At 36.7% G+C, this 144179-nt stretch overlaps 5 protein-coding genes, 3 non-coding genes and 1 pseudogene across 8 annotated transcripts; 6 read left to right on the top strand and 3 right to left on the bottom strand.

The window, feature by feature from the left end:
• Positions 1-65887: 65887 nt before the first annotated feature.
• LOC143632210 (ubiquitin-conjugating enzyme E2 5-like) lies at positions 65888-68800 on the top strand. The gene is made up of 6 exons (XM_077100780.1): positions 65888-66002; positions 66123-66202; positions 66824-66938; positions 67048-67100; positions 67925-68053; positions 68591-68800. Exons 1-6 carry the CDS (start codon positions 65959-65961, stop codon positions 68722-68724), a joined length of 555 nt encoding a protein of 184 aa, XP_076956895.1. The 5' UTR covers positions 65888-65958; the 3' UTR covers positions 68725-68800.
• A 2907-nt stretch (positions 68801-71707) lies between these two features.
• LOC143632245 (ATP-dependent helicase BRM-like) lies at positions 71708-83645 on the bottom strand. Its single transcript, XM_077100810.1, has 14 exons — positions 83496-83645; positions 79718-80950; positions 78428-79651; positions 77202-77314; positions 76987-77074; positions 76818-76904; positions 76653-76745; positions 76499-76582; positions 76209-76412; positions 75861-76100; positions 73514-75046; positions 72962-73423; positions 72652-72885; positions 71708-72564 (listed from the first exon to the last, which is right to left on the bottom strand). Exons 1-14 carry the CDS (start codon positions 83643-83645, stop codon positions 72004-72006), a joined length of 6306 nt encoding a protein of 2101 aa, XP_076956925.1. The 3' UTR covers positions 71708-72003.
• A 12945-nt stretch (positions 83646-96590) lies between these two features.
• Positions 96591-96678, bottom strand: TRNAY-GUA (transfer RNA tyrosine (anticodon GUA)). Its single transcript is given in 2 exon segments — positions 96591-96626; positions 96642-96678. It is a non-coding gene; the product is annotated as a tRNA-Tyr (tRNA).
• Positions 96679-105017: 8339 nt separating this feature from the next.
• LOC143632208 (protein transport protein SEC13 homolog A pseudogene) lies at positions 105018-106034 on the top strand (annotated as a pseudogene).
• A 5424-nt stretch (positions 106035-111458) lies between these two features.
• LOC143632207 (large ribosomal subunit protein eL36y-like) lies at positions 111459-112020 on the bottom strand. The gene is made up of 3 exons (XM_077100779.1): positions 111912-112020; positions 111627-111826; positions 111459-111530 (listed from the first exon to the last, which is right to left on the bottom strand). The coding sequence occupies exons 1-3, from the start codon at positions 112011-112013 to the stop codon at positions 111500-111502; spliced, it is 333 nt and encodes a 110-aa protein (XP_076956894.1). The 5' UTR covers positions 112014-112020; the 3' UTR covers positions 111459-111499.
• Positions 112021-122758: 10738 nt separating this feature from the next.
• Positions 122759-125118, top strand: LOC143632206 (F-box/kelch-repeat protein SKIP4-like). The gene is made up of 2 exons (XM_077100778.1): positions 122759-123404; positions 124225-125118. The coding sequence occupies exons 1-2, from the start codon at positions 122938-122940 to the stop codon at positions 124820-124822; spliced, it is 1065 nt and encodes a 354-aa protein (XP_076956893.1). The 5' UTR covers positions 122759-122937; the 3' UTR covers positions 124823-125118.
• Positions 125119-126122: 1004 nt separating this feature from the next.
• On the top strand, positions 126123-130212 carry LOC143632205 (serine/threonine-protein kinase VIK-like). The gene is made up of 11 exons (XM_077100777.1): positions 126123-126356; positions 126805-126879; positions 127003-127083; positions 127197-127291; positions 127748-127868; positions 127930-128009; positions 128114-128176; positions 128739-128851; positions 128933-129018; positions 129486-129604; positions 130074-130212. The coding sequence occupies exons 1-11, from the start codon at positions 126123-126125 to the stop codon at positions 130210-130212; spliced, it is 1206 nt and encodes a 401-aa protein (XP_076956892.1).
• A 6425-nt stretch (positions 130213-136637) lies between these two features.
• On the top strand, positions 136638-136709 carry TRNAC-GCA (transfer RNA cysteine (anticodon GCA)). The gene has a single exon. It is a non-coding gene; the product is annotated as a tRNA-Cys (tRNA).
• A 2890-nt stretch (positions 136710-139599) lies between these two features.
• On the top strand, positions 139600-139671 carry TRNAC-GCA (transfer RNA cysteine (anticodon GCA)). The gene has a single exon. It is a non-coding gene; the product is annotated as a tRNA-Cys (tRNA).
• Positions 139672-144179: the final 4508 nt, after the last annotated feature.

Here is a 144179-nt window from a genome sequence, read left to right as displayed (position 1 = left end):
TGGAAAGGGCAAATGTTGCATTCATGGCCAAAATAAATGACAAGGCTGAATCATCCAACACTCAGGAACAGTCCATGAGTAGCAATGATTTATGGTATATGGACAGTGGATGTTCAAGGCACATGACATGTGACAAGTCTGCATTGATTAATTATGTGAAGAAATATAAGGGACCAGTTGCATTTGGGAGTGATGAAAATGGAGGAAAAATTGTTGGGAAGGGAACACTCACAAATGGCAAAGTATCCTTTGAGAATGTTCTACATGTTGAAGGACTACAGTACAATTTGCTGAGCATTTCTCAAGTGTGTGACAAGGGATACAAGGTTGCTTTCAATGATGAACATTGCCTGATTTTGAAGCCAGAGTTTGTGATTCCAACTGAAATGATTATGATGATGGCTCCAAGAAACGGCAACCTCTATGAACTTAGAATGAATATTGCAACTTCAAGAGGTGGTTCATGCTTTGTATCAAAGGCAACTAAGAGTGAAACAGTGCTATGGCATAGGAAGATGTGTCATGTAAATTTGAAGAACATGAACAAACTAGTGAAAGGTGAACATGTTGTTGGCCTTCCCACAAGAGAGTTCAAGCTAGAAGAAAAATGCACATCTTGCCTAAAAGGAAAATAACACAAATCCTCACACAAGAGCAAACTGATAAACACAATAGATGAGGTCTTGGAATTACTTCACATGGACTTGTTTGGTCCAGTGAGTGTTCCAATGGTGGGAAGAAGAGATACTGCCTAGTGATAACTGATGATTTTTCGAGATTCACTTGGGTATATTTCATGGACACCAAGGATGAAACCCCAAATTTGATCAAATCCTATGTACTCAAGATGGAAAATCAACTTGACAGGAAAGTGAAGGTAATTAGAAGTGACAATGGGTCAGAATTCAAGAATGACACTATGAGTGAATGCTGCACTTCTAAGGGTATCTTCCAGCAGTACAGTGCTCCAAGAACCCCTGAACAAAATGGTGTTGCAGAAAGGAGAAATAGAACTTTAATTGAAGCTGCAAGAACCATGATTGCTGATGCCAACCTTCCTGTTACCTTCTGGGCAGAAGCAATAAACACTGCATGTTATGTGCAGAACAGGGTTCTACTTAACAAGGCTCAAAACAAGACACCATATGAAATTCTCTTCCAGAGAAAGCCTTATGTGAAGTTCTTGAAGCCTTTTAGATGTAAATGCTCACTCTTGAACACAAAGGACTACTTGAACAAATTCCAGTCCAAATCACTGGCATGTTTCTTTGTAGGCTATTCATCTCATTCAAAAGCTTATAGAGTCTATGTGAAAGAGCACATGGTGGTCATTGAATCATCTGACATCATCTTCAATGAAAATCAGTTCAACAATAATGATGGTCCAAAATGGCTATTTGATCTTGAGAAAATGATCAAATCATTTAAAATCTATAGTGAAGACATGGATGATAATACGTACAGAACCAGCTTTGAAGAAAAAGAAAATGCAAAGCAAGTTGATCTGGACAAACTATGGACCTTAGTTGCTCCTGAAGCAAATGGATTTTATTTTGGTAGAAACATCCAAGAAGAAGATGAAGTAGAGAGAGTTGGACAAGAGGCTGAAGTTGAAATCTCAAATGAAGGTCCAAGTGTTATTGAAAGTGAGCCCATCCAAAGTCAACAACCCTCTCAGACTGAAGAAATGTCTCAGTTGCAGAACCTGTTTGACTCATTGCAGCTAGGAGGAAATGAGGAATCTATATTAGAACTCAATCATGTTCACACCTCTACTGAGAATTAAGTCAGATCTGAAGATGAATCTGCTGAGATGAATATGACAAATCTAGACGCAGAAGTGTTTGTACCACCAGTTGTTCAAACTACCAATGTTGAAAGGAATCACCCTGCAGAGAACATCATTGGAGATTTACATGAAAGAGTTACCAGAAGTGTATCTGAAAAGCAAATATCTGCCTGTATGCCTGTTTTCTATCCCAAATTGAACCAAAGCTTTAAAGGACAACAGCTGGGTGGAAGCTATGCAGGAGGAATTAGCCCAGTTCAAAGACTTACAAGTGTGGGACTTGGTGGACAAGCCCAGAGGAAAGTATGCAATTGGTACAAAATGGGTCTTTAGAAACAAGAAGGATGAAATAGGGATAGTGATTAAGAACAAAGCTAGATTGGTAGCTCTAGGGTGTCTACAAGAAGAAGGAGTAAATTTTGAAGAGGTATTTGCTCCTGTTGCAAGACTAGAGGCTATAAGGATTTTTCTAGCATACGCAGCATCAATGAACATTAAAGCCTATCAGCTTGATGTAAAATCTGCATTTCTGAATGGAAAGATAGATGAAGATGTTTATGTCACTCAACCTCCTGGATTTGAAGATCCAATTCATCCAAAAAAAGTCTACAAGCTCAGCAAGACACTTTATGGACTACATCAGGCACCAAGAGCCTGGTATGATGAGCTGTCTAACCATCTGTTAGAACATGGCTTCTGCAGAGGAGCCATTGACAAGACTTTGTTTTACAAGAGAAAAGGGAAAGATTTGTTACTGCTGCAAGTGTATGTGGATGACATCATTTTTGGCTCAACAAATGAACAAATGTGCAAGGAATTTGAGCAAGTGATGAAGTCCAAATACCAAATGAGCTCAATGGGAGAAATGAATTTCTTCCTTGGACTGCAAGTACAACAGAAGACATATGAAATTTTCATCAATCAATCAAAATATGTGCAAGAGATTCTCACCAAGTTCAAGTGCCAAGACTTCAATACAGTGTCAACACCAATGGACACACATGAAAAAATGGTACCTGATAAAAAGGGGGAGCCAGTGGACCAACATGAATATAGGGCCAAGATAGGATCATTGATGTATCTCACAGCATCTAGGCCAGATATTATGTTTGCTGTGTGTGTTTGTGCAAGGTTTCAAGCAAATCCCAAGGTGTCACATATGCTAGCAGTGAAAAGAATATTCAGATACTTGAATGGAAAACCAGACTTGGGAATTTGGTATCCAAAGAACTCTTCCTTTGATTTGATGGCTTACACTGACAGTGACTATGATGGTTGCAACATGAGTCAAAAATCAACTTCAGGAGGATGTCAGTTTCTTGGAAACAGACTCGTGTCTTGGCAATGCAAGAAACAAACCACAATGTCAATCTCTACTGCTGAAGCGGAGTACATTGCTGCATCTACTTGCTGTGCACAGGTTCTGTGGATTCAAAACCAACTGCTGGATTATGGTCTGAATTTCTTACTCACACCTATTTTAATTGATAATACTGCAGCTATGTTCATTGTTAAGAATCCAGTTCAACATTCTAAAACTAAGAACATTGAAATTAGACATCATTTCATTAGGGATTGTTAGGAAAAAGGGCTTATAGAAATGAAAAGGGTAGACACATCTGATAATTTGGCTGATTTGTTCACCAAACCTTTAGATAAGCCCAGGTTTCACTTTCTGTTAAAATGCCTAGGAATGATAAATGCTGATGAGGTTTAATTTAGAATGTGTGCTTAAGTGAGGTGCTTACTGATGATCTATGTTACTGCTGATGAGGGTTTTGGGAACTTATTTTATTATTTATGTTTTCCGCTGAACTATACTCTGAATTACTTATTTTAATGATATGAATCATTTTAAGTTTAAATATTTTTAAAAGTGTTTTGAATGATCACCAACTGTGGGGTTCCCGGGGTTCGGGGCCTTACAAGTTGGTATCAGAGCCATGGTTCGAGGGATCCTAGCATCCCTGAATGCTTGGACTCGAACTGTATGAAAAGAGACCAGTATGCCCACCGCGAGTAGTTGCACGCCAAGAGGTAACTTTTAATTATTTAGTCATTCCTTTAAATTTAAAAGTTTCCAGTATGTGATTAACTGTTTAAGTGTTAGATAGAAGGCTAATGTGGATAGGGGCAGGGGGTGATTAGGACGAGCGGGTAAAGTAAACGACTAATTACACTTGATCAACGTCATTAGCAGTTTACCCTTACCTTACATGTTCTAAATGCCACTTGTACCTGACCATATTAAAATTTTGTCTTTGTAGGGATAAGTCATAGTTAATACTCGAGCAGCTAAAAGAGGTGGTTCTAGTGTTCGTGATCGTGGTCGTGGTTGTAAGCCACGTGCCGAAGCCGAGGGTGAGATTCCTACTTCCCAGCAGGACACCCCGATTCATGAGGAGGGGGATAAACCCGCCTTAGATCCTGCTATGCGCGCGGCTATCGCGGATGAGGTTTACCAGGTGCTCCATAGCGCCATTCCTGAGATCGTTGCTGAGGCCGTCAGGGCCATGGAGGAGTCACTGGTTGGCAAGGGTTCGGATAGGGGAAGGAAGGGTACGGAGGTACAGGTCGATGAGGAAGAGGAAGTGTATGTGCCGAGTGGGGATGAAGATGAGGTGCGGACAGTTAGTGTATCGGCCCGGGGGTGTTCGTATGGTGACTTTAAGAAGTGTGACCCCCCCTTTTTTCGATGGTACTAAGGACGCTTTGGCAGCGCATCAGTGGGTGAGAGAAATGGAGTCCGTTCTGAGGGTTAGTAAGTGCAAGAGGATGACATGGTCACTTATGCTACCGCCTCGTTTCGTTCCGAGGCATTATGTTGGTGGGATAACTTGGCGCAAGCTATGGGTGATCGTTCGATTAGGAGGATGACGTGGGATGAGTTGAAGAAATTGGTTCTCGATCAGTTTTGTCCTCCGCATGAATTGGATAAGATAGATCAGGAATTCTTGACCTTGGAGGCTGGCACTATGTCGCATCGGGAGTATACCACCAAGTTTAACAAGATGGCTCGTTTATGTCCCGAGTTGGTTACTCCCGAAACCAAGAGGATTAAGAAGTACGTGAAGGGGCTTCCGGTGGATATTCGTAGGGGTGTGTTGACTACCGACATGAACTCTTTTCACTCGGTGGTCACTCTAGCAGGTACGTTGTATGATCAGAGGGAGAAGTTACCGCCGCCCGAGAATAGGAAGACATGGAACTCAAATTTGTACGGTAAGCGGCCCGGGGGAAGCAAATTTAATCCGTCTGAGAAAAGGGTAAAGACTGAGACTTCTGAGTTCAAAAGGGGTGCGGAGTTTGGTAATTGCAAGAAGTGCGGGAAGCCGCACAAGGGGGAATGTAGGATTGGGTCTGGCACTTGTTTTCGTTGTGATAAGGTAGGACACCCTCATTTCGAGTGTCAGACATTAACCTGTTTCCGCTGTAAGGGTTCGGGTCACTTGGCATCAAACTGTCCTTCCAGTAAGGCGGGGGGGGGGGGGGGTCCGGGCAGGGGACTTACTCGAGGGGGAAGATGGATAAGAAGCCGAAGGACAGGGCGAGGGCCTTCAACATCTCCAAGAAGGAAGCGAAAGAGGATGCAGATGTTGTTTCAGGTTCTTTTCCTTATTTAGCTTTCATTCCACCGTTATAATTTCTTGTTCCTTTGAAATCGTATGTGTTGACCGTGTAGCTAAGCAGTAGTATAATATCGTCCCAGGTACTTTCCTACTTGATGAGTTACAGGCTTCAGTTTTATTTGATTCGGGCGCCAGTAGGAGTTTTGTGACTAGCGCTTTCTGTTCCTTGTTGAATAAATCACCCGAGCGCGTAGTCGATGGGTTTGAGGTTGAGGTCGCCATAGGAAAATCCGTGTCCGTGTCTAGGATCATTCAGGGTTGTTCCATCGAGTTGTCTGGTTATAGGTTTCCGGTGCGATTGTATTTGATGCCGCTTGGTTTTTCGATGTGGTGCTCGGGATGGATTGGCTCGCGAATGTAGATGCTCAGATCATTTGTGGTCAGAAACTCGTTCGTCTAAGGGCCCCGGATGGGACTCGAATTACGGTCTTCGGTGATCGGAATGTTGCGACGCCACATATTATATCCATGCTTAAGGCGGGAAAGTTGATGCAGCGGGGATGTGGGGCGTATCTGGCGTATGCTATGAATGTGAATACCGAGGTGGCTACCGTCGGTGATGTTCCTATTGTTCGGGATTTCCCGGATGTATTTCCAGATGATTTGTCAGATGTGCCGCCGGATCGCGAGGTCGAGTTCTAGATAGACCTTGTACTGGGCGCCAAGCCCGTTGCCCGAGCTCCCTACCGCCTAGCGCCGAATGAAATGAAGGAACTTATTGCTCAGTTGGAAGACTTGCTCGACAAGGGCTTTATTCGACCGAGCATCTCGCCTTGGGGTGCCCCGGTCTTGTTCATTAAGAAGAAGGACGGTAGCATGCGAATGTGCATTGACTACCGTGAGTTGAATAAGCTCACTGTTAAAAATCGGTACCCGCTCCCGAGGATCGATGACTTATTTGATCAGCTCCAAGGGGCTAATTGGTTCTCGAAGATCGACCATAGTTCCGGGTATCATCAGCTAAAGATTCGGGAGGAAGATATTCCTAAGACTGCCTTCCGCACTCATTATGGACATTATGTGGTGATGTCTTTCGGTTTGACCAACGCACCGGCTGCGTTCATGGATCTTATGAACCGGGTGTGTAGACCGATGCTCGATCATTCGGTTATTGTGTTCATCGACGACATTCTTGTATACTCTAAAAGTGAATCCGATCACGCCGGTCATCTCAGGGAAGTGTTGGAGGCTCTGCGAAAGAACAAATTGTATGCGAAATTTTCTAAGTGTTCCTTCTGGTTACGTGAGGTTCAATTCTTGGGCCATGTTATTAACCCGAGTGGTATTCTGGTTGACCCTGCAAAGGTGGAAACCGTGTATGATTGGGAGTCTCCTAAGTCTCCAACCGAATTTCGTAGTTTTCTGGGTTTGGCGGGGTATTACCGCCGCCTTATTCCCGATTTTTCGAAGATTGCTTCTTCACTGACCAAGCTGACTAAGAAGAGTGTTAAGTTCGTTTGGGGTACGGAACAGGAGGAGGCCTTTCTCGAGTTGAAGAACAGATTGACGCATGCCCCGATCTTAGCTTTACCTGATGGCACCAATGATTTGGTGGTGTACTCCGATGCCTCTTATCAGGAGCTTGGGTGTGTTTTGATGCAGTGAGGTCGGGTCATCGCTTATGCCTCACGGCAGTTGAAGCCTCATGAGGTGAATTATCCTACCCATGACTTGGAGCTGGCGGCGGTGGTGTTTGTGCTTAAGTTGTGGAGACATTATTTGTACGGTGTTCCTTGCGTTATTTATACTGACCATAAGAGTTCAAAATACTTCTTTGAACAAAACGAACTGAATATGCGCCAACGGCGATGGTTGGAGTTGATTAAGGATTATGATTTAGATATTATGTACCACACCGGTAAGGCTAACGTGGTGGCCGACGCGTTGAGTCTGAAAGAGAGACCGAAGCCGATTCATGTGAAATCCTACCAGCTTATTCTCAAACCCGACATTTTGAAACTAATAGCCAACGTACAGAATGAAGCGTTACAGGTGGAATGGATTATGTCAGAACGTGTTTGGGGTCAGGAGAAATTTTTGGAAGACGTCGGTGACGGGGTGAAATATAAGGATGGTCGTTTATGGGTACCGAGGTATGGGGGATTCAGAGGTAAAATTTTGGATGAGGCACACAATTCACGCTATTCTATTCACCCGGGCGTGACCAAGATGTACCAAGACTTGAAGAAAAATTATTGGTGGTCTGCGATGAAATTTGAGGTGGCTCAGTACGTGAGTAAGTGTTTGACGTGCCTACAAGTTAAAGCTGAACATCAAAAGCCATTTGGGAAACTACAGCCGTTGGAGATACCTGAGTGGAAATGGGAGCATCTTACTATGGATTTCGTGACTAAACTGCCTCGTACTCCTAGGGGTAATTATGACACCATTTGGGTAATCGTGGATAGATTGACCAAAAGCGTTCATCTCTTGCCGATCCGAGAGACTTTTAATTCTGAGCAGCTGGCCAATGTGTTTATTCGTGAGATCGTCTCTAGGCACGGGGTGCCGGTATCTATTGTTTCGGATAGGGATACGCGTTTCACCTCCAGGTTTTGGAAAAGGTTTCACGAGGATATGGGCACCAAACTCCTCATCAGTACTGCCTATCACCCGCAGACGGATGGTCAGTCCGAGAGGACCATTCAGATTCTCGAGGATATGTTGCGGGCTTGTGTTATCGACTTTGGTGGTAGTTGGGACCGTCATTTACCGTTGGTGGAGTTTTCGTATAATAATAGTTACCACGCCACGATTGGGATGCCACCGTTTGAGATGTTGTATGGTAGGAGGTGTAGGACTCCGGTCTGTTGAGGTTCCATTGGTCAAAAGCAGTTGCGTAGTTTAGAGGTGGTCGAGGCTACGACTAAGAAGCTCGACAAGATTAAAGCATTTATGAAGGCCGCGCAGGATCGTCAGAAGTCTTATGCAGATAAGAGGCGAAGGCCTATTGTGTTTAAGGCGGGGGACCAAGTTATGTTAGAAGTTTCTCCCTGGAAGGGCATTATTCGTTTTTGTAAGAGGGGGAAGCTTAGTCTGAGGTTCATTGGTCCGTTTCGTATAGTGTCCCGTGTAGGTGAGGTAGCGTATAGGCTGGAACTACCTGATGAGCTCGCGGGGATTCATCCTACCTTCCATGTGTCCCACCTGAGGAAATGCTTAGCGAATGGTGAGGCCCATGTGCCTCTTGATGAAATTGAGCTCGACAGTAAGCTGAACTACGTTAAACAACCGATTGCTATTCTTGACAGTCAGGAGAGGCGTTTGAGGAATAAGGTGGTTAGACAGGTAAAGGTGCAGTGGAAACACCGTAGGGGTTCCGAGGCCACTTGGGAGTCCGAAGACGAGATGATAAAACATTATCCGCGGTTGTTCCTGTTGCATCGGGATTCGGGGACGAATCCCATTGTAAGGGGGGTGGACTTGTAACGCCCGTTAATTCCGGTTTCAAGAATTAAAGCTTGTAGAGTATGTATAATTCTCGGGATCTATCCGACGTTTCTCGGAGGCCTTTACGTCATCCCGGTATGTCTAATCGCTTAACATTTCTTCCAAGTTGCATTATTATTAAATTCTGGGGGCTAGAATGAAAATGTTTTATGATATAACAATAAACAAAAAACCTAAACCCTAAACACAGCTGCTGCTGCGATCGGCCCCTTCCAGCCACCCCCTCCCTTCCGTGCTTCGACTTTTTGATCGATTCCAAGCTCCTAGAAGTAGTTCAAGGTATGTACTACAAACACCAACACTCTTTTTGTTCACCCCTAATCGTTTTGATGCTCAATTTTGCCGAAACTTTTTGTTGGACAGATTTTCGGCCAAGGTGTAATTGACCCACTTCCCATGGATAAAAATTAGAGTTTCCGGTGTAGAAAGATCCCCAGGTATGTCATTTACATCATATTAGAATTTCGTGATCATTGATTTGTTTAGATCAGTCAATCGATTTTAGTTCGAAAACTAGGGTTTATCGGGTGTAGAATTGCAAATTGTTGAGTTTGATGTGTTAATTGATCGGGTGATCGACCGAATCAGTTTGTACAGCCCTAGGGGGATTTAAGGGCTGTGGAAAAATTATTTTTTTTGATGCTCGGGGCTGTTGTGGTTAGTGCTTCGTCAATCGAGTCGGCGGTGCGCGAATTTTCGTTTAAACGGTAAAGTAAGAGTTGTAAAAAGTAACCGTCAACCCTATCAACTCGGGTGACATAATCTTGACGAATGAAAATATTTAAAATGGAATTTGGTCCATTCGGGGCTGATTCGTTTAACAAATGGTTTTAAGGTTTATTGCACGCGCATTCGACCCGAATTGATTATCCTTGTGCCTTGGGCCAAGTTGTTGGGCCTTGGGCCAAGTGGTGGGCCTTGGGCCAAGTTGTTGGGCCTTGGGCCAAGGGTTGGGCGTTGGGCCAAGTGATTGGGCCTTGGGCCAAGTTGTTAGGCCTTGAGCCAAAGTGTTGGGCTTGAACGGCCCATTAGGCAAGAGTGATTTCTTACGGTCTAGTCTAGTAACGTGTTGTGTATAATTTACAGGCCCTTGCTTGTGATCATGCACTTAGGAATTTCCTAGCTCGTTGCAGGTGTTCGATTGATTTCAGGTGAGTTCATGATGCCCTTTTTACTCTTTTTACTTTTGGGCTAGCATGCACACCTAAGCGTTTTCTTACATGATGAAATGTTTTTAAACGAATTTATATAGGCTTGCTAGTATATGGTAGGCCTTGGGATGTTAAATATATATATATATATATATATATATATATGTATATACATTATTGCTTGGCCTATATTTGGCGATGTTGTAGTCGTTTCGACTACTGATGTTGTGTATGCCTACTTTGTGTTTGCATGCACTGATGTTACGTATTTGGGTTGTACGTTTGCTCGACCCTGATGTTATACGTGTATATATATATATACTGTGATATATATAGAGATGTAATTGTAAGGATGTTTACATATACATTTTGTATATGTATGTATGAGGATGTTTAGTTCTCGGTAATGATGATTTGATGGATGTACCCTTTTACTTTTCAAAACTTTTGGTTTGACTATCTTAACTATTACTACTGATGTTATTTACTTAAAACTTGAACTCACTCAGCTCAAGCTGACTTTGTGTGCATGTTAGTGTGAGTTTCAGGTTAGGAAGAGGATGCCTTATCGCTTGGACGTGCACGAAGCTACTTGGACGGTGAAGGGCATACGGAAATTGAAGTTTTACTATTAAACATTTATTTTTAAAAATTTTTATTTAAAGATAACTATGTTGATTTTGGGAAAAATTCCCGGGTTTTGGGAACTTATTTTATTATTTATGTTTTTCGCTGAACTATACTCTGAATTACTTATATTAATGATATGAATCATTTTAAGTTTAAATATTTTTAAAAGTGTTTTGAATGATTACCAACTGTGGGGTTCCCGGGGTTCGGGGCCTTACAGTTGCTCGAGCATAGACTTGCTTTGGAAAAGTTATCAAGTATTCCGAGCATGGTTCTGTACTTTATGGTGTGTTTACTGTTCTTCGAGCACAAACAAACCACACTTGAGGACTCTCAAGTATTTCAAGCACAAATGATATGTTTTTGATGTTCGAGCATGGACATGTGCTATGGAAAACTAAGTATTCCTAGCACAACTCTATTGCTCGAGCACAATGTTCAAGTCTTTCGGGCACAAACACTGTAATGCTACATCTTAAGGTAGCTCGATAGACTTCCGAGCATGCTCGATGGAGTTCTGGGCATGCTCGACAGACTTAACTGATAATTTGATGTTTTTATGCTATCTGAAAGTTTGTGCTGTGATACTGTGAAAGTGTGTGCTTGGTTTCAAATGCTTAAATGACAACACCATCTTTAAAGTCATTGTTCTTAACCTGAATTTTCAAAGGAAAATGAATTTTAAAATGGTAAAGAGTTTTTGATTAAGCAACACAGTTTTGGTGATCATACAAGGGAGATGATAACATTATCCAAGTTCCTAATCAGGAGTGAAAATTGTTTTTCAAGTGGAGATTGAATCCAACTAATATGGTAAATGATAGTATATTGTCTAATCTCCTAACTCTTGGATTATAGGCTTAAAAGATTTCTGTTCAGTAAACTGACAATTTGTGTAGCTTCTTCTCATGAGTGCAATGATCTATGTGATACAAATACTATAATCATGCTAAGTTTGATGTGGTGATTCATTTGAAAACTAAGGTGTGTTTCCTTACACATCTCTCCGAATGATAGGCAGAAAGGCAATTATCCAATCATACACGAGCCTGTTGATGTTTTGGTCTACCAAAAACAATTTATCAAATTATGAGCAGCTACTAAATAGCTATATATATATTTGAAAGTTTATAATCAAAAGAAAATGAAGCAAATGAAAAGGCGTGAAAAAGAAAATGCGATAAGCTTCACAATCATTAATGATAAATAAATATATCATGACCTTAAGGGGCACTAACAGAACTACAAGAGTGGGGCATTCAAATAAGTCCTAAACACTCTGAATGAAAGACATGTAAGTCCGGATGGCTTGTAAGTCCAACGTTCAACCTTATGGTCTGATATCTATGTATGTTATTATTAAATAAACTACTCGGACAAATAAAAGTTATTTTTGACCAACGCATCAGGGGGTCGAAGTCAATTCGGGGTGATTCGGAGAAAGCTAAATAAGCTTTGAGTAGAGATGAGGAACAACTCAAGTCTAAAATGTGACCATTCTAACTCAAGCAACTAATTGAACCTTAATAATATCACAAAAACTCATAAGAATCATGCTAAGAACCTACACCTAGTGTCAGCCTGACTTAAGACATAATATGGCTGAAAATGAAGTGGTGTGACAGTTATTGGACAATCTGATCCCATGTTGAGATCTTTCCAATGAATTGATATAACTTTTTGAACTGGATTTTGATCTCTTGTTCACCTCAAACCCAAGCTTGAGCAAACGGAATGATTTCATTAATTTGTAATCTTAATTATTGCAAAGTTTGAGTGTGATCTTTGTCTTAACTTCTAGGCAAATGATATTGACTTAACCAATGTTATATGTGTTTGTTCTAAGTATTTTCGAGTATGATCTAGGAATTAGACTGTACTTCGAGCTTGCTTTTGATGTGTTTTGTTATATTTGATCTACGAGCACAAAGATATACTTTGTTATTTTACTAAGTATCTTCGAGCATAATTGCATGAGTAAGTATAATTTCAAGTCTACGAGCACGACAACTGAATGATAGGAAACATCTAAGTGTTTCAAGCAAGGTCTGTGCTAGGTGTCTTAGTGAGAGATGAAGAGTTTCGAGCACACTAGGGTACCAGATTTCTGTGCTCGAGTTCGGGATTAGGGAAGATTTAGTTTGATTTAAGGCTTTCGAGCACACTATATTTCGAGCACACAGAAATGCATCTCGAGCATAGGGAATTGATATGATATATTTTTAAGTATACTCGAGCAAGCATTCTACCATGTCCTTGTGTACAGGGGGACCCAGCTTTTATTTTGGCTGTATACTCGAGCAAGGGTGGTAAATGTGAATTTGAAATTAAATGACAACTGTCGTGTGCTAGACGACAAACCAAGGTACTGTACCACCAAATCGTTAGGTATAAAAAGGGGACTTAGAAAGTTTTTTCACACATTTTTCTCTAATTAAACCTAAACGAACGCCCTCTTGCTCATACTATCTCCCTCTTGCTCGTGGTCTATTCTTTCTTAATTTCACATCGCTAATAGCCATTAGCTCTGTTTCGACTTCGGTAAGACATCGCTGTTCGATAATCGTCGCACCGATTTTGAAATTAGGGTTTCCAATTGAACAAATTGACTAACTGTTTACTTGTTCTTGCAGGTACGCATATTACTACGGAACAGGTTAATTGAAGACGCCATCAATCATCTATCTATTCCCCTATATTAGTTTTGGAACTTTGTGTGCTGACAACTCTTCTTGTTTTTGCAGAACTGATGGCTTTCAAATTCGAAAAACGGCATAATATGTGTGCTAGGTTGGAGATTGATGATGACAACCGTGAGTTAGAGCCAATGATAAACTTTTTGAGAAACTCCAATCTGAGGGTGGCTTTAACACCGACCCCACAATATACAGAAATCATATTTCGGTTTTTTGGGGGTCTGCAACATATGTCAATGAAGTCAATGGGGAAAGAATTGAGGCGTCGATTCTAAATCATGACATTGAGATAACTGAAGCCTCAATCAGAGCTGCTCTGGAACTTAATGACAATTTTGAGGATTAGCCGTCCTACTCCGTCCCAAGGTTACTAAGAGTCTTTCGAGAGACTATGGGCTATCAGGGAGGATTTAAGGAAGGACCGTTCCAAAAGGGAAGTTTTCCATTAATCTACAGATTTTTGATTCATCACGTAATCCAATCCTTATCTCCTCGGAGAGGGACTTGGACTTTATTGAGCAGAGAGCTTGGGAATCTCACTGTCGCGATTCTTTACCAGCAACCCTTCAACATTACACGACTTATTTTTCAGGGGATGATCTCCAATGCAAAGAAGAATGTTACTCAACGATTTCTGATGTATCCAAGGTTTCTTCAAATCTTAATAAACAAAGCCTTACCAGACATTCAAAGGACGGGGCAGATTTTGAAGTTACAAGACTCAAATATATGCAAACGTATGAAGGATGCTCAGAGTAACTTCATTGATAATGATGACTGGGATGTACTCCCATGGTTACTCGTACCTGCACTGGGTGCTATTGATGTACCGAGGACCCCTGGCAACAGTAATGAGGAAGATGATGATGGTGATGATAATGATAATGATAATGATGATGATGATGGTGTCGATGGAGGAGATGAGATGGTTATTGACAATGCTGTTGATGCACAGGTTGTAGTTGACGAGACTGTGTATGAAATTGGTCAAGAAGCTCATGAGCCAACTGATAATGCTGATATTCGTACTTCACTTGCCACAACTGAGCCAACTGAACAAGAACATACCTATCCATCCTCAACCTACTACAGAACCAACTGAACCTACTCTCCCAACCCAAACCCCAGAACCATACAAAGTTCCATCCCCTGAAACTGAAGATACTGAACCATTCTCTGAACCAGCTCCAAAACCTACTGCTGAAACCCCACCATCAAGTCCAAATCTTTATGATATTGTGTGTGAAACTGCCAAACTGGAGTTTGAGAACATAATGGTAAGAGAGAAGAATGCCATTTTGGCTGCAAAGAACTCGGCTCTGGAAGCTGCACTGCAGGAGGCGTTATTGAAAATTCAAATTCTTGAGGGGCAGTCTGAGGTTGAGAAGACCTCAGATGCACCAAAACATGGGGAGAATATTGAGATCGATGTTGAACAGGAGGTTGGACCATCTGATGCTTTGAACATGCAAAACCAAGCATATGATGATGGAGAATCAGAGGATGACGGGGAGGATAAAGAAGAAGATGAAACTGAGGAAGAGAGTTTAAAAAGAAAAGCAAAAGGCAAAGGGGTTGCAATTACTGAAGATGATCTACATCTCCTGCCTAAGCATCCAGTCCAATCAGAAGATATCTTGTTTAAAGAAAATGTTGTTGATCCGGACGTAGCTGAAGAGTCTGTGAAAACTGCAATTATTTAATGAATGAAGAGTTGGAAGCTCTGGAGAGGGAAGAAATGGTGGAAGAAGAGGAGGAAATCCCACAAGAAGTCATAGAAGCCTTAATAAACATGAAGGAAAAGGAAGAGGCAGAAGAGAGGAAATTAAAGGAGGCTGATGATGCTATTCAAGCTACATTGGAGGCTCTAAAAGCAAGACAAAATTATGATACACAAGAGCCCACATCAATTGAACAAGATGTATTTGAGCCTGAAGTGGCTGAAGAGCCTGCAAAGAATGAACAAGAAAAAGATGCATAGCCTTTGATCATTGAGCCTGAAGAGGTTGAAGTAAATGAAGATGAACTGGGATTGGGACCAGTTATTCATGAAGAAGATGAAACCATTGGAGTCTCAGCAAGAACTATGGTTAAGTTGATTATAATGAAGGATCTTACACTGATTCTGAATAATTCAGAAAGACATCACCCAGAGATTGTGTTGGCAGCAAGAAAGGCTCAACTAGAATTTATAAATCTGAGCAAAGGAGAACCAAGATTTGAAGAACATGTTGAACCAAGTGAACCTATCATTGAAGAAGTTACTGAAAAACCTGTTGACACACAAACAATTGAAACTGAAAATGACGAATCTGAGTCTGTTGATGAAGAAATAATCCTAGAAAAACCAGAGGAAATACAACTCAAAAGAAAACCTTCATCTGAAATTGAGACCCCAAAGCCAAAGAGACAAAAATCTGTGAAGAAAATGGTCTACAGACTGAGGTCAGAGATGCTTGAAGAAAGAAGAAGAGCTCAATCCAAACAAAATGATGAACCAATGATTGATGCTCTTCATAATCTTGAAGAAGTGGTGGACTTGGATGGTGAAAGTGAAGACTAGGAAGAATTGAAGGAAGCTGAAAAGACAAATGAAGATGTTGAATATTTGATCAGCTTGGGTTATGATCCTCTGTATGTTCAAAGACTATCAAAAGAGGATGTGGCAAAAGAAGCTGAGGGTTGGAGAGTAAGGAAAGGTAAAAGGGAAGTTTTAATAAAGGCTGGTCACAAGCCTGCTTTCCTGAACTTACAACCATTTGACAAGATTGATAGTTTGTAAAAAAGGGCTCTCATGGAGAATCTATCTGACTATGTGAGAAAGGTGTCTGAAAGGAAGAAAGAGAAAGAAAAAGAATTCAAAGAATCAGACAGTAGCAGGAAAAGGACTGAAAAGAAACAAAAAGATGAAGAAGAATATGAATCCTTAAAGTCAAAACATAAGGATATCAAATTCCTTCAGCTGTATGGTTACAACTACAACTTCCTGATAAATCTCTCTCCTGAAGAACTTAAAAGAAGAATTCAACATATTAAAGACTCTCACAAAGATCAAGAAAGTCGAGAAAAATTTGAAAGAGAGCAGGAGTTAAAAATGAGGTTACAGAAGGAAAGGGAGGAGAAAGAAAAGAAAGTTCAAGAAGCAAAGAGGTGGTTTGAGGACCCTCAAAGGATGGAAATGTTAAAAACTTTTGTAACAGATAAAGGGATATCACAAGAATAGTTTCATAACACGCCTCTTGCTGAGCTAATGGAAATATACCATAAAGAGCAGAGGATGTATCTTGAAACACAGAGGAAACTGCAGGAAGACAGAAGGAGGGTAGAACAAGAAGTTCATGCAGAAATGATGAATGCCCTCCACAAAAAGGGAGTAAAAATATCAAGACTGGTAATGCAAATAGAAGATACAATAAAGAGATGGTATGTTGAAGAGGGTCTTGATAAGATTAAGAAAGTTGAAATGGGGAGCTCAAGCAGAACCCATAGGTCAGAGAGTGGAGGCCTGTGCAGCCAAGAAACTTGAATTTGCCCACACATCTCTATTTTGACAGAAGATCGAAGACCTTAAGAGTTGTGACTAAAGATGAAGCAGAACATCTCATTATCTTCAGAGATGATTTGAGAAATTTTTTAAAAGAACAACTGACCAAGATGGCTGAGCTGACTTTATATGACAATCAAGATAGGAGTCAACCATCTGGTCAACTGAGGAATGATCTCTCCAAGTTTTTAAAAGAACAAGCAGAAAAGGGATTCCCATTTCTACAGCAGAAGAAGAGAGAGATCAGAAGTTAGGCAGAAAGAGAGAAGAGGAAGAAGAGAATCAGCGAAGTACACATTTCTGATCTTTCCTTCTCTGAATCAAAGAAACAAAGAACTCTAGCAAGCAGCTCTCAGCAGAAAAGGAAGACCTTAAAAGAGTGCTTGGCTACGAGAGAAGTGATGAAGGAACCCAACTCAAGAGTACAACAATTTGGAAGAATCACATACTTAACGTACAATCAACATGATGATTCGACCACTTTGAGAAATGAGTCTGGGATACCTATTGCAGTCATAAGGGAGAATGGAGATCTGCATTATATGCATCCACAAGACTTACAAGATTTAATTAATGCAAGATTCCCAAGTGATGCCTCTGACTCCTCTGAACTTGACATGCTGAAGCAAAGAGCTGCATATGTGAAGAAACTAAAAGAAAGAGCTGAAGCCAAGAACAGAGGAAGAAGATAACAGAATGGAGCTAATGAATTATTGATTTTTATTTCTGTTTATCTTTATATTTTGTTTGAGTTGTAAAAATTTAGTTTGTAATGCCCATGTGGCAAAATTCCAATTATTTAATGAAATGACATGTTCTTAAATGATTTATCTAGAAATCTGATATATGTGTAACTCTATGCAGGTATGTTTTGGTGCATCTGAGCTTGTTCCAATCTAGGGGGAGATTGTTGGGTCGGATTTTTGATAAGGAAGATTGGAATCTTCTCAACCTCCTCAGAAACGTATGGAAATCGAGCAAGCCCAGACGATCGAGCATGGTTTTTACTACTTCGAGCAAGGTTCTGAACCTTAAATGGTTGACTCTTCTAAGTGTTAAAGGCTTCGAGCAAGCTACACTTCAACGAGCAAGAGTATTCTTCTATCGAGCATGGATTGCCAATCGAGCAAACAGCTTGATCATACAAGTTCCAGCCAAGTGTTACGAGCACAGGATGATCGAGCACATGGGGACGAGCATGGATGCAATAAGAGGATGTCACGTGAATCAAAGCAAAGACTTCGAGCACAGTTTAGTTACCGAGCAAGATTTACATCCGAGCATGCTAAAGATTGCTAAATAAGAAAAGCTGAAGACATCAAGAAGAATGAGCTTGCTTGATGGACTTATTCAAGCAAAGTTTGAACAAGTCAAGAGGAATGAAGCTTACTCAAAGGGAATATGTATTCTTCGAAAGAGAATATATTCCAAGTAAAGTCTGCTCGAGGATACTCACCGAGCACACCTAGTATAGGAAGTTTGCTCGAGAAAGGTATGTACCTTGCTCGAGGACTGTAACACTTGTATTAGATTTATCTTTCATTATGTAATGACTAGGACGTTTCAAAAGGAAAGTCAAGGTCTATAAACAGACGTCCTGGGTTACCTTTAGGGCACGGTTTTTGGAGACACGGATTACTAGGTACAAATTTCGAGAGCCACCACCGTCACACAAAACCCTAGACATTCCATTCACTGTACCACTGATATATCATTAAATATAGTGAATCTTTGTCTTTGAAATAGCTTTTACTGATTATCATTTACTGTTTTGTGTTTGATATCTGTTCACAATCCTTCATTCTCAATCATTGGATATCCTGATTCCGCCGGGATATTCAATCGGTCTTTGAGTATTTGAGTCGGTGTGTTCTTGTCAAACCTTTGCTAAGGTTTTACCCGACGGACGGTCCTGACAACGGGTGACCCAACCGTCAAAATTCTCATCATACTCTCCAAGTCCCAAAGCTTTTCAAAGGTAATTGAGATCAACTTCTGGCAGTGTACTCAATTCCTTGTGTGTGAGGTAGATGAGATCTCCGCCGTATCTTCTAATAGCCCAGCAACTGTTATCCCGGTTGTATCTTGCATATACAATCAACGAATCATCGTGATAGGGGTAGTTAAGGGAGCGGGTACTGGCACAACTTGTCACGATATGTGTCTTCCTTTTCTTCTTCTGTGTTGCTTGTGAAAAGTTGGTGGCTGGATCAACGACAGGATCACCTGTATGTGCTTCAGACGGTTGAGCATCAGCAGGTGGTGTGTCTAGATTTGGCGAGTAGTTGATGTAGTCGTCGTCTACTGCCTCCTTCGTATTCTGCGTTGTGACTGGTTCCAAGGTTTTCCCAGCTTCGATAAAATCATCCATCACACCTGCAATATTACCTGCAGGAAACAACTCGTTATATAAGTCTTCGATTCTAGAGTCGTCCTGCCTCACCTTGCCTGCAGACGCAGCTGGATCATCGTGAGGCTCTTGATCCTATGGAGGTGATTGAGTGTGATCTCCACCTCCACTGCCTCCTGCTGCACCAGCTCCAGAATCTCCACCATCTCCTCCGTCACCATCTTCGTTATTATCATCGTCATCGAAACTGTCGTGGATATTATCATCCACGTCATCATCTTCTTCCTCGTCATCTTCATCATCACTCTTGTCTTCACCATCACCATCATTTCCACCATCACCTTCGTTGTCACCACCAGCTTGGGCTTGAGGTTGCTCAGTGTGTTCAACTCCCAAGCTGGTTCCCATTCCGCTGCCTGCTTTGCCAATCTATGGTACAATGCGACCCACAGTTGCCTCTCTTTCAGAACCAACAGCCTATTCGCCTCGTAAGGCCATACTTGGACCTGCGGTAGGTTGTGGTCCGCCCATCTGAGAAGTCTGACATGACCTTCTCCAACTCCCAAAAACCGTGTCAAGTCTGTCCTTCAGAGCATGGAAATCATCATTCCTCATTCCCATTAGATCTGAGGCAGCTTGATATTTGCTAACTAACTCCTCATTCGTCTTCAATTTCAGCTCATTAAGACGATCTTGGGCAGCAATCTTCGCTCAGATAGCCTTAATCTCGGTTTGGATTTGTGTGTTTTCTGCAATAAGTGTACCGAGAGAGGAGGACGAGGCTAACTGTCCCTCGAGCATAGAAACCCTGGAGTTTGTGGCCTCCTTCTCAATATCCCACTTTGTCACTGTGTCATCAATCTTCTTGAATAAACGTTCTTCAAGGATATTGGCAGCAGGTAGGTTCCTCTCAAGTGTTTCCACTCTATCTCCCAGTCTAGAGTGGGCTGCCCTCAGATTGGCATTCTCCAATGCTTCATGGTTGAGGAGCTCTTGTTAATTCTGAATTCGACCTTGGAGTTGATTGATCAAGGATCGTTGACTGTCTATCAAGACATGATGTAGTTCTCTCTGCTCCTCCAGGATCTCAACCCTTGTCACCAACTTTGCCTTCTCCTTGGCATCCTCCATCTCCTTCTTCTTTTGATTTTTGATATAATCAAGCAATACCAACTCATGTTCAGCCCTTTTCGCGTTTGATTCCTCCAGGGCGATGATCCTATCAAGGATGGGATCAGCGTACACTGGAGGTGTCAAAGACTTTCCTTTGGCTATGGGTTTGGGTGAGAGGATTGTTGATAGAGGAGTGTCGGATAGGATGGGTGGTGATGTTGTTTGGAATGGAATGGTAATGGATTGGGTAGGTAGTGGTGAGGTTGTAGAGGTGGGTGGTGTTGAGAATAGAGGTGTGTAGCCTTTGGGTTCTAAGTTTGATGATGCTAGTTGTATTGGTGGAGAGGAAATAAAGGTTTGGGTCCATAGACTAGTTGACTTGATTGGTGAGCTAAATATGGGTGAGGTAAATGGTGAGGTGGTTAAGGGTTCGGTTTGAGTTAGTTGTTCGGGTGGAGTGGTTGTTTGTGGTTGTGATTTAGGTGGAGAGGGAGGTAGGTTTCCTAAGAATGTGGAGATCAGTTGGTCTTGTTGTGTGGGTGAGGGTTCAGGTGAGTAGTCTGGTGAGTCATGTAACATGGTTTTTGTTGGTTTGGCTTTGGCTTTGAGTCTGGTTTTGGGTTTCTTATAGATGGGAATTTGAATCTTGGCTACGTAGCTAAGGTTTTAGGTGAAACTACTTGTGGGTCAGGTGTAGAGGAAGGCTTACCTTTGCTGGAAAGCTTGGCAATGAGCTTGGAAGACTTCTAAGAGTCTGCAAGCTTCTTCAGACGCTTTAAGGGCTGTTGCTCTTCTTCCTCCTCTTCTTCACCTGCCTTAGCTTTATCAGAAGAATCACCAACAGAAGGCTAGTCGGCAGCCTTCCGTTTCAAATTGTGTTTAGCCTTGGTTCGGTCTTCAAGTGCCTCATCAGATGAATCATCTTCTTCAACCTCTGCCTCAGAACCTCTAATTTCCCCGCTTTCTTCCTCAGATTCATCACCAACTGGTTCAGTTTCTTTAAACAGACCAAACTTGGGTCCCGGTCTTTCTCCTTGATACTGGTGACCCTTTCCTTTCGTACTCAACATAAGCCCAAAGACTGACTGCTTGATTGCATTGACATGATAAGGCTCAAGCAATGACTTCTTATCCTTTGCTTTCTTATGAGGTGGCCTGGGAACCTTTGGAATCATGTCATCTAATAACAGCTGCACGAATCTAGGATACATGAGCCATGTTGACTCATTAGTTGTGTTTGCCAACATGCACAAGAACAGCATCCGAGAGTAATTGAACTTTTCCCGATGAGTTAGTGCATACATAACCCGTACCCAATCTTCACACATGCTATCAAATCCGCCACGTAAGTCTGATAAACAATGAATCACTATATGGAATAGGAATCTCCAATATGGCGGTAGATGCTTCTTTTCCAAACTCTTCCACTCCGTATCATGTCCCATATCTGTTACAAACCCACTCAGCTTGGCCCTGTAACCTTTCTCATAAACATAATCTGGCGCATCCTTGATCTTCAATGCACGCCTGATGTCTTCCTTCTTAATCTTTAATGTCTTTCCCGCCACCTTTGTGTTAATTGAAAGAGAATCCTCTACAGGTTTTGCAAATGCCCAGAATTCTATAATCCTTTTGAGTAAATGGCAGGGTTAGCAGAAATGGCATACTCAAGGGGTGACATCTTTAGCCCCTTAATCATTAATGTAAAAACCTTGTCTTTTCCGTCTATCGACTCCTTGAGAGGACAAAATAAGTTATGAACCTGAAATCAAACCATGAGAATCATAAGGATCATCATTTATAAATTAAACAAGCACAAGATATACTATATGCAAAGCTTAAGCATGCACAAAGTACTTAATTTAACTAATTACTTATAGTTAATTAATTATACACAATTTAATTTTAATAAGTTAAAAAGTTGATTTAAGTCTATTTAAAGTTAACACGTCCATAACATATTAAGTATGTATGTCCATTAAAGTCCAAAGGACAAATAGTCCATAAGTCTCAATATAGTCTAGTAGCTTGTCAGTTCAGTATTCTGAAAATTTGCTAAGTGTTGGAATTTCGTACGAGAATTTCGCATGAGGCTTAATTCGCTTCGCATGGCTATGCAAAGCGAATCAGACATTCCATTCGCTACGCAAGGCTGTGCGAAGCGAACAAGAAATAGATTCGCATCGCAAGGGCATGCGAAGCGAAAAGGATTTTGAACTTGCTTCGCATGAGCCTTGCAAAGCGAACCATAAATGGAATTCACATCGCATGGTTGTGCGAAGCGAATAAGAGACATACTTCGCATCGCACGGTTATGCGAAACAAAGTAGAATTTCCTATTCGCTTTGCATGAGTCATGCGAAGCGAAAAACCTTCCCTATGCGAAATCTTTTTACTTAACCCTTTGTGATATTTTTTGCTTTCCAAGTGGTCGCCTAGATCCGAATTGAAGATCTGGAAACTTTGAGGCCAAAACCCTTTCTTTTACCTTTTCAATCGGAACATGAACTGTCCGAACAAACCCTAGATCTACAAACTGTACAAATCAAACCTAAAAACAAAATCTAAAGATGATTTTCATGATCCAAATGTCTAATCGACAGTTGCTTATCAAGATAGCAACAACAATGTTTAAGATCTACCACTAGATCTAGCCGACGGTTCATATGAACCGCCGTCTAGATCTGAAAGAACCCAGAAATCAGAAGATGAACAAGGATGATGTTCTACCGTAGGTGTAGGTTCCATATTCATGATCAAATATGATAAACAAGGCTAGATTGATTGTAGATCTGAAGATGAATAGTTAGGGTTTGAGATAAAAAGGTAGAGAGAGAAAGAGAGAGAGTTTGGTTGTTTTTCTAATTTTCTTTTGTCGGTCTGTAACTGTTAATGTTTGCAAAAACGATCTCTTCAACAAAGTAGAATAAGGTAAACTAAAATAATTAAGGTCAAAAAATAAAACTAAAAATAAAATAAAATTAAATAAAAATAAAAATAAAACATAAAATATTAAAATACCAAAGTAAATAATATTTTAGAAAATAAAAACAAAACAAAATAAAATAAGATAAAAACAAAAATAAACTTAAAATTATCTAAAAAGATTTAATGATAAATTAATTTACATAATTCTTTTCATTGATTGATTAATCAATTTATAAGAACGATCGCAGCATGGAATCATATTGATTTGCAAAACCCTAGATCGCGTTTCCATTTTGATGTTATTGTGACAAGTTCATCATCGATTGTAGATGTTGTCCACTTGTTTAGCTTGACAAGTGTTTTGATGTTAACGTGATACATTTAAAGGTTCAATTAGGCACGGAACTTGTGTGGTCCCCACTTAATCAGACATGTTACCGATTCCATCATATCTCGGGCCTAGTTTGTGTTGACATATCACCTCAACTTTACTTAAACATTTCTTATTTGATCACAGTACACTTATTAACACTTTGGACACTTTTACTTTGTACACTTGACTCTTTGTACAATTGACTCGATCTAGAAAGATTAAAACAAAGCAGAAGTTCAGGCTATAACAATCAGATCTTGTATGACTACAAACGTAGAAAGTCCAAGGCTTGAGTCAAAATAAATGAAGAAATAAAGCAGAAGTTAAAATTCCTAAAACTGACTCAATTTCTGACCTTTTTTCTTGAATTTTCGTTTTCTTTTCTGAATCTTTTGTTTTTCTTTTTCTTTTTATTTTCTTTTCTTAACGCTTTTCTTGACTCAATAAAAATTAAAAATGACACATATTTTCATAAGGCAACTGTGATCAGGTAAAGAGAGGCTTGGGTATGACATGTGTAACTACATTTGAACCTTCATGGATATGACTCTAACGGAATCATGCAACCGCATCATAAGTGTATAGCCACTAGCACCGGCAAGAATTTAGGTTTATATCACCCAACACTTACTCGTTTGTCAAGCCTATCTACACATCTATGAGTGACCTTGTAGCCTTTTGATCTACTCTTTTCATGCGCTAGGATCAAATTCTTGATTGAAAAATTTAAATATCCGACTCCCTCTAAACAGAAGCTCCCTCTAAACGGGATAAACCCATTTTGAATTTCCTGAAGTTTTCCTTAACTAGGAGTAAAGATGAAATTAATATTATATATAAAATTAAAATCTTTCTGTTAAGTCAAGTGACTTGATTTTGTTTTTCTTAAAGTAAATTGAAAATCTTTTTGACGAGTTAACATTAATCATTTTCTCCCTCTAAAAATTATGACATATTTAAAAATATTTACAATTTTAAAATAAAAGATAAAATTTACTCAAAAGAAATCATGCCCAAAGATTCAACGAGAAATAAAAATCGGGAACGACTGAAAGCTTTTGTAAAGAGATCTGCAAAGTTATAATCAGTATGGACCCTTTTTATATTGACAAGCTTACGATCAAAACAATCACGAATACAGTGTATTCGGATGTCGATGTGCTTTGTCTTAGAGTGCTGGACCAGGTTTTTAACAATCGCAATGGCGGCCTCATTGTCACATTTGATCATGGTATCATAGAAATTTAAACTGTAATCCAGCAGCTGATGCTGGATCCAAATGACTTGGGAGCAGCAACTGGATGCGGCGATGTACTCGGCTTCTGCTGTGGAGATGGACACAATGACTTGCTTCTTGCACTACCATGAGATCAACCGGTTTCCCAGGAATTGACATCCTCCCGATGTTGACTTTCTGTCTAAATTGCATCCCCGTGAAGTTCCAAGGGAGACTCTTTTGGATACCAGAGTCCCAATCGAGGTTTTCCCTTCAAGTATCTGAAAATACGTTTAACAGCGGTCATGTGAGAATCTCTTGGATCTGACTGATATCTGGCACATTCACAAACAAGGAACATGATGTCCGGACTGCTTGCAGTGAGATACATCAGTGAGCCAATAATTGACCTATATAGGTGTTGATCGACTGGCTTTCCTGATGGATCTGGAGCAAGAACAGGTCGAGTAGCGATTGGTGTCATAAAAGCAGATGAGTCCTTGAACCCGAACTTCTGAACAATGTCATGGACGTACTTCTCCTGATGAATCAAAGTCTCATCCTTCTTTTGTTCAACTTGTAAACCCAGGAAAAAAGTCATTTCTCCCAAAGAACTCACCTCAAATCGTTGTTGCATGACCTCAGAAAACTCATTGCACAGATTCTCATTCGTGGACCCGAAAATAATGTCATCAACATACACTTGGACTAGAATCAGATCACCCTTAACTTTCTTGACAAAGAGTGTTTGATCGACAATTCTTCTTTTGTACCCATTCTTCACCAAATGGTCAGCCAATGTGGCATACCAGGCACGGGGTGCTTGGTGAAGACCATAAAGTGCTTTGTCAAGTCGATAAACATGGTCAGGATGATCCGGATCCTCAAAACCTGGAGGTTGGCTGACATAGATTCTTCTTTCACCTTTCCATACAAGAAAGTGGTCTTCACGTCCATTTGATATACTTTGAAGTTCATATACGAGACGTAGGCCAAAAAGATACGAATTGCCTCTAATCTGGCCACAGGTGCATAAACTTCATCGTAATCAAGTCCCTCGTGTTGCCAAAAGCCTTGTACAACAAGCCGGCTTTGTTTCTGATGATGACCCCCATGTCGTCCTTTTTATTTCGGAACACCCACTTTGTTCCAATCGGTCTTTTATTTTCTGGTTTCTTTACTAGCCTTCAAACATTCAGCTTCTTGAACTGTAGTAGTTCCTCTTGCATGGCTTCAACCCAAGAATTTTCTTTCAATGCGACTCGGTAGTCTTTGGGTTCAACATGTGAAATAAAACAAGCAAAAAGACATTTGTTAATGTTACCAGAAGTGATACGTGTTTGAATTCCAGCTGATGGATCTCCAATGATATTCTCAGTCAGATGTCGTCGGTGGATCGGTAATTGAGGAATTTGCTCGACATGCTCGACTGGTGTTGCTTCAAGCTTGATGGATAAACTCTCTATGGGATGAAAAATAGTAGACGCATTGATAGGAACATTTGGTTGAGGGTCACTGGCACCGTCTTGTTGATCAACCAAATGTTCTTGAGCAATGGGACCCTCCCGTAGGTTCTCATAAAATGGTACAACGATGGCTGGAACTGAAGTTGAGTCGGTGTTGCCAGAAGCTTCATTCTGAGTTGGTTCATTCTGCACATTTGCTGCATCCGTCTCCTCAGCAGGACCTTGATTTTCTTCTTCAGAGGGAGGTGTAGGAACAAACTCAACTACAGTTGGTTCTGTTGGAGGACTCGCCACTTGATCAGTCTGGTCATTTTCCATGTTTTCAGCTGACACATATGAATTGGTATCTGAATCGGAGGTGCCTTCGACAGTGGGCATATTAGTAGTGTCTGCGGCTGGCTGTACTTCATTTACTAGGGCTGGTTGATTAGCCACGGGTGGAGCATTGAGTACGGGAGCAGGAACATCTACGTGAATGTCTTCCAGACCTCTTAACACAGCATGCATCAGAATTAACTGATCATTTTCAGGTTGAATAAGAGCATAAACAAAGAAGAAACCAGTGACACAAATGGTGTTACGTACATCCCTCTAAACTGCTTAAACAAACTTTCTTAATCGAACATCTAGTTAGGACCGTTGTGTGCATCCGTAGGGTTTAATTCTTGCCAATCAATGTGTAATGATTTCAAGATTACTCTGGTTTTCTTGTTGTAGACTTGATAAGCACTTTTGTCGGTTGAATAGCCTACAAAGTAGCACTCATCAGCTTTCTCAGCAAACTTGGAAGTTGAAACGGCATTTGTTTGGAGCACTGTACAAGGACATCCAAACGTTCTGAAGAAGTTGACCCTTGGCTTTGTTCCATAGAAAAATTCATACGGAGTCTTGTTTAACCTTTTGTTCAGCAACATGCGATTCTGGGTAAAGTAGGCAGCATTGATGGCTTCACCCCAGAAAAATAACGGAAGTTTTGAATATGACAACATTGTTCTTGCAGCTTCAACCAATGTACGGTTTCGTCTTTCAGCCACCCCATTCTATTCGGGATTGTAAGGTGCGCTAAACTGACAAAGGATTCCTTTGTTGTGACAAAACTCATTTACAATCTTGTTGCAGAATTCTGTTCCGTTGTCACTTCTGATGCACTTGACTCTTTTATCGGTTTGATTCTCAACCAATACAATGAACCTGAGTAGAAATTGAATTGTCTCATCCTTATGCCCTAGAAGAAAAATCCAACTGAAACGCGAGTAATCATCAATAATAACCAGACAATAGGCTTTTCGACCTATTGCCAAAGGTTGAATTGGACCAAAAAGATCCACGTGTAACAGTTGAAGAGTGGAGTTTATGGAATTGACGGTCTTGGGTCTGTGAGGAAGTTTGTGCTGTTTGCATTTAGAACAAGATATACATTTTTCAGCACAATGAAAGGATTTTACAAGCAAACCCCTCATGTGGTCATCTTTAACCAACTTGTTTAAGTTCTAAAAGTTGACGTGACCCAAGCGTCGATGCCATAAGGATGAGTCGTTCTCCGAGGCCTTGGACAACAGACAAGAAGCAGTCCGCATAGAACAATTGCTTCTCATTTCCAGAATATATGCATCATTATGCCTCGGAGTACGCATCAGAACCCACTCTTCTGGGACTTTAAAACCTGGTTTGAGAATTAGACACTCATTTTCTGTGAAGAGACTTGAGAAATGCTTATCACAGATTTGGGAGACACTGAGCAGATTGTGGTTGAGCTGTTCCACAAGATTGACTTCATCAAAGGTCAAGGTACCATTTGAGACCTTTCCTTGTTTCGTGATTTCTCCTCCTACGTCACCAGCAGAGGAGACATGTCCGCCGTCGAATGGTTTGACATCAAACAGCAATGACTCATCTCCAGTCATGTGTCGGGCGCAGCCACTGTTCAAGTACCAAATACTGTTGACAGGCCTTCCAGGCTGACCCTACACACATGAACAACTAGTTAGTAGAGGGGTCCCGAGACTTAGTTGTCTCGGGAAGATTAACAGAAAATCACCAAGTTTAATTTTATGAATTTTGAAAATATAGTCTATTGGTGAATCAGAATCTGAAGAGCAATCCCTCAAGGAACTTGAGTTGTAATTTCCTCGGTTTTGGAAATGTTTTTTGGATTGCCTTCGTTTTGCTTTAGACTTAACAACAAAGTCCTTAGTGTGTTTCTTGTTGAAAACATTTGAAGGGCTCTCTGGCTTTTCAGCTTCCGAACCCTTTGCTAACATTTTTCTTTCTCTTTGGATTAGCCAAAATGGTGTCTTTGGTTTTTGCACTCTTTTTGATTTTGAACTCGTTTCACTGGCAGAGGAGTGAGTTTGGTGAGTCATTTTCTTAGGTTTAGGTTCAACCTTAGGAAATGTCTGACCAAACTTACTGTTTAAATCTCTTTGTTGCTTATGCCAGTTCTTGCAATGTCTGGCAAGATGAGAAGGATTTACACAAATAAAGCAACATTTTCTTTGGTTGCATCTGTAGACTTCTTGCTCACTGAAGTATGTGTGATTTGACATATAAGGTGATGTAGTTGGGTTAACATGTTTGTAACCTCTATCTGTCTGATAATCATGATCATTTGAAAACTGAGAAGCAAAATAATTTGAATGCCTGGGTTTCTGACGAGAATGGTAATAGGTACTATCAAACTGGTTATAATGTTGAGGACTTTTGTTGCAGTTTGTATTTTGAGAAAATGAGGTTTTCTTAGATGGCACGTATTTACAGGATGTGCTTGGTTTTTCATTCTCAAAATTTGATCTTTGATTTCTTAATTCCTCAACATTATTACCAGTTGATGAGCAGCTCTGACCACTCTGTTCATCAATTTTCTCTTCAATTGTTTCATATAAATTGTTCCACAATCCGAACCAGACGAAAAACATTCATTTTCATTACATTCATTTTTACAACTTTCATTACTCAAACTTTCACAAAATACAAGATTTGATCCTGACTTTAAATTTTCTAACATAGATTCACACACTTTATTACAAACTGGATTGTTAATTGATTTTGTTAGATCCACACAAGATTCAAAACGTGGTTTTAACTCTCCATTTTTCTTACAACCCAAGTTAACTTTCCCCCAATCACCATTGCTTACATCACCTGCTTCACAAGACACATTGATGTTAGATTTATCAGATGGTAGGACTGGAGCTGCAGTTTTTGAGACAGGAGGAACAAATTTCACAGGTTTTGGTATTCTACCAACCCCGTATGACATTTCTTCCTCAGGAGAAGTATTATAGGTGAAGTGGAGGCAAGCTGGTATAATTATCATTTAGAGGTGGAGGTACAGCAGTATAATCATACCCTAGCCAAACCTTCAGCTTAATACTTCTCTGTGCTCCAATAATATCATCCAATTTCTCAAATGATGTTTCAAATCTTTCGACTATCTTTTCTTGTTTTCTTTTATCAGAAGCATCAAGTTTTAAAATTTCAATTTCATCTTTAAGTTTTGAAATTAGGTTCTTATAATTAATTACTTCTTGCTCTACTTGAAAAATTTTAAGTCTCAGTTTTGCTACATCATCATGGTGAGTTTCAATTTTCTCAATGTAAATCTTATCAGCTTTTACATATTTAGTGTTCAATTCTCGAAGTTTTCAAATTTCTTTCAAGACTTCATCATGATTATGTCTATAAAATTTAACCTTGTTTATGCAAGCTTGAGAACATAACTTGCTGTATACCTCATCCGCATGTGATGCATGTGAACTTGCAGCCGAAGATGAAGACGCTTCGTTGTTTGAAGAAAAAGTCATTCCTGCCATGTTGAGAGGATTCTGCAGCTCCTGAAACTGGTCATCCCAATCCATGCCGGTATGGACCTCCATTTGAGAGACAAGGGCTCTTGAGTTTGAGCTTGAGCTTTGATTACCCTTGTGTGTAGGGGTGAGCAAGATAAGGGACATACCCTTGAAACCCTTTTACCCGACTCGTAAAACCCTTAATTAGACCCGGATATAAAATATGGGTCGGGTAAAGGGTATTTAATTTCACCTTAAAGGGTAAAAGAGTTTCAAGGGTCTGACCCTTTTTCAAACCCTTGACCCGTTTACTAGTTTATAGATAGATATACATTAGATTTGTGATTAATCAGAGATGTAGGAAAGGCTTGTATTTTATATATGATTCATCATAAATTTCCCAACTATTAAGAAAAATAAAAATAAAAGGTCATACTACTGATTGGAAACATATATATATATATATATATATATATATGAAAATCACTTAATTGTTCTGTACATGTAATTTGTGAATGTGAATATTATTTGTATCGGTTCAAATGGTTGATAAACTTTCAAAATTAGAGTTTACTGTGTTATTAAATTAAAGTATAATTATTTTAGGATTCATATATTAAAGTCAATATGAGATATGCAACTACTAAATGCATAAAAGGAGCTGCGATTACTGCTTTAAAGGGTAAAGGGTTGGACCGTTGAAACCCTTATTTATACCCGACCCTTTTATTGTTTAGAGGGTAGGGTCTCGGGTCCACATTTCTTCCTAAAAGGGTAAAGGGTCCGGGTAGGGTATTAGGTAAAAGGGAAGGGTCTTACCCTTTGAACAGTCCTACTTGTGTGGATGATTTCCAATTCTTGGAACTTAAGTGCTTGGCTTTTGCACCTCACGCTTCTTTCCAACTGACTTGCTATTTTCCTCATCAGTCACCTCTGTCACACGATTGTCATTTGCTGGTTTGGGAGGATTGGTGCATTCTCTTGAAAAGTGGCCCATCTCACCGCAGTTATAACACGGAAGTTTCTCTTTATCAAAACCAATCCTTTTTCTGTTAGAGTCTTTAAAACTGTCTTTTCCGTAAGTTTTCATGAATTTTGTAGTCTGTGTACTGCCATAGCCATTTGATACTTGATGTCCATCTTCTCGAGATCCTTATTGTTGATGTCTTTTAGATCTCATTGCTTAAATTGTGGTGGCAACAAATTTCCTCTAAGTAGCTCTTCATGACTTGATAAGAATGCTTGAACCAGTGCTACATTTGAGTCATTTAACATTGGAAATGCTTCACATTAGCTGGAACTCTGACTTTGTTGTGCTTTTGAAGAGGAAGTGATTCCATGGGCTTTTAAGGCTTGTTCAACTGCACTATCAACAGCCTTTTGAATGAGCTTAAACCAGATGATACAGATTGATTGCTGGTTGAGATAAATGCTGTCTTCTGTGGAGGCACAACTGAAGAGTACTTTGGAGTGTTTACTGGGTACATGTTTTGCTGGGAGGTGCTTAAGAAAGCAGTGGGCATTGTAGTTCCGGTATTCATCCCAGCTTGGTTCAGAGAACTCATATGATTGTTCATCCTCATCTGCTCATCCATTTCAAATGACTTGATGGTAGATATCAAGTCAGTGTTTGACATGAGATTCAAGTTGGTAGTTCTCTTGATTGTCACAGTATTTGTACTCCAAGTATAAGGCAAAGAGTTCATCAACTTGTGGTTGACTTCATAGTTCATGATGTTGACATCGGCAGGTCTGATTCTTACTAGCAGCTTTTCAAACCTTTTAACCAAATCTCCCACACTTTCACCTTGACGATAGTTAAACATATTGAACTCTTCCTTCAACAGGGCCTTCTTGTTTTCCCTGATCTCAGCATTTCCTTCAATTTTCTCTACCAGGGCATTCCACAAACCTTTGGCAGTTGTATGTTCTCGGAGAGTCTCAGTGATTTCATTGGAGAGACAGACAGTCAAAGTGAGGTATGCTTTCTTGTCTTGTTCTAACAAAGTCATATCATTTAGATCATAATTTTCCACGGGCTTTGGTTGTTCCCCATTTGGAGTGACTATCATGAGAACATGAGGACCTATTTCAAAACATCTCATCAACTCAGAGTCTGTTAAAGCAATAAAGTTCATAAACCTCCATTTGAAATCAACAAAGTTATCATCTAGTGTCATAAACTTTGGAGGTTTTGTGGTGGTTCCCGCTTGGTTTTAAAGTAACAAGTACCCCTTCAACAACTCAGAATCGGTATTAGACATCTTTCAAACGGGTTCTAAACACTAAAAGTATTCAAACAGTTCAGTTTTTCACAAGACCAAACAAACAATTTGCAAGGTATGCGAATCGAGATTGTATGTGAAGCGAAAACTGTTTATGCGAAGCGAAAACTTTGCGAAGCAAAACTGTTAAGCGAAGCGAAGAAGTTTGATACGAAGCGAAATTTTCAAGCGAAGCGAAGCAGTATGCGAAGCGAAATCTCAGGCGATGCGAATTCTCATGCGATGCGAAGTTATATGCGATGCGAAATTTTTACAATCTTCTAGAAGCAATCTTTTTGGGGATCTGTTTTACCTAACTTGTCAGTTTAGTCAAAGGTTAGTACAACAACCCCATGGTACATGCGAATGCGAATTTTAATACTTCTCTTTAACACTTGTTTCTTGAATTTTAACACTTTTGAGCTTATGCTTTTCACCAAGAACACATTAAACCATTTTGTGCAACTTATCAACCCGAATCATTTTGTGTTTTTATGGTTTTTCTTCGTGAGAACACTTTCTTTTCACTTTCTCAAGATCTAAACCCAAGGTTGTGATCCAAAAACCTCAACTAGTGAGCCGAAGCTCTGATACCAATTGTAGGTCCCCACGGGGATGGATCTAACAACTATTCTTGGATCAACCAAACTCGGTGCTAGCGGAATATCACACCGGGTCACCTTTGGTCTCGGATCTTAAGTTTATTTTCGGTTAAGGAGAGTGAGAGTGAGGGTAAGAGAAAGAAAGCTGTAGAAGTTAGACAATTTGACAAAAGCTTATGTTCTTATGGCATACTTCCTATTTATATAGCAGCATGCATGAGAACTTTGTATTATTTCCACATGCCCAATGGGCTTCTTTACAAATGGCCTTGGGCCCAATTACACACAAAAACAATATGATAAGCCCAATACATAAAAACCAATAGAAAAGACTTAATAAAACAAAACGGGACCAAACAAACTCTATTCGAATAGAATGTATACGAAGAAATATTTCGTTGATTAAATATGAAATACATAATGGTGTAAGTCAAAGGATTAGAGCTTATCCATCCCTTAGCCTAGTGATAGGAAGTCTTGGTTTCTTCTCTGAAGACCCAAGCTTGATTCTCACTTGTGTCACTTTAGGTGGATATCAGTAATGAAGTATTTGTGCTAGGTCATGCTCTTCGAAGAAACAGACCGTGTGCATGGTCTCACAGTGGATGACCACCTCCCTCGTGCCATCGTCAAACTGTAGGTCCCAAAACCGGATATAACAATAATATTCTTGGATCAATCTCTCTAATACTAGCGGAAATCATACTAGAAGAACCGAGATTTCAGATCTTGTTTGAAGTTATTATTTTCGGGCTAAGGAGGTAGAGAAGAGAGAAAGTTGTAGCTGGTAGGATAAGGATAAGATAATTTTTGCAAAAGGTTATTTGTACATGAGTGCCTTGCACCATTTATAGTGCAAGCCTCTTGCACATGTAATATTAACTTGGGCTCAAATGGGCTTTGTTTACATATGGCCGTAGGCCCAAATACATGAGAAATTAAAAAGATGATAACATACATACGTAAGCAATACAAAAGACTTTAAATATACAAAATAGGGCCTAACAATCTCCCTTTAGTCTTTAGTATTGTGCCTCGTCTTCGTCTCTAGTCGGTCTCATACTCTAAAGCGCCATCTTCAGGTAGTGGAAGTTCAACAAGCTTGCGAACAAACTTGTTGAAGGCTTCAACTATCTTGTTAGTGTTTTGTTTCCCGTGATCCTCCGGAGTAGGCAAAGGAGAGTTATATAACCTCAGAACATCCTCCTTACTAAGGCCCATTAACTCATGTTCATCAAACACACGCAAGGGATGCATGGTTTGGCAGTGGATCACGGCTTCACCCGAGTTATTATCAAATTCCCAGCAAAGGAAGTCATGGAGGATACTTGGCTCGAACGGCTCTCCATGATAAACCTCACGACCTTCCTTGGGCATCTTGTATCTCCAAGCTATTCTGCGCTTGCCCGTTGCTGGATCAATTTCTGTCGGAAGCTTGTATTTCCGACCTTTGTTGAGCTGGAAATTGGCATAGTGAATCTTCGATTCTTGATCCATGTGGCGCTTGAACCAACCTTCTATCTTCTTTTCTCCAACACCGTCACCTAAAGCCCGCCTAAAGTAGTTCATATCAAGCTCGGGCAAAGTGTGCATTTCAGTGGAATGCATGTAGGTGAGGTCCTCGTTTACCCTTCGCAACGCCCACGACTCACTGTTGACATGATGTTTGGCATAAGCAATGAGCGCGTCATCGTGATAAGGGTAGTTGCGGCAGCGAGCGCTTCCACGGCTCATCACAAAATGCCACTTTTTCTTCATTGGTTTTGGCACTTGTGATGAGTCTGCTGCTCGGGCATTCACTGGATCAGCTTCGGGAGCCGGATCTATGATGTCTTGAATAGGCGTGTCAAGAGGAGGAGAGTAGTTGATTCCATCTTGCTCATCAGAGATCCGGTCTTTGTCAGGAGAAGATACGGTACCTGCAAAATCATCAATGTTAAATAAATCATTAAACTCATCCTCCAATACAGCGTCCCGATCTGTCACTCCCTTCGAAGCCTCGGTAGTAGAGGGGTCTTCGTGTGGATGATCATCACATGGAGCGGTTTGTGTGTTCACTCCACTACCACCTCCTACTCCGGCACCACCGTCTCCTCCATCACCATTTCCTCCTTCATCATCATCGTTAAAACTTTCATACACATCGTCTTCATTATCTTCCTCATCATCCTCGTCATATTCCACCTCCTCCTGTTGTACACCGGTCTTTGTAGCAGATCCTCCAACGCCTTGAGGGATATGGCTGGTACCAACATCACTTGAAGCAACACCAACATGTGGTATAAGTACTCCCAGAGTTGCTTCACCTTCAAAGGACAACGCCATCTCTATACCAATTGTAACACTCAGACCAGCAGACGGTTTCTATCCTTGAGTTTGCTTTGCTCCCCCCGAGCCTTTCCAACTACCAAATACCAAGTCAAGATGGTCCTCGAGAGTGTTGAAGTCGTCATCACGCATCCCGATTAGCTCTGAGGCCGCTTGATACTTGCTCGCCATTTCTTCATTTATCTTGAGCTGTAACTCATTCAGACGGTTTTGGGCAGCAAGCTTTGTCTTCAAGGCTTCTATCTCAGTTCTGAAATTGGCATTTTTATAAATAAGAGTTCCGAGAGTCTGAGAAGTCCCCTGTTGACTCTCCAAAATCTTAACTCGAGAGTCCATCGCCTCTGACTCAATCCACCACTTATCCACTGTCATCTTCAGATCAGCATCCAGTTTCTTTTGAAGAACAGAGGCAGATGGTAAGTTCCTCTCCAAAGTAGACCCGCGAGCCTTGAATCTAGACCCCTCCTCACGATGATTAGCGAGTGACAAAGATTGATCATTGAGTAGCTTCTTCTAACTGTCAACTCACTTTTGGAGAGTGTCTATCCATCCCTTCTGACTATTAATTACGGCTTTGTCGAGGTCGTGCTCTTCCTTCAATTTGGCAATCCATGCCAACAATCCCATTTTCTCCTTCCCTGCCTCCAACTCCTTCTGCTTTAGTGCCTTGACAAACTCAAGCAATACATGCTTTAGATTCCTCCAGTGCGACTATCTTACAGAGGATAGGATCGGCATACATTGGGGCCTTTTTACACTTCCCGCTAGACAGGGGTTTTGGTGTGTAGAATGTCGGCTTGGAGATTGTAGGTGGTGTGTCTAACTGTGTAGGTGGAGTTTTGATTTGTAGAGGTAAGGTTAATGATTGGGTAGGGGTGGTGAGGTTATGGTTAAAGGTAGGGTTTGTGGTTGGTCTAGGGTTGTGGTTTTGGCTTGGGATTGTGTGGAAGTGTGTGTTGTTTGGGTTGAGGGTGAGGTTGTGAAGGTTTGTGACCAAATGTTTGTGGTTCGTAAGGGTGAGGTAAATGTTGATGATTTGAATGCTGAGGATATGGGTGGGTTAGGTGATATAGGTTGATCAGTTTGTGTAGTGGTTATAGGTGGGGAGAATGACCGGTGGAAAGTTGAAGTTTGTGCAGTTTTCTATGGTGGTGATGGTGGAAGGTTTTCAGGTGTGGTTTGTAATGGTTGGTCTTGTTGGGTTGGTGAGGTTTCGGGAGAAGTAGCGGGTGAGTCATGTAGTAGGGTCTTTGGTTGTTTGGATTTTGATTTGATTTTGGTTTTTTTTGATCTGGGAGGTTATCTTGCGGCTAGAGGTTCCAGAGGATCGGCGCTTAAGGTTACGAGAAGCCATTCTGCGAACAAAGATAACGGAAATCGTGTGACTCGAAATTGTGTATGTTATATAAAGAAATCCTTGATAAAGTTTGTTAAAATATGAAAACCATACTAATAATAAGTGTTGTGAGGAACTTAGAGTTTTCATGAACCACCATGGACACTTATGTCCCAACACAAAATCAAAATTTCGAAAATGGAATCAAAAGCTGGGTATTCGTGTATCACCACGACTTGACAGACTTTCGATTAAAACGCATTGTAAAACATTGAGGATCGGAGTCATACGTCGCATGATTCACCATGACTTGTGTGACATCCTAAGAGTGCAACCATATCCTTATCACAAAGGGGACATGATCACGTTTGAAAGCAAGAAGATGCGATTTATGAGGAAGATATATCGGAAAAACCCAAGTAAAAAAAATGATTTGTAAGTGTTTAAAAATCTTTGTTTTTAGGCCTAAGCCTTGGAGTTTGTGTGTGAACATGTGTGTAGGCGACGTTATGAAATATTATAAATATAAATAAAAGCAAATGAATGAACTTGCAAGTGCGGGCACATAGCATATAGAGTATACATGCAGTTTGGGCCCTAAAATAAACTATAACTATACTAGGTCGATACGTCTAACAACCTATCTTATTGTTACGGCTCTAATACCAATCTTTAACACCCCGGCTAAATCGGAATACGCCTGGGTGTGACATATAGATCACTCATAAGCTCGTAACGCTATTAAAGCGACAATAATTATATTTAATTCATTTCAATACATCACAAATACACAATCAAATATTAATACAATAAGCTTTGAATTTTCGTCTCTTGTAACCTAATTGTCCAACTATTCTATTCTTCGATCCTTAAACTTCAACCTGCAGCACGTTGAAAATAATATATTTTGTCAGCAATAATGTTGGCGAGAATTCATAAAGTTTTGTATATATATAATACAAAAAGTGTAAAATTCACAAGTCAAGATGTATAGTCTCCATCATATAGCAAAAGAAAAGTAAATACATGATATTCTCGTTCGCTTGACATAAGTCAAATCTACTAAGGAACCCCCGTTCGCCGAGCTACTTGGAGTATAGAATAATGATACCGCCATTTAAAAATGGACGGCGCAGGTTCGTCCCGTCGGACCCTCCCACTATGAGTATGTGTATGATACCGCCAATAACAAATGGACGGCGCAGGTACGTCCCGTCGGACCCCCCACTATGAGTATGTGTACCCATCAACAAAAACAGTAAACAACTAGCAAATAATCATACAGTTTACAAGCAATATGATACAAAACAACTACATACAAGACACGCATGTGAATTTTAGTTTGACACAAAACCAAGTTCGGACGTGCTACACCCCAAAACGTGTAAAAGTAAAAAAGGGTTATGAAAACTCACCTTTGAGTTTGAGGATACTTGGACGAAAACCGAAAGCGAGTATAAAGAATTCCGAAATTGTCAAACGTCACGAACTGTAAAAGAAATATAAAGGGAATCAAAACTAGCAATCGGGATTTATTATTTTGATTTTTAGAGTTTAAACGTATATATATATATATATATATATATATATATATTACTTAATATTATTTTAAGTTTTATGGGTTTTAACGAGTTATAAAGTTGTGACGAAATATTTTAGTGATAATTATGATGCGGTTCCTAATAATTATTAAGCGCGGTTGGAAAGATATAAAATTTATTTTAGTGGTTTACGAAGTTAACTAAAATATTAATATAATAATAGCCGAGTTTATAACGAAAACTTAACAAAACGGAAATTGGTTTTTAGGTAAAAAGTGATAAATATAATTTTTAAATATTTTTATCTAATTTAAAAGAACTTTATTTAAATTTATTATTATTTTTAATGATTTTATTTTGAAATTTAAAATGATTTTAATATATAAAAGAAGTTGGAAAAAAAATAACAAAGAAAGCGCATGGACCTAGGTTTGAACCCGGGTCTGATGATCCTTAACCAATTGTACTAACCATCAGGTCAAGCTTCAATTCGTTTAGAAACCAGAAAAGGATATTTATATACACAAGTTAAAGTTCATCTTCTTAATCAAAACCCTAAGATTCAATTCGTTTAATTCGTTCCATGTTTGTGAAAAGTACATTAGGGGTTTTGATTATCGCGTGAAAATGGTTCAAAACCATATTTTAATTACCTGATTTGGTGCCGGAAAGGGGATGAACAAGGTGGCCGGAAAATGCGACTTGGGGGCTAGAATCCGTGTTACAGTGGGTATTATAGTGAAATTGAAGGTGATAAGCGAGTTTAGATTGAAGTTCTAGTTTATACTATCAATTGCAACGTACATTCGTTAATTCGAGTTAATTAGTTTGGCCGAAAATCCGGCGGGTTTAACGGTCTTTAAGAGTCGGTTAAGGTCGTTATAACATAATTAATTAGTCAATGTACGTTAGTTATCGGTGCCAAATTAAGTTAGGATCATTTAACGGGTCAAACGAAAATCGAAAGTGGGGTTTACTAATTCTCCGGCGCCGATCCGGTGACCAGAATATCTCATCGGAAAAACATGGATGGGATTGGGCTGGGGGTTGGGATTGATTTAATTTATTTTATTATATTTTAAGTAATTTACAATTTAGGTCCCTCAAGATTCAAGTTATATTAAAATCTATTAAAACTATAATAAAGTTTATATTTACACTAATGAACCTTTAAGTTATCAAATTTGCTAAAAGTATATGAAGGTATATTCATGTTATTTTCGTATTATCCCTGTAGCTTGAGGATCCATTAACTAAAAAAATTGATTGAAAGAAATAGTAAACGTGCGAACAATGAACTTCGAACATCGGAAAACACTTTAATAGCGATAAACAAATAAAATAAATAAATAAATACATCGAAACGACCCAATGGGTCGGGTTAACGGATTCAAATGAGATGGATTATAATATTTGTTTTAAACCAAAACCGAAAATTTAAAATGGGTCGGGTTTTCGGGTTTGAAAAGTAACGAGTGTTACAAAAACTCCTAAGATAGACAACTTTTCAGTTTTATTTTTCTTTTTCTTTTCTTGACTCAACATAATTAAAATTGACACATGATTGCATAAGACAATTGTGATCAGGTAAAGAGAGGCTTGGGTATGACATGTTATTTACATTTTAGCCTTCATTGATATGACTTTGGTAGAGTCATGCAACCGCTTCATGAATGTATAACAGCTGGCACAGGCTGATATTTATGGTTATATCACATGACACTTACATGATTGTCAAGTCTATCTACCCATCAAACAATGACCTTGTTGGCTTTTGATCTACTCTTTTCATATGCTAGAATCATCCTAATCAATCTACTATCATTTTCCAATGGTCGGATCAATATCTCAAAATTTTGAATAAGTTTTATAATATCCGACTCCCTCTAAGCAGGAGCTCCCTCTACGCGTGACAATTTCTTTTGGAATATTTTCATATATTCTTAAATCTTTTTGGAAAATCAAATGACTTGTTTTTGTTTTTCTTAAAATAAATTCAAAATATTTTTGGTAAGTTAAAGTTAACTCAATTTTATTCATCTAAAATTGTGACATATTTAAATATATTTACAATTTTAAAATAAAAAAGATGAAATTACTCAAAAGAAATCGTGCCAAACGACTCTACAAGATATGGAAATCGGGCACAATAAAAATCTTTTATAAAGAGATCCGCAAAGTTGTAATCGGTATGGACCCTTTGGATATTGACAAGTCTACAATCAAAAAAATCACGAATGAAGTGCATTCGGATGTCAATGTGTTTTGTCTTCGAGTGCTGGACCGGGTTTTTCACATAGCAACCATGGCCTTGTTATCACATTTGATCAGGGTGTTAAAGAAATTCAAACTATAGTCCAGCAGCTAATGATGGATCCAAATAACTTGAGAGCAGTAGCTGGATGCAGCGATGTACTCGGCTTCGATGGTGGAGGTGGATACAGTGACCTGCTTCTTGCACCGCCAAGATATTAACCTATCTCCCAGGAATTGGCATCCTCCTGAAGTTGACTTTCGATCAATATTGCATCCCCCATAATCACTATCGGTATATGCATGAAATACTAAAGTAGACTATTTTGGATACCACAAACCCAAATGAAGATTTCCTTTGAGATATCGAAAGATACGTTTGACGGCGGTTAAGTGGGATTCTTTTGGATGCGACTGGTATCTGGCACATTGATAAACAGGGAACATGATACCCGGTCTGCTTGCAGTGAGATACATTAGGGAGCCAGTCATTGACCTGTAAAGGTGTTGATCGACTGGCTTTCCTAATGGATCAGGAACTAGGAAAGGTCGAGTCGCCATCGGAGTTAGAAATGTAGATGCATCCTTAAACCCAAATTTCTGACTAATGTCTTGAACTCATTTTTCTTGGTGTATCAAAATCCCATCTGTCTTTTGCTCAACTTGTAAGCCCAGGAAGAAAGTCATCTCGCCCAACGAACTTATCTCAAACCGACGTTGCATAACCTTAGAAAACTCCTTGCACAGTTTATCATTCATTGACCCAAAGATAATGTCATCAACATAAACTTGGACTAGGATCAGATCATCACCAGCCTTCTTGATAAACTTGGACTAGGATCTGATCAATGGCACATCTTCTATAGCCATGCTTTAACAGATGTTTGGAAAGAGTGGCATACCATGCACGGGGTGCCTGGTGAAGGCCATAGAGAGCTTTGTCAAGACGATAAACGTATTCGGGATGATCCGGATCCTCTAAACCTATAGGTTTCTTGATATAGATTTCCTCTTTCACTTTCCCATACAGGAAGGCGGTCTTCACATCCATTTGATAAACCTTGAAGTTCATATAAACTTCGTTATAATCAAGACCTTCACGGTGCAAGAAGCCTTGTACTACCAGCCTGGCTTTGTTTCTTATAATCACCCCCTTTTCATCCTTCTTATTTCTAAACACCCACCTCGTTCCAATCAGCTTCTTGTTCACAGGTTTCTTGACTAACTTCCAAACACTCAGGTTCTTGAATTGTAACAGCTCTTCTTGCATTGCTTCAACCCAGGAGTTCTCTCTCATTGCCATCTTGTAGTCCTTGGGTTCGACATGCGAAATAAAACAAGTAAAAAGACATCTGTTAATTGTACCGGATGTGCTGCGAGTTTAGACGCCAATCAAGGATCTCCTATGATGTTCTCTGGCGGGTGAGTCCGATGAATTTCCAGTTGAAGAATTGGATCAATGGGCTCGATTGGAGTAGCTTGTATCTCCATAGATAAACTCTCTAAGGGATGGAAAACGGTAGGAGCATTGATAAGAACATCAGTGGGTTGTTGAAAGGATTCTGGTTGGTTAACCGCATGTTCTTGATTAATGGGTCCATCCCATAGACTCTCATAGAACGGAACAACGATAGCTTGAACTGGTGTGGAGTCGGTGTTATTGGAAGTACCAGCAGGAACGTTATTTGCAGAAGTCTCTTTGGCTGCAACCTGAATGTCATCTAAAGAGGGAGGTGTGGGAATAGACTCAAGCACACTAGGTTCTACCTGAAGATTTGTCATAGGCTCAGTTTGCTCATTGTCAATGTTGTCAGCCGACATAAATGAATCTGAATCTGAATCAGGAGGCTTCTTCAACGTTGACCAAGTCAATGGTGTCTACTGGAGGAGGCATTGCATTGACTGCCGCTGGTTGAGGTGCTACAGGTAGTTCATTCCTGTTTGGAGGATCACCATCCAGACTTATGTCTTCCATTAAGATTGACTGAGTATCTATAGTATGGACTGGTGCAGCTGCAACTTAAGGGCAGCAAGTGGAACATATACTCCACGAATTGATGAAACAAACCTTCATAATCAAGCATCCAATTTGGACCCGTACGTGCATCTGTTGGATTCATTTCCTACCAGTCAATATTGTAAGATTCCACAATCACCTTGGCTCGTTTGTTGTAAACCCGATAAGCACTCTTGTGAACAGCATAACCCACAAAGTAGCACTCATCCGCCTTCTCTGTAAATTTGGAGGTTGAGTTAGCGATTGATTGGAGAAAAGTGCATGGACATCTAAATGTTTTGAAATAGTTGACTCGCGGCTTTGTCCCATAGTAGACTTCATAAGGAGTCTTGTTCAGCAGCACATGATTATGGGTTAAGCAAGCTGCGTTGACGACTTCCCTCCAGAAGATCAATGGAAGTTTGGAATATGAGAGCATTGTTCGTGCAGCTTTGATACGTGTTCAATTCCGTCTTTTAGCAACCCCGTTTTGTTTGGGATTGTATGGAGCACTGAACTAACAAAGTATCCCCTTACTATGGCAGAAATCATCCACAGTTCAGCTGCAGAATTCTGTTCCATTGTCACTTCTAATGCAGTTGACCCTTTTGTCAGTTTGGTTCTCCACTTTGCGTCATGAACTGTGTCAGAAATTGAGCGGTCTCATCCTTGTGACCTAGCAAGAAAGTCCAGCTGACGCGAGAGAAATCGTCAGTAATAACCAGACAATAGGCTTTTTGGCCTATTTCCATTGGTTGAATGGGACCAAAAAGGTCCATATGTAACAGCTGAAGAATAGAATCAATGGTATTGACGGTTTTGGGTCGGTGAGGGTGTTTGTGTTGTTTTCACTTAGAGCAAGATAAACATTTTTCAACACAAGAGATAGACTTAACAGGTAAACCCCTCACATTTCACATTTAACTAACTAGTTCAAGTTCTTAAAGTTGACATGACCCAATCTTTGATGCCATAGAGATGAGTCATTCTCCGAGGCTTTGGACAGCAAACAAGAAGCAGTTGTAAAGAGTAAGTACTTTTCATGTCCAAAACATACGCATCATTATGCCTCGGAGTACGCATCAACATCCATTCTTCCAGGACTTTATAACTAGGTTTCAAAATAAGACACTCGGTTTAAGAAAAGACGGTAGAGTATTGCTTATCACATATCTGGGAGACACTGAGCAAGTTATGGTTTAACTGTTCCACAAGATTCACATCTTCGAAGGTTAAGGTGCCATTTGAAACCTTCCCTTGCTTTGTTATTTGCCCTCCCACATCAACAGCAAAGGAAATGTGTCCACCATCAAATGGGTTAACATCAAACGGTAGAGATTCGTCTCCTGTCATATGTCGGGTACAGCCACTATCTAAGTACCAAATACTGTTGGCAGGCCTTCTTGGCTGACCCTACACACATGAACGACAAGTTAGAGGTGGGTCCCGAGACCTAGTTTTCTCGGGAAGATTGACCAAAAAAATCACCAAATTTTATCTTGTTGTTTTTGAAAATGAGTTTTTTTGGTGAATCAGAATTCGAAGACCAATCCCGTGAAAAACATGTAGAAGCACGTTTTTGGTTTTGAACAGTTTTTCTGGATTGTCTCTTTTTTGGTTTTAAAACAAAATCCTCGAATTTTTCAACCTTTGTATTTTTCCTCTTGAATGTTTTTGGTGGGTTCTTCAGTTTTTCAACTTCAAAACCCTTTTTCAACCTTTGCTTTTTCCTTTTGGTTACCCAAAAGGGTTTCTTTATTTTCTGTGTGTTTCTGGGCTTTGCATCCGTCTCACTGGTTGAATTGTCAGTTTGGTCTGTCCTTGTTTTTGAGTGAGAAGCAACCTTAGGATGGGACTGACCAAACTGACCGTTCATTTCTCTTTGTTGTCAGTGCCAGTTCTTACAATGTCTCGCAATATGAGACGGATTTCCACAAACAAAGCAACATTTTCTTCGCTGAGTTTTGTAGATATCGTCTGAGTTGTAATACATGTGATGTGGTGGGAAAGGTGATGCATGAAAGGGAACATGTTTGTAACAGTTGTCAGACTTATGACCATGATCATCAAAAGTATTTTCATAAAAGGTGTTGACATTTCTTGGCTGTTGAGCAACATAGTAATTATTATCAAACTGGTTATATGATTGAGGATTTTTATAATAATTTATGTTTTGTGAAAATGAGGTTTTCTTGGGTGGGATATATTTGCAAGAAGTACTGGCCTTTTCATTTTCAAAACAGTTTCTTTCAATTTTATTATCCTCAACCTTATAACTAGTTGATGAACAACTAGGTACGTTGATCTCTTCAGCCTTATCAGCAATAGTTTCATTAAATACTGTTTCACAATCTGAATTAAAAGTTGAACTATCACATTGATTTGAGTCACTTTTACAACTTTCAGTGTCTTTGTTTTCACAAAATACATAACTTGATGATGAGGCAAGAGAGTCCTTCATTGATTTACACAAATTATTACTCACAACATATTCAAAAAGTGGATCTAAAACCCTTTTCATTTCACAACTAATGTTATCCTTCACACATCCACTTTCATTTGCATCACCTGCTATATAAGATGAAACACCATTAGATTCATTTAATATATGTGTTGGAGGAATTGCTTGTGAAGTAGGAGAAACAAATTTCACAACTTTTGGTAGTTTACCAACACCATATGTCATTTCTTCCTCAGGAGGAGTCTTGTAACTAAAGTGGGGCTGGCTAGTGTAATTGTCATTTAATGGTGGAGGTACAGTTGAATAATCATAGCCTAGACCTGACTTTTGTTTAGCACTCCTCTGTGCTCCAAGAATATCATTTACTTACTTGACGCTAACTCAAATTTTTCAGCAGCTAATTCATGTTTTTCAGCAGTTGATTTCTTATCAGAAAGCTTAGTTTCTAAGCTTTCAATTTTAGATTTTAATTATGTACTAATGTTTTTATAATATTCAACTTCCTTTTGTGTTTGAAAAATTTTTACTTTCAAATTAGCAACATCGTCATGGTGAGTTTTAATCTTGGTGGTGTAAATCTTATTAGCTTTAACATATTGGTCATTCAGACTTTTCAACTGTGAGTTTTCTTTTACAATAACATCATAGTTATATCTATAGAACTCAACTTTATGAATACATGCTTGTGTACAGAGATTGTGATGTACCTCATGGTTGGGTTATATGGCAAGACTTGCTGACGAAGAGCTTGAAGTTTCATAGTTACTGATGAAAGCCATTCCAGCAAAGTATAGTGGGTTATCAGCTCCTTGAATTGGTCATTCTAGTCTTACTCAGCTGAAGCTTCGGTTTGGGAGACAAGGGCTCTTGAATTAGAGCTTGAATTGCCCTTATGAGGATTGCCACCAATCCATGGAACCCCGTGATTGGAGTTCTGTCCCATATGCTTATTCCCACTTGGCTTGCTTCCTTCTCCATCAAAAACTTTGGTGACCTGGATATCATTTGCGAGCTTGTGTGGGTTGTGGAATTCTCTTGCAAAGTGACCTAACTCTTTGCATTTGTAACACCTGAGCTTTTCTTTATTAAAGCCAATCTTTTTCATATCGGCATCCCTGAAGCTGTCTTTACCGTATTTCTTCATGAAATTTGTAGCTCAATGAACAGCCATAGCCATTTGGTTCTTGATATCCATTTTCTTTAAGTCCTTCTTGTTGATGTCTAGAAGGTCATGATGTGCTGAAACGATCTATAAAATATTAACCTAACCTAGACACTCTAGTTTTAAATTTATAAATCTAGACTATCCTAATGCTAGACCACTAGACAGACAAGTGTACCTATCGACTATAGTAAAGCCTAATGACGTCCGGATGTCGAACCCACAGGACACTAGCGACACCTAAACTAGACTCTGACTAAATTAAACTAAACTGAATAAATTGATTTTTGTGTTTTTTTTATTATTAAATATAAATTAAAAAATACTTAAATTAAAACTGAAACGAAAACTAGACACGAACAAATTGGACGAGAACTTATATAAGGGGAAACAACTACCTAGGTAAAGAATCCTACTAGTCAACTCGTAAACTCTCGGAATTGGACTTATAACTAGTAACCGGTATCTAAAAATATGACACTAAAGAATAAGTAAGACATGCTAGATCACCTCCCGGTCTCACCAACAATACCTAAAAAAACTCGAATGTCGTGTAAAGCTCAACGGTTTAACGGTTCGGATCACCTCCTGGTCTCACCTTACCTAACTATGCTAAGGTACCCAAAGATTAAATCACCTCCCGGTCTCTCTAATCACAACATACCCTAAGGCGTAAAGGGGTATTCTTATTAAATTCGGTTATAATTCTAATCGATAAGAATTTAAAGAAGTCTAGGGCAACTCACTCCCGTGCAATCACTACCCAAATCCACAAAAGACCAAAACAGACGACACTCAATTACCTCTCGGTCTCTCAAGTGGCAGAATATAAGGTATCTCTAAACTCTCAATTACCGTTCCTATGGTAAACGTTAACAATAAACCATAAACTAGTTGTAAACACACAGTAAACAACCTAATACGCATCCATACATGAAAGACGTTCACAAAGACGCATATGGAACAATAAATTAATAATAAATTAATACCAAATACGCATACGCATCATAACCAAAGACAATAAAAACTTTTACCAAAGCAAAAACCAATCAATAAACAATCCAAAACCAAAAACAAAACGAGTCTAAAAAGTATTCATCCAAACCCAAGCAGCATAACAGACTAGCTGCTCATAATAATTGATGAAACGAAAAAAAAAATATAAGTCACGGTTCATCCTAAAACAAATAATATTAACTAAGCTACTAGCCTGTGAGCTTAAATTAATTAAGCTGTCTACCTGTTTGCTTATTTAATTTTTGGCCGTAAACTTTTAAGGTGCTTGGGTGCTTGCTTGTTTGAGGTGCTAACTTGCTTGCTTTCCAACTCTTTTTCTTTTTCTTGAGTTCCGCCGCACAGGGGCGGCTCCCCTTCCTTTCTTAATTGCCTACGCCTTTTATATCAAATTAATACTTTTGCTCCAAGTTTCCGTCACCCTAAAAACAACCTTGTGGGGCAACCTTGTGGGGCCCGTTATAGAATGTAGTAGGGCTCAGCCCATAATAGTAATTCATCACATTCATTTAATTAGCCCACACAAATCAATATGCAAAATAGAATCTTCATTTCCTTAGCTTCTTTCAATTATTTCATACCACAAATCCATGACTTATAAACTCTCTTCATTGTCACTGAACAAGCAAACATATTAGAGATTGTAAATTCACACATTTAACATTCATTTTGCTTAATTTATTTTCTAATTATAAAATTAATTAGATATTTATCTTAAAATCAGATGAATAATAATAGTTATAATAATAATATTAACAACTCTATTCAGCTATTAACACGTTGGACTCAAGTTTGCTAAAGAAAATACTCCATTTTAACTAGTCGTCTCTTGAATCCTTTAAACTTTACATACGAGCCACGATAGACTAATATCTTATAAAAACCAACTCAAAACCAATTAAAAATGTAGGAAATACTTAGAATATTTATATATGAATGGAGCTTGAGCTGGCTGATGCAGAGACATTTGATGCAGATATAAAGGCTGAATTTTGAGCCGGTCGGGTAGAATAATTTTTACACCACACACGGGAAACACAGTTGGATGAGCTTGGCTGAGGAAATTAGATGTCATTCAAGATCCAGTTGTAATGCCAGCTTGGTTCAGGGAACTCATATGATTGTTCATTCTCAATTTTTCATCTAATTCGAATGACTTGATAGTAGAGATCAGGTCTTGAGTTGGAATGGCATTGAGATTCGTAGTTCTTCTAATTGTAAACATATTTGTGATCCAAGAATACGGTAAAGAGTTCAACAGCTTGTGGTTTGTTTCAGACACATCAATGACAACTTCAGCACTTCTCATACGAGCCAACAGTTTCTCAAATCTCTTGATAAGGTCACCAACACTTTCCCCTTGTACATGATTAAGCATGTTAAATACCCCTTTTAACATAGCCTTGCGGCTGTTCCTCTTCTCAACATTTCCATCCATCTTCTCGACAAAAGCATCCCATAAACCTTTGGCGGTTGTATGTTCCCAAAGTGTTTTGAGTTACTTCATTCGATAAACATACAGTCAAGGTAAGGAAAGCCCTTTCATCTTCAAGCATAAGCAGCTTATCATTTTCATCATATGTATCAACCGGTTTTGGTTCAGGTACGTTTATAGTCGTAACCATAGGTATTTGAGGACCAACTTCTAATGATCTTAAAAGACCCGCATCTGTCAGCTTGATAAAGTTTTTAAATCTTCATTTAAAATCGGTAAAATTGCTTTCGAATGTCATAAATTTTGGAGGCCTAGTGGTCATTCCTACCTCATTCTCAAGCAAGAGACAACTCTTCAATGGCTCAACATCATTAGCCATGGTACAAATCAGTTTCTGGTTGCAAGAACTCTTCAAAACAGGAAAAATTACAAGTCCAGATGAATCGGATTACACGGGAATGCGATTGAAAATTTTTCTTCATACAAAGCATAAGTATGCGATGCGATTGGTTTGAAAATGTGATGCGATTAGAATTTATGGAAATGCGATGCAATTCAAAATCCAGATGCGATGCGATTTCTTTTTCTGGATGCGATGTGATTCAAATCCTATGTGATGCGATTGATTTTCTGTGCGATGCGATTGGAATTTTCTGGCATGTGAATCTTTCTTGAAATTTGTTTTGTACGACTTTTCACCAACTTTTTCAGTTTTAGGTAGCAATTACAGATCTTAACACTTCTTGAATACGATTACTTACACCTTGAACACACTTTACAACCTGTGAGTCACACAAACACCCACAGAACCTTTGATTTTTGACAAGAACCCATAAACCCACTAGATCTTTGCAACAAGCCATAAACACACTTGATATTTCAAGAACAAACTTTAGAACACGCAAACAAGACCAAAATCCAAGGTTGTGATCTAAGAACCTCAACTAGTAGAGCCGAAAGCTCTGATACCAATTGTATGTCCCGAAACCAGATCTAACAACAATATTCTTGGATTAATCTCTCTAGTGCTAGCGGAAATCACACTGGAAGAACCGAGATCTCGGATCTTGTTTGAAGTTATTATTTTCGGGCTAAAGAGGTAGAGAAGAGAGAAAGTTGTAGTTGGTAGGATAAGGATAAAATAATTTTTGCAAAAGGTTATGTGTGCATGAGTGTCTTGCACTATTTATAGTGCAAGCCTCATGCACATGAAATATTAACTTAGGCCCAAATGGGCTTTGCTTACATATGGCAAATACGTGAGAAATTACAAAGACGATAACATACATAAGTAAACAACATAAAAGACTTTAAATATACAAAAGAGGGCCTAACACCACTTGTCACAATCACATTCACACCACTAGAACTAGCCTCAGCCTGTTGTCCTTCTTTGTCTCTGCCATTTCTCACTCCTCTCCTGGGATTCACCCAACTTCCAAAAACATTATCAAGTCGACCTTCAAGATCCTCCAAAAAGATTGTTGATATTTATCTTCTTCTATGCATACACTAGGACCAACCTCTACCTGTTGTTTCGTATTCGGATATCTAAGCGGATATCCGAATTTTGGAAAAAAAATTAATTATAAAAAATTTAAAGAAGTACTTTTAAAAATATTTCGGGTATTCGAAATATCCGACAAAAATATCCGAAATATCCAAAAAAGTTATCCAAAGTATTCGAAAATTATCCGAAAATTATCCAAAAAATTATCCAAAATTTCCTAAAATTATCCGAAATATCTGAAACATTATCCGAAATTTAATAATTATATTTATTATTTAATAATTAAAAAAAATATTTCGGATAGTTTGGAAATCGGAACTATCTGAAAATTTTCAGAATCACTATCCGAACAAATCCGAAAATTCGGTCCAAGATTCGGAATCCGAAAATTCAAATATCCGAATATTCTAATAATTTAGATTCGAATTTTTGGATATTTCAAATACGGGTTCGGATTCAGATTTTTTAACACCCCTAGCTAAATTCTTAAAGTAACCAGATCCAAAAACTGTGTGCGAGAACTTTGAAAACTGTTTGGGCCCAAGTTGTATGGTAAACATATTTCATATTGGCCCAAATGTTGATTATGCTTATAGTTGCACAAATCGACTATTTTTTATAACGGAACTGGGTATGAACCGGTTCAAGGTATGGCTAACAAAAATTAAGAGTCGGGTCGGGTAGAAATTGGTTTCGGGTATGGTCGAGTATTTGACGGGGTTTTCTGAGTTTTATCGGGTTTCGAGTAGGGTCAGGTAGGGTTTTGTGGAAGGGGTCCGATGGGTCCGATTCTGGGTGTGTACGACTTTTCTAAGAAACCGAAACCAATCCGTACCCGTGGGTCAGGTCCAGAATCGGTTTTTTTGCCCACCTCTAATTACACCCACCTACCAAAGAACATGCATAAAGTCTTCCAATAATATAGGTGACCCAAAACTTGATATGCTTCACCATTCAGTTGTTCGTCTATCCTATCATTTTCGACTTAGTCAGAGATTTCTTGCACACCATTGGTGTTGCTTATGTCGCTTTGGTCTTGGGCTAAACAGCTCTCACTGGTTGTTTCTGTATTTATTTTTGTCACTCCCCGTTAAAACGGAATTACAAGGTGCGACGAAATACGGTTTCATAATACATTGCTAAACGAGAATAAACTAAATACACATTTCATTTCAGGATAACTTGGAACATTACAAGGGTTTGGGCTTTAAGCCACCTTTATACAAAGCATTCTAAATATTTATGTATTCCAAAAACTACACGCTTAAAAGTATATCCACTTACTTGTTATCTCAACCTGAAAACATGATTTAGAAAACGAAGTATATCCACTTGTTATCTCAACCTGAAAACATGATTTAGAAAACGGTCGCTTACAAAGAGTTGGTGAGTTTGCAACTTTAAAATACGAAACAACAATATTATGCATTTTTTCATGTAATCAATGTAATAGTGATAAACCGACAACCCAAATAAATCTTGATGGCAATTTGGTTTGTCATTGCTTGTTTTCGTATTAACAAGTAAAACACGTTATATGAAATTAATGTAATACTCAATAAACCTACAACAAAATTCCTGACAAATCATATTAGTACCCTTTGTTTTGTTAATACCGAACAAGACATATTGAATAATATGCAACTAATTGTTAGAATACAAGGGTCAAGTTATTCTACAAAGATGGGCAAGAATGAGAATGATTTCTAGCCACAAAAAAAAACCCTAAAAAATAATGAAAAATTAATTAAAAAATCATAACTTAAAATTTAATAAAAAAACAAAAAATATAAAAAGGCAAAATTGTTTCCACCGTCTTCCTCGTTCTCAAAAAAAACCAAAAAAAAACAAAATCTCGAAAAGACACAATGTTGAGAAAAAAAACATAATTGTGTCTTTTTATTTATCATTGTGTTTTGTGTTTATTTTCGTCATTGATTGTGTCTTTTTTCCTTGACATTGCGTCTTTTTTTTATTGTGTTATATTACTCAGCATTGTATTATATTTTGTTTGGCATTGTGTAAAATTTTACGACATATTGTGTCTTTTTTTATTTATCATTATGTTGTTTGTTCATTTTCGGTGTCGTGTCTTTTTTCTCGGCATTGTGTCTTTTTTTTTCGAACGGGAATTACGGTGGAAACATTTTTGTTTTTTAAATTTTTTCGTTTTTTATTATTTTGAGTTTTGATTTTTTGATTATTTTCTTTAACAGTTTTTGTGTGGCACAAATCCTTCTCACACTTCTCATTTTGACTCCCTTTATATTTTAACTTTACCCTAGAATGCAAACCCATAAATAGTTAATTATATAGCATACCCCTATATATATAACTATATACGTCGATAGTTAGGTAAAAATCATATTTGTCGTTAAAAAAACTCATTTTATCACTAAATTTTCCAATCCCTTCTTGGTTACAAGGAGAGGCAATAAAAGGTCCAAAAGATCACTATGATTTGTTATCAATTTAGGTAAAGTCGCGATCATTATTGAAAATCAGATCGACTTGTATGTACATATCTTAAATAGAAACATGATATGAACAAAATCACTTTTTCACCGGTGTAATATTATTTAATTAAAGAAAAAGATTAAGAACCAACCTTATAAAGCATTGAAATTGTTTTGATCAAGTAACTAAAAACACATGCAATGTTATAAAATAAATTGATTCTCTCTCTACATTTTGGTTTTCTCATTTTGTAAATAACTCTTTATTGACTAATCAAGCACTTCTTGCTTTATAGACGGATAAAGGTCTATTACGCTATTATTATTATTAAATTAATTTAGATCATGGTATTTCATTTATTTTAATCCTGTAATCGACGTATTAAATCCATACCAAACGATCATGAAAATTAAATCTAAGAGATTGTCGATGTTTATCTTCTTCTATGCATACATCTCTTTGAATAGAACGACTTTTATTGAAAATATACTTTATTCATATAGTCTAATATGGTTTAAATATGACCTTTAAATGATTGATATGTGGCGTGTGCATAATTGAACATATAACTTTACATCAATCGGGGCTAACTTTTAGTTGTTTTCTTATATAAATCTAGTAAATAAGTCACTCATTTGCTTAGTTTTAGTTTTCAGGCACAAACAAGGCATAACATGACAAACCAAGCATTCCCGTGATGAAAATCAGTCGTGCCTAATCAAACATGCCCTTGTGTCTAAAGCTCCCAAAGTGAAGACAAAAGATCAATGGACTCCACAAAGTGACTTAGGCATTGTCTTTCTAGACATGCCCCGTGCTACGGTACATTTTCAACACTCCAATTGTCACTACAAGATAAAGTGTAGAAGTCAATGACACACAGTCGTGCTTCACAAGGCATGGGGTCGTCCTCAGCTCCCTACCAATATATAAATAGGGGGAAGGTTATTGCACAAACTAAATTAACATACTAAACATACAAATAACATAGCATAATTACAGTTCTCAAATAGAGTAATTACGTTACAAAAAATAAAATAGTGTGATAATAATTACACTACTCATAAACATAATTACACTGTTAACACAGATAATCACTCTACACTATTACACCAAATTACTCTACTTGTTTCAACTAGAGTAATTATTTTATAAGTAGAGTAATTGTAGTATCTACTTCTTCCTCCTCAAATTACACTATTTGTTTCAACTAAAGTAATTATATTGTAGGTAGAATAATTATTGAATTTGTTTCTTATATTGTAGGTAGAGTAATTATTAAATTTGATTTTTATATTGTAGATAGAGTAATTATTTAATCTGCTTCTTCATCTTCCTCAAATATCCACGGCCACTTTCTTCAATTGGAAAATTCAATTAGCTTCAATTGATGTATTACTTCGACTCACAGGTTTCAATTGAGCAATCAATGATTCGCAAAAGATTCGATTTGATTCACAAAATTATAACCTAGGAATGACCGACGGCAATACGAAACAATGACCGGTGGCCAGAATCTGACAGATACGGATGGTGACGGAATTGATATGCGGTTGACGGTTAGGAGTTTGAGGCGGAGACGTGGTAGCAGGAGGATCAATTGAATTAAGCAGAGGCGGTTGCGTGGTGAGGAATTGAGAAGCTGTTGCATTTATTTTGGGTTTTCTTCACTTCGTACGTTTAGCACGTAATTTTGATTTGTATTTGATCTTTATCCATATAAATAGGGCTTCATTTTAATCCGTCCATCATCCACCGACCCATTTTCATCTTTTTAGTGTATTTTAGTTTGTCCTATAATCCAAGATTGTAAGAACTTCTTTTTATAACAACAATCCATTCTTGTTCGTTTAAATGTTTATTTATTCAAGTTAGATGATGTTGATCTCTTGGGGAAGGCAACCCGTTAATGACCTTTTTACTTCTTTATTTTGGACTTTTCATTTAAACTAAGTATTATATTGAAAGTGAAATTTAAACCAACTATCGCTTTGTTTTTGTTGATTCAAAAATTCGCATCTTTATGTGTTTATTATATAAATACATGTTGACTTCTTGGAAGACAGTTAGAAGTATGGTTTGGGTTAAGTCCTTGGCTCGCAAATATACTCTATGCGCGATGACTTTGTTTCACACATTTTTACTACTTTTGAGGAGATGGCATCAAATTATTCAAATCCGCCCGAGCTGACGAGCTTGGGCAGAAGGCCTGGATTGAGTGTTCTACCTGCCCTTCGTACAAGAAAGAAACTAGCCTTAACACTAGTTTTGATACGTACGTGCACCACGTAACCCTCATGCACGTGGGAATACACAACATATTGTATTTGTTTTAGTTTAATATTTTAGTCATCTTTAACTCAATTCTTTGGTAGTATTTTTTAAGAGAGAAATATATTATTTGTATAAAACAATGTAAATTTAAATAACAATTTTTCGGTGAAAGACATTTGTATAGAAGGATCTAAAATTCCATAATAAAATACTGTTGGATGATTCAATAATTTAATAAGAATTCTAGCTTACGCGAAACACCAATAATTGTCACCCACCATTTTTGTTTTTAGGCAATTTATGGAAGCATCTAGTACAAAATTTTAATGAAAGGTAAAACTAGCTAGTTAGAAAGTTTAATAATGATATTAAGCTATGTTGTTAAACAACTTCTAGTAATACAATAAACCAAAATGGTTACTGATTACAATTTTTAACAATATAGTTTACACCAATAATTGCCACCCACATATAGAGGAGGAAGGACCAAATAAAAACAAAGAATAATGTGAGAACGATAGGAACCGGTTAGAGGATTATAGGAGTTTTCTAAAAATAATTCTCAACAAAGGTACAGAAATACCCTTCATTATTGAAGAGGTAGGTCCCAGCAAAGCCCAGTTGGACCCGCAAGACTCACCTAAAAAAGGGACGTCTGCGCAGAAACCAACTGGATCCGCAGGACCAACCATGCTCAGAGACGTGACGTCCTTACGCGCAGTACGCAAGCTGGTCCCGCAGGAAATGCCTCCCGATGGTGAAGGACTCCGCCTGTTCCCGCAGCCTCGGATACAAGCCATCAGGGAAGGCCACCCGCGCAGCAAGGCTACACGCACAAGGCACTTAGCTCTCAATCACTCAGTGTCACCTGAAGGAATGAGCGAAGCCGGGAACAATCCCGCACAAGGGCGGGAGGGGGAATACTCCCGCCCAAATAAGCCAGTCCGTACGATACAGGAAGATCTTCTGTACTGTACCTGACGAGGTATGGGAAAAAGATCTGACTAAAGATACGACAGCTTATTGACAACAGTATGGCGAGCAGCATGCTCCTGCACTGTATGTCACTATTAGCCGCTGCCTACTCACCAACTACTGCCATACCACGTGCGTAGCCGTCAGTTGGTGGAACAGGAATAGTATACAGCAGGCCTGGTCGCTATCAGCCGCTACCTACCCACCAACTACCAGCAGGGCACGTGCGTAGGCTACTGTTGGTGGAACAGGAATACTGTTGCAGCCGGCCATACCTCTTTGGAAACCTACCTTCGGCTATAAATACCACAAATGGTATGACCATCTCATCTTATCATATCTTACTACATTATCATCATATTATACCTGATATCTGCTCTAGCAATCTCTTAATATACTTTTATATTTAAAGAGCAATCTAGTCTGATTCTCACGCCGGAGGGTGGTCACAAGGAGGAACCCCCCCCCCCCCCCTTCTCAGTGACGAGCTCACGGTGTCTGTTTTGCAGGTTATCAGAAGAACCATCTTCCAAGGGTCTAACCCCTCGTGGGAAACATCTCTCCAACCCCCAGGTTACCAGTAATCTGTCCGGGGTCCGGTTGGTGTTTCTTAAATTATGAAATTGATTGGACGTGATGTGTAAGCTAAGCAGTTAATGGGGAAAAATATCGGATATCGGTCAAGGACCGATACATGATATATCGTTTTTCGCGGTGAGATATCGGTTATTCAATATTATGCATAAATTTATATGTATATATATTGTATATGCATATAGTGTTAATTTGATAACTTTTATGTATAGTTTAATAAGTTGAAGACCAAAATGTAAACTGGTGAAGATAGAATGACTAATTGTTACAATACACAAACTGATTTTATACCTTTTATGTAAACTAGTGAAAGACAAAGGGGCTAAATGTGAAAACTAACTTGTTTAAACCTAAAAAATATAAACCTAAGAAACTAACAAGTCACAGCCGCGCTTCCTTCTTCAACCTTTATGGCACCATCCCTCCATTGTTCATCGTTTCCGTCGGAATTGGCAGCGCCGGCGCGGAATTGGCAGCGGCGGAGCCGGAATTGACGTAGGAAATCTCCATGAAATTGATATCTTATCACGAACTACCACCTCGTAGTGTAAATCGTAGCTATTCCGGTGAATCTTGTAAGTATAAACATAAAAATAGCCCAAACCGAGAAAATCGGTGATACAACCGATATTATTGAGCAAGATATCCACGATATATCAGTCATTATCGCCGATAATATCGGCACCAATATTATGACCGATATTTTGCACCGATATCTTTCCATGGGTCCGATAACTGTCAGGACCGTGAATCGGGTGAAACCTTAGCAAAGGTTGACAAGAACACACTGACTCAGAAATACCCAAAAGACCTGTTAAATATCCCGACGGAATCAGGATATCCAACGAGTGGGAACGAAGGAGTGTAGATAAATAAACACAAAACAATAATAGATAATCAATAAATGCTCATTCAAAGACAAAGATTCACTGTATTAAATGATTCATTAATGAAACAGTAAAAGGAATGTCTAGGGTTTTGTGTGACGGCGGCGGCTGTACGAGGAAAAACAAAAGGAATACTCTTTGGAATGTTTTCCGTACAGAGCGTCGTGTGAAAAACCCATGTCCTAAAAGGTATCCTAGGACCCCTATTTATAGACCCTGACATTCCTTCTAGAAGTTCCTAATCATTACATAATGAAATACAAAATAATACAAGTGTTGAGTTCTCGAGCAAGATAACAATCTTGCTCGAGCAAGCTCACTATGCTAGGTATGCTCGTTGACTGTCCTCGAGCATACTTTACTTAGAATATCTTCAGTGAAGATATTCCCTTTCAGAAGACTTCATTCTTCTTGACTAGTCCATGCTTTGCTCGAACCAATCCATCGAGCAAGCTCATTCTTCTTGATGTCTTCAGCTTTTCTTATTCAGCAATCTTTATCATGCTCGGATGTAAATCTTGCTCGGGAACTGAACTGTGCTCGAAGTCCTTGCTTTGATCACTTGACATCTTCTTATTGCATCCATGCTTGTCCCCATGTGCTCGATCATCCTGTGCTCGTAACACTTGGTTAAAACTTGTATGATCAAGCTGTTTGCTCGATTGGCAATCCATGCTCGATAGAAGAATACTCTTGCTCGTTGAAGTGTAGCTTGCTCGAAGCCTTAACACTTAGAAGAATTAACCATTTAAGGTTCTGAAGACCTTGCTCGAAGTAGTAAAACCATGCTCGATCGTCTAGGCTTGCTCGAAGTCCATACTTAGCCGTTTTCTGAGGAGGTTGAGAAGATTCCAATCTTCCTTATCATAAATCCGACCCAATAATAACCGATATATCATGATATATCGGCCGAGTTAAATGCATAGTGTGTAAGACATCTATTGGCTCCTACTGATTTTTACACAAAATATATTTTTTACTGGATTCATATTCCCCACGTATATTAGACCAAATATAGTGGGACGCTTTAGAGAGGGAATTAGAGCCTAGGGTTGGCTCAATAAATATGGAGGCCTAAATCGAATGAAGATTTTGGGGCCTTTTATGACAATTGTTAAGAAAAAAAGAATTACTTACCACAAGTTTTGAATTCATGACATATACTTCAGTAACAACCAAGCCTACCATCACACCAACACATTAGTTTGAATTTAGTTTACCCATTATAATATATCTACATATAATGTTTTATTGGACTTGGAGACCTTAATTAAATATGGGCTTATAGCCTAACTTGTATTCGTTGGCCCACGGGCTGGCCTTGTTAGCGCCCCACAACGTCGGGCGCACTACCCTAAGGAGCGCTTTGAGGGCAAAAATGGCTTGACCTTTTGTTCGAAGCAGCTAGTTAGGGTTGACTTTGTTTCAGGCCAATGGAGAACAAAGTGAGGGCGTCATGGGACGCTACAACTACACACGGTCTTACTAATATGAAAAGGAAGCTCCAAGCTTGTATAGAATTAATAGGAGTATGGCTGTAAGCGGACCGAACCGAACCGGACCAGACCTTGTTTGTGTCCATCCGTTAAGCTTTCGTCAGACAACGGACAGTTCATAAACACTCTACCGAATGAAAATTCATTTCCGTGTCCGTTCGTTAAGAATTGAGTTTGTCCGTGTTTGTTTGTGTCTGTTCATTAGTATTGTAAAAGGACGCTAATGGACAAACGAACACCAATGGACACTAATGAGCATTAAGCCATTAACGGATAAACAAACATAAATATATTAAAATACTTGAGAGCGGTTATTGTAGAAAACAATATTTTCATGAGAAATGTGAGAAATGATCTAGTCTGTCCATGTAATTAATCAAGGGTCTAAAGAGGGTGGTTACATAATATTAATTAGAAAGAAGTTTTTAATCACAAATAAGGGTAAATCCGACTTTTTTTTGAAGAGCGACCATTAATTGTTAGTCATCAATTGACGAAAATCAAGGGCACATTTTTTTATTTCAAAATTTAAACATGGATTTATTCAATTAAATATGTATAACTTAAGTAACTTCAATTTCATATAATCACTTTTTTATGCTGACATGCATATGTTTTGGGAAAAAGAAAATATATAGTTTTCTTTTTATATAAAATCAATGGAATCCATGTGTTTTTTTGGTTTGGATCGTGCTAATTAAGTTAATTAAAATAGTGTTTGTGTTGATAAATTGTTAAAAAAAAATATTGTTGTGTTGTTATACGAACGGGGAGTGTTGTTGTGGTGTTATATAAAAAATATTAATGTTTTGTTATATGTGCTAGTGATATTATATGATGCTTATGAATTAGTGTTGTTGTATAAGAAACATTATTGTGTTGCTATATAAAAAAAGTGTTATATGATTGTTTTGTTATATAAACTAGTGTTGTTATATTAGAAATATTTTTCTGTTTATATGATTGTGTTGTTATAAAAACTAGTGTTGTTATATAAGAAATATTATTGTTTTGTTATATGATTGTCATGTTAAGTCATGTTGTTATATAAATTAGTGTTGTTATATAATAAATATTAGTGTGTTGTGTAACTAATCGAATTTCATGCTTAAATATAGGACTTGCCTTGACTGAGAATTTGACAAAGTACCACAATGCCCTTTTAATATTTATTTATTAATTTCTATTTGTAATTTTCTTATTTGTTCTTACCATTCTAAAAAAAAGTGATTTCTATTTGATCCTTTCTCTAAAACACTAATGAACATTACACCACATGATATCCAAAAATATTACACTTAACATAGTAACCAAACATATAATCATATTAAAATAATGTTTTTGTGTTCAAAATTCTCAAACTTCTATTGTTTCACGAGAAACAAACTTTAAATTCTTCATTCTTCAAGCAATTTCAACATACAATCATACACAACGCTATTACCTGGACGTTACCAGACGGACGCTACCGGACGTAATCAGACGGACATTACTGGACATTCAACGCTATTGAACGAACACGGTCTTTGTCCGTTAAGCTTACCGAACAAAAAATTTTGTCTGTGTCTGGTTCAGTTATTAAACAGATGAACATAAACGAACTTCCCACCGAACGGGCAGCCGCACGTCCAGCGAACGCCCGAATAGCTTACAACCCTAGATAAGAGAGAAAGAGAAAGACAATGTAACATCCGGCCCCTCGCACCACCAATATTGTCCGCTTTGCCCACGAAGAGCTCACGGATTTGCTTTTGGTTGCCCAGGTGGAGACTTCCCAGGAGGTCACCCATCCTGCTACTACTTCCACCTAAGCACGCTTAACCGTGGAGCTCTCCTCTCGTCCACTACCATTAAGCCCAAAACGCGTTGATGATTTAAGGGGCGGGACATTTATATATTTACCTAGGGTGTTACAGACAATGTCCCCATTTTTCATTTCTAATTGTCCTTTATATTTTGCTATTAACGAGTAGGGTTAATTTTGTTGTTACACTCTTACTATAAGTAACTTCTAGATTTTGTCCTTCCTTTATAGTATATCTTTGTGTTTTAAATAAGAATATGCACTTCTACCCGGACATTACATGTTCGACTATCATGCATTGTCACAGGTACATGGAAGGAAGTCGATCAGTATCGGTTCAATTTGTTATGATAAAAGTTTTACTGAAAAAGTTGAAATGCCAAAAAGTGTGCAACTAAAATTAAAAGACCAAGATCAATAACTATCGACATTTTGCTCTAGTTTATCGAATAAATAAAAATAAAATTAAAAAATTCTAACACGTCATAACTCATGATATGAGTTAAAACATCACAAAATATTTTACAATAAAATGTAAAAAATAATACTTGTAGAAAATATATCAAGTAACAAGCGTACCCTATAAAATCTCACAAATAACATAATTATTGTTTGAAGAAGGTGGTAAGGGAGCAAATATTTTCTCTATCACAATTGATAGAAAGCGCACTTCTAGTAAATCCCCCCGGCTATGAAAAAACCCAATCAAACACCAATAGACAAAAATGTGACATAAAGGGATCAAAACAATAAACTAGACAAATAGTGCTAACAATAATAGTAGTAGTAACTATCACTAGCATAAGTGGTGAGAGTACTATAGTAGTAACAGATATAACACCAAATAGCAAAAAAAAATCGTACGAACCTCCTTAAAAGTCCTAATAAGCAACCCCTAAAGGTTCTACGTCAAGGCAAAGTTAAGATAAAGCTAAAGCGAAGGCATAGCTAAGGCAATGAAAGTATAAGAAAAGGCTAGGTGTAAAAAAAATGGTTCTACGACAAATCTAAACACCCCCTAAAAGTCCAAAAAATTATCCCCACATCTTCGACAACTTCGATCCATGAATTTATATCCTTGATCAAGTCTTTTATGAGGTGCATGTCAAACAAATCATACCTAATCTTCTCATCAAATGTCAGTATAGGTTCGCCTCTACCCCTTCTCCCAAACATTATTAAGAGTCTATGCGGTTCTTATTGGAGCTGTCATCATACATACATGGCACCCCATGCCTCCGGAGGAAATTCATTTCTTGTATGATTCAACCTTGTGTATCCAAATATTCAACTTAGCATCATCATTTCTACTACTTCATCACGTGGCACTTACGTCTCCATTAAATTTATCATCTAAATAAACTAAAAGTGAGTAGAAACTAATAACAAATAATATTGTAAAATAGATAAAAAAAAATACTAACATACTTCAAATTTCATTATAAAACATAATTCTAGATTATGATTGGTGGAGGTAGACGGTTGACCAACCAGTAAATGTGCATGGCATCCAACTAATTTTCTTTTTACATTGTTTTTTTTTTCAATAATCAATATATACACGCGCAAAGGGATGTTAAAACAAGAAACGCATGTGGTGTGGTGGAAAGTATGCTGACCTACACCTCGTGGGACATAGTTTTTTAAAAACAAAACTTGAAATGTTTCAAATTTCAATAAAACATCTAAACTATAATCCAATTTGCACCGTTGTTTCCGGACTTTAAAAAAGTTACTCTACGGTCAATAAATTTTAATAAACCTACTTTCCTTTTGTTTTTTCTTAGTTTTTTCTTTAAGTTCTTTCCAGATTTACTTTTTTCTCTTGTTTTGTTGTCTTTGTAAAATACGCAATTCTGATATGATTATTTTTATATACTTTTTGAACCCGCGACAACACGTAGAGTAAAAAACTAGTTCTTTGTAATTGCAAATAGTTCGATTTATTAAAACCAGTAAAATATATTAGAGCATCATGATTAGGGATGGCAATGAAACCCAAACCCGATGGGAAAACTCGAAACCCGACATAAATGGGACGGGTAATACCCGACCCGTTAGGGTTTGGGACGGGTTTTGAAATTTTTCGCGGGTTTGGGATTTCTAATATACCCGATTACCCGACAAGATTACCCGATAACATAGACCCATTTACCCGATTATATACCCGATATCTACCTATTCTAATAAAGTAAAATAAATATTGACACTTGTCATGTTTTGGTTAATTCTTACAATTTTTTTCCCTCCAAAACTAATATACCCTAATATATATAATAAATCAATAATTATTCACTTTCCTTTTACACTATATTTATATAATATCTATATACTTTTATAAATATAAATATTAACATATTATTTTACTATATATTTCAAAATACTTGGTGAATTCCAAAAATTAACAACAAATCATGTTTCTCAAATGAAAATTATTTCGGGTTTTTTGTGGAACTTAAATTTGATTTTATGAGTCAAAAGTTGGTAAATAGATTGTTGTACAAGTTAACTACATTTAGGTCAGAATTTGTTATGGGTCAAAATGAAAATTTTGAGTATTTTTAAAAGTTTGAGAATGCAAAAAAGATTTATCGTCAAATTTGTTATGGGTTCAAAGTGTTGACTTTAAAATGTCAAAAGTATGAAAGTTAAAATTTTAAACTTGATTCGGGTTTCAAATTTATTTTTAAGAGCTTTTTTGAAATAATCAAAAGGTTCGGGATTTAGCAATTGACTATTTTTCCCTCAACTAGTAAAATTTAAGAAAAGATTGTGAACACTTTCAACATGCCACCCCCATGCCTATCAATGCTTCTAAATTTTATCAAATTTGAAATATTTATGTTAACATTAATTTTTCCTTCAATGGTGATCAAAACGTTATATGGGAAGCATGTCATGCAAAACTATGCTCAAATGAAACAAAATATTCACAAATTAACATGTTATTTTTTATGTTGTCATTATGACAAAGTCGAAAAACCCTCTAAAACTTATCAAAATCTTTTTCATGGTGTAGCTTAGAAAAACATAGTTCTTGAAGAACATCTATTGCTACAATTTAATGTCTTACTTTCCTTTGATGGGTGGTAAATTGATAAATATATCAATAAAGGTAACTCCTCTTTTGTATTTATGCTTAGTGGTTAGAACTACTATCATATGAGAAGTCTTATTTCCGAAATTAGTTCATAACCAAAATTCTTTCAGTTGTACATATATGACACCGAGAATGAATTTTTTCAATAGAAAGAAGCATTCTCGAGTACGTTTTTGCACGGGCATTTCTTATTAAGTTCATTTAAAAAAAACACTTTGTGATATAAATAAAATCAATTTATATACACATTGTATAGATACAAGCATAGATATAATACATTTTTTTCATATACGCTATTTAATTATTTGTTTTACTTATAATTTTATAATTTGAATTATCACATGTGTGACACGGGCTCTAAAACTAGTAACTTATTATATTATATATATACTATATTCCAAATATATTATTTGTCAAAACTTGTTTATATCAATTATTTGAGATATTTTACCTATATGGTAACCATCTTTGTAATCGATTAGTTATATTTTGTCAAAACCACGGTAGAAACCCGATGGGTTTTAAGCCAGGTAGGAAACCCGAAACCCGATGGGAAACCCGAAACCCGATGGGAAAACCCGAAACCCGACGGGTAATTACCCGATTAAAACCCGACGGGTTTGGGACGGGTTTAGGATGGACTTTTATAACTGGGTATGGGTTTGGAATACCTAAACCCGACCCAGACCCGACCCATTGCCATCCTAATCATGATAGGGCTGTCAATTTATGACACGAACCTGCTAACACGACACGACACGAGTTTTAACAAGTTTGGGTTTGAGCTTAACAACTCGCGTGTCTTAAACAGGTCGAACTGTTTAAGACATGTTTAAATCCGTGTCCTAATAGGTTAAAAACCTGTTAACATGTTAGTAATATGTGTAGATTTTTAATTAAAAAAATTAATTAATATACATTCTTAAAGTCCTAAACCTAAAGTCATACTTACATATGATGTTTAACTCATGTCGGTTAGAACCCGATATTATATTTTTAATGAATGTTATGATTTGCTTCTATTGTTGTTTATGTTATGAATCATGCATTAATTAAGACTTGTATACTTGTTTTGAACATTTTTGTTTCATTAGACATGTATTATTTATGGAAAAATTCCCAAAATAAGCATTTAGGAAAACAAATTTCAAGTTTTAGTTACCATTTGTAAAAAAATCTTGAAATAGGTATTATAAACTAGTCGTGACGAGTAATTGTAGAACCAATTAAAACTTGTCGCATGTCCTTAAACTAACCGTAACGAGCACGTTCACTAATCATTTACTCATCACGACTAAATAAGTTTCATGCCTCGTAATCAACGCCCACGAGTAGTTCATAAGTCCTTTAGTCGCGACGATCATTTTACCCCGTTTACATTCCCTACACGAGTAGTTTATTAGTAGTTAACTCGTTGCGACTAGTTTAACCATATAATCTACTCATCGCGACTAAAGGACTTATGAATCACTCGTGGGCGTTGATTACAAGGCATGGAACTTATTTAGTTGTGACGAGTAAATGATTAGTGAGCGTGCTCATTACGGTTAGTTTAAGGACACGTGACAAGTTCTAATAGGTTTCCACAAACTACTAGTCATGACTAGTTTATAATACTCATTTCTGGAATTTCTTGCAAATAGTACCTAAAACTTAAAATTTGTTTTCATAAATGCTTATTTTGAGAATTTTCCCATTATTTATTGTATCTTTAAACAGAACTCTTGACATGTTAGTGTTCGTGTTTAAAAAAAAATGACACTGTTATTTATCGTATTTGATATCATAAGTCATCTTGCCTTATCATGTCACGTATATATTCTGACAGCTCTACATTCATAGTTAGAGGTGGGCAAATAAACCGGTTAATCGAACCGACCGGGAAAAATGAACCGAATCTGAACCGGTTTGAAACCGAATATGTAGAAACCGGTTTGGAACCGATTGAAACTATAGGTTCGGAAACGGTTTGTCATTTTCACCACCAAAACCGGTTCCAAACCGGTTAACCGAACCGAAAACAGCCAAAACCGATCAAAACCCGAACCGAAACCGATCATAAACCGGTTTTGACTTTTGTTGATCAAACCAAACCGGTTTTAAGTGTTAAACCAGTTTGTGCACCTCTATTCATAGCCATCACTTTTAATTGGGTCAAGATAAGAATAAATAAGTAAACTCTCTTGGTATTCCAATCTCAAATTTAACAAGAAATAAATAAAAAAAATCTTTTTAGTAAAGGGGTGTCCCCTGTTTTTAATCTCTCTGTTGTCCAAATTCATTTTCTTCCCATAATTAACTCCCTTCTCTCTCTCATTCTTATCTCTCTCACGCAAGAACACAAAAATGTCTTCTCCTAGCAAACGCAGAGAGATGGATTTGATGAAGCTGTAACTTCTTTAATTCCATCTGTTTTAACCTAAAAATTTGTGCTTTTTAAATCTTATCTGAATTTATTTATTTGTTTCATAATTATTATTTTGTCAACTGATTCATCATCAATCAACTAGGATGATGAGTGATTACAAAGTGGAGATGATCAATGATGGGATGCAAGAGTTTTATGTGCATTTTCATGGGCCTGCTGACAGTAAGTCCACTTATCTTTATAGTATGTTCTTCATTATCATATGTAAAGATTTATTTTTTTAGCTTTTTTATGATATTAGGCTTTGTGGGTGTTCTTGATTTTAGCTAGATTACACCTGATTTTGACTTGTGTTAATCTTGAACTGGGCTATTCTTTATTTGATGTTAATTTTTGTGGGTGTTCTTGATTTTAGATGGATTCAACTTATGTGAACCAGATTTTGACTTTCTTTTTATAAATTTTTTAAAAGGATTTATCTTTATTTGATGTTAGGTTTTGTGGGTGTTCTTGATTTTTGCAATATTTTGATTTTCTTGAGTATTAGATAATATTATAAGAAGGTTTTGATTGGATTTTGATCTATGATTGAGTATTTGGTACAAAAAGTTAGTGTCTTTATTTGAATTTGGGCAGTTTTTCTTGATCTTGATGTTTTACCTTTTGCTTTCCAAATCAGATTTTGCTTTTGACCTTTTTGGTCAAACAAAATTTATTGAGATCTCAAATTGGATTGTAAATCAAGGTTTTGAGGAAAAGGGGAAAATTATGTTGAAATTATGAAAGAAAAAAAAAGATTATCCTTTTATAAATTTGTCTTAAATTTGATCATGAATCATGCAGGTCCATATCATGGAGGTGTGTGGAAGCTAAGGGTTGAGCTTCCGGATGCTTATCCTTACAAATCTCCCTCGATTGGCTTCGTAAACAAAATTTACCATCCAAATGTAGATGAAATGTGAGTGTGAAATCTTTCACTCGTCCGATTTAAAGAATCCATCATCTTGTTTCGGTAACATTATGATTGTTGACGGTGATCATTGTTTACTCGTGTAATTTATTTTCAGGTCGGGTTCAGTTTGCTTAGATGTGATTAATCAGACATGGAGTCCCATGTTCGGTAATTTATTTCATAGTTATCAAATGCGCTAGGCGTACTCAAGGTTAATAGGCCTTGCCTGGGACCTAGGTGCAAGGTGCAAAAAAAGCGATGGCTGAGAAAAAAAAAAGCGCACTACATAAAAAATTAAGAATATATTGTGTATATGAAAAATAATACTACTCTTCAAATAAAATAATCAGCTAATATTATACAACATTTAATATCATCTAATGAGCACCAAAGGTTCTAAAATAGTCGATATTTGAATGCAATTCCAAAACTTGAATAACAAAATGTTCAATGTAATTCCTTTGGCCTCTCCTAGATCCAAGTTTCAATGGCGCTCTGTGTGTTTCTTTTGCTCGGCTTTTATCTTCTCATGTTCTTGTCGTAGACAATCCCGAAGCGCTCGCCTAGGAACTAGAAGCACATTTATTGAGCCTCTCTTGAAAAATAGGTGTAGGCGCAAGAGGCCAGGGCTTTTAATGACTATGATTTATTTATAAGCGAAATAAGTTCTTTCAGATAAATGGTTTATATGCTTTGAAGTTGTTTATTCCGAACTACTTATTTTAAACACAATAAGCTCATAAACAATTTCAGTAAGCAAATCCCAATTCCCGAACACACCCCTTAATTAGTGTCTTAACACTGATTTAGTGGCACTAATTTGAATGTGCAAGATTCCCTTGTTTTGATGATATTAAAGGGTATTTTGGACAACATATAGTAACATACTTTCTAACACAATAATGTCCATTCAAGCAATTTTATACCTGCCGTTGTGGAAGGGTATTTTAGACATTTAATTGATGTCTAACTGTAATGCATCGATTTTCTAGACTTGGTGAACGTGTTTGAAGTGTTCCTTCCACAACTTTTGTTGTACCCGAACGCTTCAGATCCACTGAATGGTGAGGCTGCGGCTCTTATGATGCGTGATAAAGCGGCTTATGACCAACGAGTGAAAGGTATGAATTTTCTTATCTTATTGCGCGTTTCACGTCTGCGGTGAAATCTGAAATACAAACCGAACAAATATTAACAAAAAAAATAAGATTCCTTGAGTTTGACTTGAACCCAATGGTCCATGGCCTTCCAAGAAAGTGTCATCTTTTGCGTTTTGCGTTCTGTGAAGTGGTTGCTTCTGTAAAATTTACTATTGTGCCTGTTGTTTTTGACTTTGTAGGTCAAAGTTACTGATTTTGACTTTCAAGTTTGATGTGAATCTTTTAACTTGTTTTACACTAAGGATTTTTTTTGCATAGTATTTTTTATTTGTATTCAATATGATCTTTTGTTTTCAAATGTTAAGTATAAGTAGCATTCTTTAAGCTAGAGATTCTTTGTTTGACTTAAGAAAGTCAATGATATCTCTTGGTGTTCGATTAAAGATTTGTTTTCTTTTTAAATAAAGCAAGATCCACCTACATTGTCATGAGATGCATTAGCTATTGAACATGACTTGTAGCTATTCATTGAAAGTTGTACATTGGTTCATTGAACAGAATACTGCGAAAAGTATGCGAAAGCGGAAGATGTGGGTGGTGTTCCCGAGGAGGAAGTGAGTGATGAGGAGCTGAGTGAAGACGAATATGACTTGGGAGACGATGACATGGCAGCGGGCCCGGTGGACCCGTAGTTTGACCGGTCAGTCGTTAAGCTTTCCGATGTTTGTACATTATGTCTTAGTTGTTGTAATTGTGTCTTGTAAACTAAAAAAAGGACCATTTGTGGAGGGATAAGGAAATTCCTGTTCCCCTCCTCATTTCGCTCATGTACAGATTTGTTTGCTTCTGTTCGTGTACTTTAATGGTAATATGCTTTGTGTATATGAATTTGCATAAACTGTCGAAAAATTGAAGAAAAAAGGGTAAATATAAAAAACATGTGAAGAGAAGGATCTGAGCAATCCACACCTCTCACTACTACATCCTTACCCGATCCACCAACCTCTGACACACTTGTTTATGATCCTCCTGGTGCCCCACTTCCCGATATACCTATTTCCTTTCGCAAGGAACCCCGGACATGTACTCGTTACCCAATTCAAGACTATGTTGCCTACACCAACTTATCTCCTGAATCTCATGCGTACACCACTACCCTTGATTCCTACCCGATTCCCAAAAATGTGACGAGCGTTTTCGCTCACCCAGGATGAAGACAGGCTATGGAAGATGAAATTGGGGCTCTAAAGTCCAATCATACTTAGGATCTTGAAACACTTCCTAAAGGGAAGCGTATTGTTGGTTGTCGTTGGGTGTTTACGGTTAAACTACACCCGGATGGCTCCCTACACCGCTTAAAGGCTCGGCTGGTTGCAAAAGGGTATTCTCAGGCATATGGCATTGATTACGATGAAACTTTCTCTCCGGTTGCTAAAATGCCATCTGTCCGTATTTGCATCGCTCTTGCTGCCATTAATCATTGGCCGCTCCACCAGCTTGATGTCAAGAACGCCTTTCTTAATGGTATTCTTGAGGAGGAGGTATATATGGAGCAGCCCCCAGGGTTCGTCGTTGAGGAGGAGGCCTCGAAAGTTTGTAGACTACGTCGTTCTCTATATGGTCTTAAACAGTCACCCAGGGCATGGTTTGGTCGATTCTCTAGTGTCATGGGACAGTTTGGGATGACTCGGAGTGCCTACGATCACTCTGTCTTCTTTAGACACCAGAAAGGAAAGAGGATTATCGTAGTTGTTTATGTGGATGACATTATAATCACAGGTGATGACGAGGTCGGGATTATCGAACTCAAGCAGTTTCTTCAGTCTCAGTTTCAGGTCAGCGACTTAGGTCGATTGAGGTATTTCCTTGGCATAGAAGTATCCCGCTCTCCACAAGGAATACTTCTCTCCCAACGAAAGTATGTTCTTGATATGTTAACTGAATGTGGCTTACTGGGTTGTAACCTGTTGATACCCCAATGCTTCCTACAAAGAAACTCCTCCCAAAGGAAGGAGATAAAATGAAAGATCCTGAGCGATACAGACGGTTGGTTGGTAAACTTAATTATTTAACCGTCACACGACCGGATATCTCCTTTACTGTCAGTGTTCTGAGCCAATTTATGGCTACACCATACACCGGTCACTGGGATGCTGCCATTCGTGTCTTAAGATATCTTAAGACCTCACCTGGCTTGGGTATATTATACTCCGATCAGGGTCATTGTCGTGTAGGTGCCTTAACGGAAGAAGGAGATGGTCGGATATCAGGGTTCTCAGATGTAGATTGGGCAGGTTGTCCGATTTCTCAACGATCTACCACTGGATATTGTGTGTTTGTTGGAGGAAATCTTGTATCATGGAAGAGTAAGAAGCAACACACGGTTTCCCGGTCGAGTGCCGAATCGGAGTATAGAGCCATGGCAGATGTTACATCAGAGATGACATGGGTTCGTCGTCTTCTCAGAGAGCTCGGGGTTGTTTCTAATGACTTGATGAGATTATACTCTGATAATCAGTCAGCTATTCACATAGCCAAGAATCAAGTATTTCATGAGAGGACAAAACATATTGAGGTCGACTGCCACCTTATCAGAGATCGGGTAGTAGGCACACAAATTGATCCTCCTTCCATTCAACCAGTTCATGTGAAGACAAATTTCCAGCTAGCAGACATTCTAACTAAACCGCTCCGGAAAGCTCAGATAGATTTTATTTGTAACAAGTTGGGCATGATTAACATCTATGCTCCAACTTGAGGAGGAGTGTTAATTGTATTTTAGTTAGGGTTTTAGCCCATATTGTTGGTTAAAGCCCATGGGCCTTTTATGGGCTGTTAGCTAGGGTTTAGTTGTGTATATATAGATGTAGTTGCTTATGTATTCAACACACCTTCAAGTAATAAACATTACTTTACTACAACCATTTCTTTACAATATATATAAATACGTGTATAGTGTTATGATCAAATACAAACATTGTCTAAACGTGTGCAAGATTAATTAACTACTGTATGTAATATAGCTACTGTAATTTAAGCATAATTGCTTCAGCGTTTCTCACACTTCGCACGCTAAAATCCATTTGCATTGGATCTCATTTGGATAGTGTGGGAAGCAAATCAAATCAAACTAGTTATCTTTCTTCGTGTGTTGTAGCAGGTTTCGAAGAATCCAAGCGCTATCATAGTCATAGGTAATTGCATATATTGTTTAACATAAGATGGTTTAAAAATCAAATCCAAACCTCAAGTTGCTGAAACTTTACCAGAAAGAAAGCTAAAGACTTGCAACATGACCTTTTTAGTTGGTGATCTCATTCCTTGCTTGCTTAGTTAATTCACACATTCGCTTACCTTCGCAGTTTTTCGATGCCTCCACTGATAAAAAATTGACTTAATTCTTGCTTAATTAATTTACTAGATTGATTGCTTTCGTAGTGTCTACGTCTGTTCACCGTTAGACTTGAACCCTCAGCTTAATACATTGAAAGGGCTAGAATCCATTGATAGGTATGTTAATAACTAAAACAGGCATTTTAGGGTTAAAAAACAAGTTAGCATGGTATTTCAACTTGATTTATTAGAATTAAATACCTCGCGCACGCCAAACTCTTCTTTTGTAACGAGTCACGCTGGCTTATACCAAGACGGCATGAGATACTATAAAGTTAACGAAACAGCAAGTTAAATGCTATACAACATATAAAAACAGTCTTCTTTTAAGTTAGCATTTCACTCTGTCCTCTCATTATGTATAATGAGTTACTTCATTACCTCCTAACAAACACAAGCTGAAAGAATGTGGAAATCATTGCATATCGGGTTTAAAGTTCACTGAACATGGGCATCTTTCGACGAACAAAAACCTTTTATTACTTAAAACAGTTGCACACTTGTATTATATGCTTCAATGGTGGTACTTACTACTTAAGGCATACAAACCATTCGGCATATGCTAGCCTGCAAACCCGTCACAGTTGGCTTGGCCGCCTTTTCCCAGCATCCGTCCTCATCCGTTTAACCGGGTTAGCCCAACCAAAGCTAGCCCCACCCCCATTTCCTAGCTGGCCAGCTGCTTGACTTTGACTAGGTCTGGTTTGACTTTGACTCGGGTTCCTAGTCCCGAGACCAACAGGTGAGACCGGACCAGCCGACCCGTTCCCTACCCTTACCGACTTTTCTCTGTCCTTTCTCTTTTTCTTGCTTATCACAAGCTCACCCGGATGGGTCAACGTTCTAGGATCTTCCTGAGCCTTGGTGCTGCTGCTCCCGAACCGTGTTTCGCGAGCGGGTATGGACCCACGGGGGAGTGGTCTAGGGGAAAGGCTTGGTTCGGGCTCTTTGCGGTCAACCATCGGTTTTGGTTTCTTGGTTTGACGTTGACCAACGGGTGGTAACCCTCGAGGAGATGAGGAAGCCAATGGGCCAGTAAAAGTGAGGGCGCTTCGGGCTTCTCGGAAGTCAGTGTCGGGAAATGCAATTTTCATTATATCAAAAAATAGATCGTGCACCTTCCTCGCCTCGGACCTCACCTGCTCATCAATATTATTACTTTTATATGAAGTATTTGTGAATCAACCTGACCCGCCCATTATTTATTGAAGGGGTTATATATATACCTCATGTGAGAATCCAAAATACTGCATTCCACCTTTTAACATAAGCTGAACATCAGCAATCAAATCCATAACTCCATTGTACTCCAATTGGTCAACACGCAGCTCAATCTTTCTTAAATCAAGACTATTGCTTCCAGGGCTTTCGGTTCGTTTCCACAAATCAGTTAATAAAGGAATTATTTGTTGGCCTTCCTTTTCAATTCTCCTCTGGATCTTAGTAATTACATTTTTGCACTGCATTAAGCAAATTAATAAAGATTTTTATAACTGTGACAGTTGGATAATAACTGCTATTTATTACAGTACATACCCTTCTTTGGATAGCATCAGTCATCACGGTCCCACCGGAAGGCCCACTTCCTTTCTTTACTTCTGAAGGACCCGATACGGGATTAGTTCTTGTTGGCTGCCCGGAAACTTTCCGGGCAGGGGGCGTGGTTCGTTTAGCCTTCAATGAGAGGTTGCTTTGCTCTTTCTTGTAACTGTTGTTTTCTTGAACCAACTTTCGGTCAGGCTGAGTTTTGGCAGGAGGTGTTCGGTCAGCTTGAAAGGGCAGGTAAGAGGACTGACCAAGGAGAGATCGGTCAACCGACTTGCCATCCTGCCTCTCCACAGCGAGCCGCGGTCGACCCCGAACACTACGTTTGCGTTTTATTTTCGGTTGTAAAACTTGTTCGTTTTCATCATGATCATGATTTAAACTACCCGATTGTTGAAGGTCAATCGGTGAGTCTCCAGACATTGCAATCTCGCCTTCTTCTAGATCATCACCCTAGTTGTATACATTAGTGGGATACATAGTTAGATTCACGCATGTAAAAGCACGTTACAGGTGAACAAAAAAAGTCAACACTAAACATACCAGCCTTCTAGAACGAGAACCGTGCCGACCATCTAATGCAGAAAGTGACCCGAATTTCTTAGATGAAAGAGAAGAAGCCGTTACTGGCATTAATCGTCTGGTATCTGAAGACGAACCTGAAGAACCTGGTTCTGGAAGCATATGATTGTTCCTAGAAGATCCAGGTGGCGCAGGATGATGAAACTCTGGTTGACTTTTGCCAACTACAGGTGTAGTAGTTTCATCATCATCATCATCATCATCATCAGCGGAATCCCTATTTTCTTCATCTGATTTTACAGCCTCTTCAGATGTAGCTTCAGAGAATTCCTCTATGTCATCATCCAGCTCGGCATAATTTGGAAACTTCTTTCCTTTAAAACGTCCTCGTCTCTTTTCAGCTATTTCAGAACCCATTTCACTTGACTCCACACCAATACTATCTGTATATAACATGTTCTTCAGGGGCTTTTTAGACATTCGGACAATAGCAGTGTTGACTTCATGAGTGCCAGCACGTAGCCATTTAGGAACCTGGTCAAACCGGGTCATTTCTTCAGCCCAATCAAACTCTTCATCCATTTGGTCAAAAATCTCAACTTCTTCTTCACTTCTAGCAATCATCCGGTTGACTTCTTGAAGTGATGGGACATCATGAACAGTTTCTTGATACCTTTCTTCATCACGTAACAAAGATTCCAAAGTTGACCGTCTTTCTTCATGTGTGGTTCTTTGGTCAAACCGTCCAGCATTGATGACCTCATCCGCCATGTCAATCTTATACTGTTGAATATTATTTCTTATCAAACTTTCAATAGATCCGATGTACCTATCCTTACCTGCTAGATCATCGTCTGAGTCAACACTACCTCTGCTCCTAAAATTGTCCTCCTTTTGATGGCTCGGGATTTTATCAACCACGGCTTCCATGTAAATAACTTTGACTTCTCGTGTTTGACCGATTCGATGAGCCCGAGCAACCGCTTGCTCCTCGTTTTTAGGGTTCGGGTCGGGATCGTATATGATAACCGTGTCAGCTGTTTGAAGATTCAAACCGCGTCCCGCTGCACGAATGCTAAGCAAGAAGATGAAACAATCTGTGTCCGGGTCATTAAAGTCCACAATAGCTGACTCGCGGTCTTCCAAGCTCGTTGTACCATCAATTCTTCGGTACACGAATCTACGCCATTGTAAATATTCTTCTAATATATCTAACAGCTTTGTCATTGTACTAAACAAAAGGACTCGGTGACCGGTTCTTTGAAGTTTTATTAGGACCCGATCAAGAACCCACAATTTGCCGCATGATTTAACGAGAAAGTCCTTCGAGAGATCGTTAAAGAAGGGGTAGTTAAGTAAAGGGTGGTTGCAGGTTTTCCTGAGCTCCATGGCTCGATTGTTTAGGGGCTTAAATGTTTTGGCTTGGTACAATGAACTCTTTTGAACCCTGCGTTTCTCGTCTTCCGGGTCGACTCGTATTGTACCGGTAGCTTTTATCCAGTCATAAACCACACCTTGGATAGCAGACATTTTACATCGTAAGATGATGGAAATCTGTAATTTTAACATTGTTAAGGTCAGACACAAGGAAGAAATTAAAGAAGCTGGAATGTATGATATTTTTGGGCTCAAAAGTTCAAACCAAACCAAAAATTAAAAATTTAGCCTTTGTATTTTTGAAAAACATTGTACTTTTGTTTTGTTTTTTTTGTTTTTTTTGGTTTGCACAATGAATTTGTCTCAGTTCGGTTTTTTCGGTTTTGCCATTTGGGCTTGAAACTTTTTATCCAAAGAAATGACACAAAAATGAACTTGTGGCTAAATATCTTTTGTTAATTGATAATTAATTGATTATTACAAATTTGTGGGTTACACCATTTATTAGCCATTTATATAATGCTTAACAATAAAATTTTAAAAAATTCTAATGCATAAATTCAACTAAAGTCGGTGTTTACAGGTTCGGTATGGCTATTGTCAATTCGGTTTTTCCGTTTATGCAAAACCGAAACCAGACCCAATAATTCGGATAATAAAAATTTATAAAACCAAACCGTCCGTTTTGGGTTCTGTTTGATTATGTCAGTTATTTCGGTTAAGGTCAGTTATTTTGGTTTCACGCACACCCTTAAGTAATGGGTCAAAACGGGTAATTCTGGTTAAGGGTTGTATTGAGTTGACCCAAAACACGTCTTGTTCGAACTTATAGTTTTTTTGTAAATAATTAGTGTCAAATACAACGAGAAAACTATATATTTATAAAAAATAATTTAATCTGATAAAACATTTACAGAGTTCTGCTTAACCAGTTTCCTTTTAAGCTAATATTTTACTTAACCCCATTTGACCCATCAAAAAACAAGATTACCTTTGGAGGAAGTGAACCTTCGACATCTTCAACACGACGTCTAAGCATAAAAGGCTCCAAGATTTGATGAAGTCGATGTATGATAATAACTTTTTTCTCGGTTTCAAGCCAATCATCTTCAGCATTATGTGCGCTTTCTTTTTGAAACGGCTGTGAAAACCAGTCATGAAACACTTTTCGGTTGTCGAACACTTCGGGAAGCAACAGATTCAACAATGACCAGAGCTCTTTAAGATCATTCTGTGAACAGGAAATAAACATACAACACTTGCGAACTCAGCATTTGCGCTAAAAAGTATACTACATAGTGTTATAGTAGCACACAAAAACATAAAGAAGTTCAGAGACCTGTAAGGGGGTCCCGGTCAAAAGAAGACGCCTTTGGCAGCGGTATTTGTCAAGATCACGGGCTAAAACTGACTCTCGGTCCTTCATTCGTTGTGCTTCATCAATAACTATATACTTCCAATCAACTCTAGAAAGTTTTGTCTTATCAAACATGACAAATTCATAGGTTGTCACCAGGACATTGAATTTCATACTACAAACCTCCTATCACAATAAATATAATGACATGAAACATGAGTTTTATAAATGTAATGATACAGAGAGGGGGGAGGGGGGGGGGGTGTTCTTACTTGAGTAAACAATCTGGTTCGTTGGTCTTTGTTACCGACATAATAAATGCAGGACAGGTTTGGCAACCAAGTGTGTAACTCACTCTGCAAAAAACTAAGTTAGATAAGAATATAAAGTGGAATATTAATTAGAACATGATTAAGGTTAACTAACCTTCCAGTTAACCAGAACAGCGTTAGGCACGATTATAAGATGTGGGCCATAATTGCTTTTGTATTCAATCAGATAAGCAATCAAGGCCATAACCTGAGCAAAGAATTACAAAAAATAAGATTTGGCTGCCAAGTGAATAAAAAGGATTACAGACAAGTAGCTTACCTGGACAGTTTTTCCAAGACCCATTTCATCAGCCAATATACCGTTCAACTTATTGTTATACAATGAAAGCATCCACTGCAATCCAACCTGGAAGACCAACAAATTGATAATATTGCGTTTTAACATTGACCAAATTAATCCATGATAAAAAGGAATTAAAGAAACGTACAAGCTGATAGTCACGCAAAGTTCCTTTTCGTAGCATTGAGGGTTGTCGTATGACCCGTTCACTCACAGCATGTGCAAGAGTATAATATCTGTAGATAACCAATAATAAGACGGACAATGAGTGAAAGAAGTTATAAGTTATAATCATCTATATATGGTATAATACAAGGGCATCTTATAAGTCATAATCAACTAAAATTAACTATTGAAGCTTACTTGCTAACAGATGAACCATCTTGGGGTGCATTCATTTCAGAGAAACGGTTTCTTATTAGAACTTCTTCTCTTGCACAAAAAGCTGCAGCTCTCACTTCTTCCTCAGATAGACCCTTCAACAACAAATTCACACTTATATGAAGAAAAGATACGATATACAAAAATCATTTTCATGTTTATATAGACTATAAAGAGAATAATTTTGACCCATTACGTATCAAACGATCGATTATGGTTTCACCTTATTTCTAACAGGTAAAATAAAAAAGATAGCCTGAAAAATAGGTTAACTCGTTTTATTTGAAGTAATAGTATTATTATTAAGACCTTTATAAACATATTTGACACACCAAGTACAACTAGGCCTGTAAACAAACAGCACGTTTAGTGAACAGTTCTGCAGGAAGTTCGTTTATATAATGATCGAACGGACATGAAAAACTAATTCGTTTATTTAGTTAAACAAACAAACATGAACACATGTCCTTGTTCAATCATGTTCATGACTGTTCGTTCATTACTTCATTTAAATTTGTTTATGTTCATTTTATATCAAAACACGTGATCAAATCAATTGATTATGAAAAAGCAAATCATGCTTGGTCAACATGTTGGAGACTTGGAGTGATTGCCTCCATACAATTAGCTTGCATATAATTTATATTTAAAAGTATCCCTAGATATTAGTCATTGTATTGTATTTATTATTTATCTCTCTCATTGTAATTGAACAATTTGTGGTTTTATAATATATTCAAAACATTAATATTTTATGCTCATAGTTTACGTTTGTTTAAGTTCATTTTTTACATCCGTTAACATTACAATTTTTTAGTTCCATTACAGTTTAGTCTGATTTTAACAACTTTCTAGGACCAACACAATGTTGTTCACATTTACTTTTATTTGGTTTTAGCTTGGTTATGTTCGTTCATCTTTGTTCGGTTATGTTCGTTTGTTCATGTTAGTGAACCATTTGTTTATACTGTTAAAGAACGAACACAAACACGCACAAACATTTTCTTAGCGAATGAGCACAAACAAGCACAGATATTTTCTTAATGAATGAACATGAACAAGAATACCAAGAATATCGCGTTCATTTTATGTTCGAGTTCGTTTTATGTTCAGGTTCGTTCGATCGTTTTCGGTTAAAGTTACATAAACGAACACGGAGATGCTCTGTGCATGTTCATGTTCATGTTCGTTTACAGGTTATCCCATACCTGAGCTCGTGCAGCTGCAGATGCAGCATTTGCGGCCTCCTCAACCTCCTGATGATTCTTGGCAGCTGTAATCTTGCCTCCAAGTTTAGTGAGATAATCTTCAGTTTGAGACAGAAATGAAGATAAAACCTCGTATCTCTCAGAAGCCTCACCCGGTACACTATGCTGTTGTTCTAGAAGAATCTGTCTATACCTCTCAACATCATTATTTTTCAAAGCTTCCATTCTTGCACTTCGGTCATCATCTTTCCTCTTTGAGTATTCCCTCAACATCTTCTCATGATACTTAGCAACACCTCGGTTACGTGAAGTCCTTGCATCCCTAATAGCCCAGTGAGATTCTAAAAGCTTTTTACGCCACTGAAATATAGCTTTAAGTTGTTTCTCTCTGATAACTCTTTGAGCAGCCTGCACCTGCCTGTTGAGATCCATACGTTGGCGTTCACATAACCGGATAAATTTTCTATATGGTCTATCTGGCATTGCCATGATTTCTTGTTGTTGTTGATTGAGTCCTTCTCGCACATGCTTTTGCACATCTTGTAGTAGAAGCTTCTTTTCTTCAATTTGTAACCTCAAAACAAGATCCGGCCTTATCCGTTTTCTCTCCAAATTCACAGCTAACAAACCCTTAATTTTTTTTAAGGTCTCATTTTTCTTTTTATTAATCAATTCAGCACCTTCCTCCACGAGGAGATCCTTTATTTCATATGCAAGTGTTAGATTGTTATTATTGTTGATCATCATACTTGATCCAAATGCATCATGTTTCCGAGTGAAAAACGGAAAGTCAAACAGTGGACCATGGTATTTTCTAGAAGGACCCAAATCCTTTGTTTGAGGTGAAGGTCCAGATTGTGAGACAACAGCAGGTGATGATGCAACTGCTTTACCCTTGTCTGTGGGACCCTCAATTACATGAGTTCTTTGTGTCGCTGTCGCATGATCAACTTCATGTTCCTGTTTGGTATGAATTGCAGGATTTCTCTCTTCTTCTTGTGCAGGGAGGGTAACTGATGGGGCTTCGTTTACTGAAGTTGTACCTTGTGCATTATCTGTTGTACCTGCAGCCGATTTCTCCTCGTGCACTTCTCGTTTCAGATCTTTGTTATTGGACTCCACAGGACTTCTGCCAGCAGGGACACCGATTTGTTGCAACTGTGCTTCAAGTGGAGGTGGTGCAATCGCTTGAAGTAATTCAACAGGTAGAGTTTTCTCACCTTTCTGTCATTAAGTCAAATCAATAAGTCAACAAATAATATGATGATAAAAAATACAACTTTTGCATACCTTTATACGCCTGAAAGCAAGAATTTGGGCTTTAAGAACATGAAGTTGCTGTTTGGTGAATCCCGGCGGTAGGTTTTGCACTTTCTGAGAAGATGAAGGGTTATCCAATCCAGCATCATTAGATGAAGCTGCAGATTGTGGAGAAGACCTATTCATTTGCTGTCTAGTATGCTGTATTTGCAGAGGCTCTGAGCCAGTTAACACGTTTTTGCTAAAATGTTCTGCACCCTGGCTCATGCTCATGTTAGCAGGTGATTGAGGAGGCGGCATAGAAGACATCCCACTACTGTTAACAGGGGGCTGCCTAGGTGGCAACTGGTTCATATTCTCCCTCCCATGCATAGAGAGCTGTTGACCTTGACCGCCACTGGAATTGTTGACCAACATGGTATTTGGAGTTGACCCAAGATGGCCAGGTGACATTGTCTGCCTTGCTTTGGTAGAGCCTGAATGACCAGACACGTCACTAGGCGGGGTTAGCTGTGCCATCAGATTAGCATTTTGAGGAAGTGAGCCCATGTTGCTTTCATGGACTTTTTGTTGACCAAGCATCCTAGACTGCATGATTGGCATTAGCTGTGCCATCAGATTAGCATTTTGAGGAAGTGACAGATCAATGTTACGCTCAAGAGCCAAAGCCTGCATCACCTGCATTTGAGCGGCCATTGCCACCTGGCTGTTTCCCATATTATGAATACTCTGTTGAGCTTGTTGAGTTTGCATTGGTCTTACATTATTATTTCCTTGCATTAACTGGTCAAGTGACGTTGGCATGGCAAAATGTTTCTGATTCTGAATTTGATTTTGACTTTGGTCAGAAACCGCCTGGTGGCCTTCCTCCACAACCTGCTTCCCTGCAAGGGCAAAATGGTCAAGTGGCTTCTTGGAAGAAATCTGAGCTTGATTCGCAGCTTGAAATGCAAGGTTATCCTGCATTCTTGTATTTCCCATTTGCTGCTGGGCTTGCATGCCAGATGACTTCTGTTGGGCTTGTTGGGCATGAAGAGCATATTGCATGTATGCCTGTTGCGTTGAGTTCATGTTGTGTTGATCAAAACCCTGTCTCATATTTTGTCCTTCCTCGTGGCTAAACTGCTGAGCCATACGTTGCATTTGCATAGATCCAGAAGTTGAAGCAGCATTACCTCCTAATACTCCTTGCCTAATTCCATTTTGATATGCCAATAAAGCTTCTCTCCCTTCAGGGTTTCTAAGTAACTGTTGTTGCAACAACTGCATAAGCAACATACGAAAAACATACTTACAACAAACGAGCAGAACAGTTTCAAATAAAAACTAAACTAAGAAATGCATATTCATATGCTATCGACAAATGCATTTAGACATTTTCAATAAATATGAAATAATGATTTAAAAAACAACAGGCCCAGAACTTTGACCTTATCAAACTCTTTAAACATTTTAATAACCAAATCCTGACACGTCACGATGAGGTAAACAATATATGATTTGTTAACTCACTATTTATAGTGCTTGTGTGTGTCATCAGAAGGCTTTGAAGATATAGTGAAACATAATAGCTAGCTCTTGCTTAATTATGGCTATCCTCAACACATTTTGAATCTTGGTCCCAAAACTTTCAAGAAATAATTGGTGCTCTGTTAGGTTCTCTAATTAGTTTCAAATTAACATGTGCTCTGTATGTACTGGTGAGCAGTGAACAAATTAACAAATTATGCCACAAATAGCAAATGCATAACCACAAGACCACCTACCTCATTACAAGTCAGATAGCATATACATGTGGAATGATTACACATAACAATTCAATTACTTTCCATCTCTATATTCCTTGATTCCTTCTACAATACACACACACACACATCAAGACCTGCCCAACTCAAAATTATGGAACACAAAAACAATAATTAAAAAGTCACAAAAAGGAATTATTAATGGTAAAATTTAAAATATTTTCCTTACAAATATTAACAAATTTTACATAAATAAACAGATTGCAAGAACAACAAAAGACAATTCAAGTAAGAACTAAGAAGCCCAGTAAGATACCATACCACAATAAATTTTAAAATACTAAAAGACTACATTTCCAAATTTAATAACAGCTAAGCCCCAAATATTCATTTATTTTCATTTATGTAGCCAATTGAGTTGTAATTTATACAACAATTCAACTAAAGCTACATTCAGTAAACAATTCCACATTTCCACTGATCAAACATAATAATAATAATAATAATAATAACAATAATAATAATAATAATAATAATAATAATAATAATAATAAACCTAGCCTGCCTCTGTTTATCCTTTGATTCCTTCTACAATACACACACACACATTAAGTCCTACCCAACTGAAATTCAGAAGAACAATAGCATAACACTGAGAGAAAAAATATATATATACAATGCAAATACAATGCAAAACCAATAATAAAAAGGTCACAAATAAATAAGAATTAATGGTGCAATTTAAAATATTTTCGTTTCAAGTATTAACAAAATTTACATAAATAAACAAATTTCAAAATCAAAAGACACTTCTGGAAACAAGTACAGTAAGATACCATACCACAATAAATTTTACAATACTAAAATACCACATTTCCAAAATTAATAACATTTCATTTATGTAGCCAATTAACTAATTAAGTAATAATTCATGCAACAACAACAACAACAACAACAACAACAACAATAATAATAATAATAATAAATTTTAATATACTAAAATACCACACTTCCAAAATTAATAACAATTAATCCCCAAATACTCATTTATGTAGCCAATTGAGTAAATTACACAACAATTCAACTAAAGCTAAGCTACATCCGGTAAACAATTCCACTGATCAAACATAATAATAATAATAATAAATTTTATAATATACTAAAATACCACATTTCCAAAATGAATAACAATTAAGCTACAAACACTAAGGTAGCGTTTGGTATGTAGGAATGATAGGGGGAATGGAATGATTCATTGTATGGGAATGAAAAAAGTGGTGTTTGGTTGCTCAATGGAATGGAATCATCCATTACACATGGAATCCCATTCCATCAAAACCATTCCTTCACACCCCCCTTCTTTTTTTTCATTCCATTCCTTCTACACCCTACTTTCTCAACATCACCACTACCTAACAACAACAACCACCACTACCATCGTCACCACCAACACCTAACCACCACCGTCACCACCACCTCCGCCACCACCACCCTACCACCAGTGCAACCACCCTCACCGCCGCCGCCACCATTGTCACTGTAACCACCGTAAACAATTTCACCGCCGCGCCTAACCATCACCGCCACCACCACTTTCACTGCCTGACCACCACCACCGTCGCCACCATCACTACCAATGCTATCACCACCACCCCGCCGCCATTGCCACCACCATTTTCGTCGCCAGAGCTAACCCCACCACAGTCGTCATTGATATTTTATTTTATATTTTTTTTTGCTAAAAAATATTTTTGGATAGGAGTATTTTTATTATTTCTATTTCATTCATACAATTTTTTTGGATACCAAACAACATTAAGTAATAATTCATTTAATTCACATAGGTTAACCAAACAAGACAAAGTAATGGAATAATCCATTTCATTCCATTCTCCATTTCATTCCTTCTCCCATTCCATTTCCCCTTCATTCCGTTACCTCCAACAAAACATACCCTAATTTATGTAGCCAATTAAGTAATTCGTACAACTAAAGCTACATTAAGTAAACAATTCCACTAATCAAAACACAATAACAATAATAATAATCATAATAAACCTAACCTGCCTCTGCTGCTGCTGTTGTTGCTGTTGTTGATGCTTGATCGGATCAAACCCTAACTGAGGCTGCGACACCGCCGACGACGAAGACGACGGCGATGCAGACGAGGACGGCGGTCCGGCCACCATGTTCCGTCCATGACCAGATTGCATGCAAACACTAACCAAACAATTGATGAAGAAATATTTCTATTTATATATATATATAAGAATTGTACGTAATTAAATTAAACCCGGATGGATAAAATTGATCCACATAAAATGAGTTTCTCTCTCTAGAAAATCGAGCAATTATATAAATATAAAATTGAATATTAATTTTGTGTTGGATCAGATGATATGGTGTGGTGGGCCATCATCAGTGGTCCGATGGATGTAGAAGACGGCCAAGTAACCGGAGGAATTGGAATCATCTCATTATTATTATTTGATATTGATATTGATATTATTCTCTCTCACACACAGTGGTGTATGTGTATGTGTATGCGTATGTGTCCAATTGGCTTGGCTTCTCAATTGCAATTGCATCAGTCAAACTCCAACCCTAGATGGATCCAACTGTCTTTTCTTTTATTTTTTATTTTTTTTTGAAAATTGACTTTCATTAAAAAAAGACACAACCAACGACTATCACCAAGACGGAGAAAGACGCTGAAAACAAAAACCAAAACCAACAATCACGTTACATCAAATAAACACCAACTTTTCCAATCCACCACCCCTATCTTAGATCTATTTTTGTACCAAAGAAAACCCAAAGATTTTATATCCGCAACCATTTCTGCCACGTTAGTGCTCTTGCCCGAAAAAATCTTTTCATTCCTAGCCCGCCAAATCCTCCAACAAGTAATGATGACAATTCCATGAATAATCAACCTTTTATTCCCCGTCGCACCACAAACCTTATGCACTTCCACCAAATCATTGACATGAAAAACAAATAGTCTAGGGATGTTGCACCATGAACCAATCGCATTCCAAACGGCCATAGAAATGGAACACCCGGTTAACAAGTGCTCGAGCGATTCCTCATTACTCTCACATAAAGCGCAACTATGATCATCACAATACAAATGACGTCTAGCTAAAGCCTGCTTGGTTGGAAGGCTATCCTGAACGGCCCTCCACATAAAAATATTACATTTTTTCGGGACCCAATCGCTCCATTGGAAACTGGAACTCCCAGCGTCCACAACGGACCGCACCATCCATCTTTTAATCGCCGAAACCTCAAACTCTTTGCAGCTACCAACCGCCCAAGACCATGAATCTTCACGGTCAACCATCACCACCCCTTGAAGGAGATCTTCCAACTCCTGCTTCTCGCTCACCTCCTGATGGGAGCAAGGAGCTCTAAGCCAATCCCACACAATGCGACGAGAAGATCCAGTGACCACCAACCGATCAGCTAACAAGACATTTTTATGTTTTTCTACCGCATATAAGGACGGATACTTGTCCATAACCGGCGCCGAACCCAACCACAAATCCGTCCAAAACCTAACTTGGCGACCATTCCCGACTGTGGCCCGGATCACTCTATTAAAACCCACACCATCAACCTTAAATTTGTTCCAGAACATAACACAATTCTTCCAAACCCCGGGAACCCCATTATTAACCGGAGCAAGCCCCCAACAGCGCGAGCTGGTCATTTAGAAATCTCCCAAGCCATTTAGTAATCAGCGCTTGATTATTAACCTCTAAACGAGCGATACCTAAACCCCCTTCTTTTATAGGTTTGGTGACTACCTCCCAAGCCACCCAAGACATCTTCCTCACTTCATCCGAACCTCCCCATAAGAACCTTCTCATCAAAGCTTCTAAATCATTGGTAACCTTCTTGGGTGCCTTAAAAAGCGAAAAATAATAAGTGGGAAGACTATCCAGTACCGATTTAATAAGGGTTAACCGACCAGCAATAGATAACGAATTAACTTTCCATTTAGAAAGCCTCTTCTTGAACTTGGACACAACCGGTTCCCAATTAACCACCCTATTCATGTTAGCTCCAACCATAATCCCAAGATAAGTAAACGGGATTCTACCCGGCTTACAACCCATGAAACCGGCTTGGATATCGATCTCACCATCTTCTACACCTACTCCAAATAACACTGATTTATGGAGATTAATCTTTAGCCCCGAACACAAGTAAAATATGCGAAGAATACGTTTCAAGTTATCAAAATTAAAAGAAGACCACTCTCCCATAATCATAGCATCATCCGCATAAAAGAGATGGGATAAAGTAGGACCTTCGTTAGGAAGAGTAATACCATGAAACGCACCTATATCACAGGCTTGTTTCAACATACCTGAAAAAGCCTCCATCATAATAATAAAAAGAAAATGCGATAGCGGGTCACCTTGACGAATGCCTTTATGACATCCAAATTCGAAAGTAGGAGATCCATTAACAAGAACAGACGATCTGCTCGCCAACAAGATACCACTAATCCAAATTCGAAAGTAGGAGATCCATTAACAAGAACCGACAACAAGAACTCCCAATTCACATTATCAAAGGCTTTATCGAAGTCAATCTTGAACATAAAAATTCTTCTTTCCCTCTTTTTAGCCCAAGCAATAACCTCACTAGCCACCAAAGGGCCATCAAGAATATATCTCCCGGATAAGAAAGCCGACTGATGCTCTGAGACAATCTTATTCATAACCGTTTTGAGTCGATTCACTAACACCTTCGACACAATCTTTTCTTTTATTTTACCCCCAATTTTTTGTTTCTATATTGTTTTGTTTTGTTGTGTTTTGTTTTGCGTGTGAGAAGGTGTGTTTATGTATGATGTATTTTGATGTGGGTCCCATGATGTTTAACCTTAGTGGGTTGGGTTAACTCTGGTTCAAGTTATGGGTCCCATCATAGTTCTACTTTTTTTTCTTTTTGGTTTTAAAAACATTCAGCAGTTTTTTATGATACTATTATTTTTTTATCGGCAAACGAATATTTCAAATGAGCTAATGTTAAATTCAGCATACCAGGATGTACTCACCTTTTGATCCGGAAAAAACCCTCACCTAAGACGGCACCCGTGAACACTCGTCTAAAGACACGACAGTGTTGTCAGTTAAAACTCGTTCAGGTCAAGGATCCAACTATTAAACATCACATACTCGCACAGTCTCTCATCATCACCTGGTGCGGCCAAAACTAAATGATAAGGGCGTGAATCAAACCCGTATCACATAGAACACTAAGTATTTTCCTTACCACTCCACCACAAGCTCATTCGCGTTACTTGAAAGTGTAGAATACTAATTTTAATTTTAATCTTAATCTTACTTTAAAAGAAATACAATATTTATAAATGAAACTAGTTCGAGCTCATCAACGCTTGAGTTTGGCTTTTAATAGAAGAGAGCTTAGGCATGGCTCGTTTTGAGCTACGTTTAAAACTTTAGTTCAGCTTGTTAATAGTTTTTCAGACTCGGTTTCAAATTTGTTAATTTTTTTATTATTTCAATAATATTTTACATATATTTATGAATATATATTTATGTATATGAAAAAAAATATTAATTTATTTAGTTGTTTTATTGAGTGAAACAAAGGCAAGTTTGGTTTGATATATATAATATTTGATGGTATTATATAATTAGTATAACTGAGAAGTTTAATGTCACAAAAGTTTTTTTTTTAATATTTTATTAGTTAAGTTTTATTTTTATGCAAATCATTTTGGCATTTAACTATTGTGATAACTTAGCATGCTGGTTGTTGATGAATTTGTTAAAGCTTATGAAATTAGAAAAAGGATGTGCAAGTTCAAGGCTCTTATTTTTTGATATTTTGGGTTATATGGAGACCTTCTTTCTTTGAATATTCTTTTGGTTTTTTTTTGTTTTAAATATGTTAATTTGTCGAAATTATTATCTGGGCTTATTTCTGATACCACAACGAACCTATTCGATACCTATCGAATTCAGGTCGATTCGCTGCCGCAACGTCCGTGTTTTACCGACCACATAAACATCATTTTATATATCTTATTTTTTGTATCATAAGCTATACGAGTGTCGCTATTATAGTATGTTCACGTCGGCTCTCCACCTCAATGCGTGCTTTTTGTTTGTTTTAAATAGGTTTATTAATGTATCTAGGTGTTGATAAATTAATTTTTTTGTTTAGTCACGGTTATGTAAGCCGATACAAATCGAACTCGCGTTGGCGTGCTGCCGAAGCACGCGTACAAACAGCCAAACATCACTAGCCCATCGAGACCCGTGCGTTGTGTTGGTTCTACGGTATCTCTGACATCTATCTATAGCCTTCATAAGTTCATATTTAGGGGGTGTTGGGTGAGTTTTTAAAATTTGCTTATTTGATTTTTGAAAAGCAAAATGTGTCTGGCAAAACACATTCAAAAGCTTCAAAATTGAGCTTTTGAAAAGCGTTTTTGCTTTCAAAAATCAAATAACTAAGTTTGAAAAGCTCACCAAGTAGTTGGTTAGTTGTATTTGGTTATATTAATACTTATAATCTATAATAAGTAGTAATAAGGTGTTTCGGTGAACTACGAATCCGGTATTTTGGTACTACTATGATTACTAGGTATTTAGTATAACCACTAATGTGTAATATGTATTAACTTATGGTAATAATAACCTACTAGTGATAACTTATGTTAACTTAATCCTTATGTATGCTTGTATATATGTCTGCTTGTGTTTAAGAAACAATGTGTGCATACGTTTATGTCTTTTTCTTCGTGTGTTTATGTGTTAACTAATCAACTATTGGGCATAACTGTCTGTTATATATGTGCTTGTAGAGACATAATTGTCTATTCACAGTCACATGTGACTGTGTATATATGTATGCTGGCATCTATGTGTATGCATTTGTATATGTTAATGTATATGTATATTGATGTATATAAATTTATACTGCCTCCGTTCCGGTCAAAGTGTCTTAGTTTGAAAAACACAAAGTTAAAAGTAGATTAAATTATTGTTTTCTTTGCATACCAAATGACTATATTACCCTTTACATATTCAGAATATCAATTATTTAAAAAAAACAAACTAATGTTTGCTGGCCCCACTTAAATTGTATACTGACAACTTTGTTTCCAAAGAATCACTATTGAATTTTTGAAGCCACTTCCTATCTCAGTATTCACTGCCAAATAATTATTGTTACAGTAGATTTTATCCATTCAAATTTTGGAGTCAAACCACTGCATATTTACCGCCAAATACTTATATGCTTACTTGTAAAATTATCATTTCATTTCAATTGTGTATTATGCCGCCAAGTTGAAACTCTAGAATTACAGCCTTTTTTTTGTATTGATAAAATATCCATTTCAATTGTGGTCAAACCCACTTGCTTAATGTCAAAGCACTCCTTCAATGCTTCTTCTTCAATAAGCTAGGTTTTGTGAATTCAGTTTCTTTATATTGAATGGATAGCCTTACCAACTCAAACACTAAACCAAACTTGACGGATTCCCAACGTCGAACCATATATGAAGCCTTGTTGCAACAAAGTATCGACGGAAAACTAAAATATGGATCTATAAGCGATGTGGCGTCGCATTTCTCCGTATCTACCATCACCGTAAGTCGTATTTGGCATCGAGCTAGATTTCAAGTCAGCCATGGATATGCGATCAATGTGTCTTCAAGGAAACCATATGTAGTTAGACAAAAAAAAGGATACAAATCAATTTCGATCAAGTTTCACAAATACCACTACGTCGTCGAACCAATATCCGATCAATTGCAAAAGCAATCAATGTTCCAAAATCAACGGTGCATAGAAGAATAAAAGAAAGTGAACTTCGACCACACACAAATGCTATTAAGCCGACTTTGACAAAAGATGTAACAACTCGGGTTTTCCACGAACGAATTTATATCTTTTACCCGACTCGTTTTATGTTCGGGAAATTTTAACATTGAAAAATATCACGTTTATCGAGGAATTATTATACAATTTATATTTATTTATTATATTTATTTAATATATATATAACTTTGGAAAATATTCAATTATAGCCCGAAACTAATTTTAATCCCTTATTGTTCCTATCTCCAATTCTCCAAGGACTAAAATGCAAACTTTTACATATTATCTTACCCAGATCCGAACCCATGATCCGTATGCCCAATCCGTGACCCATTTTAGCTTGCTTGAGCCTCAATTGTCTAAATTATGAATTTGCTTGTGTTTGTGATTTCCCGTATCATTATCGGCCTAAACAACCCACTTAATTAAGAAACAAGATCAAAATTGGACACGAATTGATATAATTGATAACCGACTTAACCTAAAATCGTTTGTATATTCTAAGATGCATTATAATTCAATTACTCATGGCTGCACCTCCTCTATAATCCAACGACCAAAACCCCTAAACTTATTTGTATTAATTTTGGCCGTCGATCACTGTTCAGACCCTGTTCTTGCCGCCGCAACTGGGTTCGTCGTTGATGGTCGGGTAAAATTTAGTTAGTTTTATATATTAATTAGTTATATTTAGGTAAATAAATGAATGAACATTGGTACTTCAAGCATTGCTATGTGTTTTCAGGACATTGGAAGTTAAGGAGCATAAACAAGCTAATTCACAACCATTCGGATGAAGATTAAGCAAGCCACGAGATGATGGAAGCATTGGGAAACATGTATTGAGGGTTAAGAAGGATTTGTGAAAGGATTGGATGAGAAACCTGAAACCGAAGTGAAAACTGAACAAGATGGGTTACCAAGAAAGTGTCTTTTAGTAAAACGGGCATATCTCGGCCTAGAAAATGAGTTACGGAATCCATAATATATGAATTTCATGTTTCTCAATGATATTAATCTAAATTTGAAGTCATTTGCATCTTCGTGTATCGCGAAGATGCTGGACATGCAACTTCGCGATACGCGAAGATGCTCAAAGTCGACAAAAATTAGGTTTTGCCTTATATAAACCCATTAACCTCACCATTCGGCATATAATGACTTCCAGAAGCAAAAGGGGCTGTGTGGGGCGATTTTTCATCATTCCAAGGCTTCCGGTTCATCTCGGGTTTGCATGTTCAATAAAGATAAGTGTTTTGACATCATGATCATGTTCGGCTAAGTTGTTCGTGTTCGTTCTAGGCTAGGGTTTGTGTAATTCTTCTTAAGACCAGATTCATGTGCTTAATGATTATGAACTTGATTTAGTTTGTTGCTTTTATCTTGTTCGATTGATTGCTTGGTTGTTTAAACAATTTGTGTTTGCGATTATTGACTAGTACATCACTTGTTTGGTTTGTTCATCAACATTTAGGGTTAGGCTCTTGTGTCATTGAACTAAGAATCATCGGTTAATGTTATTTAATCAGTTATCATAAAACATAAATTGATAATTGTGTAGATCGAGTTCAATTGTGTCAACAATCGGTTAGGGTATCGTTTGTCATCACAATCAAACTACTAGGTCTAGTAATTACTACGCAATCAAGACAAGTGAATCTGGGATTAAGTTGAAGAACACATTACCCGAACCTAGAATGAATGCTTTATATTAATATTATTTATAAACCTTTTTAAGTAATCATTTAGTTTAATTAAATCTTTTTTTAAAAACCGCTTGACATCGTTTGTCCACTTTAGTTAAAAATATAAACTTGCACTTTCCTTGAGTCCCTGTGGAAACGACCTTACTTACTCGTACTTGTTATATGTATTTAAGTATTTTTAAATAATTGTTTTTGAGTAGACCACGACAGCCTACGTCAGTGGTTCTCTGTGTTTTCGTCGTCAATCATGTAGTTAAAACACGCCTTCTGATCGTCTTTCATCAATAAATATAAGCCCTAAATCAAGTTAAACCAATGTTAAACGGGTTGAGAGATGTCAGATTTAGGGTTCTTATTCAAAATCCGGGTTAATTAGTTTCTGTATATATTGAACAGTTTACAAACATTAACCAACTGACACCCTAGCACAATTGGCTAGGGTGTGTGTGTTAATATGAGAACCGGCCACTGGCGCGGGTTCGAGTCCCGGCCAACCGAATTTTTAGGTTATTTTTGTTTTTATGGTTTTAACTTGTTTTAAATGATTTATAAAGTATTAAAATTAATATTAAATATCAAATAAATGTTATTTAATTAAACCGACATTGTTGAGTCGTCGTTTCTTGTCAATCAATTTCATTACAAGATTTCGTGTATATATATATATATATATATGTATATATTATAATGCATATAGGCACCTTTTCAACTCCCCCATTCTCTCTACTTAAGACACCTTAAAGTTAAATGTACATTAACGCTACGGCAAAGCCCTAATGCATGTCACCGATCTTACTCCGGCGACCATCAATTTCACTTCGGTTACGTAATGTAATAAGACGGTCCAAGCAATCAATTCCGTTCTTTAGACGTGTCAAGATGAATGCGAACCACCAGTGTCACTTTATAAGCCTACCTTCCGTTTGAATCCCTACACCTTTCAGGTCGCAACCCCTATTTCACCTCCCAATTGTCGTTCATTTGACCTCTAATCTTTTTCTTCTACAACCGCCATTATCCAGGTATTCAATTTCGCATCAAATTCACGTTCCAAATTACCAAATTGTATCAATTGTATACATGATTTCATGGTTCGTAATTTCAGCAATTAATTATAATGTTTTTTTAGCGACTTAATTTGGATAGCGGTGGTAAATTGCTAACTTGATCACTGAATGCATTCATTTGCTATGATTATGATGCGGGGCTTTAGCTTAAAGAGCTTAGGCGGGTAAAGGTTGGCAAATTGTGGTAATGAGGCCATGGATGGAGAAACAAATATAATATAAATATTATTTGCTTTCACTTTGAATGTATATGTATTCACTCTTTTTAAGTTTTCGATTTTTTTGTCAGGGTCATCACCATATGCCTGAGACTAGATGACTATGTCTTTATGAGGAACAAAGTGTTAGCAATTTAAGGACTTCTATAAACAAGATATCGGTTTATTCGGCACTTTTTGTTTCATTTAATTAGATGTATTCGGTTGACCGGTTATAATTTGGTTAGTTAATTAAACCGAGTACAAAGATTTGTGGAACCAGTCACCGAACAGAACTTAATTCACAATATGGATACGATCAGAAATCAATCAGATAACCGAATTTACCATCTAGTTCGGTTTTTTCAAGTTCGATTTTCGTATTTTTCTGGGTTTTTTTTTGCACAACTCTACATTTAACTCGCAAACTCAGCTCGATAATTAATATATAACACAATATATTATTTTTCCCTATTACCACAATTTATATACAACAATAATGTACCATAACGTAATTACTCTATGATGTAATTGCATAATTACTCTACTTGTATATATAATTACTTTACTTGATTCTCACGTTTAGCACGTTAATTTCATTTGTATTTGATCCAAACCCTATATATATATATATTATTAATAAACCATCACTATTTTATTAAAACCCGACATTTATATTGAGGTTTCTTGTTGTTAAAATATTTTTATAATTTGTTATATTTATTATATATATATATAAATATATACATATATATATATACATGTATATATATATAAATATATACATATATATATACATGTATATATATACATGTATATATATATATTGTTATTCGTTTTAAACAAAAATTATAATAAACATATTAAACATGTTAATATATTTTTACCATCTGATCTCGTTAGAAATTCCAAGATATAAATTTTACGATAATTATGTATTTAAACATTTATTATTATAATAGGTCTCAATTCATATTTATTTAAATTAATTAATTGTAAAACTGATTTTAGGACAAACAATGATTTTTATAGTTGAATAATAATAATAATCTTTAAAGAGCAATCGTTCAATCGTCCATAACATACCAATCATAATTATAACTCATTCCACATCGAGATCCTAAATTCGTTATACGTATTAATGTATTATATTATCTATAATTCACTCATATATTATTTAATTAGGATTCTTGTTGGTAATTCTCGAAGAGGGTGATTATCGTTTTCTTGTTGTAAACATTCTCGTTTGGCTTATTCGATTAGGTGAGTTTTATCATTCCCCTATTTTACTCAGTTTTCTAAACGTTTTGGGGACATATGCGTATACCATACTATATATATATATATATATATATATATATATATATCAAAATAGCAAACGTGTAATTGTGTGTGATTAATCAAATCTACTTGTTATGTGCTTATTTGTCTTTGTATGCAATCGCTTGACATATCCCCTTGGAGAGGGTTCACATATTGACCACCGTCCGATTCACTTAGCAACGGTCTCAGTGGCGGATCCAGAAACTATTTCCAATGGGGTTCACTGTTCGGGTCGGTTTGACGATTCAGGTTGGTTAAGGTTTGTCACATAATAAAAATATTAATCAAATTGTTCGGGTTGGTTAATGTTTATCACATGATAATGCCTATGAATTCAATTTAAGCATCACTAATTGTCTAACAAATTTCAACATAATCATTCATTCATTTTAATTCTAATTTCAACAAATAAACAAAAATATTTGAATCAAAACATCAAATATACATGAAATATTGACTACTCTTGGAAGGCCTAAAGCGAAATGTTTCTGAAGAGTATGAATAACTTTCACAAGCTTAATCAAAGGTCAGTCAAACTAAATTAAAAACATTGACTACTAAACACAAAATCTTAATTTGACAAAATGCATAAAAACTGCATTAATAGAAGGATGAGTGGAATTAGGTAAATAATATATGAGGCCACATATGTTGTTTCCAGTAAAGAAACAAGATCCACACAAAGCTGACTCCTCTTCTTTTTCATTCCGTACAAAAACAATAGAGCTTTAAAGGGGACTCAAACCTAGGTTATCACAATAAAAGGGCTGGTGGTTTACCACCAAAACCTGGCTGACTATTGTGCATGTGATCATTTACAATTTATATGTGGGTTCACTTTCATATTTTATATAGGCATTCTACATAAAATCCGAAACTCAGTGGGTTCACGTGAACCCACAAGTGTATACGTAAATCCGCCCATGAACGGTCTTACTCTATTTAGTGCTCATGGTTTGATTTACTTACCGCACTTATTACGTTTTGCTTATTTATCATACTATATCATATTTATTATATTAACCTTATTTTGTTGCAAAACTGGTGGTAAACTCACTTAACATGTGTTGTTGACAAACTCTGTTTTCTACGCATATGCAGGTTGCTTGAGTTGAAGTTTGGACACTTAGAAAGACCTTAGGGTTTATTAAAGGAAAACGTGAATTTAACTTGTTATATATATATTTATTTGAATTGTTTGTTGTATTTGAATATTGTGTGCACATTTGAAATAAAATAATTAAATAGATATTGTCATATTTATATTATGATAGTATCTTCAAGCTGTGAGCAATTGGATCACGCCCCAGCATTTCCGCCTTAGGTTGGGGTTTGACAGAAGAGAATAAAAAAGCAAGATTAGAATTTTGTTTATCAATGATTGCTCCATCTTTGTCTACCCCTTCATTTTATGATATGTTTAACGTCGTTCACATTGATGAAAAATGGTATTACATGTCAAAACCATCAAAACGTTACTACCTTGTACCAGGCGAGGATGAGACATTAAGAGCGTGTAAATCAAAAAATTTATCACAAATGTCATGTTTCTAGCCGCTGTTGCACGACCAAGATTTGATATGTCGGGTAATGAACGTTTTTCGAGAAAGATAGGTATATTTCTTTTCACAAAACTTGAACCCGCAAAACGTTCAAGTAAGAACCGTGTTGCGGGAACTTTAGAGACTAAGCCTATCTTATCGGTGACTAAAGAAGTAATGAGGTCATGGTTAATTGATAAAGTACTACCGGCTATAAGGGATAAATGGCCACAAGGTCATACGGGTCCAATTTTTATTCAACAAGACAATGCGAAGCCACATATTAATATTGACGATGAACAATTTATTCAAGAAGCATCTCGAGATGGGTTTGATATTCGACTTCGTTTTCAACCTCCAAACAGACCATATTTAAATGTGTTAGATCTCATGTTTTTTCGCGCGATTCAATCACTTCAAGAACAAGAGGTTTTGGGATCAATAGATGAATTGGTTCATGCAGTCCAAACCTCTTTTGAAAAAATGTCATCCCATGAGCTTAACAATGTCTTTTTTGACTCTACAAACATGCATGAAAGAAATCATGAAAGTGCATGGTAGCAACCATTATCAAACACCACATATTGGTAAAGGTAAATTGGAACGTCAAGAAAAGTTACCGTTGCAAATCAAGTGTGATAGCAATTTAATTGATGAAGTAGTCTCACATTTAGCTCACTAGAGAAATGAAAAAGAAAAAGAAGCAGCAAAGGAAAGATTGGAAAGTCTTTTGCCTTGTGCAGCACATCATGCATGTAAAGAAAAATTAAATTTGGAAAATCTTTTGTCTTGTTGTCAAGTTAGTGTATGAATTCATCATATAACAAAATGCATGTACTCGTTCAAATATGAAAGATGGATTTTTTTTGTCTTGTTCTCTTCTAGTATGTGGCCCACCCATATTTTTTATTTATTCAAGTTGTTTATGTAAATGGTAAGGATAAACTTTGAATTTGGCTAGTATACATAGAAAAACGGAGAAAAACTATGAAAACGAACTCAACACACCTCATGGTGAATTAAGGCATGGCCATGTTAAGAACATGCGAAGAAAAGACAAAATTTAGGATCTTTAACAAGTGCAAAGCATTCGAAAAACATTGAAACATTCGAAAAACATTATTTATGTGCAAAGCATCTTTAACATGTGATTTTGAACGAGAATTTCTCACCCTTTTTTTGTTGCTAAAAACAAACCGCGAGCTAAAATTGGTGAAGAAGATGAATCAGTGGTCTAGGATTTTAAACTCGGCTCACTTTGAACTTATAGTGAATATTTCTTGTATAATTCACAGATGCCTCGTCTATTTCAAGATATAAGCATGTTGAACTCGAGTAACACACGAAAGGTCAACTTCCTTACACCTCTATATACCACATTAAAATCTATAATGTTGCTTAGTTTAGATTTACTTTTTAGTGAAATAAAAAACTTAAAATAAGAAAAAATCCGACCTGCCGGATTCGAACCAGCGACCTAAGGATACCAGCAATTTACAACTACAGTCCTCCGCTCTACCAACTGAGCTAAGGTCGGTTTGTGCTTAATTTATCAAAAATAATTTATTATTTGTTTGGTAATTTGAAAGCAATTTATTGTATTGTTCAAATGAAAGTAACTGTTGGCTGTTTATAATTATCGAGTTTTATTTATTATATCGAAGTATTATTGCTTAATAAGTATACATTACTCATGTTGAAATATTAGAAACCATGAATGTGAGTTGTTAAATAGATATATTTGTAAGTAAAAAGTAAAAAAAAATTTGTTTTGTACATGTGTATCTGCTTAAACTACTACGAACTAGACGATTGTCTCCCCACATCTCTTTCTCTTTTCATTATATATGGGTAGCATTTACGTGTTATCAACTACTTCACTACGAATTAAAGTTGCTTCTTTATTAAACACATTTGTTATATTCAGTTTATAACAATTAACAAATAATGAGCATGTTTTCTGATTGTGTCTTGATGATTTTCATTATCTAACTACACATTATAGGCTTTCGTGGTTCTACATGCATAATTGTTTCTCTCATAATAAAATGATAATTCTTACACATGTTTTCTCATGAAAAGTTTGTACATTAAAAAATTTTAATAGCAAACAGATCATAATAAGAGGGTTGTTACAAAATGTATAAGAGTTATAACATCATATGAACGTAATGACGTATAATGGTAGGTCGACGATAATATTTCAATAAGAAAAGTATATATACAGTTAGTGATTATCTATAAATGGATGTGAATGTTGAAAGATGAAATGTAGGCGGTTTAGGAAATTGTTAAGTGCTTGTAGTTGGGTTTCGAAAAGTAGACATAATAAATATAGGTAGTTCATTTATTGAACAAGCAGATTCCAGCCGATTTTCATGACAAAAAAAATGAGGTGACACATTGAAACACGCACTTGTACTTAAGATTCCTAGAGCACGCACATGTACTTAAAAATCCTAGTCCGCTCACCTGTCAAAGGACTTGTATAATTTTTTTCTTGAACAAGCAAACTCTAGCAAAACGACAAAAAAAATATATGAGAATCAAACCTGCTCTTGCAAACAGAAAAAAGTAAGTATGCTTGTTTGGCAAGCGGACTCTAGGACAAACCATGTCCCTGAAAAAGCTACAACCCTAAAAGTTTCACGTGATTGAAGTTAGCTACTACAAGCATCAGACTTCCTATAGTTTTTTTTTTTTTAACAAAACTCTAAAATTTATTTAAACATGTAAGTTTTTCAATTCCATTCAAACAACCAGATGAAATATTATTTTTTTTTTAACAAAAACTCTAATATCATGAGTTCTCCCCTCATCATCTTGATGCCTCAGATTAGTTATGTATAAATCCGTACGGACCTAGTACAATTCATGTAATCAGGTTCTACATGATAGATATTAGGTTGTTCACCGGTTGCACGTCGACGCTCTCGTTCATTCCAGATGGACACATACTGTCTATGGTGATTCAACCAATTCCAGTTCAACTTTCCAATATGTTTTCCCGCATGCAACGCCATTTGGACATCCACAGTTAGAGGTAACAGGTTAGGGATACGTTGCACCTGCCAATATGTCTAAGCACGCGACCTAGTTCATGGTATTCAACAACCTCCCAAAAAATTAAATAGCACTCGTTCCTCCAGTTACGTATGTTGCTCTTACACTGTTACACATGCCCGGTAATATGTGCGAGCGATAACACCATAATAAGGTGTCTAATTAAACCGTGAAGATAAATTATTAGAAAATAAAATAAAATAAAATAAAAATATAATTAAAAATAAAATACCTTGCTCTCGTTTAATGACTCAAGCTGATAACAGAAACCTGTAAGACAATGTGACGGAGTGTCGCGTTAACTCAAATTCTCCCGCCATCTATAAATTAGTAATATATTGAAAAAGAAGATTATCATAAAATATATACTAACTAGATTTTATCCTCCGTATTACGGGGGTTGTTTTACATTATTCGTTTTTAATATTTATATATGTATATTTTGAATTTTAATTTTATTTATTGTAAGAAAGTTAATAATTAGTATACTTAAGGTTTGATGATAAAATAATTTCACAAATAAATGATATGTTATAATCCGGTTTAAAAGTTATCTAGGTTTGGTGATACCCATTACCCGTTTATTTTTCTTTATTATAAAATTGTTTCTTAATGATAAATAATATCTTTTTTTAAATAAAATAGGATATTAATTTTTAGTATATCCATATTTTATAGGATTTTCATATCAAATATTTTATGAGATTAATTTTTAATATAATGAGATGTTATAACCCATTTAAGAGCTATTTGGGTTTGGTGAGACCTTTAGCCGTGAATTGGGTCAAATACGTGAGAAACCTTCATTTACAAATAAAGCAATCTGATTGCTTGAGAGAATGGTTGTTTTACATTTTTTATTTTTTAATATTTATTTTTTGGATTTTAATTTTCTTTGTTGTAAAAAAGTTATTAATATACTTAGGGTTTGATGATGAAAGGGTTTCATAAATAAATGATATGTTGTAACCTGTTTAAAAGCTATCTGAATTTGGTGACCCATGACTCGCTTATGTTTTTTATTATAAAATTGTTTATTAATGATAAGTAATATCTTTTTTTTTTAAATTGAATATTAAATTTTAGTATATCCCTATTTTATAGGATTTTCATATCAAATAATTGGTAAGATTAAATTTTAATTTAATGAGATGTTATAACCCGTTTAAGAGCTATTTAGTTTTGGTAAGACCCATACACATGAATTTGGGTTAAATCAATGAGAGGCCTCCATTTAAAAATCAAGCAATATGGTGACTTTCATAAAATGGGGGAGCGACCACATCGCGACACGTAAGATTTTAGGGTTTTCGTTTATATATATTATAGATATTTATAAAGAAGCAAAATTTGATTCCAACATTCCGAGCACCTTAGGGTTTGTTAGGATCGTGTGGATGGAGGATTCTCGACACGAAGCAATTGAACATTTCCCATGCCCATAATTGTAATAGGAACACATGACCAGAAATGCTTATAGCATAGCATAAGGTGATGTTACCTTACAAAAATTTATATACAAACATGCCAAAACAGCACTACCCCAACTATATTGTGTAAATATTGTTAAATCCTCTAATTGAGCTAAAAGAAATGGAGGGATGCGTAGTTGTTTTAAGTAGCATGGAAAAGGGTGCCACCTAATAAAAAAATATATATTATTGATCGCGCACGTTGCATACATTGTAATTCGGTTTCGTCTTTTGAAAAAACAGTTTTTATTTTACTCATAATAAAACGTATCTTAGTTGTAATTGTATTCCCCCTTATGTCATTTCCTAGAGGTGTAGAACTGAACATATTCTGATAATTCGGAACATGTACCGCTTTACTAGTTGAGAGATCAACCCCAGACACGGGTGGACCCTCTCTTGATACCGAAAATCCTAAATATTTTGGTAATGATACCGGGGGTTTAGTATTCGGGAAAATATCGTTACCTTACCCAAAAAGGACCTTACCTATTTGTGTCTCAGAAACCCATCAACAAACGTGTAATTTCCCCAATTCCTATATCTCCGAACGTTGTTGCCGGGATTCTGACCGGCGGCTGAGCTCCGTACTTTGCAGGTATGCTTATCGATCCCGATCTATAATTAATTCATATGCACAAAACCGGCCCTCATTCGTTACCTAATATTCAGCTGATTATTAGTATATATGACGTCATTGACCTAGCTATTATATCTGCAATCGGAATAGGAACAACCTGTTTATGTTCGTATGTTCGCAGAGTGCCCTAGTTTGATGTATAAACATCATCGGTTCTCTCGTTCGTTTACTTACGTTTTGTTTAGCAGCAGATCAGTTATTTTCTGAATTAGGTACATCAGTTGATTCGTAATTATGGTCAATCATCTGCAATTGGAACACTAATTTGGAATTAGAACAATTGTGATTTCAATGAACAAGCTGTTTATGTTCTTCCATTTACAAAGCGCCCTAATTTGATTTATAAATCTTTATGGACATAATCGGCTCTTATTCGTTTACTTACGCTATGTTTAGCAACAGATAAGCTATGTTTCTGAAACTAGGCATATCAGTTGATTCATAATTCTCTGTATGTGACTTCAATGACTTAGTTTTATGCTATGTAGCATGGGAACGGGTACGGGGACGATACGGGTACAGGGAACGGCAAAACTCAAAAATCCATAATATGGGTACGGCAAAAGAAATATATTAACCAAAGTTCAAAATAGATATATATTGATGTAAAGCCTAAACTCCAAAAACACTACATCAACCATAGGTAATTAATTATCAGTAAGCAAATCATTTTCAAATTCCGTTTCATCTAGCGAGAGATCGACAACCTCCAAAAACCCAACATCTTCAATTGAATCAAAAGCATCTCCACCCATATCCCACATCTTTACATCATCATTCGGATTCCTTGACAAAAGTCGGAGATTATTGTGGATGTATACCAAGAAAATGTGCTCTAACCCTTGAATGTGATTCTTGTATGGTTTCACTGCAAAGGTTGCACTTAAATTTCCATGTTCCTTCTATTGCACCTTGCCTTTTGATTTTTGCTACATAGTTCCACAATGGAGGTTCTTCTACTACTACTGATGTAGTTGATGATCCTTGTATTTCTTGAGAAGCCATATTTGATGATGATTGATGAATAGAGATGATGAATATTGATGATGATTAATGAATTGAGAAGTTAAAAGTAAAGACTGTTGATCGATGATAAATTGACGCATGAAAGGCCGAGTATGTATGGATGTGTGTCGTATGGTTGTTTTTGGAATTTGAAAGGGTTAAAACCCTAAATATAAATAGAGACGTCCTTGAAACGTCCAAGATCTGTCTTCATCAAGCTGGAAACGTTTTGGATCCGTCCCCATTAACCGGAAATGTCCCCATGGTGTTTTCGTGCCCAAAGCGTCCCCGGGACGAGTACTCTCTCTAAATTGATGTCCCCGTGCTACATAGGTTATATATGTAATAGGAACCATTATTTTGGATTAAGAACATTTGCTATCTGAAGAAGAAACAAGCTATTTATATCCTTGTATTCACAAATTGCCCTGATTTGATCTATAAATTTGTACTCTCATTTCTTCACTTAGGCTTTGTTTAGCAGTAGATAAGTTATTTCCTGAATTAAGCAAACGAGTTGATTTGTAATTAATTACCTAGTTATATCTGAAATCAAAACTCTAATTTGGAATAAGAACAATTGTGATATGAAGGAACAAGCTGTTTATGTCCATACATTCACAAAGTGCCCGAATTTGATCCATAAATTTGTATGGGCATCATTCGTTTACTTATGTTATGTTTAGCAGCAGATCATTTATTTTTTTGAATTAGGCATATCAGTTGATTCGTAATCATCTGTATATGACTTCAACGACCTAGTTGTATCTGAAATCGGAACCATTAGTTTGGAATAACAACAATTGTGATCTGAAGGAACAAGCTGCTTATATATTTATATTCACAAAGTGCACTAGTTTGATCCAGCTAGAAAACCTGTCGACCAGTAAAAACATGTTTCAGGATTCAATAGCTGTTTATGCCCATACATTCACAAAGTGCCATAATTGGTCACTCTTCAGAAATGTTCAGTGAATTGGTGTCACTCAAGTGTCGAATACATTACTAGCACATGAATAATGAGTGTCGACTGTTGGACACCATATAACACATAAATTCTTTCTACCAGTGTTGTGTATGTAGGGTCTGAGTATAATGGTAAAGTGAAATTGCTAGCTAATTAAATAAATTTACACCCTTGAAATATTGTTATCAATAAGTTTAAGTAGTATACAATATGGGTAATAAATGATGTTTCGACTTTTGTAAGAGCTAAATTTGCAAGAAAACTTGTCAAATAGTAAAACCAGTAGACAGAAGGTGCTTGTAGCCTATGTGGCACAAGGACGACAATTTAGAGGGAGTACCCGTCCCGGGGACGCTTTGCGGACAGAAATGCCATGGGGACGCCATAGGGACGTTTCCGATTAATGGGGGGCGGACCCAAAACGTTTTTGGGTTGATAGGGACGCATCATGGACGTTTTGGGGACGTTTCTATTTATTTTTAGGGTTTTTTAACCCTTTCAAATTCCAAAAACAACCATACAACATACGTCCATACTTATTCTACCTTTCATGCGTCAAATTATCATCGATCAACAGTCTTTCACTTTTCACTTCTCAATTCATTAATCATCATCTCTATTCATCAATCATCATCGATTATGGCTTCTCAAGAAACACAAGGATCATCAACTACATCAGTAGTAGAAGAAGAACCTCCATTGTGGGACTATGTGACTAAAATCGAAAAGCAAGGTGTAGTAGAAGGAACATGGAAATTTAAGTGCAACCTTTGCAGTGAAACCATACAAGGATCACATTCAAGGGTTAGAGCACATTTGCTTGGTATACATCAGCAGTAATCTCTGACTTTTGTCTAGGAATCCGAATGATGATGTAAAGATGTGGGATGTGGGTGGAGATTCTTTTGATTCAATTGAAGATGTTGGGTTTTTGGAGGTTGCCGATCTCTAGCTAGATGAACGGGAATTTGAAAATGATTTGGTTATTGATAATTAATTACCTATGGTTGATGTAGTGTTATTGGAGTTTACACTTTACATCAGTATATATGTATTTTAAACTTTGGTTAATATATTTTTTTTGCCACACCCATATTATGGATTTTTGAGTTTTGTCGTTCCTCGTCCTCGTATCCTATGCTACATAGCATGAGGTATGTTGAGCAAACAAACATTTTAAATAACAAACTGGTGTTGATGGCAATGAAACCCGAACCCGATGGGAAAACCCGACGTATTTGGGACGGGTTTGGGATGACCTTTTATAACCGGGTATGGGTTTGGGAATACCTAAACCCGATCCATTGCCATCACTACAAACTGGATAGAATATCTAACACAATTGTAAATGTATTAGATAAGTACTTTTTTTTTCTGCAATTTATAGTAGGGGTGTGCATTGAGTTAACTGAACCTCATAAAAAACTGAAGGATCAGTTTTGACTTTTTTCTTAAACCAAAATTAGGGGGCCTAATATTTCCATAAATGCGATAACGGAACCGACTCACGAGTTTTTTTTTATTAAATCGATATCATTTAAACTTATGGTCAAGTATCAACTCATGAGTCTTTGTTACGCAATTTTCTTTGTTTTCATTATTACATGTTAACATCAGATGGCTTTTAACTATCGACCCTCACCAAGTATCTATCTTTAGGATGATCGAAGCTTGCAATAGAAATCGAAAATGATTTTGGAGTGGTTGAGAATGGACGGTAAGGGTTTCATCCAAACTTTTAATGTTGATCTTATAAAGCATTGTTTATCTTTTCATATTATTACTCTTTGATGTTATAAACGTATGCTCTAGTATAGCCATATGAATAGATAAGCAATGCTTTATAAGTACAACAATAAAACTTTGATCAAATCTTGTTGGCAATTTCAAGCGCTCTTTCTATCGCAAGCTTCGATCACCCTTATGATAGATACTTAGTGTTTGAGTTGACAGCTATCAGTCGTGTGAGATTTTAACATGTAATAATGAAAACAAAGAAATTTGGTGTAACAAAGAGATGGTTTTTGAATTCCATCTTTACTGTCCTTAAGTTTACATGATTTCTGTTCAATCAAAGAGACTCATGAGTCAGTTCGGTTTTGGCAGCTATGGAAATATGAATAACCAAAACGGCCCATTAATTTCGATTTAAAAAAAACTGTCAAAACCGACCCATCAGTTTTTAGTTCGGTTTATTTGGTTGTGTACACCCCTATAATAATATGCATGTTTGATTATTGCTTTTATAAAAAAACATGATTTTAAAGCAGTAGTTTACTAGGTTAAGAACATAAGATCAACATTCTTTAAATGATGATTTTATAAGCACTTTTTTTTGTATTTCATGACCAATCCTAGTTCACAGTTACCGAATCAACTTGTAAACCGATTAACCATAATTGATTGTTTATCATTCTTCGGTTAATGGATAGTTCGGATACGGTTACAGTTTGAGGCCAAAACTGACTCATGCACGCCACTATAGTACTAGGTGAGTATAAATGCATATAGTTTTAGGCTAACATAAGATGGCAGTAAGTACATTATAAATTTATGATTTATAATATCATTGAAAATTACATCAAGATTAGTAATTTAGAACCAAGGTTTGGATTGATTGAGTTGTGAGTAGTTAGATTTTCCATTTATTTATACTTTGTGTCTCACATTTTCATTGGCATATTGAAAAAAAAGGATTAATTTCTGCTACATTAAATGTTTTTCTGGGACTGCAGGAATTCAGTTATTTAATAACATAAAGAAGCAGAAATGCCTGCACAAAAGATTGAAACCGGTCACACCGACACCGTCCATGACGTATGCATGGATTATTATGGAAAACGAGTAGCATCTGCATCCTCTGACGCCACCATCAAAATAATCGGTGACTTCCCAGCATTTGACCACTTTGACTGGTCACAACGGTCCAGTTTGGCAGGTCGCGTGGGCCCACCTCAAATTCGGGTCATTTCTAGCATCGTGCTCTTACGATGCAACTGTTATAGTTTGGAAAGAAACTAACCCAAACGAGTGGACCCAGTTTCAGACGTTCACGGACCATAAATCATCTGTCAACTCTATTGCGTGGGCCCCACATGAGCTTGGTCTTTGTTTGGCATGTGACTCTTCCGATGGGAACATTTCGGTTCATACCTGCAGGTCGTCAGATGGTGGGTGGGACACCATACGGATCGGCCAGGCTCACCCTATTGGAGTCACCTCGGTCACGTGGGCCCCATCTATGGCTCCTGGGGCTTTGGTTGGATCGGGTGCGTTTGAACCCGTTCAAAAGCTGGCTTCTGGTGGGTGTGATAATACTGTAAAAGTATGGAAGTTATCAAACGGGATATGGAAAATGGACTGTTTTCCCGCCTTGCAAATGCACAGTGATTGGGTTCGTGCGGTTGCGTGGGCCCCGAATCTGGGTCTTCCAAAGTCAACAATTGCAAGTGGATCTGAGGATGGTACGGTTGTGATATGGACCGTGGGTAAAGAAGGTGATAACTGGAATGGTAAGGTTTTGTGTGATTTTAAGATCCCGGTTTGGAGGGTATCTTGGTCATTAACTGGGAATCTGTTGGCGGTTGCTGCTGGGGGTAATAATGTCACTTTGTGGAAAGAAGCTGTTGATGGTGAATGGCAACAGGTTAGCACTGTTGATTAGCTTTTGTTCATGCTTGTGTTCATGTTTTTTCTATACTTATGGAACCGTTTGGATTGAACTTTGATTCGAACCATTTTGAACTCGCTTTTAGCTGGATGTTACTACCTATAGAATATAATTAAAACTTTTTATCGGTTTTTTGTGTTTTCTTGTATTTTTTTTATCACTATTCAGTATGCAATGAAGCATAGAAGCTTAAGGTTTGTTTGGTTCATGTTCCATTGTGAAATATGGTGTATGGTTAAGGTTAACAAGAGTTTGGGTAGATTGATGGATGAATAATATTGAGCTCGGCTCGTTTAATTGAAGAGAGCTCAATCCGATTCTTTGTTTGAAGCTTCAGCTCGGCTCATCAATAATTTTAAGCTTTGCATCGGCTCGTTTACGATAATAATAAATGTAACAGTGTCTAGTCAGTACGCTACACGAGAGGTGTCAAGTACAAAAATATCTACACAAATCCCAAATATGGGTAGTGCAATTCAATCCCTCAAGATTAAGTGTGATCTCGATAAGATTCAATATGTACGAATAACATGTAGTTACATATGTTGACGTTGAGGAACCGATGCCTCCCTTTGAGAACCTCACATCCCCGGAGCATCAGAGAAAAAGGCTAATGTTTGTTTTCTTTATCATGGCAAGACCAAAACATGGATCACCTGCCTTAAATCCAACATTATAAGGATGCCAATGGTGATCAAAATGATCTACTTCAAGTGGGTACTATTTAACTGGACAATAAACCAAACAGCTGTGGTTGTGATGTGAACATATAAATTTTGTATTTGGTTTCTTATTATGTAAGATTAGCTCGTCCCTTGGTTTACGTGGTCTTATGCGCATACTCGCCGTGGAGGTTACCCACAGGACTTTCCTTTTGAATACTCGGGTTACTGTGTCTATTATGGTCATAACTTGATCTCTTGGTCTTCCAAATGACAGCCGACTATCTCTCGTTCGAGTGCAGAAGCCGAGTATCGCGGAGTCGCAAATGTAGTGGCCGAAATATGTTGGTTGCGCAACCTTCTCCTAGAGTTAAATCGTCCACTTTCTCGGGCCACTTAGGTCTATTGTGATAACGTAAGTGCCATCTACTTATCTGGCAACCCTGTTCAGCATCAGCGAACAAAACACATTGAGCTTGATATTCACTTTGTTCTCGAACAAGTACAAAAGGGCCAAGTTCGAATTCTCCATGTCCCTACCTCTTCTCAGATTGCTGACATATTCACAAAAGGTTTACCGCGCACCCTGTTTGAAGATTTCAGATCCAGTCTTAGCATTCGATCTCCTCCCGCTTCGACTGCAGGGGAGTAATAGACTTATCATTGGGTTATCTTTAGTCAATATTATTTCCATGAAAAATGCATTTATTGTTGATTCATTATCTTCATATAGAGATTGGGTTTTGCGATTCAGAAAGGGTAGCGGCGCAGCTTGTTGCCCGCTTGCCTTCCGTTTCGATGTAATCCAATAAACAATTAATATTAAATATATATATATATATATGATAATAGAAGAGGAGGTTTTCATCAACCAAATTATATCTCTTTACCAACTCTATCAATCACCAGAAGTCTAGAGAAGTAGTTTTAATCTTATACTGATACAGCAGTCAGTTTGTTTGATGATGATATGGTTGCCTTTGTTTTGTTTAGTCTTGCCATACCAAGGTGAGTGGTAAATTTATCGCATTTATAGGTAATGGAATTAGTACCTTTCCATTGCCTTAATTAATTATTTGTTAAAAAGTGTTATAATCGTTACGTGTAGCAAACATTATACATTACTATGATACACAAATTTTAATTGAAGTAAATAAATAAATATTGATAAAAATTTGTAATGTTTCTAAAACCTTTATAGAACATATTGTGTTTAAAGCATATATTTAATTGGGTTAGGTTATAATATAGGAAGTATACTTTTTGTAGGAAGGATAAGAAGTAATCTTGTTCATTGATTTTAAACATGGATAGTTGAGATTAGTTTAGGAGAAAATTAAGTGTGAACATAAGGGAAAGGGTATAAAATGAATAATACATTTGTTGACTTTCTCTCTCCACATGCAAGGCACATGCCAAATTCCTCCATCATTTTTAAACGCCCATAACTTTTTTTTACGACTTTTTTATTGAAAAACAAATTCACCATAATGACGAGTGTCTTTTATCTTTTATATGAGTACCATATTGTTATATAAAAATTAAAAAAAAAATTAGTGCGTTTTTTAAAAATTATGTTTTACCGAATTATGTTTTACAAAATTGTGTTATACAATAGTATTTTTCATTGTGTTTTTTTTCATTGTGTTTTTTACATTGTGTCATACAATTGTGTTTTTATCATTGTGTTTTTTTTCATAATGTATTTTTCCATTGTGTTTTTCATAGTGTTTTCCATTGTGTTTTTTCGAACTTTTTCGGCGAGGTGGTGGCGGTGGGTGACGGTTGTGGTGACGGTGGGCGGTGGTTGTAGGAGATGAGTGAAGATGTAATTGGGTTTTATGTAAGTGGGTTTTTGAAATTAATTTAAGTGGGTTTTGAGATTAAAGTAAGTGGGTTTTGAGATTAACGTATTAGACTAAAATACACTCCTTCCTAGCCTTTTTAGAAAAATCAAACTTCTTATTTGAACCTAACCCATATTTAATTTATAAAACCCTATAATCGAATAACCGAACAATAATCAGAATACCATAAAAAATAATGAACCAACAATTATAGGTACTGAGAAGCTTAGGGTGGAGGGTATGCAACCCCTACTCCGTAAGGGTACCCAAAGTACCGTAAGTCATAATCAATCATGCATTTTCATCTCATTTTTATCATAAACTATCCTAAAAGCACTTCACTGAACTATCCTAGAGAATTTTATTTTTTTATTAAAGACAATGCATACATTATAAATTTAAAAATACATAAACAATTAAACCAACAACTTTATTCAATTAAAAATAGATAAAAATACTATTCCTAATTCCATTATCTTTTGACTTTTGTTATGACTTCAAACGTGCCATTACGTAGGAATTAATTTGTCTAACCATATTTTGCCGTTTCAAACACACTTGATGCTCTGTACAATCGCTTGACCCTCCCTCTCAAACAAAATAGTTCCAAACTCATGACCAAAAACTCGACGTTTGTTGGTCCATAGGGTCAATGTTTTGGGTAACATGGACCCAAGCCTTTGCTAACGCTACTTCTTCTTCATAGCCCTCTCTTAAATCAGTTGGGGATTTGGTTGCTTCATATAAAGTGATGATTTGGAGAGAAATTGAAAATTTTGTTGTAGAATAGTTGTAGATACTGGTTAAGTGTATCTAGCTATTTATAAAGGAGAAAAAAAGCCACAAAAATAATAATAATAAAACTAGCCGTTCAACGGCACAAAATAACGGCTAGTACACATATCAATTCGGGGGATACTACCCCTTAAATATACGTGCATGTGAAAAAAGAGGGGGTGGTGACAGTGTTTCCCGCGGGAGATGAGGGGTACCCGTCGCCCACACCCTCCTCATGGGAACATGAATAGGCTAGTTACACCACATGTTCTAGTTCAAGTGAGCTCAGTTTAGACCGGTGATTAATCCATATTTTGTGTTTCGGTAATGTGTGTATAAATACCCGCATCGTACTAGATATGAAAACAAACTTATATATATTTTTTGTAACTAATAAGTTATATGTCGCAAGAGTTTTGTTATAAGTTTCATACTATAAATCTTATTTCTTTGTATTACTAAATTTACTTGACCTAAAGTATTATTAGATTTAGGTGGTGTTTGTTTTTACTTAAAACATCTGCAGGAGGCTTATGTATGCGGACGTGCAGACATAAGCTTCTGAAGACTGTTTATTTTTTTTAAATAAGATCTGGAAACTGTTTTTATGGTTTAAAAAAAAACTATTGTTTAACTTCTTCACACATCTTCACACTTTTTAACATTCTACCAACACCTAATGTCCAACACCACCACCCATCATGCGCCGCCACCACCACCACCGTCCGCCACCACCACCGTCCATCACCGCCACCACCCAACGTCCACTACCACCACCATCCACCACCCACCCGTCGGCCACAACCATCGTCCACTACCACAACCCACCATCTGCCACCACCACCTACCATCCGCCACCAACACCATCCACCACCCACCACCACCGTCCATCACCACCACCACCCACCCACCCGTCGGCCACAACCACCGTCCGCCACCACCTACCACCACCACCACCTACCATCCGCCACCAACACCGTCGACTACCCACCACCATCACCATCCATCACCACCACCACCACCACCCACCGTTCGCCACCAACACCGTTCACCACCCACCACTATCACCGTCCATCACCACCACCACCCACCATCCACCACCACCACCGTCCAGTCCACCGCCCACCACCAACTATTTAACTAGTTTACAGACGTTAAATGACTTCTATCTACTGTGATATGTATGATAGGTAACTAATTTTCAGCTTATGCAGACGATACCCAGTTTATAAAACAAACAGTATTATATATTCAGATTGCAGACCTTCATACCACATTTTCAGTTACAGACATGAAATCAGATGAAATAAGATTACAGACAGTTTTTGTCTTCAAAAACAAACAGCACCTTAGTAAATGAAGTTGAATCATCCATGTCTTAAGGCTAAAGCCCTGTATCAAAAAATGGTAATTTTGAAAGCCGAAACACAGATTATAGATTTGGTTACCAAATCAAACCTATGCTTTTCAGTCTGGCAGGCCTGCTTTCACTTACCATAGAATTTGATCTATTATATGAATCCAAATAGTTCTAATACTATTGTAACATTTGAGTCCTGGCAGAAAGAAACTTCACTGTACATAAAACACCTTTAAAAGAATGTAATGTCAAGTCTAAAGGCATAGAGAAAACTGATACAAGAAGAAATTTAACCATACGCATACACCACCCAAACGCCATGACCAAGAAAGTAACCGCTAAATACCGGGCAAGGCCAAGTAGCCAAAGAAATAAGTATTTTTATTACAAGTTATTACGATACATGTAGCGAACCGTGTATAGCGCATAATAAACGTAACAAACATACGTTACCCACCAATATATTATACATTTTCTATGTTGTGGAGGTTTTAAGCATGCTTATTATTATGTTGCGCAGGTTTAAGCATTTTTATTATTATGTTGTGCAAGTTTGCTCATGTCTTTTATGTTGAATCTTTAAGCTGCAGCCACTTATTACCAATTCAATTTCCCAATCATCGATGCATGGTTCCATTTTGATCCATGGTACGATTTAGACTAAACCATTACATAAATGGAACCAGGCACGTAGTTGTTTGGTTCATAAAATGAACTCCATATTTCGATACTAGGAGTCAGTTACGAAACGCGCACTTGTTAGATTTTTATGTAACACACAACAGGATGAGCCATAAATCTTCAAACAAACTTGACCGGAATGAGTCAAAATCCAAAAACAGTAAAACAAGGTTCACAAAACCCAATAGATCTTTAACTTGTAAACAACAGAAGCCTACTTTTTCTTCTCAGCACCTCCACCAGACCTTCACAAGCAACATCAAACCAGATTAAGACACAAAAAACAGCAAACGCGTAAAAAACGTATGAAATATAAATATAAAAACAATATAAGAATTCACCTCATCTTGCGGAGAACGCTAGACATCTCCTCTCTCTTCTTCTTTGCCCTCTTGTGAGTGCCCAACTTCCGCTTGGCAACTTTAAGGGCACGTTTGTCTTTTCCAACCTTAAGAAGTTCAGTGATTCTCTTCTCATAAGGAGCAAATCCCGCTACCTCTCTTATGAGGTTCCTCACAAAATGAACTCTCTTGCTGGTTTTCTATAGTAAAAGAAATACAATAATACAGTTGAGCATCAAACTTCTATGAGTCTAATAATATATATATACACGAATAACGACTTACCCCTTTCCTGTCAGATGGGCGTGGTGCTAATTCCTTCTTGGTCACAACATGTCCTTTGTTTAGACCCACAAAAAGACCAGTGTTCGGCTGTTTTGGAGCCATTTTGTGCTGAAAAGAAAACAATTCTACACAAAACTTAAAACTAAAACGGTGTTTTCGCCTGAACGAGTGAATACTTTGGGCCTTTGATTGTTTTTATTATATCACCAAACTTGCCTAACCAACGAACAAGCACACTCAGTTAAATAAAATGATAAAGCAAAGACTAACAAGAAACTGTTCCACGACAATAAGAATAGGTTTTTGAAAACAACAACACATGGATTTAAGCCAAAAAGACACCATTCAACAGATCAACAAATAATCTTGAAATGATCTGAACCTAATCAAGATGAAGCCCCAGATAAAGCTTGTTTGGTTATCGAGCTCAAGCCATGTATTGGAAGATCACTTAGGCTTATCGAACCTAGTGTATTTCTAAAGATTTAACTCTAATTTTATCTAATCACATGATACATCAGATATTGCACTACTCTAAAATGATAATTTAGTGAATTGAATGAATAAGCGAGAATGAGAGAGAGAACGAACCCTAGATAGAAGAATATTGATGATTGACGGCTGGAACCCTAAACCAAGTGGTGTTGTATACTTATAGAAGGTGTTGTTGGACTGTTAATAATAGTGGGCTTGCTTTTTTCATGGGCCTTTCCGGCTACCCGACCCACAGGTATGACCGGACTATACCCGAAGCCGGTTTCTACCCGACCTATTTTGACTTTTGTTGACCATACCCGGTTCCGGTTCCTAAAACTACCTAACTTGTAAATTTTTTCCCCTAACCGAGGCCCGAGGGAGGTAGAATGTTAGATCAACTTATTCATTCTTGTGTTGTTACAAGGATACACTGATTAGTTTGTGAGGGGTTCAACATATTCGTTTGGTGATTTTTAGAGATGCGGTCACTACTTATTCAGATTAGTGAAACAAATACGGATATCATTATTTTGAATTAGTGAAACGTTTGTAAAAGATGATCGCTATATAGGGTGAATTAGATTACATTAACTTAAACTTTTTTTTAAACTAATTTGGTTCTCTCTTCTACTTAAACTCTTTACTTGCATACTTAAGTTCTTGAGTTATAAAAAGAATTCACCAACAAGGATAGTGGTCTTAAGGTCAAGTTATTCTACAAAGGGAGACAAAAATGAGAATGATGAGAAGAATTTATAGCCATATAAAAAAAACTCTTTCAAAAAAATTAAAAATAAATAAATAAAAAATCATAACTCAAAATTTACTAAAAAACAAAAAAAAAGTAAAAAACACAAAAATGTTACACCGTCTTCCTCGTTCTTAAAAAAAAACAAAAAAACAAACTCGAAAAAGACACAATGTTAAGTGAAAAAGACCATTGTCTCTTTTTGTTTATCATTGTGTTTTGTGTTTATTTTCGTCATTGATTGTGTCTTTTTTCCTTAAGATTGTGTCTTTTTTTCTTGATATTGTGTTATATTAATCAACATTGTGTTATATTTTGTTCGGCATTGTGTTATATTTTGCGATTTATTGTGTCTTTTTTTAGTTATAATTGTGTCTTTTGTTCATTTTCTTCATTGTGTCTTTTCAGAGGTTTTTTTTTTTTTGGAACGAGAATGACGAGGGAAACATTTTTGGTTTTTAAACTTTTTCATTTTTTATTTATATTTTGAGTTATGATTTTTTTTAATTATTTTGTTGGAATTTTTTTTCAAGAGTTTTTTGTGTGGCCACAAATCCTTCTCATTTTTGTCTCCCTCTGTATTTTTACATTTCCCCTTAATCAAATATAAAAGTTAAAAGAAAACCTCCATTCCAAATGTTCCTTTTTCGGCCTCTTATATTATTTGAGTAGATTGATTTCTATTAAACTATACGTGCATCTTTATGTTTATGCTATTAATGTACATGAGCATGCCGCTATCCCCGTCGTGTAGCTCAGTTAGTTAAGGGGGTGTAAGACTTGGAACAATAACCTAAAAATCATGGGTTCGAAACCGATTATAAGCGCCAGTCACCTTGCCCCTGAGTGAGGTTGACCCTTTGGAGTGTCTTGTGGCTATGAAATAAGTACCCTTTTAATTGGTTCATGATATTTACAACTATGTTTTCAATTAAAGAAGAAGAACAACACACATGACAACACAACCACCAAGACCACTATGAATCGGAAGAATTTCACTTTCTACACTAAAAATCCGAATCCGTATATGAAATATCCGAAAATTCGGATATTCAAAACTCGGATATCCGAATTTTCGGATTCAGATAGTGATTTTGAAAATTTTCGGATAGTTCGGATATCCGAACTATCGAAATATTATTTTAATTACTAAATAATAAATATTATTTGTAAATTTTGGATAATTTGGATATTTCGGATAATTTTTCGGATATCTTGAATAATATTCGGAAATTTTGGATAATTTTTCGGATGTTTTGGATAACTTTTGGATATTTCGGATAATTTTTATATAATTATTATTCTGTTCGGATATTTCGGATATTTGGTTTATTATCCGATCTATCCGAAGTTCGGATATCCGAAATTTCGGATTTGGATAGTAAAATACATTATCTGAAATGTCCGGATATCCAAAAGTTCGGATATTCGACTTTGAACACATGTGCTCTACATTGCTCTTAGAGCATTCCCAACTGTCACACCCCAACCTAAGACAGAAATGCCGGGGCGGATCCGATTGCTCACAGCTCGAAGATACTATCATAATTATAAATGACAATATCTAATTAATTATTTTATTCAAATAATACACACAATAATCAAATACAACAAAACCATTCAAATAAATAAGTACAATCATTTAAATTTAAGTTTGTCTTCAATATAACCCTAAGGTCTTTCTAAGTGTTCATCCTTCAACTTAGACAACCTGCATATGCGTAGAAAATGGAGTTTTATCAACAAACATGTTGAGTGAGTTTACCACCAATTTTGACACCAAAAATAATGTTAATATAATAATTAAGCAAAACGAAATAAATGCGGTAATGAAATCAAACCATAAGCAAATAAGTTGTCGACTAAACCATTGCCAAGCGAATCGGGCGCCGGTAAATTAACCATGAGCAAATAAATATAATAAGACCGTTGCCAAGTGAATCGGGCGGTGGTTAATAGAATAAGAACGCTCTCCAAGGGGATATGTCAAGCGAATCAATACAATAACACATAAGCACATAACAAGTAGATTTGATTAATCACACACAATTACACATTTGCTATTTTGATATGTATGTATATATATATATATATGTATATATAGTATTATATACGCATATGTCCCCAAAACGTTTATGAAAATCGAGTAAAATAGGGGAATGATAAAACTCACCTTAGATGGAAGGCAAGTGAATATAATTAAGAATAAACGAGTAAACGGATAAGCGAGTCGTCCAATACGCGTCAAACGAGATAACTAATCAGAACCTGAAACTTTTTGATATGAAACTATAAATAAAAACGAACTTAATGCCGCTGGAATCAATCCAAACGGATGAGTAGAACTCCAGTTATGTTGAATTAAACGTTTAAGCGAGCTGGTACTGACCAGAATCGAACAGCGAGTCGGAATTTGGGTTTTGGTCAGTAGCCTTAAAATCACGTTACGAGAATAAAAGTCTTCTGGACCGAACATTGAGTCCGACTAGAAGTATGAGAAAACGGATAGTCAAACTTGTTGACTCTTTTGCCCTTTAACGAGTCTTAAACGAATTGACCAGTCAATACCCTTCAACCACTGAAATTGATTGAAGGTTATTGACTAGGGAATATATATGAATGTTTCCTATGTTTACAACTTACCCGGAAAGTGAAATGATCGATGAGTAACGGAAGTCAAAGGTTGGTGCATAAGCAAAGTCAACCGTTTATGAGTGTATCTTCAACAATAATGCAAAATCGAAGAAGATGATGAAGGTTGGAGGTAGGTGACGGCTAGGAATTGTGAATTAGGGTTTAGGGATAATTTTTGGTAGAGAAATAATGATAAGTTTATATAGAATACACTAAATCGAACTAAATATGGTAACTTACTCGTTTTAGAACTAGATGGGCCTTTAATGATCAAATCAACATTATAACCAGTAAATTTCGTTCTTGATCAAGGGTTAATGAGTATGGACATGTATCTAAGCTATATTAGTCTTCTTGGGTCTTAAAACACTCGATTATATCCTAAAATAAGCGATTTCGGGCCAAAAACGAACTAGGAAACAATAATAAACAAAACGAGCTATGCAGGTAGCCCATAGCACCGCGTGGTGGGCCTAGACCGCCCCACCACGTGGTGTTCCGGCCAAAAGGAGGAAAATATCATCATTTGTCAACTTTAGTCCCTGTAGTTTGGATTTAGGTCATTTAACGAACTTTTTATGCATAGTTTAAGATTTGAACAACATATAAAGTATAAGGGGCCTAAAGTGAACATTATAAACTTAATTATTTATAAACACTTAATTTTCAATAATAATAAAGGTCTAAAAATGTTTCGTTCGTAAACGAATACGGGTTTGGAAAATCCGAAATGTTACATCAACCATATATCAATATATATCATATAATTACACTAAAAATCATTGTATTTTCTCTCTCCTTAAATAATAATATTTCTACTTTTATCATTATTTTTTCTCTCTTCTCCACTCACAACCATTTTCAGAAAATATTAAAAAATTATACAGTGTGAACAGTAAAACCCCAAATTTAATTTTCTCATATAACATTTTCTCTCTCATCTACTCACAACCACCCATAACCATATCATATAATTTATAAAACTCCCTCACAAAAATATAAGAAATTGGCTGAGAATGCTCTACGCTACCCTAATTTAGACATGACTCACATTTGTCTAAGCTCGAAACTATTATACTTAGTAACCTGACCTTAAATAGCTTCTGAAAAGCTTACCCCCTTTTTTAAAAAAAAAAACACACTTTATTACCACCACAAACAACAATAAAATGACAAAGCTCTTCCATCAAGCACGGAGTAGCCACTGACAAAACAACAAACTTACACCAATTAGCACTGGCACAGGTTAGTTGGGGCCAGGGGGTGCCCCCCCCCCCGGTTTTTTCCGGTCGGTAGTGTATATTTTCCGATATTCGATCGAAAATTTTTATAGGTATTGAGCCCGCCCCCTCCCCCCCCCTCCGGATTGTTTTTATACGTATCGAGCCCGGCCCCCAAAAATAATTTCTCCATAGAATAATCCTGGTTCCAACTGATTTTATTTTATAAAAACCCGACATTTGATTTTATTTTATATAAAGTCTGTTTATTATTATAATTTACTTTTTTTAAAAGAAATCCCAAACTTTAAGGGCTTGTATTGTAAATATGATAAAGTTGTTAAATCAATAAAATATATCAAATAACAAATGATGGTTTGAATTAGGGTTCTGCCTTCGCGCCTACACACAGGTCTCCAGACTCCAGCGGCATTTCAAACGTCCGTCAAAAGGTGAAACGGCAATAACTGCAGCCTACAGCAATCGTCCACAGCCGCCGGCGCCCAGCCCCCAGCCGAAGTGCCACCTCTTCTCGCCACCAACGCCGACCAGAATACCAGAGCCCGACCTTCGTAACCGGTAATACTTAATTTGGGTTGAAATTAGAGTTAAATTGGGTTAAAATAGGGTCGATTTTGTATGAACTCAGAGTCGAATTGGATTAAAATTACTAAATTAGGTTCGAATCAACTAACCTGCGCCAAGATCGTACTGTTGCTTTTTTTTTTAACTCAGAACTCGATTTGTATGAACTCAGAGCCTGCTTGTATGAACTCATAATTACTTAATTAGTATTGTAATTTAACCGAATCGTGCTGTTGCTTTTTTAATAGGTAATAGGTATATCGTAACCCGACCCGAATCACTGACTCGAAAATTTTATATTGTTTGACTTTGACCCGACTCAAACCGAACCGCTGATCCAAAAATTTTTGGATCCATAACTTCGCCCCCCCCCCCCCCCCCCCCCGGATAATTTTTCTCAAGCTTCGCCATTGCCAATTAGACCAACTACCCGAGAAAAAGCTTAGATATATTCTTAGCCCACAAAAAACCCAAAGACTTGATATCACCAATTACCTCCTCGATGTTAGCTTCTTGCCTTTGTGATTCTTCTCATTTCTGACCTCCGCAACCTCTAACAAGCAATAATCATAATTCATTGAATGATTTTCTTCTCAATCTCGTCTTTCATAACCTTGGAGTGAAGATTAAAGATATGTTTGACCGAAAAAACAAATGTCAAAATGCACCTGAGAATCTTACCTAGGTTACATATTACCCCTACATAATATCAAAATGCACTACCCCTGGTTTCCTAAACAATTAACCATATGTCCTTTAAAAAAAAGTTGGAATGTAATCTAACTATACTATTAAAAGAAAACCTAATGTCCACATAACATCCAATTAGGTCTCATACATAGACTGCCAAGTATACAAGTTTCCAATTTAATAAATTCCACTTTCATTATTTATTTTGGTTTAATTAAAATTATTCCATTTTTATGGTTTTGAACCAGATTGATAACATTAAAATTATGTTGCTGGGAAGAACTCACTTCCTTGCTTTTAGTATGTTTGTGGCTTACCAACTCAACTAGGGTGAATTGATGCTAACATTCTATTTTTCTTAATAGGTGTAGATTTACAACCTTCCGCTTTGATTTCTTTTAAAACACAAATTATTTTTATTAATCTATGTATTTTAAAAATTATGTTATGTGTTTATTAATGCTTTAAATGATTGACAATATCATTTTACTTTGTGTAACACCCATTCATTAATATTCATTATGCAAATACCTTATAATTTATAAAATTATAATGTTCATTATGTAATTCATATAAGTATATTTAAACGCTTTCTATAATTTTCACACCCGTGTGTTACACGGGACACTAACCTAGTCCACTAAGGTGTTGTTTGTTTTTTAGAGGTAAAATATATGCAGTCTACATATCACATCTGCAGACATCTGTAGAAGAAAATGTGGACCAAACCTCTGCAGTCTTCAAGAAGAAAACTGTTTGTTTTTTGACGTCTGTAGACTGATAGAATAAACTTATAGTGATGTGCGAACTATGATGGTAGACGGTGGTGCTGGTAGTGGACGGTGACGGTGGTGGACGGTGATGATGATGGACAGTGGTTGTAACATTTCGGGTTTTTTTCGTATTCAGTTATTTCGTTTTATCATCGTATGAACGTTATTTGGATCTGAATCTTTAATAATACATTGCATTTATGAGTCATCTAATTCCCTAATGTTCACTTTAAGTCCTTCATATTTTATATATTGTTTATTCATTAATTATAACAAAACAAGTTCATAAAGTGATCAATTAACAAACTATAAGGACTAAGATTGCCAACATGTGAAACCTGACCCTCCGGTGGCCGGAGCGCTGCGCGACGGCATGCCTAGGGATGGCCGCGCGGCGCTATGGTGGTGCGGGGCAATCTTCGCGAAATCTTGTTTCCTAACTCGTTTTTGGGTATTAAATCGATTATTTTAAGCATCATTGAGTGAATTATGGACCAAGCAAACGTATTATAGCCAATATACAAGTCTTAATTCGTTTCCTCCTGCCCAAGATCAAATCTTTATGATTATTTCAGTGATTTTGTCATAAAAATCGTATTCACTTGCTTAAACGAGTTATAAGCCCATAATTAGTTCGTTTTTGCTTTTCTTATATAAACAAGCCACATTCATATGCCACAAGACTTTACATTAACCCTAAGAAGCACTCCTCAGCCGTCATTCTCATCTGTCCCTCTTGTTATGCTTCGGTTTTGTTATTTTGTTGAAGAATCGTTTATATTCAATTGACTTTGCAAGCGTGTGGACCATTGACTCGTCATATTTCCTTAATCTTTCACTTTTAGGGTAAGTTGTAAACTGAGATTTCATTCATAAACATTCCCTAGTCGATAACCTTCAATCAATTTCTGAGATTGAAGAGTGTTGACTGGTCAATTGCTTTAAAACTCGATAAAGGGCAAACTAGTCAACTTGTTTGACTTAATGTTTTCTCATACTTCTGGTCGGATTCAACTTTCGATCCAGAAGACTTTTATTCTCGTAAAAAAATTTGAAGGCTACTGATCAAAAACCTGACTTCTGACTCGCTGTTCGGATTTTGGTCAGTACTAGCTCGCTTAAATCTTAAATATAACATAACTTGAGTTCTAAACTTCCGTTTGGATTGATTCCAGCGGCCACGAGTTCGTTTTTACTTATATTATCATATATCAAAGTTTCAAATTCTGATTGTTTATATCATTTGACGTGTAGTGGACGACTTGCTTATTCGTTAGCTCGTTTAATCGCATTTATTAATCACTTGTCATTAATCTAAGGTGAGTTTGATCATTCCCCTTTTAATCTACTGTTTTCAAACGTTTTTGGGACATATGCATACTTCTCATATTTTCTATCATATATATATAAACACAAACTCGCAAACATAATCATTGTGTGCATATAAATTAAATGCTATTTGCTAATTGCTACTTGTTTAATTGTTTACATTATCGCATTCGGAGAGGTCCAACATATTCCCTTGTATAGGGTGCTCATTAGTATGATCATACGACCGTCTTAGTAACCGGAGCCCGATTCGCTTGTCGAAGGTAAACCGACAACTTTAGTCATCGTAATCATTGCCCGATTCGCTTGCCAACGATTCATTGGCACACTAGCAAGTCTTTGGTTGTGTATATGGTTTGATTGATTATTACCACATGGATTGGTTTGCGTATTTAACATTTATCATTTACCATTTATCTATCATATATATTATTGTTGTGTCTAGGGATGAGCAAAAATCGGTATGGTACCGATTGGTACCGGTACCGAACCGGTACGGGTACCGAAATCGGTACCAAGGTTTTGAATTTTCGGGACCAGTACGGTACGGTACCAGTATTTCCCGAATTTTACCTTAAATACCGGTACAAAAAATTTGCGATTTTCGGGATCGGGATTTTCGGTCTCGGTCGGTACCGAGCTCATCCCTAGCTGTGTCAAAATCTGGTGATCATCATATTCAACATGTGTTGTTGACAAACTCTTTTATTTTCTGCGCATATGCAGGTTGTTTTGTATTGAAGATTGAAGTTGGACACTTAGACAAGACCTTAGGATTTAACAAAGAAAATTATTGCTTAAGTTTGTTTGGAAATCATATTTATCTATTTGGAATATTTTGTTATATTTGAATATTGTGTGTATTCTTTGAATAAAATAATTAATTAGATATTGTCATTTATATTCATGATAGTATCTTCGAGCTGTGAGCAATCGGATCACGCCCCGACATTTCCGCGTTAGGTTGGGGTGTGACAGTGGTGGTGGTGGATGATGGTGGTAGACAGTAGTGCTGGATGATGGGTGTTAGTAGGTGGTGTTGTTTAACTCTCCGTGGACCTTAGAAAATCCTAAAAGTGGATGGGTCAAGGCTGCACCAAGAAGAGTTCGCGCATACGTTTTTTAATGAAATGCCTTGGAAAAACAAACAGTCTGCAGATGACAATGTCTGTGTGTGTCTGCGCAGCGCAAACAAAACAGCCTGCGCATAATTTTTTTAGAAAAACGAATGGCGCCTAATGGTTTAAAGGTCTATTAAATTAACTATTCTATACAACAACAACAATAATAATAAGTAGTGATGTGATCAATACCGTACCTTTACCGAACGGTACCAAAAATCCTGATAATGAAAATCACAAATTGTTGGTACCGGTACCAGTACCAAAATTTTCGGTGCTGGACAATATCAGTATTTAAGGTAAATTTCGGAAAATACCGTTACTTGTAAAAAGTTTGGTACCGATTCGGTAACTACGACGGTAATTGTACCTAATTTGCTCATAGTAATAATAATAAGTACGTTTTAAAAAACCCTCTTAGAAAACAAGCCTCCTCGTGAATTGATCTTCATTTGTACGTGATCGGATCCAGACTCCAAAACTCCTCTCAATTTTCCAAGTCAAGGCGCATCTGTATGTATGTATGTATGTATGTATGTATGTAATCCAATTGGTGTTTAGGTAACCCTAATTTCGTTGCATTTTGACGATTATAAAGTATACTTGCTTAAAAGGTGTTGCTGATTCAATTGATGTACATTTTGTGCCCTAATCGTTCAAATTTAGGAATTGGCGTTAGTTATCGTGTGTAATTGTTCAAAATTAGTGGTTAATTTTGTACGTGTGAGACTTGAATTGATCTCTAAATCTGATGACCTTCAAAGGGAGACCATTGGAAAACAAATTGTTTTCTGTTTTTATTGTATTGTAAGTAAACTTGTTACAGTCTTTGGTGTATTAGGTCTACGGGTGAGCATATGTCGGTTCGGTTTTTGCAAATTGTTCACTGAAACCAATAACCAAAATCGGTTCGGTTAATAATAAACACCAAGCGCGGGCTAAACTTTTTTGCTTAGAGATATATGAAATGGAGGTATAAAAGCTAGAAATATATGAACAGTTCAGTTCGGTTAATTTTGGTTAAACCAGGGTACACAAAAAAAAACCTATAACTGATTTTCCATTAATCCTGTTTTCGGTTAATCTGTTTTCTGTTTATTTCGCTCGGTTTCGGTTAACGGTTCAGTTATGGCTCACCCCTAATTAGGTCTTTAAGTTGGCATTCAGATTGACTTGAGTTACATTCATGCTTCCAATTTATTGGTTTACGTTTAACACATCGAATTTTATGGTTTAGCTGTCTTCATGTTGGTGAGACTCAATCGATGCAATTTGTATACCATAATCAATACTCACAGAAGGAATCTTCATAAACTGACATAGAGTTGATGAATCCTTAATTACCTTGAAACCATATTGCAAGTTATGTTGTATATGCGACTCTATTCATGTCGACTTGTTTTAAACGTTTTTTTTTTAAATCTTTACAGTGGTTGAATTTGCAACAATATGAAACTTGAGGGTTCAAGTCAAACTGTCATTACACAATCATCATTGATCAGTGGTCTTCCAGATGATATTGCTCTAACCTGCTTAGCAAAGATTCCTCGAAGATACCATTCACTTCTTAAATGTGTTTCAAGAAAATGGCGGGATTTGGTTTGCAGTGAAGAGTGGTATTCGTATCGTCAAAAGCATAATTTAAGTGAAACTTGGATTTATGCATTATGTAAAGACAAATCAGAACAACTTTGTTGTTATGTGCTAGACCCAAATTTGCCCAAAAAAGGTTGGAAACGGATCCCGGATCTTTCACCTCGTTGTTTGAAACGAAAAGGTGTCGGTTTTGAAGTTTTGGGGAAAAAGATTTACTTTTTGGGTGGATGTGGCTGGGTTGAAGATGCTACTGAAGAAGTTTATTGTTATGATGTTAGCAAGAATGCGTGGAGTGAAGATTCTCCTTTGTCAACTGCAAGGTTATATTTCCTAATTCTTCATTCGGATTGACATGTTTGTGTTGTATCAAACAGGTAGTGTTTGGGTTGACCTGTTTAACCCGTTGGTCAACTCGCCAACCCGTTTAACCCATTTATTACAACCCACCAACCCAATCCGAACGAACACAAACGGAGTATGTTCGTGCTCGTTCATTCAAATTTAACCAAGCAAATGACAGACATGGACAATTAACCAAACTTGTTTTTTTTTTGTTCGTGTCCGTTTGTTAAGAAAATGAACATGTTCGTTCGTTAACAGTATAAAAGAAGGGTTCATGAGTGTAAACGAACAAACATAACCGAAGGTAGATGAATGAACATAACTGAAATAAAAGTTAAAAACGATTAAAAGTAAATGTGAACAACAATGTGTTGGGCCTAAAAGGTTATTAAAACTAAACTAAGTTGTAATGGGCCTAAAATTTAAACTAAATGAACGTAACGAACGGACACAACCGTGTTTAAATGAATGAACGTTCACGAACATAAATGAACACAAAATGAATGAAAGTTCTTGCCTAACCGATTTATTACAGCCCACCAACCCTTTTAACATGTTTACAATTTGGTTAATGATTACTACTATCCTTTCACAACCCACCAATCCGTGCTTGGATTACAAGATTTTATAAGTATATCCAGGTTAGGATTGATATCTTTGACATAAATAAATACACAGGTCATGTTTGGGTTTAACGAATCAACCGAAAACCCTCCAACCCAACTCGATTGCACCCGTAAGGGGTAATTTGTTCATTGTACTGTACCCTTTGATAATCGGAATTTCCATTTTGTCCAGATGTTATTTTGCTTGTGAAACAATTGACGGTAAAATGTATGCAATTGGCGGGCTAGGATCCAAATCCACTGACCCGCATTCATGGGACACTTTTGATTCCACCACAAACTCGTGGACATCTCATACAGATCCAAATATCGTACCCGAGATTCAAGATTCTTTAGTACTAGACGGGAAAATCTACATCCGATGTGGGCTTTCAGCAGTATCTGGTCACGTTTATGCAGTTGTGTACGACCCGTTAAACGGGACATGGCAGCATGCCGATGCTGACATGGTGTCGGGGTGGCGGGGCCCAGGTATTGTAGTCGACAACACACTTTATGTGTTGGATCAGAGTTCGGGAACGAGGGTGATGATGTGGCGGAAGGAGAGTCGGGAATGGGAAGCGTTCGGGAGACTGGCGGCGGTGCTTACGAGACCGCCGTGTCGGGTGGTGGCGATCGGTAAGAAGATGTTTGTTGTTGGAAAGGGGCTTAGTACAGTGGTGTTTGATGTTGATAAGGCTGCAAGTATTGATGGGATGCTGGTTACTACTTCTGTGCCAAAGTTGGCTTCTTATGATGATGTAATTAGTTGCAAGTGTGTTTCTTTATGACCATTTTACCCTTGTGTTTTATAAGACTTGGAACTTGCTTAATAAGATGCTATATTGTTTTATATATTATAAGAACATATGGAATCTCTCTCTCTTAGTTTTAACTAAGTTATAGTGTTAATTTCATATGTTATTTAAAATTGATTTACTTTCTTGGTACCTCAGCAGCATTTCTTTGTTTTTATTTGTTTCTGTACCTTAATTCCATCGGCAATATTATTCCATGAGTTTATAAAGCTTCAAATGTACAGTGTTTCCGCTCATCCTTCAAGAACAGATAGACTTCACCTCATCCTCCATCACATCTTCCATGGTTAGTTTTACTTGGTAAACCATTGAACTTATGATTCGTGTGCTCTTGGTGAAAATGAGTCGGGCCTGCTTAATTTAAGAGAATTTGAGATCGTGATCGAACATTTTTCCAGCTCTATATCTAAAGCTCAAGTTCAACTCTTGAGTAATTTCACAATCTCAATCTCGGCTGATCTATTATTCAATTACTTTTATCCAACGCATAGTATTTTATATGTATATTTAAAATCAAAATTTTGTATATAACATATATTATTTAGACTTGTGAGCCTAACCAAGCTCGGTACATAAAGCTCAGGCTCATGCTTGTGCTTATGACGGGTTTCAATTTAGGCTTTAGCTCCAGTCGAATCAAGCTTTTAAACAGTAGATCACGAGTAACTCATAAGCGATTCATTTCATCTACAAAAGAAACTATATTACATGGTTTGTTGTTTATACATTTCACTACTTACTCTGATACGAACCCGTATTCTCTACGGGTAGGCATTAGGGCCAGATTCAAGGAAGCTGAAGAGTTCAAGGGAGACAAATGGGTGGGATGCTAGGCCTATTTATATGTTCATGTGTTAGTTTATGTATCATCGATGTTTATGCTTATGAATTTACTTGGTTAAAATCCTTGTAATGGAGATCTAATCCTTCTCGAATTGGATTCATTATCTCGAATCAGGCCAACTATCCTTTTATTTCTTATTTAGGTTTCGGGGTTCTATCATGCTCCCTATCTTTCCTTTTAAGACAAAGCTTCCATAATTTGGTCAAACAAGTCTTATCCAAATGCAAAACTGGCATGTTATTATTATTGGTTTTTTTATTTAAATATCTTTATTTTGTAATATACTACGCATAATTCAAACTAACAAGTTTGTTTTACACTATATATTACTTCATGTCTTACTCTTTAATCGTATTTGTAGCTTGTTTGACCAAAAAAAGTCATGTCACGTCTCTACTTTTGCATGTTTACATGTTATGGTAGCAGCAAATGCAGGTGCAGAAAACCGAGTCAGATGGCATGCTCCGCCTTCTTTACTGCTCGGGCAAAGGCAACAAATGTGGAGTTATGCAAGAGCTTGATAACGGTGTAGACCCGAATGCAAGTGATTATGATAAAAGAACAGCACTTCACTTAGCTGCTTGTGAAGGCTTTATTGAAATTGTTCTTTTACTTCTTGAAAAAGGCGCAGATGTCAACTCTACTGATCGTTGGAGTCGTACCGTACGTTTTCCTTTAAATGAAGCACCCCCTAAATATACAGTTTCTTTTCCAACACGACCAAAGAACAAACAAGTTTTGGGTTGGCAAATATAACCCGTTTAAAAAATGGGCCGCATTTGGGTTGGCTTCTTTAATTAACGGGTCATGCTTGGATTGATCTGTGTAACCCGTTTGGTCAAAAGGTCGACCCACTAACCCACTTTTGACTTGTTTAACCCGTATTTTTACAACTCACCAGTCTGATTAATACTTTTACAACTTGATTATTACCTGCCAACCCTTTTGGCATGTTTAGATAAATGGGTTAAACGAGTCGTCTTCGGGTTACACGATTTTTAAGTGTGTGTGGGTTAGGATTGATGTTTTGATGCAAATAAACAGGTCGTGTTCTGGTTGAACAATACAAACTGACACGATTGACACCACAAGTTTTGGTTGTTATTTGCAGCCACTTTCAGATGCACGTAGCTTCGGTTACTCAGAAATTTGCAAACTCCTTGAGGCACACGGAAGAATTGATCCGGTAACTCATTTCCTTAAAACATTATGTTGGATGGAATATTACTTGTTATAAAGTTTTTATATCATAGTTTGTAGTTCAAGATTTATTCTTTAACCTCAAAAGTCAAGCTGTATCTTTCTACAGGTTGCACTTGACTCTCAGACTCCATGTTATCAGATTCATTACTCTGAGCTTCGACTTCAAGCAGCGGTTCTCATCGGCGAAGTAATTATTTTATTTAATTTTTAAAAAGAAATGAAAATTGAAAATGAGTTGCATATTTATATGTTATACAAAATTAAAAATGAAAATGAAGTAACAAAACTTCATGATAGCAGGGTGCATATGGTGAAGTGTATAAAGTAAAATGGCGCGGTACAGAAGTCGCTGCAAAGACCATCCGGTTATCACTTGCATCAAATGAGAAAGTGAGGTGAGCTTTGACCAATAAAAGTCAAGTCTAGGAGTGCAATTATGTTGGGCAGGCGGGCTGAATCTACGAACCCGAACATGAGCCATATATTAATTCATGTAGCCTAAAACACATGACCCATGTAACCCATTTATCTAAACGAGCCAAACGGGTTGGCTGTTGTATATGGGTTGAGGGTTGGCTGGTTGACCTTTGTTTTTATTTTAAACGCGTTGATGGGTTGCCTGTTTACTAAATGGGTTAAACATGTCAACCCAAACACGACTTGCTTATCAAACGGGTTATAAATGATAACTCACAACCTGATTATTTCGTGTCAGATTCATGTTGTGTTTCGGAACGTGAGGTCAAACCTATTACTTTCCAATAGTAACATCTTTGACATTTGACAGTCAAAGTTGGACTCATTGATACTCATTTGGCCATTTAAACTCATGTATTAAAATATGTTTACAGGCAGAGTTTTCTGAAGGAACTTACAGTATGGCAAAAGTTGCGCCACCCGAACATTGTGCAGTTTCTTGGTGTCTTGGACTACCCAGACCGCCTGATTTTCCTGACCGAATATTTAAAAAATGTCGGTTTGTTTCAGGTTCTTTTCTTTTAGCATGTACTTACAATTTGGGATATTTTCTTAGGGAAGTTTGCATGATATTTTAAGTAAGAAAGGAAGGCTTGACGCATTGACTGCTGTTTCTTATGCTTTGGATATTGCAAGGTATATCATTTCTCATCTTTTTTTAAAAACCTTTTTCACTTTGGGTCTTGGTTTTAAATTGTTTTTCTATTTTGAGTTTCAATGTTTTTTTTCCTTATTTACAGGGGTATGAATTACCTTCATAATTATAAACCTCATGCTATAATTCATAGGGATTTGACCCCCAGGTATGTATTCAAGCATTCTTTGTTTTAGAGTATGCAGTATGCACTAAAGTAACAGATCTTTAACTTCACAATATAAAATGACAAAGAAAACTTTTCAGACATACAGCTTATGTTGGCTGATAGAAACCAACACTAACCAAAATTATTACATAAACATAACTAGTTTAACCTGAAAAAAATGTTATTTTATATTTTAGCATATTAATGCTCTAAAGTTATTAGCATACGACAAAAAATATAAATATGTATAAAATTACTTTTAAACCATAAAACCTGATTCGCATTTCTCTTTTATCGTTTAAAATTTGGCATAAAATATTTGGTTTAAATTATGATATAGAATACTTTTAAGAAAAGTTATAAATATAAGCATGTGAATTAGACATTATTAGCTAAACGTATTTGTGGGTCCGATCTGAAACCGGCCCAAACCCGTCTAGACAAAACCCCAACCCGTGAATTTCGTGTTAGGTCCCACTTGTTTTCTTTTGGTGTTATGATTCTGTTTACACTTGATTTCTAGACAATTAACCTTTTTTACCTGCAATAAAAAATCTTTCAGGCATATATTGCAAGATGAAGCCGGTCATCTCAAAGTTACAGACTTCAGGTTGAGCAAAATTGCACACGAGAAAGATGTTAATGGGTACAAAATGACAGGAGGCACTAGTTCATGTACCAAAATGCGTCACTGTATCATAATAATTATAAAATTGATTTTTTTTTAAGATTAAATGTTTGGTGTGTTTCTTTTAGATCGGTACATGGCTCCTGAAGTGTATCGTCGGGAATCTTATGACAAGAGTGTTGATGTTTACGCATTTGCTTTCATTGTTCATGAAGTAAGACATACTCGGCTCTTAACTAAAGATGCATAGTTTGACTTTTACGGCCAAATTAGTCAATCTTAGAATGCAAAACTTGTTTGAATTTTGTTAAGGTTTCATAACAAGGCACCTTTTAGTTTAAAGCTTTCTTTAATCTTTTGACTTCAATAGTCAAAGTATGCATTGAAAAGAGACAGATGTTATTGGCTTTTTTGGTCAAACTGGTCAACTTTAGAACTCAAACTGGATGCAAGCCCTGTTAAATCAGGAAAACAAAGGGATTCTGCTAAAACTATATTAAAAATAATACCAATATAAAAAGCTTGTAATCTGAAATCTGAACTAAATTTTGTTAACTTTACCCTTTTCTTTTTCTCAGTTTGACTTTAAAAGTCAAAGTATGCAAACACTCCAATACTTTTATGTTCATTTAATCCTCTTAATCTCCATTGCTTCCATATTATATCTAGATGTGGCTTCAGATGTTTCAGGGTGGGCCATCTAACAGAGAAGAATCACCAGAACATATAGCGAACAAACGCGCATATGAGAACTCAAGGCCGCCTTTATCTTGTTATTTATACCCTGAACGCGTAAGGATGTAAGTTACTGAAGTGTGTTTGAAAACATATCAATTCAGGTTGTATTTTTATTGATAACTAACAGTTCAAATGGATCAAGTATAAAAAAGTTGCTAAGAATGAAACGAGTCTAATCGGTTTATTTAATTACTTTGTGATAACCTTAATAATTTAGTTTTCAAATCATAACTAATACATTAAATATTTACAACTTTAAAAATATGTTGGGAACACGACCCTACCTCGCCCATTTTGACTTAACATATAATAATGATCGGTTTCAGTTAGTGCTTAAAACTATCTTTTATCAACTTCAAGATTTTGCGAATGCGTCTTTTTAAACTTTTATATGGTTAAACAACTAGATTAAACCTCCATAATAATCATTATGGGTAGAAAGATGTAGATGTTAATGCTTAAAAAAGTCAACATGAAGGTCAAATTTGTATGTTTGACCTAAAAGTTAAAATAATAGTTTTGGCTTTACAGGCTGCTAAAAAGATGCTGGCACAAGAATCCTGATGCGCGGCCAAACTTTGAAGACATAATATCAGAACTTGAGATCGTTTTGGAGAACGAACGAAGAAAGTTGACCGTGGGATCATGCCATGCATGTGGAATCATGTGAGGTGCATATATACTTACATTTGTATACATATGATATGTTTTGGTAAACTATGCATATAGAAAACACATCTTTAAAATATGATGTTTGACTTTTTGAGGTCAAACCGGTAATATTTGCAAGGTTGACATTGATGCTATGATGTAAGATTTTGACACAAAAATCTGATGTATTTCTCTTGTTACAATAAATGAACTATCTCTAACCAAAACTTACTAAAAAAGAATCAAAATTATATAAAATTTGGTGGGTTTGACCTTAAAAGTCAAACTTCACTCGATTCTTTTTTCGATCAGAGACGAGAGATGGAATAAAACAAATCACAGGCACTATCTTTCGATTTCTGAATTGTGAATTTGTAAGCAGGACAGGATCATATTCAATTGCTTCTATAATTGGATATAGTTGACTTTTTGAGGTCAAAATCAAGACTTTGAATTGGGGAACTAATCAACGTGGTTTGCTTTGATGACTCCAAATTTAATATTTTGAGACTTTGAGATGGAATAACTTTGCTGATAACAATATATCTGGCTTTACTCTTGCCTGATATATGTTCTCATTTATCTTGTAAGCTACAAAATATAAAAATATAGAACGTACCATTCAGGTAGCATATCGTATATGCTCAATGTATGCATTTTTGACTTGACGTTAGGAGTAAGCAACTCACTCGGTGTTTCTTTGTACCAGTCTATTTAGTCTATTCTGACAAGTATTAATTCAAATGAAAGTGACTTTTTTTCTTCTTCCTCAATCTCTCTTCCTGTCAAGAACAAATACATTATATGCTACTAGTGTTGCATTGTATTGTTAATATTGTTTGCTAACTAATAAGGTGAAAAACACTAAAAATACATAACTAAAATACAATGAACCTAAAGTTGTTATCTATGGACTTTCATTTTTTAAAAATCTAACCATGAGATAATCTAGTTTGATATTTGTAGACAAATCTTTCTCCATTAAACAAATACACTTACTAAATACAAATTAATAAATCATCTGTCAAATAAAAGAATAAATAGTATATAAACAAATTAACTACAACAAAGGAAAAATGAAAAGCTTGTTTATCAATAAAAATAATTAATATAGAAAAAATAAATAATTAATAATATTTTTCAGTCGTTCAAAAAAAAAAAAAAACTAATAATATTATAATATTGATGATAGACATATCACGTTCACTCTGATAATTCTTTTATACTAGCCTACTTTTTACATAAGTCGTTCCACTTTTAAATTTAGCATCTTCTTAACTTTGAACTTTGAACCCAAACTCATAGCTCCGACGTCCTCAACATACACCGGAAAATTACCGGCCAGTCCAAATTCAATATTTTCTTTTCATATTACTTTCTCGCTAACTATACAAGGGTCGGTGTTAAAATTTACAAGGGTCGACAGAGATTTAAACACATATACAGTACTAAACTTTTTTTTTCATAGTAGGTCCGCCCCTGTTGCCATGTGTTGACCGGCTTAAATGATCATTGTTGCACTTTGTCATCAAGGAGACAATACCCAATCCAATTATATATTAGATATTGTTATATGTCATTGTTAAGTAGGTATGATGTGTTTAATATGAGTTCTAAATTAATGATAAATGTAATAAGAAATTCATGTCTTAAGTATTACAACCTTACACTACACTAGAGGTTAAGGCTGTAAACGAATTGAACTAAACTGAACAAAGCGTTGTTCATGTTTGTTCGTTTACCTTTAAAATTGTTCATGAACGCTAACCGAACGAAAAATCTTGTTCATGTTCGTTCGTTAAGGAATTGAACTTGTTCACAAACGGTTCATGAACGCAAACAAACATATACTATTTTAAGAAGAAAAAAAAACATTCTAAATTCAAAACATTAGACATAATCACCTTAATTAAATATAAAGCACTTGAGGTAATAATAATCATAAATATAAGCATCCCTCAATCGGTGGTTTTATTATGATAATGTCAACGAAGCAAGAGTTAGATTTGTTGTTAGTTAAGACAAAACTTTATAAAACAAATCATTAACGAAACTAAATGAACATAAGCAATAATATGATAAAATTTAAATGTTAGTTTGGCTATTACAAATAAAATTTCATAAATTATGGAACAAACCTTTAACTAACGAACATAAATGAAACGTTACCGAATGTTCATGAACACAAACGAACGAACGCAGCCTCTGTTCATGTTCGTTCATTTAATCATTTAACTTAACAAACAAAATTTCTTGTTTGTGTTTGTTCATTTACTAAGCGAACAAACGTAAACGAACTTTCCACCAAACAGTTTGCTGAATGTTTGATTTGTTTACAGCCCAACCATGGATGCAAACGAGCCGAGTCGTATTAAATTTGAAAATCACAATTATTTACCCGTGTATATCAAGAAAATATATTAGACCATCCGTAGTGGGCAAGCTATCCACGTGTTTTGAGGCCAAAACGCCGGAGAACACCCCCCCCCCCACCCAGTGGGCGTTTTGGGGAGATTTTTTGGTACTGACGTTTTGTACATAACATTGGTGTGACACGAGTTTTGAGGGTCTTGCGAGAGAGGGGGAGGAGAGAGATGCGTTTTGGGGGCATTTTTCCCACTACACCCACTTTTTGCAAAACGCCCAAAAGCTAAGTAGGCGCCACATGGCACAAAATGTCCGGGTGTGCCTAGTTTTAACTACGCATAATCTTATACTGTTCAGCTCTGAAACTACACACGCATTTCACTTTCAAAAATCTAAAAAAGCTCTAATTTCAATTTTCAAACATGGCAACCGCAAATCCTACTCATAATCTGCAAGCAAATCCTAAATGAGGGTTGGGGTTTATACACACTTTATAGCCTTAAGCTGGATTTGGCCGGCAATTGATGACCCGAACCCGACAAAAAAAATGAAAGGGCTTAGGTCGACCAACAACCATTTGAAAACAAGTCGGGTTCAGATTGACTAACACAGCCCCGTTTAATAAACGGGTTGGGTTTAGGTTGACCCGTATAATACGGCATATCCTGTTAACCCGTTTAAGTATTGAAATTGTTTTAATATACACTTGATTTTTAATCATTTTCAAAAAAGAATATTCATATTACTCATACTCTACCGACACTAAGGGCCCGTTCGTTTCACGGACTTTTTTTTAAAGGATTTGGAATTGGAATGGAATGGAATGTTTGAGAATCCCTTTCATGTGTTTGGTTGATTAATATGTATTAGAATTGGAATATTCTTCATTCTCGGTTTTTTTTTTGAAGAACGAGGATAACGAAGGAAACGTTTTAGTTTTTTTACATTTTTCGTTTTTGATTTATATTTTGAGTTATGATTTTTTTATTAATTTTTTTGAATTTTTTTGGAGGGATTTTTATTTTCCATAACAATCCTTTCAAATAGGTGGGATTTTGAAATCCCATGAAATGTGGGATTTGATGGGATTTAGTTTCCATTCCCATTCTTTCATTTAATGAAACGAACATATCAATTCATGGGATTTAAAATCCCATTCCTTAGAATTTCTTCCAAATCCTTGAAACGAACAAGACTTAAGGGTATGTTTGGCAAAACTAGCTAGTGGTTGGAAGCTGGTAGCTGTAGCTGTAGCTGGTAGGTGTTAGCTGCAGCTTTTTAGAAATATTTAGGTGTTTGACAGAGTAGTTGGAGCTTTTAATAAAACTAGCTGGGCGTCCGCGTGGTGCGGCAGGGTGGACGCGCAATCTGACATCAGCCAATAATCGGTGTCAGTAGATGATTCACCTGATGACCGTGCACACACAACCCTAGCGTAGACGTGTAATTCGTGCAAAGGCAGGACGCGTGTAACCTGTGGCGAAAATCAAGAAGCAAAGCTGAAATATACCGTGATTTCAAATGAATAATTTTTTAAGCCAGCCTGTTTTGATTCAAATCTCGTTCCGACCCGACACTGTTTTAATCTGAAACCCGTTCTGACCTGACCCCTTTCGACTCAAAACTGTACCAACACGAAACTAAATTAACTCTTTTTGCATCGACTCGTTCCAACCCTAATTTGGTCTTACACATTACCTGAGTTCGCCTGACTCGACTTGTTGCCGATCCTAACCGGTAATCACATAATATGTTAATTTTTTAAAGTTAAAGAAGTAAAACAATACCATACTCAAATTAAAGAGAATAAAATGCTCGTTTCTATGATGTGTTTTTTTAAAAATAATATTAACGTGTGAAAAGGTTATGGTCTCTTAAAAAGCCGTGGGGTAGTTGGTTTTGAATAAGGGTTAAATGTATAACTATTATCTAAATTAACAAAAGCTTATTAAAGTTCAAATACCAAACATGTAAAATTTTAAATACTAAAAGGTTGTAGCTTTTTTAAACGCTATTATTATAAGCTTTTAGCTTCAAGCTTTTCTCCTAACCTAAAGCTACAAGCTCCTTCAACCAAACAAAACTTTTTTATTGAGTAGGAGTTTTATCTTAAAGGCTTGAAGTTAGAAGTTCCCAAAGCTCCCTACCAAACATACCCTAAATTATATCAATTTTCTTGTTAATTATTTATTTTAAAAATGGGTCATGTTCAGGTCGACACAAATTTATGTGTGTGCGGGTTAGGGTCGAAATCTTTGACACAAATATAATATGGGTCGGGTTCCGGTTGCACATTTCAACCCGCTAACCCGACACGATTGGCAGCCCTAGGATTTCCACAAAATTATTTGAAACTTTGTCAAAACTAGAGGTATAAATGTTACTCAGCTTATAACAATTAACCAAGTTTTGAAGTTGCTCATTACACAATATGTATGTATCTTACAAGTTACAACCAGTTGTTAATACATTTTTTTGTCTCATTATCATGGTATATTAGCCAATATGTTGATATGCATAATATTCGGGCTCGATTTGTATCTGCATTAACTTAAGTTTGGTTTTGCGGTATCAGTTAATGATATAGTATTATCATTTATGTTCCAGACTCTCAGGCTTCCAAAGCTGCTTGTGAAATCACTCAACGCAGTCTTATAACTATCACTGTGTTAATCTATACGCGCTGGAAATATGGTCAGGTTGGGTTCGGGTCAAAATGGGTGACTTTTGGTACCGTCAAATCTCGGTGACCCAAAATTTTGAAACTTTTTGTTATTACTTAGAGTGTGTTTGATGTTGGAAGAAACATTGTGTTTTCTGGAAAAAAAAATCACCAAAACATGGAAAGTAATGGCCCGGATCAAATTGAACACGAACTAAACTTGGAGAATACTTTGGCACAACTCACCAATTTTATTAATCAAGAAAATAACTCAAAACTTGATCACTTCTCCAATAACCCTTACATGAATTCTTTGGGGTTATATAGAGGCTCGATTACAATTAAAGTAAATTACAAACTCCTATTTATCTATTAAATAAAATTCCATCTCTATCTAATAAATAAAATAGATAATTATCTCTAATTATAATAATTAATTAATTAATGAGATCGATCAATTAACTCGAACCGGCCCCACCTGCCAAACCATAACTCGGTTCGGGAATTAACTCCAACAGAAAGGTTACAAATTTTATAATATTATTTCAGTAATATTTAGGTTCTTTGAATAAAATGGTTGAGAAGGTGGATCATGCTGTATGCTTTGAGAATACAGTTTGGGCCATGTTCGACCCGTATAGTCCTTTTGACCCGTTTCCTTCATGGCTAACGTTTTCTTATCGTACCTGTTTGACTCGTTTGAGGGGAAAAAAACTATAACTTAAGTCGACTCGTTCATAATTAAACAGATAAAAAAATGAGTCTCGTTTATGCTTGTTGAATTATAATTTTCAGAAATGAAGGTTTTAATGAAGCTATATGAAGAGATGACATCAGAAACAAAGACTATGGAGAAATGTAAAAACATCACAGCCGACAACGTTCATGATCAGAAGAAGTCAAACAGCAGTCAAACCTGCAGACGCTCCGTTAGAGAAGGAGACGATGTTCATCAGAAAATCTTCAGAAGATGGATCACATGGTAGTCGACACGAATTTATGTGTGTGCGGGCTTTATGTCGTAGCATACATGTTTTGATTTACATGCTACGTGTTGTTAGTGTATTGTTAAATGTGTGGTTTGTTGTTGAATGTGATGTAATTTTGTGTTCACAGGTTGGCAAGTTGAACCCGAACATAACATGAATTTGTAAATCGTGTCAGACAAACAAACTAACTTGACGGAATGACAAAAACACGAATTGATTAACTTATGCATGCATGCTAAGTCTTATTCTGTGATATTAGTGCATTGATAATTTTTACTCTAGTATGTGTGTATACTATTGACTTATTGTATGTCCTGTTGAGCTGTCATGTACTTCAACTTTTGCAACAAGTGCATGCGCATTGATTTGTTGCGTCTTTTTGAAGGTTGTTCAGTAAAGTATTTAATACGGAGTAAAGACAACAAGGGGTCCATAGCTCAGAGGTAGAGCAATTGACTGCAGATCAATAGGTCACCGGTTCGAACCCGGTTGGGCCCTTTCTTGTTTAAGTATTTACTATATTTTTTAATTAATTGGATGGAGAAATTTTATTAGAAAACAGGAGCCTAACAATAAGCTAGGCAACAAACACAAAACAATATGCTTACAAGTTAAAAAATATTAAAAGCACACTATTGTTCCCAATCTTTATTCATCTCGAATCCATATGAATTTTCATTAAGTTAACAAGTTATAACATTACGAAACGTACCTTTCATCTAACAATATAAGCAATCCCAAACACCTTATTATTTTTCAAAAAGTAAATAAGTTATAAGTTGAAGAAAATAAACAATCCCAAACACCCCCTTAATAACTATCCGGCATCAAAGTTTTCGGGTTAGGATCGGATCGGATCACATATAAAATACAATATCATTATTAAACCAAAGTCTATCGTTAACATTTAATAAAGAGTTAATAGCCATTTTCGTCCCTGTGATTTGCTACTTTCGCCACTTCAGTCCAAATTTTGAAATTTTGTCAATTTAATCCTTATAGTTTAAACATTAGCCAATTACGTCCCCCCGTCTAACGGCATCCAACTATGCCGTTAGATTTAGGGGTATTATTGTCTTTCTCCTATTTATATTTAGTTAATGGTCAGTTTCGTCCCTGTAGTTTGATACTTTTGCTACTTCAGTCCAAAGTTTGAAATTTGTCAATTTTATGTTTAATTTATTCAGTTTTTTTTTGTTTTTTTTTTTTGTTTTTGCTACTTCAGTCCATGAAGGAATTCATTGGTAATTTGGTAAAGTGGTCAGGGTAATTCCCTAAAACCGAACTATATCGAAAAAACCAAAATCGTTTATCTGATTAATGCATAATAGTTAGGGTTTAGAGATTAACATATCGTAGCAAACATTTGGGTCGAAATCAACATCAGGAGGTCGAATATCCCGTATTTCCATGTTTGCTCAAGAAATTAATGCACTAAATCGCATGTGTGTTCTTCAAATTGTGGTATTGTTCTTGAATTCGTCGGATTCAACCCTAGAATTGTAGTCGATATGAAGAATTCAAGAACAACACCACGATTTGAAGAACACACATGTGATCTAGTGTATCGATTTCTTGAGCAAACATGGAAATGCGGGATATTTGACCTCCTGATGTGATTTCGACCAAGATGTTTGCTACAGTATGTTAATCTCTAAACCGTAACTATTATGCATTAACCAAAGAAACGATTTTAGTTTTATCGGTATAGTACGGTTTTAGGGAATTACCTTGACCACTTTACCAATGAATTCCACCATGAGGGAGAGTTTAGAAAATGTCTAGAAACTAAATACGAGGGGGGTATGATTATTGTTATCGACAGAGTAAACGTAAACCTGTTTTGGTCGATGCTTGATGGTTTTGCGCTTGGCTTATGCTCTTAAAGGCTATAGACAAAAAAAAGAAAAAAAAAGCTGAATAAATTAAACATAAAATTGAAAAATTTTCAAATTTTGGACTGAAGTAGCAAAAGTATCAAACCACAGGGACGAAACTGGCCATTAACTAAACATAAATAGAAGAAAGACAAAAATATCCCTTAAACTAACGGCATAGTTGGATGTCGTTAGACTAGAGGACGTAATTGGCTAATGTTTAAAACTATAAGAACTAAATTGACAAAATTTCAAACTTTGGACTGAAGTGGCGAAAGTAGCAAACCACATGGACGAAAATGGACATTAACTCTTTAATAAAACATAAAGTAAATTTATACAAGACAAGCACTAAAAAATCATCTTTTATTAACTCCAACTCTTTGTTGCACCATTTTATTATTTGTATTAAAGAATTAGTCAAACCTTAACATTTAGAAGTTTTGAATACGGTATATCTCAAAAATCTAATTATATGTATATTTTTTAATGTTAATAGAGAAGGTTATATAAAATAATAACAAAAAATAAGAATATATCTAGTAATATTATCAGTAAAAATACTTTAGTTTGGCATATTTCATTTCAAGTAAATGAAAATAAAATGAAAGCTATTAAAGATAATAAAAACTTTGAAATATTCGGCGCTCAGCCATGATAGGTGTACCTCCAACTTTCAGTGATAAACAAGGAAACAAATGGATTAATAGGTAATATACATAGGTTTTGATAGGTTTATCTTCAAACAAGTTCCTACTAAGAAAAGCTAAATAATTAATTGTTATTGTGTTATCTTTCTTATTCCATCATCGTCTTCTTCCTTCTATTCTGGGTTGCTGGCTGAAAAAAAAACCCAGTAAATTTATTTATAATAATATTCTCTTAAAATGATAATGGGTTTGTTCGCTAAAAAACAATGGGTTTGTTCGTTAATACGGTAGTGTAGGCTATATATAAAACTGAAAAAACACGAACCCGGTCTCGTAGGCGTACCTCCGCCACTGACTGCGGACAACAGTGTGGCATTACATTATGGGCAGTTAGTTGTACACTAGTACTAACTTGTATATTTCTTCTTGCCAAGGCAATGCGCATTGGAATTCTTTTCAATGTACGCTCCAGAAAAGAACATTATAACCTTCATCGAGGTTCGTTAGTAAACAATCAAGGTTTATCGTAAACAAACTCGCTGTTTGGTATTAAAAAAACAGGCATCATCCTAAAATAATCAACTTCTGATTTTTCTTAGCAGACGGATTTCTCATGTTTTCCGGTTTATTTAACCTTTTGTTTCAATTCTATATTGGTGTTGTTGATACTTGATAATCTTCCACAATTTCAAGATATCAGTTAACTTATTGATTAATTATTGAGTTATCGGTTTTGTAAAGTTTGCTAACTGGTTTTGTAACTTTTAAACATTCCATTTATGTTTGTTGGCCATTTAATGTTTTTTATTTTATTATGTTTAGTTTTATTAAATAGACTTATCCATATTAACAAGCAACAATGGGTCCATAGCTCAGTGGTAGAGCAATTGACTGCAGATCAATAGGTCACCGGTTCGAACCCGGTTGGGCCCTTTTTTGTTTTTTCTTTTTTTAAATCTTTTTATTAAAATGGTCCTTTTAGCTACTTTTTTAGCATCCCTAAAATTATCCAACTCCCTAACAAAATGTAACTAAGGATTATCTCGGTCTGTTCCAACAATACGGAATGTAACAAACCAAACCAAATCATGTGAGAGCACAAAGACATAACTAGTTCAAACACAATTGGTATTTTGATCACTAGGTTATAAACCCGTGTATTATACGGGTTTGAAAATTAAATCTCATTCATTATCTTATTATATGATTTTGGTTCTTCAAGTTGCAATAATCATCTACAAAAAACACATCAAAACTCTTGAAAAATCACAAGAGCTGAAAAATATAAACAAACTACTTCTAAGTATTGTCGTGTTAGCTTCAGCATATATTGCTATTGAACTAACAATTACAAGAGTTTTCTATCGATAAAAAAATTTACAAAAAGATTCAAATTGAGGGTTTAATGATATTAAATTATTAACCATCCATAACCAACAAAAAATAAACTTGTGTAGCTTACTTCATAGCTTTTTTTCTAATTCATGCTTTATGTTATAAAATTAGAAGTAAGGACAAGCCATCTTACTAAACTTTTAATTTTAGATGATCTTGACTCATTTTGCTCAACTCCAACATACAAAAAACTAAACATTTATAGTGAGTTTTATATTTGTAAGTAAAAGTAAAAATAAAAAAGCATAAAGAAAACATGTTCTGAACCAAAAGTAATATTTTTCTTAAATTGGTCAGTTTTAACCATAACTTGTAACGAACAAATCGGTTCTTATGCGTTACACCGATTGACACAACCCGTCTGTTTTGCCAGTTATAAGAGAACACAAGTAGCAAATTTGATCCGTTTACTTAAAGGGTTGAATACAAGTTGAACTTGCCCGAAATGTCCCAAGTCATACTAAAAGTGGGTCTGTTTCTAGTGGAACTTGTTGTGACCTATTACGTAAATCAGAGTAAAAAAGTTGTTGGAAAGGTTTTATTTACAACAAATAAGTATCTCACTGAAAAACAACCTATCATTCTTCCCATATATCAAACAATTTTGAGATTCTCGTATAGAAGATAGAACACAAACAAATCATAATAATAAACAACCAACTTAAAAGAAACAAATTAGTATTTTGAACACACTGCTCATGATCTTACTTCTTACAATGACTTGTATAAAATCAATTTGCACACCCATAATTACAACAATTTTCTTTCATTTACAATAGTCAAGTATACTTTACGATTTTAACTTGCAAGATTTGAAATTAAAAAAAAATGAGTGTGGTGCCTATAACTGAAAACACAATGTCTTGCTTCATGAAAACAAATGGATATAGACATATAATCAAAGAAACAACACTTACATGACACCACTCCACCTTAGGGCTTAAAACAACTCATTTTCTATATCAGCTTGGCCCGAAACTTTAGTTTATGCAAGTTTGTGACAATGAATATGTAACACCCACAAAATTTTGATCCAAATTTGACAAGTTTATAAAGATAAATGACTAAAAATATCTATGAGATAAGTAATAGGAAGAAATGAGAGAAAGAAAAGAAAGAATTATATGTTAAAGGAATAAGTAAGGAAACTCCATCCCACATGGAAAGTGGGAAGGAATTTAAAGAACTTTATAAGGAAGGAATTATCCATGGTAATGTTCTTGTATGGCTAACCACTCTCACTAGTCCTAGCGGAGGGTGTGAAGCACCTGACGCGCACGGACTCGGACTCGGGCGATGGGCGTAATGTGGCGTTTTGATGACGCACTTCGCACGCTCGCATCGCCGCGAGCAACATAAGGGCCGTTTTAGTATTTTTGAACTATGATCAAGATGTGACAAGCTACCAAAGACCAAGGAATGAAAATGAAAATTTAGCAACTTCGCGATACGCGAAGATGCATGAAGTAATCTCACCCGGTGCTGACACGTGGCAGGCCTAGTGGTTGACTCAGCAAGGCTATTAAGCAACTTTGCGATACGCAAAGAATCCTTCGCGATACGCGAAGGAATATAATATTAATTGCGGCTACATTTGTCCTTTGCGATACGCGAAGATACACGAATTTTTGCCTATAAATAGCTGGCCATGGGATAAAGTTCCTATCACATCACCTCACATCTCATATCACACTTTACCTCGGTTTTTGTGCCAAAGTCCCGTCATTCCCGATGCGCTCGTTGTCTAGAAATACACGCAAGTAGGAGCGCTACCCACGTGAAGTTTAAGCATTTCATAGATAAGCCATACAAGGTAGGGGTTCTGCCCGATTATTTTATTATATGGCTTAGACCCTAGTCGGGGGTATAGTCTATACCTTGATTAAATAATAAATGAAATGTAGCTTTCATAAGATAAGAGTATGAATAATATATAATTCTTTATTATAAAGATTTATTTTATGGATGAAGAAATGAATATACGTTTCTTCATGATAAAGAAACGTAGTATATAAATGTTTTATAAAATGAAATGAATATCAAGGTAAAGGTTATGCAAATAGACTTAAGGAATAAAGCTAGATCATAGATCTAGTTATTTATAGAATGTTGTTCTCGTACTACCGGTCCGAGATAAATATCAGACATCTGTTGGTGAGAAATCTTGAAATCAACAAAAGGTGAATACGTCCAAACCTTTTTATAGTTTTATGACGTGAATACGTCTATGTATTGTATATTTTGAAAAGATATTTACTCTTTAAAACTATGGACTGTTATCCATATGTAAAAGAGTTATGGAAATATTTGCATGAAGGTTGGTTCAAATCCTCTAAAACGTTTTGATACAAGGTAATACTAAACACTCAGGCTAAAATACACATGTGTCTGGATCCTTACATATATGTACTGTAGTGGGCACACTACAGACATACTGACCATGAGGCAAGTGACTGTCTCTAGGGCGAGTGAAGTCCGATTATGTGGTTTGTGCGTATGTTAGTTCCGATGAGATGGGATTGAGTCCCACTATGTCGTTGAACACTATTGGTGTTGTGTCATTACGAATGGTGAAAACGTTTTATTGGGTCAGCGTATTCGCCAGCATATAGCTGACGTATTTTCAAACAGTTTTCAGGTAACCAAGAGTAAGGTATAGAGAAGAATATGCCAGTGAAGATAGAAGATCATTAGGCATAGAATGCAGATGGTGGCTCAGCTAATTTTGTATTGAGGCATATATATATTAAACTTGTTTTTTTTTAAAACAAGTAATTTTGTAAAACAAACAAGGGTATTTAATTCCCTATGTTATGAAAGTAAATATTTTAAAATAACATTTTCCGCTACAAACTTTGATAAATTGACAAAAGTGGTACCAACTGTGAGTCACACGCCTAGGCCCGAGGGCGGGGTGTGACAGGTTGGTATCAGAGCCATCGGTTTTAGCAAATTAAGTATTTGAGAAAAGTACTTAGACTTTAACCAATTTAAGTGCATGAAAGTACGGATAAGATATTCATATCTTTGGTAAATCCTTAGAGATAGTAACTAATAATTACCTCCTATTTTTCGTCTATAGAATGTCGAAAAGAGGAAACTCGAACGTTGAAGTTAATAGTGGAGCCTCAAGAAACACGAGAGGAAGATTGAATAAAAATATCGAAAATCAGGAAGTGAATGCTATCCCTCCCGTTGGTGATCAATGTCACACCCCAACCTAAGGCGGAAATGCCGGGGCGTGATCCGATTGCTCACAGCTCGAATATACTATCATAATTATAAATGACAATATCTAATTTATTATTTTAATTCAAATATTCATACACGTTTACAAACATTACAAAACAATTCAAATAAATGATGATTTAACGATTGTCTTCATTATAACCTATGGTCTTGACTAAATATCCATACTTCAACCTAAGCAACCTGCATATGCGTAGAAAATGGAGTTTGTCATCAACACATGTTGAGTGAGATGATTACCAATTTTTAAACATTAAATAATAGCATATATATATATATATATATATATATATATATATATATATATATATATATATATATATATATATATAGTTGATAAATGAAAAATGCGCAAACCAATAATAATCAATCGAATCATAACAATCATGCATATAACCAAATCGTGTGTGCCAATGAAATTGTTGCCAAGCGAATCGGGCATTGATTTCAATGACTAAGGTTGTCGTTTTACCTTTGCCAAGCGAATCGGGCTCCAGTTACTAAGACGGTCGTATGATCATACTAATGAGAACCCTATACAAAAGGGGATATGTTGGACCTCTCCGAAACGTTATCAAGTAAACAATTAAACATGTAGCAATTAGCAAATAGCATTCAATTGATATTCACACAATAATTATGTTTGCGATTTTGAGTATATATATAATAGAAAATATGAGTAAGTACGCGTATGTCCCCAAAACATTTGAAAACAATGTATAAAAAGGGGAATGATCAAACTCACTTGATCGATTAAGCCAAACGGAAATGAATACGAGAAGAACGATAATCACACT

The sequence above is a fragment of the Bidens hawaiensis genome, unplaced genomic scaffold, assembly GCF_021521415.1.
Source record: "Bidens hawaiensis isolate Kalapana, Puna unplaced genomic scaffold, B.hawaiensis_p1.1 tig00006386_1, whole genome shotgun sequence".
In the NCBI taxonomy this organism is placed as follows: domain Eukaryota; kingdom Viridiplantae; phylum Streptophyta; class Magnoliopsida; order Asterales; family Asteraceae; genus Bidens; species Bidens hawaiensis.
The sequence above is the reverse complement of the archived record's forward strand: the minus strand, read 5'-3'. Positions and strand labels throughout refer to the sequence as shown.

Coding starts and splice junctions, on each gene's coding strand:
- LOC143632210 (XM_077100780.1), top strand. CDS start 65,959: ATGTCTTCTCCTAGCAAACGCAGAGAGATGGATTTGATGAAGCT. Junction 66,003..66,122: donor GAGATGGATTTGATGAAGCT/GTAACTTCTTTA, acceptor TCAATCAACTAG/GATGATGAGTGATTACAAAG. Junction 66,939..67,047: donor CATCCAAATGTAGATGAAAT/GTGAGTGTGAAA, acceptor ATTTATTTTCAG/GTCGGGTTCAGTTTGCTTAG.
- LOC143632245 (XM_077100810.1), bottom strand. CDS start 83,645: ATGCAATCTGGTCATGGACGGAACATGGTGGCCGGACCGCCGTCCTCG. Junction 76,746..76,817: donor GTCTTGGAAAAACTGTCCAG/GTAAGCTACTTG, acceptor TTCTTTGCTCAG/GTTATGGCCTTGATTGCTTA. Junction 76,101..76,208: donor TGACCGGGACCCCCTTACAG/GTCTCTGAACTT, acceptor TCCTGTTCACAG/AATGATCTTAAAGAGCTCTG.
- LOC143632207 (XM_077100779.1), bottom strand. CDS start 112,013: ATGGCTCCAAAACAGCCGAACACTGGTCTTTTTGTGGGTCTAAACAAA. Junction 111,827..111,911: donor GCCCATCTGACAGGAAAGGG/GTAAGTCGTTAT, acceptor CTTTTACTATAG/AAAACCAGCAAGAGAGTTCA. Junction 111,531..111,626: donor AGCGTTCTCCGCAAGATGAG/GTGAATTCTTAT, acceptor TTGCTTGTGAAG/GTCTGGTGGAGGTGCTGAGA.
- LOC143632206 (XM_077100778.1), top strand. CDS start 122,938: ATGAAACTTGAGGGTTCAAGTCAAACTGTCATTACACAATCATCATTG. Junction 123,405..124,224: donor TCTCCTTTGTCAACTGCAAG/GTTATATTTCCT, acceptor CATTTTGTCCAG/ATGTTATTTTGCTTGTGAAA.
- LOC143632205 (XM_077100777.1), top strand. CDS start 126,123: ATGCAGGTGCAGAAAACCGAGTCAGATGGCATGCTCCGCCTTCTTTAC. Junction 127,292..127,747: donor GCATCAAATGAGAAAGTGAG/GTGAGCTTTGAC, acceptor ATATGTTTACAG/GCAGAGTTTTCTGAAGGAAC. Junction 128,852..128,932: donor GACAGGAGGCACTAGTTCAT/GTACCAAAATGC, acceptor TGTTTCTTTTAG/ATCGGTACATGGCTCCTGAA.